At 40.7% G+C, this 116,738-nt stretch overlaps 2 protein-coding genes and 1 long non-coding RNA gene across 15 annotated transcripts; 2 read left to right on the top strand and 1 right to left on the bottom strand.

Moving 5' to 3' along the window:
• Positions 1 to 9,746: 9,746 nt before the first annotated feature.
• Positions 9,747 to 34,425, bottom strand: TLR6 (toll like receptor 6). Of its 6 annotated transcripts, XM_081525370.1 has the most exons (5): positions 34,301 to 34,425; positions 22,565 to 22,599; positions 21,682 to 21,786; positions 13,172 to 13,246; positions 9,747 to 12,709 (listed from the first exon to the last, which is right to left on the bottom strand). In XM_081525370.1, the coding sequence occupies exon 5, from the start codon at positions 12,639 to 12,641 to the stop codon at positions 10,248 to 10,250; it is 2,394 nt and encodes a 797-aa protein (XP_081381496.1). In that variant the 5' UTR covers positions 12,642 to 12,709; positions 13,172 to 13,246; positions 21,682 to 21,786; positions 22,565 to 22,599; positions 34,301 to 34,425; the 3' UTR covers positions 9,747 to 10,247. The 6 variants fall into 6 exon arrangements, with proteins under 6 accessions (XP_081381496.1, XP_081381421.1, XP_081381332.1 ...); XM_081525295.1 differs by lacking the exon at positions 13,172 to 13,246 and having other exon boundaries at positions 21,668 to 21,786; XM_081525206.1 differs by lacking the exons at positions 13,172 to 13,246; positions 21,682 to 21,786 and having other exon boundaries at positions 22,565 to 22,653.
• On the top strand, positions 34,211 to 106,730 carry FAM114A1 (family with sequence similarity 114 member A1). Of its 8 annotated transcripts, none has more exons than XM_081526073.1 (14): positions 34,211 to 34,338; positions 44,026 to 44,381; positions 58,767 to 58,854; positions 72,760 to 72,873; positions 72,998 to 73,101; positions 75,487 to 75,621; positions 80,232 to 80,384; positions 87,883 to 88,006; positions 93,626 to 93,717; positions 95,479 to 95,640; positions 96,714 to 96,853; positions 99,144 to 99,216; positions 102,940 to 102,993; positions 105,153 to 106,730. In XM_081526073.1, exons 2-14 carry the CDS (start codon positions 44,034 to 44,036, stop codon positions 105,252 to 105,254), a joined length of 1,689 nt encoding a protein of 562 aa, XP_081382199.1. In that variant the 5' UTR covers positions 34,211 to 34,338; positions 44,026 to 44,033; the 3' UTR covers positions 105,255 to 106,730. The 8 variants fall into 8 exon arrangements, with proteins under 8 accessions (XP_081382199.1, XP_081381943.1, XP_081382031.1 ...); XM_081525817.1 differs by having other exon boundaries at positions 72,995 to 73,101; XM_081525905.1 differs by having other exon boundaries at positions 34,211 to 34,388; positions 72,995 to 73,101.
• Positions 81,095 to 83,549, top strand: LOC145520293 (uncharacterized). Its single transcript, XR_014064392.1, has 2 exons — positions 81,095 to 82,248; positions 82,734 to 83,549. It is a non-coding gene; the product is annotated as an uncharacterized LOC145520293 (long non-coding RNA).
• Positions 106,731 to 116,738: the final 10,008 nt, after the last annotated feature.

Here is a 116,738-nt window from a genome sequence, read left to right as displayed (position 1 = left end):
TTTCTCCAATAAAGCTTTATGTGGTTCCTTGTTGTTGGCATGCTCAAGGAATCCAACCTGATAGCTCCCACTCTGGTCTTTTAAAACAACAACAGTAACAAAATAACAAGTGGGCAAATAAAGCTGAGAAATGCTGGCTTTCTTCCTCCGAATTTGTGCTCAGCTTGGTGCTACAAGATGTCCTCAACAAGCTGGCTGCAATTCTTGCTGGAATCAGCTTTTCTACCACAGCAAACAAGGCCAGCTTCCCCAAACTAAGAACCTTGAGGTGCTTTTTGACTTGTACTATTCTGTCTGTCTCAGTTTCCTCCTATCCTCTCACAACTTGTTCAAGAAGGGAGGTGTACCTATAAACATATTTCTGTGACTGAAGGAATGAACTTCCTTCTCCCTCCACTCTAACTCACCACTACTTCCCCCAGACCCATAACTGGAGATAAGCGTGCTCTTTGATTAACAATTCAGTTTTAGGCTCCCTAAAGACATTTGACGTTGTGAACTAGATCTAGAAAGTGATACCCAGGAGAGAGGTCAGCAGGGCAGAAAGAAAGCACTTCAGCACTCACAAAGTCCCGTGTTTCCCTTCAAGCTCATCTCCACTCTGAGCTGCTCCCCCGCCTCCTTTCACTCTCCCTATTATCCAGTGGGTTTGTACCCATGCTTGTGCTCACTCACTCAATCGTGTCTGACTCTGCAACCCATGGACCGTACCCCGCCAGGCTCCTCTGTCCATGGGATATCCCAGGCAAGAATACTGGAGTGGGCTGCCATTCCCTTCTCCAGGAGATCTTCCTTATCCAGAGATTGAACCCAAGTCTCTTTCGTCTCCTGTACTGGTGGGTGGATTCTTTAACACTGAACCAGTTACCAGTGGACCAACACACTTGTAATCATGTACACCCAGGCATTGAAATATCCACCTCTTCTAAGGAATAACTTTAATTCTCAAAGAATATACCTTTTTTAAGTTTTAAAAATGTTTTCTTTAACACAATATATCTAAAATAGCATTTAAAATGCCACAATATAAAACATTATTAATATCTTATATATATTTTTCATTCAAAGTTTTCAAAATCCAGTGTGTGGGGGACTTCCCTGGTGGTCCAGTGGGTAAGACTCAATGCTCTTAATGCAGAGGGTCTGGGTTCAATCCCTGATCAGAGAACTAGATCCCACATACCACAAATAAGACTTGACAGAGCCAAACTAATTAATTGATTAATTTTTAAAAATTCAGTGTGTGTTCTAAATTACAGCACATCTCATCTGGACTGCCTGCATTTCAGGTGTTCCATGGTCACATGTGGCTAGTGGCTACCATATTGGATGACCTGAGTCTAGGTGGGTTTATCATAGCCATGCAAATAAGTACAAGCCTAAGTCTAGTTAACAGCAGCTCAAAGAGCTAACTCAACATAGAAGTTTCATATCTGAGACTCTAGGCACCTCTTTGCTTCTCTCAACAGCAGTTTTTGCCACTCTTAAAAATTGCACTCATCTCACACGCTAGTAAAGTAATGCTGAAAATTCTCCAAGCCAGGCTTAAGCAATACGTGAACCGTGAACTTCCAGATGTTCAAGGTGGTTTTAGAAAAGGCAGAGGAACCAGAGATCAAATTGACAACATCCGCTGGTTCATCGAAAAAGCAAGAGACTTCCAGAAAAACTTGTATTTCTGCTTCATTGACTATGCCAAAGCCTTTGACTGTGTGGATCACAATAAACTGTGGAAAATTCTGAAAGAGATGGGAATACCAGACCATCTGACCTGTCTCTTGAGAAACCTGTATGCAGGTCAGGAAGCAACAGTTAGAACTGGACATGGAACAGACTGGTTCCAAATAGGAAAAGGAGTACGTCAAGGCTGTATATTGTCACCCCGCTTATTTAACTTATATGCAGAGTCCATCATGAGAAACGCTGGGCTGGAAGAAACACAAGCTGGAATCAAGATTGCCGGGAGAAATATCAATAACCTCAGATATGCAGATGACACCACCCTTATGGCAGAAAGTGAAGAAGAACTAAAGAGCTTCTTGATGAAAGTGAAAGAGGGGAGTGAAAAAGTGGCTTAAAGCTCAATGTTCAGAAAACTAAGATCATGGGATCTGGTCCCATCACTTCATGGGAAATAGGTGGGGAAACAGTGTCAGATTTTATTTTTTGGGGCTCCAAAATCACTGCTGATGGTGATTGCAGCCATGAAATTAAAAGACGCTTACTCCTTGGAAGGAAGGTTATGACCAACCTAGAGAGCATATTTAAAAGTAGAGACATTACTTTGCCAACAGAGGTCCATCTAGTCAAGGCTATGGTTTTACCAGTGGTCATGTATGGATGTGAGAGTTGGATGGTGAAGAAAGCTGAGTGCCGAAGAATTGATGCTTTTGAACTGTGGTGTTGGAGAAGACTCTTGAGAGTCCCTTGGACTGCAAGAAGATCCAACCAGTCCATCCTAAAAGAGATCAGTCCTGGGTGTTCTTTGGAAGGACTGATGTTGAAGCTGAAACTCCAATACTTTGGCCACCTCATGCGAAGAGTTGACTCATTGGAAAAGACCCTAATGCTGGGAAGGATTGGGGGCGGGAGGAGAAGGGGATGACAGAGGATGAGATGGTTGGATGGCATCACCGACTCGATGGACATGGGTTTGGGTAGACTCTAGGAGTTGGTGATGGACAGGGAGGCCTGGCGTGGTGCGATTCATGGGGTTGCAAAGAGTCGGACACGACTGAGTGACTGAACTGAACTGAATTCCACACTCAGATGTTTCTTTTTGGATCCATGGCAATGTAAACATTCTGCCAATTAGATGTGACCTGTACTGTTGTTTTTTAACAAAAACTTTGTTAAGATATAATTCATATATCATAAAAATTTCACCCATTTGAAGTGAACAATTCAATGACTTAAGGTAAAGTCACAGGATGTGCAACCATTACCACAAACTTTTTCAACACCCTGCAAAGAGCCACATCCCTTAGCTGTCACCTTCCAATGCCCCATTTGCCTCAGACCTAGACAATCACTATAGATTGTACTAATCTCTATAGATTTGCCTGAGTATTTCATATAAATGGAATCATGTAAAATGTGGTTATATGTGGTTTTTTCCACTTAGCTTAATCTTTTCAAGATTCGTCCATGTTGCAGCATGTATCAAGTTTCATTTTTTTGTTGCTAAATAACTTTTCATTGTATGGGTATACCACATTTTATTTATCGATTCATCAGCGAATGGAAATTTGTGTTGTTTACACTTATGGCTGTTATGAATATATAAAAATTCATGTACAAGTTTTGGGTAGACATTCTCTCTTGGGTATATACTTAGATACTTAAGCGTGAAATTTCTACTTCGTATGTAAATATGTTTAGCCTTTTGAGGAGTTCCAGGCTAGCTGCATCATTTATCTTTCCACTAACAGTGTATAAGAGCTCCAATTTCGCCACGTTCTTGCTAACACTTGTTGTCATCTGACTTTTACTATAGTCTTCTTATGAATGAATTTGTATCTCATTATGGTTTTAATTTGCATTTCCTTGATAACTAATGATGTTGAACATCTTTTCATGTGTAAATTCAGTTCAGTTCAGTCGCTCAGTCATGTCCGACTCTTTGCGACCCCATGAATTGCAGCACGCCAGGCCTCCCTGTCCATCACCAACTCCTAGAGTCTACCCAAACCCATGTCCATCAAGTGGGTGATGCCTTCCCACCATCTCATCCGCTGTCATCCTCTTCTCCTCCTGCCCCCAATCCTTCCCAGCATTAGGGTCTTTTCCAATGAGTCAACTCTTCGCATGAGGTGGCCAAAGTATTGGAGTTTCAGCTTCAACATCAGTCCTTCCAATGAACACCCGGGGCTGATCTCCTTTAGGATGGACTGGTTGGATTTTCTTGCAGTCCAAGGGACTCTCAAGAGTCTTCTCCAACACCACAGTTCAAAAGCATCAATTCTTCAGCGCTCAGCTTTCTTCACCATCCAACTCTCACATCCATACATGACCACTGGAAAAACCATAGCCTTGACTAGATGGACCTCTGTTGGCAAAGTAATGTCTCTGCTTTTAAATATGCTCTCTAGGTTGGTCATAACTTTCCTTCCAAGGAGTAAGTGTCTTTTAATTTAGCTGTTTGTATATCTTCTTTGAAACCTTGCTGAACTTGTTTATTAGTCCTACTAGTTTTCCAGCGGATTCCTAAGTAGTATTTCCTATAAATAAGATCATGTCATTTGCAGAATGTCATCTTCTTCCTTTCCAAAATGGGTACTTTTTATAACACTTGTCTAATGGCATTCCCTGGTGGCTCAGATTGTAAAGAATCCACCTGCAGTGTGGGAGACCTGGGTTTGATCCCTGGGTTAGGAAGATCCCCTGGAGAAGGGCATGACTACCCACTCCAGTATTCTTGCTTGGAGAATTCCATGGACAGAGAAGCCTGGCAGGCTACAGTCCATGGGGTAACAAAGAATCGGACATGACTGAGTGACTTTCACTTTCACTTTTGTCTAACTGCCCTGGCTAGCACTCCCAGTACGATGTGGAACAGAATTGATGAGAGAGGTCTGATGCCAAGGTTCTTTACCTATTGAGAGCAGTTCCCAAATATCAGGGAAGAGTTTTGAGAACCATTAAGTATGAGGTTAGCTGTGAGTTTTCCATCTATGCTTTTATTTTTTTAAACACCAAAACCATTTTGTATTGGGGTATAGCCCATAAACAGTGTCGTAATAGTTTCAGGTGAACAGTGAAGGGACTCAGACATACATATACATGTATCCATTCTCCCCCCAAACCTCCCTTGCATTCAGGCTGGCACATAACATTGAGCAGAGTTCCATGTGCTATACAATAGGTTTTTGTTGGTTATCCATTTTAAATATAGCAGTGTGTACATGACCTTCCCAAATTCCTTAACTATTCCTTCCCCCCGCCACCGCCCTCCACCACCACCCCCCTCCCCCAACCCAGCCCTGGAAACCATGAGTTAATTTTCTAAGTCTGTGAGTCTCTTTCTGTTTTGTAAATTCATTTGTATCATCCCTTTTCAGATTTCGGAATTTCCCATCCACTTCTAGTTTGTGAGTACTTTTTTCAGGAAGAGGTAGAAAGTATGGTTTCTTTTTCTGTAGTATTTAAAAAAATGTTTTTAATTTTTTTTGGCTGCTCTTGGTCTTCACTGCTGCAAGCTGGCTTTCTTGAGTTGCAGCCAGCAGAGGCTACTCTTTGCTGTGGTGTGCTTTGCAGTGCTTCCTCTTGCAGAGCATGGGATCTAGAGCACAGGCTCAGTAGTTGTGGTGTGCGAGTTTGTTGCTCCATGGCATGTGGAATCTTCCCACACCAGGGATCGAACCCATGTCTCTTGCATTGACAGGTGGATTCCCAGTAGGGAAGTCCCCAGAGTATGGTTTCTCACTCAGCAAGGAAGAGAACTAGTTTGAGGGATGCCTCTCCCAGCAGAGTTAATACAGTTGACCCTTGAACAAAACAGGTTTTAGAGTGCCTAATCTGATTATAACTTTACAGGTGGCCCTTTGTAACTGCAGTTCCTCATCCTCAGATTCAACCAACTGCAAATAGTGTCATGCTGTAGTACTTTTTTTTTTTTTGGAAAAAAATCTGTAAGTGGACCAGTGCAGTTCAAACTTATCTTGTTCAAGGGTCAGCTGTACTCACAGCTGTGTTCCATTCCTTCCATCCCTCCCTCCATATTTTCCCAACAGAAAGCACAATTCCTCTCTCCCACTTGACCCTAGAGTTCAAATTGTGCCCCATGAAGCTGGCTAGGAATGAAAAATGGCATCAGTTAGACATCTGGCATTGAATCAATTCCCCCTTAACTAGTTAAAATTTTCCAGCAATTTTTTTTTAAAGTTGCCACCTGAGTAAATCTTAGACCAAGGCCAGTCTGTCTCCAGCTACCAACCTGGGTGTTTGGCTTCATGAAAAGTTGATAAGCACCTTTGTACGCAGTTTTGGTCCAAGTTTTTTATTGTCACCTTAGGATAAATTTCTGGAAAGAGTGAATAAATGCCTTGGGTGGTTTTTTATGTTTACTGACAGTTTCTATCACTTTTGTGAATTACTTGTTCACATCATTGCATATTTCTTTATCAGGTTTATGTTTTCAATACTTAATCATACCTTCTGTTTTATGTTATTGACACTCACCCTCTGTCAAACTTTTTGTAAACATCTTCCCTCATTTTTTATCTTTTTATCTCATGATCTTTCAAACCAACAAATATGTACCTTTTTATATAAACAAGTAAGTTGACTTTCTCTTTGCTATTACTGTCAGTTAGTTGTGTGTTGGTGAATCAGGTTGACTTCCTAGGTGGCTCAGTGGTAAAGAATCCGTCGTCTGCCAAGCAGGAGACATGAATTCAATCCCTGGGTTGGGCAGATCCCCTGGAAAAGGAAATGGCAACCCACTCCAGTATTCTTGCCTGGGAAATCCCATGGACAGAGGAACCTAGTGGGCTACAGCCCATACGGTTGCAAGAGTCAGATGTGACTTGGGTACAAGATGTGACAGGCTACAAAAAATAAAAAGCCTCATTTTTTTTAGCACTTGCCAATATCTATGGTTTAAGTATTTCCACTACAGCTGATTTCTAACTACCAACTGACTGCTTGCAAAATTCCTTAATATTTAACCACTGGTTCTCACAAGTCTTTATAAATCAGCTCCATCAGACTACTGCTGCATTTTGCTTTTAGGTTAAAAGAGTTCATCATAAAAAGGACAGATAAATAAATGTGTATGTGTTCTTCTCAAGGGCTTCCCAGGTGGCTCAGTGGTAAAGAATCTGCCTGTCAATGCAGGAGACATGAGTTTGATCCCTGGATCAGGAAGATCCCCTGAAGGAGAAAATGGCAACCCACTCCAGCATTCTTGCCTGGGAAATCCCATGGAGAGAGAAGCATGGCAGGCTGCAGTCTGTGGGGTCGCAAGAGTCGAACACGACTGAGCAACCAAGCATGCACACACGTTCTTCTCAAAGGTCATTTTTAAAGTTAATTTAATTTTCTATTATCTAAGAAACATGTTTACTGAAGAAAACTCAGGAAAGACAAATAAATAAAGATAAAAATTCAAATCAATAATAATCTTACCAGATAAATACATCAGTATCATTTTTGTAGCAAACATGCAGACTTTTTAATATTTATATTAACATGCTTTAGGCTCTTGATGCCGGTCACTAAATTGCTAAGCAGTAAATTTGTGCAGCTTACACACACACACACACACACACACACACACACATTCCTGAGATGGCGTTGGACCAAGTATTCTGTTTTGTAATCTCTTAATGTGAGAGACCTGGGTTCGATCCCTGTGTTGGGAAGATCCCCTGGAGAAAGGATAGGCTACCTACTCCAGTATTCTGGCCTGGAGAATTCTAGTATTCTGGCCCAGGTTGCAGAGGCAGACACGACAGAGTGACTTTCACTTTCTTTTTTCTTAATCCAACCAGCTGGTTTGACAGATTATGGTGTAGGGTATTGACTAGAATTTTTCCTATGACTTGGGTCCAAAACCAAGCACTAGGAAGTGTAATTTACCCCCTATTTTAAGGATAGCTGCCAACAATTGGGGCAAGCACTTCCTGAAGCAGTTGAATCAGACAGTGCAAACCCCACCTCCTCGCCATGCTCACATTTTCCCCAGGCACACATGCATACAGGGGAGGCAGTGAAAGGGTCAGCAGGACTGAGATATCTGTTTGTGATGTGAAGCTGCAGCCTATGATATGGGGAAAGGAGATGAGCTTAAATGGAATTGGAGATTGAAAATGCTAAGCTATATTGCATTGTTAACACCTCAAAAGAACTGAAGAGGTCGGAAATCTGCTCACAAAAATTACTTCATACTTAGACTTGACTCTTGAGACTCCTTATAAACTAACTATAACTAGAAATCCCCAGAAAGTCCCTGTGGCTTTAGAAATCCCTTGAAGTCCCTTTCACTGCCTATAATTTATTCTCATTCTCTTCTAATCAAACAAATCTCCAGAAATCTAGAAGAAATTGACTTCCCCTTTTCCTAGTGTGTGGGTTTTTCTTTTTTCTTTTCTATGTTCTCATTCTCATTAGGGCTTCCCTGCTAGCTCAGATGGTAAACAATCCATCTGCAGTGTGGGAGACCTGGGTTAAATCCCATGGTTGGGAAGATCCCCTGGAAGAGGGCATGGCAACCCACTCCAGTATTCTTGCCTGGAGAATCCCCATGGACAGAGGAGCCTGGCAGGTTGCAGTTCATGGGGTTGCAAAGAGTTAGACATGACTGAGTGTCAAAGCATTCTCCTCCATTTATATTGCAGTCATCCTAGTCATGTCTCTTAACCATGCTCTCACACCCCTCCATCCCATTCTCTCTGCCAATCTCTCCCTTTCCTGGACTTCAGAACTGTGAGAAATACATTACTGTTGTCTAAGCCACCCAGACTGTGGTGCGTGGCATGGCAGCCCTAGCAGACCCATACACCATTCCTCTCAATGATGGTCATGAGTCAGGCAGCCCCCCTACCCTCGTCCATCCACATCCTCATCCCCATCCTCACAGCAGGTCCTGAAAAGGGGCTCAACTTTTATTATAACTTCAAGGGGAGGTCATTAGATCTTTTTAAGCAGGGGGATGGCTTAAAATAATTTATATTTTAAGAACAATTCCTCTGATTGCTGTTTGGAGAATGTATGAAGCAAGAGTAAAATCAGGGAGGCCAGTTAGGTTACTGTAGTCATACAGGTGAGAAATATTGTTGGCTTAGTCAAGACAGACATCAGGAAGTCAAGAAGAAATCCAAAGCCATCTCCCTACAAGTCTAGAACCTCTACTTGCTGCTAAGTCGCTTCAGTCATGTCTGGCTCTGTGCGACCCCATAGACAGCAGCCCACCAGGCTCCCCCGTCCCTGGGATTCTCCAGGCAAGAACACTGGAGTGGGTTGCCATTTCCTTCTCCAATGCATGAAAGTGAAAAGTGAAAAGTGAAAGGGAAGTTGCTCAGTCGTGTCTGACTCCTAGCGACCCCATGGACTGCAGCCTACCAGGCTCCTCCATCCATGGGATTTTCCAGGCAAGAGTACTGGAGGGGGTTGCCATTGCCTTCTCCAAGAACCTCTATTTAACGACTCTTTAATCACCCTTTTGAATCCAAGCCTCTGAAGATGGGTAACACGAGTTGATAGTTACTGGCCTCTTTCTGCTCTTTTTCAGTAAGTCCAACCTGGCTTTGTCTAATATCTGTTTAAAATGTGGTGATATTTACCACCTTTTTGCAGTTTTGAGGCATTTACCAAAATTCTAACACAACCAGAAATGCCTATTCAATAATCAGTTATAAATAATTTTGGCTCTGAATTTCCTTGGCAAGCAGGTAAATCATGTCTTTGGCCTCAACAGCCTGTAACATATACATATTTATATATAGTTGTTGTTTATTCACTCAGTCATGTCCGACTCTGCAACCCCATGGACTGTAGCCCACTAGGCTCTGTCCATGGGATTTTCCAGGTAAGAAGACTGGAGTGGGTTGCCATTTCCTTCTCCAGGGGATCTTCCCGATCCAGGGATCAAACTTGCATCTCTTGCTTGGCAGGTGGAATGTTAACCACTGAGCCACCTGGGAAGCCCCATATATATATGTGTGTGTAAAATGTCATAAGTTGCCACTGATTAATCCCGTATTTGTATAGCAAGGTCAAACATTTTGTAAAGTTTTACTCAGATGTGAAGAAAAAAGGCTCTTTAATTTCTGTATCTGGTCTATTTTCTCCCAAAGTCCCAAAGTAGAGCAGGATGACAGAGCCGACCTCAAGGCTGATGAAGATCCACAGGACTCTCCAAGCACCACTCCATACAGTTCTGAGGCTGACTTTTTTCCTTGTGGCCAGGAAGTCTCATAGACTCCTGCTCACACAACATCCACTCGGGAAAGGAGAGAGGGGGGAAAGGTCCTTGAATGACTGAGCATTCATTCAACAGAGACTGTTTCAATTTGAAACAGAATGGTTAAACCAGAGAGACTGAGGTACCTGTAATCAGCAAGTCTGAGCACTAGCTCAGTCCCCAGCTTGGTTTCCAGTTCAGCTGAAACATGGTTTTCAGTAAGTCTTCCCTGCATTCATGGAAATAATGGAAGCAGCATCCAGAAATAACTTGAAACCAGTGTCCATCAGAATCCAAGTAAATGATGGTTTCTTAAATTGGATTTCAGGCGTTTTATTTTTTTTTAACCTTTCACATCATCGTTTTCAGTGACTAGTTTTAATTTAATATTAAAAGCAGCTCTAATATTAGCCCAAAAGAGTCCATGTTTGCTCTTCTCCTTGGGCCATTCCAAATAAGTTCTCTGTGCCATGAGAGCTCTTAGCTTGTGATATCTATCAGGAATGGTGTTCTGTGGAATGGGTTCCAGCAAGATCAGGATTAAGTTATTAGATCCTTCATGGAAGAGACTGTGGTGGGCAAAGTAGAGTTCATAATGGCACCACTCACTCTGGACAAAGTTGGGAGACAAAACGAAGATGGATTTGTAACTTTTCTCAATACAGTTGATGATATTTTCCACGATGCTCTTGCCAGCAACAAAGTTTCTCTCATGGAGACAAATCCTTATATTTTCTTTTTCTAGACAAGGTACCAGTTCATCCTTCACCCAGGCAGAGTCATGTTCACTGTATGAAATAAAAGCATGGAACTGAAGATTTCTTTGGAGTTCTTCCAAGGGTACATTCCTGGCCCTGCGCCGGGTCTGGGTCCACTGACATACCATCCTGAGGTACCAGGGCAGATCCAAGTAGATACAGAGGACAGTCACAGTAACAGCCAACACCAGCCCAGGGACCACAATGGTGACAATCAGCAGAGCTGTGTTACAGGATAACTCAGATACGTGGAAGTCCTTGAGAGGGGTTCCCTTATAGCTTTCCGGATAGTCACACTTATAAGAATCAGGCCAACCCTCTACCACTTCACTTGATACTCGGCCTACACTTTGGATAAACTCTCTTAGCTCACAGGAACATTGGAATGGATTGTTCCCTGCTTTGAGGGACCTAATCTTCTGGCAGCTCTGGAAGAAATCAGCTGATGGATTGGAAATTGAATTATAGTCAATGATCAGTATGGAAAGGCTGCTAAAGATACCACATCCAGGAAGGTGGGCTAAAGAATTGGAAGCAAGGTTGAGTTCTTGCAAAGTTTCTAGACGAGTGACATCTTTAGGGATGCTCCTTATTCTGTTGTTGTGAAGATCAAGAACCTTGATCCGAGGAGGTAAACATCTGAAAACAGAGTCAGTGAGTGCATTTGAAGATAAATTTAACACCACTATACTCCCAACCCAAGTGCAATTTCCATTACGTCTGTCATATTCCAAAGAATTCCAGCTAACATCCAGTGTTTCCAATGAAAGCATATCCTTAGTCATGAGACTTGTTTTGAAAAGGTCTTTTAATTCATTCTTTTGTAAGATAAGAGTCTCCAATCTAGCTAAAGTGTCACAATTTTGAAAGACACTATCTGTGAAAGCATTCTGGGTAAAGTTCAAAAACTTAAACGTGCTTGGTTCCTGAGGACAAAGCATGTGTATAAAGCGTGTGTCTGATATGGTTAACATCAGAATATTCATCTCAGAAAACACTGTGTATAATGCTGCCTGTGAAAAAATAAAAACTTCATTTGTAACATGTTCTATTGTCAGTGCCTTCAATGTCGTTTTATAATAAGTAAAAACTTCTTCATCAATGCTTTCAACTATTGTTAAATTGTAAATATTGAGATATTCTACAGGTCTGGGCCAAAGGAATTGAAAAACTTTAACCAAACATTTCCAAGTTGTTTCCATATGGTTGAGGGTAAAATTTAGTAAGGTTGATCCTCCAGTGAGTCCTGATAAAAATTTAAGTAAAACTTGGCAATTGTCATCATTCAATTTAATATTAGTCAGTTGTAAGCACCCTAAACTATTCACTGATATGTTCACTTGGACCGAGAAAAAGCTATTTGGGTGAAAAACAAGGTGAAGTTTCTTTGTATTTGGAATTTGAAGACTTTCTTTCTTATTTTCTTTCATATAATAATCTTCCAAATCCAGAAGGATACAACTTAGGTGCAAGTGAGCAACTGGTAGTAAATCTAATTGTTGTAACTTTGTAGCACTTAATCCTAAGAAATTCAGTTGGGTCAGGTTGCCAAATTCCTTACAGATAGGCAGGGCATCGAAGTCATTGAATGAGAGGTCTAAATGCTTGAGACTCTTGGTGACTGGATGACAGGATATCTTCTGCAACTGATTGTGCGATAAATCCAAATATTCCAAATCACGGTTGAACTTGAAAATACTAATATCAAGGCCCTGGATTCTATTATGGGAAAATCTCAGAACTTTCAGCCCTGAGAGAAAGCTGACATCAGACAGGTGAAGCTCAGATATGTTGTTTTGAGACAAGTCTAAGACTTGGGTTTTTGGTGGCAGGTCTTTGGGAACATGAATAAGGCTTTTTTTTGACATGTCTACCACAAGTTCACTTTCATCAGAGAACTGGATTATGGTTCCAAATACTAAGGCCACAATGTAAACAAAATGACAGCTTCTGATGGTAGATTCTTTGTCTTTGGTCATGGCGTTGATGTGACTATCTCCCGGAGGGTTGCTGCTGTTTTTCAGAACATCCTGATGTGCATCCAATTCTAGAAATATAATATATGTTAAGATGTATAAACATTAGCTGATTACTCTCAATCCTCAGCTTACTAAACATGAAATCTCAATGAGTTCTTCATTTACTATCAGGATCATTTCTGACCCCATAATTTAATGTGTCATTTTTTTCCAGTTATGCAAGTTGCTGGTGCTGGGAAAGGCAATGAAGACCTTGTTATCAAAGAACTGTGGTTGTGTGTTCCACTCAGGAGCCTGTCTTTGTGTACTCCGACTCAGAACTTTCTCAGGGCTGAAGCAGCCTCCTGGACAGTGTTTGGAAACCCTTAAAGGCATGTACACTACCCACAGCCACCTGGAGCCAGATAATGGATAGGGCAGGCAGCACATATACCAAAACCAGAAAGAAAGAAGCTGGGAAAGAAGATACAGGGGAGACAAAAGGCTTTGGACAGCTCCATGTACACCAAGCAATCGAGAAGGCCACATACTTGCCCAGGTCTGGATGCACACTCAGAGAAGACCTGAAAAATCCTAAACTTCCACCTCTGGTTGACTTTCAGGCTCTGTGCAAGGGGAAAGTAAAGGCTAAATCAGAGTTGTAAACAGGCTGACAAGCCCTGAAGAAGTGTTTCAACACGGAGCCAATATGCAAAGATCAGGTGTTTTTTGTTCTGTTCTGTTTCCCCAGACATTTAAGAAAACCTCTGCTAAATCACTAGCTGACCACTAAGCCAACGGAACAGAGAATTCAATGGCCACACACAAGAAGGAAAACAGTCTTTACAAAAATAATTTAGAAACATCACTAAACATGGTGCTTCCCTGGTGGTCCAGTGGTTAAGAATCCACCCGCCAATGCAGGGGACAGGAGTCTGATCCCTGGTCTGGGAAGATCCCACATGCTGTGGGGCAACTGAGCCAGCGTGCCACAACTACTGAGCCTGAGTGCCACTACTGCAGAAGCCAGTGCACCCTAGAGCCTGTGCTCCTCAACAAGAGAAACTTCTGCAGTGAGACGCCTATCTGCCGCAACTAGAGAGAGCCCACGTGCAGCAATAAGATCCAGCAGAGCCAAAAATACATAAATAAAAATGTAAAAAAAAAAAAAAAAATCCAAAAAAGAGGGGGCATATAAATATATATAGCTGATTCACTTTGCTGTACAGCAGAAACCAATACAACAATGTAAAGCAACTACACTCCAAGAAAAAAAAGTTATTAAACAAACAAATACACCCCACAACAAGCAGCAACAACAAACCCTGGGAAAGAGAAGAATCTGACTCACCACATTCTGGTATTTCCAGAGTTACCACATTATAATATTCAATATGTCTGGTTGAAGAAAACAAGCTTGAGGCATGCACACAAGAAAGAAAGCACTGTCCATTCATAGGGGGGAAGAATTAAAAGAACAAATTTAGAAAACTGACACTACCCAGCTTCAAGTCTTGCATAAAGCTATAGCAATCAAGACAGTGTGGTACTGATAAAAGAATGGACAGACAGATCAATGGTTCAGAAGAGACAGCTCAAAAATACACCCACACAAATATAGTCAGGTGATCTTTGACAAAGAAAAATCAGTGAAGAAAGGCTAGTCTCTTCAACAAACAGTACTGGAACCACTAGACATTCTACATGCGAAAAAGAAAAAAAATGACGGTCTGGCTCAAGACAGATGATAGAGCTAAATGTAAAATACAAAACTATAAAATTTCTAGAAGATAATATAGGGGAAAATCTAGGTGACCATGAATTTGGCAATGACTTTTAGATGCAACATCAAAAGCACAATCCATGAAAGAAAAAAATGTTAAATTGGACTTCATTAAAACTAAATTTTTCTGCTTTGCAAAAGACACTGTTAAGAACGTGAAAAGATAAGCCACAGACTGGGAGAAAATATTTGCAGGACACACATCTGATAAAGAACTTGTATCCAAAATAAATGAAGAAAAACTCAACAAAATATAAACAATGCAATTTAAAAATGGGCAAAAGATATTTCACCTAAGAAGATATACAAATGGCAAATAAAGACATGAAAAGACACTCAATACAATATATCATCAAGGAACTGAAAATTAAAACAGCAGTGAGGAACTACTACATACCTATAAGAATTGCCATGCTATGCTATGCTATGCTAAGTCGCTTCAGTCGTGTCCGACTCTGTGCAACCCCATAGACGGCAGCTCACCAGGCTCCGCCGTCCCTAGGACTCTCCAGGCAAGAATACTGCAGTGGGTTGCCATTTCTTTCTCCAGTGCATGAAAGGGAAAAGTGAAAGTGAAGTCGCTCAGTCGTGTCCGACTCTTAGCGACCCCATGGACCGTAGCCTACCAGGCTCCTCCGTCCATGGGATTTTCCAGGCAAGAGTACTGGAGTGGGGTGCCATTGCCAAGCAATCCTGAAATAGCACTAAAAGTTGGTAGGATATGGAGCAACAGGAACTTTCATTCACTGTTAAAATTTAAAAAGGCACAGATACTTTGGGAGACAGTCTGACAGTTTTTTTATGTAAAGCTAAACATGGCCTCACCATATGATGCAGCAGTCACACTCCTAGGTATTAACCCAAATGAACTGAAAATCTATGTCCACACAAAAACCTGCAGGTGGATGTTGATAGCTTTATTCATAACTGCCCCCAAACTGAAAGCAACAAGATGTCCTTCAACAAGCAAAAAAGGTAAACAAGCTGTGGTACATCCATCCAATGGATTGTTATGCAACAACAAAAAGATATAACCAGTCGAGCAATGGAGGAACCAAAATTCAGACTGCTAAGTGAAGAAGTCAATCAGAAAAGGCTACCAACTGTATCATTCCAGCTCTCTGACGTTCTGGAAAAGGCAAAACTAAAGAGGCATTAAGGATCAGTGGTTGACAAGAGTCAGAGGGAGGGATGAATAGGCAGAGCACATAGGATTTTTAGGGCACTGAAACTACCTCCATGTGATATTATAATGGTGGATATATGAGCTTATGCATTTGTCAAAACCTATAGGACAATGCAACACAAAGACTGAATCCTAATGTAAAGTATAGATGTTAGTTAATAATATATAAATATCAGTTCACCCATTATAATAAACAGACCACTAACGAAAAATGTTACAATAGGGAAAATTGCGTCGAGTGAAAAAAGGGATATATGGGAATTCTCTAACCTATTTACTCAAATTTTCTATAAGCCAAAAACTGCTCTAAAAAATAAAGTCCATTAATTAAAAAAAAAAAAAGGAGAAGAAAAGAAGTCAATAGAAATTGTCCCCGAAGAAGCACATGCACTGATTTGCTTGCCAAAGACTTTAAATCAATTGTCTTAGAAGTTAACTACATGACCATGGTCTCTTTTCACTGGACTCAGGATACTTTATTTCTCTTTCAAAGGACAGTCCTCTTATCCCCTCAAAATGTTTTGCTGGTCAGTTTAATCATCTAAAATTATTCAAAAGGGTAAACAAGGAGCTACTGCCAGAAACCACAGACATTCTTGAGTCTGCATCAGTATTCAATTTGGTATTACTTCAGCCATCTGCTGCAACCAGTGATATCACCCACCATGGGTGAAGGGTTAACAAACCCATTTCTCTCCTTATTCGTGGACTAATCTGATCTCTTTTCTGAAAATCTGAAACATGGGGAATGTCAGCTGTGTTCTCAGAAAAAAAGCACTTCTGGTAAAGATGACTGTTTAGGGGACTCCCCTGGTGGTCCAGGGTATGAAACCCTATACTCCCAACGCAGGGGGCACAGGTTCAATCCCTGGTTATGGAACTAAAATCCCACATGCCGCAACTGGTGCGCCACAACAAAGACCCAGCATGGCCAATACAAATAATTTAAAAAATATGACCACTGAGCAGTAAATAGCATCCAGGCTGAAAGAACTGTGTATGAACTATAAATACCATGTAGGAACCTGAGTTCTATTTCTTCCCCTGTATCTTTCTTGGTAAAGTGGGACCAAGTGTGGCCTGCGCTTCCCAGGTGGCACTAGTGGTTAAGAACCCACTTGACAATGCAGGAGATGTAAGAGATACAGGTTTGATCCCTGGGTGCGGTAGATGCCCTGGAGAAGGAAATGGCAACCCATTCCAGTATTCTTGCCTAGAAAATCCCACGGACAGAGAAGCCTGAAGGGCTACAGTCCACAAGGTCACAAAGAGTTAGACATGACTGAATCGATGGAGCATGCACGCAAGTGTGGCCTATTGGAGTTTGTGCATCTGAATTTTGAGATGAGCCTGAGAGGTCCTCCTGGGTGAGTGTTGCAGATCCATGCCAACAGGGCACTAGATCTTCAGATCCTCAACTCAACTTGGCTAAAGCAATATGAAATGAAAAGGATAGGGAGGAAGGTGGTTGACAAGTCCCTGAGGCCTGATTGGAAGGCCCATCCACCAGCAGCTTGACCCCTAAATGTCTATGGCATATGACAGGGGGTGAATCCTTTTGAGAGGACAGATGAAAATGTGAGAAATGAGAGCTGGACCATAAAGAAGACTGAGCGCTGAAGAATTGATGCTTTCTAATTGCGGTGGTGGAGAAGACTCTTGAAAGTCCCTTGGACTTTAAGGAGATCAGACCAGTCAATCCTAAAGGAAATCAACCCTAAATAGTCATTGGAACAATTTATGCTGAAGCTGAAGCTCCAATACTATGGCCACCTCACGCGAAGAGCTGACGCATTGGAAAAGACCTTAATGCTGGGAAAGATTGAAGACAGGAAGAGAAGGGGGTGACAAAGGATGAGATGGTTAGATAGCATCACCAACTCAAGGGACGTGAATTTGAACAAATTCCAGGAGATAGTGGAGGACAGAGGAGCCTGCTGTACTGAAGTCTATGAGGTCCCCAAGAGTCAGACATGACTTAGTGACTGAACAGCAACAGATAAAGATAGGAATGAGGCCATGTTTGTGTTATAAGAAAGAGCTACATACACTCTCAAACTCCATGAACTGGACTTCACCAAAACCAGCTGTAGCTGGCCTGGCAGAGACAACGCTACTCTTTGTGGAGCCATTTGATAAGATACAGTTAATACAGGCCAAATCTGGCATTGATGACTAGCTGAGGGGTGGAGGCAGATGCACCAGCCCACAGACCCCCTAACTGTGACTGAGACAAAGAGGGAACTAAAACTATGCCAAAGGTCAAGCAAGAAGCCAGTCCCAGCAATTCAGCTACACACTCATCAGTCTATGCCACTCCAGCTCTGACCTGCACAGAAAAATACCTGTGAGCACCCACAGAGAACAAGAGTTGGCCAGGACAGACCAGGACCCACAGCTGCCTAACTCCCACAGCAGCATCTTGAGAGCAGCAGTGTTAGCGGTGATGGCTACAGAGCAGCCTCCGACACCCACACCAGAATGCCCACACCACACCTGCCTGGAACTGCCTACAGGTAGAGGTTAGCAGTGCCTTCACAGACCCACAGGGGCAGTTGATATAACACACATACTGTGCTCTTTCCATTCACAGGAAAATGTTTTTAGTTATGGGATCTTATTTTCAGACATAATTCCCATACAAACGGGTATGGGTTTTTCCAATTCACATTAGACCAGAAGCATCAAATTCAGAGAGACAGGATTTGGCACTTGATAATCTGGAATCATCAAATTCCTATAGTCGACATGCTGATAAACAGGAGATGATAGAGAAATATTAAAAAGTATATTGAAGGAATCAGCAGGCACACCAGAATAAAGTGGACGCATATAAAAGAGAACAGTCTTCCCAGAGCCCAGAAAGTGTCACCCTATTACAGTGGATGACAGACATTGCCTCTCATGACAACGATGCAGAGTGAATGAGAAAAGATGACCTGGTTGAGAAGAGGCAGGTGTATGACCCCATGGACTCAATATTTGCTACCAGGACAAAGGGCTAGAACTTCAAAGCTTCCTCAATCCCATTTAGGGTCTGATCTCCATACAAAAAGCATCTAGGAGGCTCCAGGGGACCAAAGCAGGCAACCACATTTCTTAAGTAGGATCCTGTGTAGCTAGTATAACTGAGAACAGATTTAGACTACTTGTTGTTCAGTTTTATTAACAAAAAGATCTACTGTTCATTACTTGAGGGTATACTGGACATTGCAAAATAGTTAAGAGATGAGTAGTTTCAATAAGTGATACTTTGGAAGAGTAAAAACTCTTCCTGGTTGGGGAAATTTCATTATAAATTGGCACATAGTAGTGAAAAGTCCCTCCCTGCTCCTCCAATACAGCATTTCCCAATTGCCCATCAGTACAGTCATATTTCCGTCTACAAAATTAACTTTTAAAATCACTTTTTAAAATGTTCTAAATATTCTCTGGATCAAGAAAACTACATTTTCAATTATAAACATTAAAAACGGTGAGAGTCAACAAGGTGATGGGCACTTGCTCTAGCCAGAATCTCTTGCCCTAAATCCCCAAAACGATGAAATACACACACATATAAAATCAGAAAGGGAAGTGTTTAGGGGAACTGAAACTAAGAGAAGTCTCTGAAATCCACAAGCAGATCGAACTATACAGACAATACTAGTCTTCCAGAGATGTCTACTTCCTAATCCCAGGATTTGTAAGTATGCTGTTACATGGAAAGGGGGATTTAAAGCTGCAGGTAGCATTAAGGCTGCTAATCAGCAGATCTTAAAATTTACACGAGTGGGCCCAATGCAATCACAAGTATCTTTAGAAGTAGAAGACAGAGGCAGAAGAGATCAGAGTGATGGGATATGAGAAAGACATGACCTTCCCTGAGGAAGGGGGCCATGAGCCAAAGTATGCAGGCAGCCTCTAGAAGCTCAAAAAGGCAAGTGAGTGGATTCTCCCCCAGAGCCTCCAGAAGCAATGCAGACTTGCCAACACCTTAACTTAAACCCAACAAGACCAATGTTGGATTGCTAGCCTACAGAACTGTAAAATGATAGAGTGTGCTTTTTAAGCTACTAAGTTTGTGGTAATTTGTTACAGCAGCAAAATAAAATTGATACAGACTAGTTTGGTCCACCCTTCCAACAAGCAGGCTGTGAAAACAGATCAACAAGCAGTTATACATAAGCGTCCCTGGTGGCTCAGATGGTAAAGAATCCGCCTGTGACGCAGGAGACCCAGGTTCAACCCCTGGGTCCGGAAGATCTCTTAGAGAAAGGAATGGCTACCTTTCCTTGCCTGGAGAATCCCGTGGACAGAGGAGCCTGGAAGGCTACAGTCCATGGGGTCACAAAGAATCAGACTGATGGACGATTATCCAACTATCAATCACAAACAAGAAGCATGACACTTTTACAAAGTAAACACTGTGACAGAAAGGAACCAAACGCAAAATATAAGAGACGTTAACACCCGTGGAGACAGAGATAAAAGAGAAAAACAGGCATTTATAATAGACAGATATCCTCAGAGAGAGAAAACTCTAAAAAAGAATGGAGTAGGAATCATGAACATTAAAAACTTAATAACTGAAATGGAAGACTTACTGGACGAGTTGAACTGCAGAGTGGCACTGCTAATGTAAGAATGAGTGAGACAGAAGACCAAAGAGAGGCATTTCCCCAAAATACAGTCCAAGAAGCCAAAGAGATTAAATATACGAAAGAAATGCTAAAAAAAATGTGGAAGACAGACACACTATATTACTAAAGGATAAACTCTATGCTCTGAAAAAGAAACTGACTCAAAAAAACTGGGAATCAAAAAGGAGTACTGTGAAAAGAAAGTACAAAGTGTATTGCTAAGTCCTAATATGGATTGATGGAAATTTCACTAACAATCTGAAATTTAAATTGTCAGTGTTAACAAGGGGGATAGTGGATAGTGGAGGGAGAGGGCGAGAGTGGACCAAAAGCATGTTACAATCCTTGCCTGACTTGAGAAGAAGCTATATTTACCAAGTAACTCAATATTCTGTTAGAAAAATATATAAGCTTAAGTATGTATATTATCAAATTAAGAGTAATTATTATAAAATACAAATAAAATATAAACTCTAACTATTTGGTAGCAGGGAAAAGATCAGATATGAGAAACCCTATTCAATCTCGCTCTGTGCTGAAGAAATAACACACGATGATTAATTCAGATGTTTTGGGATTGTAACCATGACTAATTATTAGCAAATCCATGACAATAACACAGCAGTGGGTTAAAGGAAAAAAACAGATGAGCATCTCCATAGACGTTAAAAATTCACTTGATAAAATTCAGCATTCATCTTTGACTAAAAACATGTTAATTAAAGTATACATGCAAAAGATACTTCTAAAACTTGATAAAGAATATATCAAGTATCTGACTTAAACCAATATCCTACTCCCAAAGCATTTCCATGAAGGTCAATATCAGGGATGCCCACTACTTTTTTAGAATGTTTATTTACTTATTTGTCTGCACCGGGTCTTAGTTGCTGTATGCAGGATCTTTAGTTGTGGCACGTGAACTCTGCAGTTGCCGTATAAAGAGGCTGAAGGCTCAGTCACTGGACCACCAAGGAAGTCCCTCAAGGATCCCCACTATTATTTAACACTGTTCTAGAAGTCCTAGTCATTGTAATGAAGGGGGTGGGGGACGAGAGACAGGAATATTGGAATGGAGGAAATAAAATTATCATTATTTTTAATTATATGATTGTCACTGTGGAAAATCCAAGAGAGGTAATTGAAAACCCGTTAGAACCAGTAAAAGAGTACAGTACAGGGGTCAGTACAAAATAAATTATTTTTTAAAAATCTGTCCAAAAGTAGCAGATTGTCAAATAAATTATGGTATCTTCATACAATTAAATAATGAAAATCTAACTCCATGGACGAAGAAAGCACTGGCGACCCACTCCAGTACTCTTGCCCAGAAAATCCCATGGACGGAGGAGCCTGGTAGGCTGCAGTCCATGGGGTTGCGAAGAGTCAGATGCGACTGAGCAACTTCTCTTTCACTTTTCACTTTCATGCATTGGAGAAGGAAATGGCAACCCACCCCAGTGTTCTTGCCTGGAGAATCCCAGGGACGGAGGAGCCTGGTGGGCTGCCGTCTATGGGGTCACACAGAGTCGGATACGACTTAGCAGCAGCAGCAACTCCATGGAAAACTGCTCACTATATATATGTGACAAAAGTAGTTTTCTTATAAAATGTACAGCAGTTAATATGTACACATACATATGGAAAAATATAAGATACATATCAAGATATTAACAGTGGTTATTTCTGCATGGTAAAATTTTAAGAAGGGTTTATTTTCCTTTTAGTTGTTTCCTGTATCTTTCAAATTTTGGACGTTTAAAATTAAGGAGAGCACATTATTTGCTCAGAAAATTTACCCCTTCAAAATCATCAGTGAATAATATGACTAATGTTCAATTTCACAAAAATTAAAATCATATTAAATAAAAAAATATATAACATCTAAATGAAACTTGTGATATTAGACTGAATCTTATTTTAGACAGACCTGCTGTAAAAGTTACCTGAGTAACAAATGGAGAGAGGATTTTAGGAGGGAACAGGCATTAGAATCTCTTAAGACATAAATGTTACCTTTTATAATGTTATATGGATACATTAGGAAACTGTACTTCTTTTAGAGATACAGAATGAAGCATTTAGAGATGAAACATTAGCATGCCTATAATTTATGATACTTAAGTATAAAAAGACAAAGTGAATCAAATGGGATTTTTTTCTTAAATATTTTTTAAAAGGCATGATTATTTTCACCTACCAAATTGGGAAAATTCAAAAATATAATACCCAATGTTGGCAGGTGGGACTAAAATGAGAACTCTCATTTAATGCTGGCAGGAATGAAAAATTAGTACAACTTTTCTGAAAAGCAACTTGGTCACATAGAGAAATTCCTTAAAAATATGCTTACCTTTATTTTAGCAGTTCTACTTCTCAAAATTTCTTCTAAAGAAATACACATAAAAATATTACTATGAGGATGCTCATCAGGATGAAAAACTGAAAAAAAATCATAAATGACTAAGTATAGAAAATTGTTTAATCAGTTATGATACACCCATATTATGGAATGGTATATGCAGCCATAAATATTGCACTTTGGGGGGAAAAGTCTACAATATAACGTTAAATGAATAAAAGAATACAAAATTGTGTGCATAGTAGGATTCTAGTTTTATTAAATATGATTAAAATCTAACATATACACAATGCCTAGGGGGAAAAAAGAATGGAAAGAAATAAACAAAATGCTAATAGTGATTGTCTCTAGATCTCTAAATCATAGATGAATTTAATTTTTTCTCATAACTTTGGTATATTTCCAAAATTTCTAATTTTGAACATCTTTTATAAGTTGAAAGACTTGTCTGAAAATATAGCTAATATTAAAGAAACACACTTGTATTATTTGTGTGGGAAGAGAGAGAGAGGGAGGAAGAGAGAACTTTTTCCTCTTGATAGATAATTGACACCTCTGAATAAGAACCCATGCAAAGGTCTCTGGATGGTGTCTGTGTTCAGGGAACTGAAACTTAGCCACTATGTGGGAAAGTTGATCAGCTTCCCTGATATTACCCTGCCTCCAAAACACAAAGATTCCTCCAGGATCATTTATACCCTCGTGTGGTTCCTAGTGTTTACATTTAAGCCAAGAGTTTCTCTAGTTTAGGGGAAAAAAAGGGAGATGAAAGAACGGAAGATTAGAGAGCTCACAGCTTTTTCTTTCAAGGAAGTGAAAGAGACAAAAGGTAAAAAAAAATTTTTTTTCTTTAATGCATCAAATGCAGACCTTCATTGCTGGGGCGTATAAATACGAACAGCACAAGCTTAATCCCTGCTTTCAAATGCTTATGCGGGGAGACAGATGTAAGAAGCTCTGTATCAAGAAAAAAAATAGTGGATAAGATCTATGAAAATCAAAACTATGAAAAATGAAAAACCAGAAAAACATGAGATTCCATTATCAAATCAACAAATATGCAAGAGAAATATTGTTTTATTTGTCAAAGTTTGGGTGAGAAAGTTGAATAAGGCAAGTTCTGGGCCAGTCCCTGCCACTTCCTTCATTTAATAACTGTTTATTCTGAGTGAGTACGTGCCAGCCCTGCCCCAGACCTTCATTGCTGGGGCGTATAAATACGAACAGCACAAGCTTAATCCCTGCTTTCAAATGCTTATGAATAAGTGACAGACACAAATAAACGATTCCAGAACCGTGTTACAGCAAGAATCAAACACTCACGTCTACTATAAAAATATATAACATGTGATAGCATAGGTGTCATGGAACCAGGAAAACGTGAGAAGACAGAATGTAGTAGACAAAAACGGAAGAAAGCAATAACATCAGTTAGCTTTTTTTCCCTTAAATATGACAAGTGCTGGTAATTTCTGTATCTTTCAAGATAGCCATATATTCGTCTTTCTTGTATAACAGAAAGAACGTTTGCAAGATTAAAAAAAAATCACCTTAAAATCATTTTGCAAAAACTTTACCTATTTCCTATACAACCGTTAGCATTTTCTTGCTTATTTGAAGTAATTATTCCATAATTTGAAAAATCCACAAAAGTCTTCTTACTTACCAAGATTTCTTTCTTAGAAGGAGAGAAAATAACTTCTAAAAGTACGGAAAAAGAAGAGCTTGACAGAATGCAAGTCCTTAGTCTAAGTAAAACAGTATCACAGAAACGGTTTTGCGCCATCTGTCGGACTTTACTGTAATTACTCCTGCACACGAATTTCCCTTCTAAGGTCCTGAGCAAAGCACGTCCATCAGTAGGTTTTTCAGAACTACAGACTAAAACAGTAATCAAAATTTTAAATTCATATGATCACCCAGCTTATGACAATGTCAGTGTGAAGAAAAATGTTTTTCTAAGAGAATCTTTATCTGTAAGAGTTTGCAACCTGAGTGTTAAATTGTCACCACAGTGGAAAGTTATTCAACTTAGCCTGTTTTATCACCATATTTAGTATTTCCAAAATAATTGCAACTACCATGATCAAGCAATTTGGGAGCATTATTTTAGCGAGCTGGGACACTAAAATAAAATAAGCTTAGGTTCCAGAACTGGTTTTTAAAAAATCAGCTTTTAAGAAAGTTTAATAGTTAGCACATCTGGGGGAAATTGCATTCTGTTTCTCCATGTTCTGACCAACATTTGGTATGGCTAGATGTCTTCATTTTTAATTCTAGAATTATAAATAATAATGATATCCTGCAAGACTGATTAAAAATTAATTTTCTAAAGGCCATTTAGAATAATTTAGAGCAATATAAAAAAAGGTTTATGATACAAAAAGAGGATGTCCGGTTAACAAGATAATTCAGGCATCCAGGATACCTTGTTTCCAAGACGCTCCCTTCAATGAGGTTCTGTAAGGAACTGAACACATGAGTTAAAGAGTCATTCTATAATTAATCCCAGTCTTTGGCATTATTTCCCATCATTAAAAAAATAAGTTAAGACTCTACTGTCTGATATCCACAACAAAGTTGGACATCAGGGTAAGAATCACTTCTGCTTTCAGGACGAAAGGAAAGGCCAACTTCTTGAGATTCATTCTTACTCATCAAACATAATGGGAAGCCTTTGCAGGCCAGGGGAGGATCAGCAAGGAGTGGCTGGATCTTTGCTAAATGAGGAGAAGAGATGGCTAGAGGGGAGTGGGTCTCTGACCCTTGGAAACCATCTTTGCGAAACAGAGGAGAAAGGAACCAGCTATGGGGAATTTCAAACAACATGGGACCAAAGGCTTTAAGAAATATGCGCACACACATCACTGCTGATGTGGTCGCATCACATGGTGACAAAATGTTTGTGAGGTTTGGTCACAAACGCTCATTAGGGTATTGCATAATAACACTGGTTTCTGGGAACAAGGAGACTGTTCTTTTGAGGCTGTTATGATTCTGAGAAATGTCTTTAAGGAGATGACAAAACCCACAAAAATCAGGTGACATGGAAGACGGCATGACAGTGGAACAAACAGACAGTGCTGGGCGGAAGTTCTCCCAAGGCTGTGCCCTAGCTGTGTGGCCCTGGGCAAGTGACTTAACCCCAAAGACTCCATTGATTCATTCATAAAATGGGAGTGCTCATGAGTTTTTCAGACTTCCCTGGTGGCTCAGACATTAAAGAATCGGCCTGCAATGCGGGAGAACTGAGTTCGATGCCTGGGTTGGGAAGATTCCCTGGAGGAGGGAATGGCAACCCACTCCTGTATTCTTGCCTAAGAATCCCATGGACAGAGAAGCCTGGCGGCTATGGTCCATGGGGTCACGAAGAGTTGGACACAACTGAGCGACTAACACTTATGAGTTTTAGGCAAGACAATAATAAAAAAGTGGCTGGAATAGTGATGGCCCAAGAAGACAAGTCATTATAGTAAAGAGTTTTGGAATTCTATGCAAGTCTTACATTTTTTTATGCTGAGGTGGAAAGACTTCAGGATATACTGTTAAATGAAGAAAAGCAAAGAAAAGAAGAGTAGGAGAATGTGACAGCATTTGTGTAAAATCTGGTCCCTCAGACACCTGCACAGGTTATCTTTTTGCCAGGAACAAGATATACACAAAGGAGACACACACACACACACACACACACGGAAAGGAACAGACCAGGTGAAAACAGAGGCGCGCACGCGCGCGCACACACACACACACACACACACACACAGGGAAAGGAACAGACCAGGTGAAAACAGAAGCAGAAATTGGAAGTCTGCAGCCACAGCCAAGGAATGCCCGGAACCACCAGAAGCTAGCAGCCCTGTCAGCACCTTGATTTTGGATTTCTGGCATCCAAAAGTGTGAAAGAATCAATTTCTCTTGTTTTAAACCACCAATTTGTGGGAATATTTTATGGCAGCCACAGGTATCTAACACAAGGGTCAACATAGTTATGCTAACATCTGCATAAAAATCTTTTTTTTCTGAGGGGATATTTAAAAAGCTGTTACCTTTGAGCAGAAGAACCATATTTTTACTCATCCTTTTATATTCTTCTGTCCTGTTTTAATGTCTTTGCTTTGTACATGCATTACTTTTATTTTAAAAAAACAAAATAGCATTATAGCAGGATATATTCTTGCCTGGAAAATCCCATGGACGGAGGAGCCTGGTAGGCTGCAGTCCATGGGGTCGCGAAGAGTCGGACACGACTGAGCGACTTCACTCTCACTTTTCCCTTTCAGGCACTGGAGAAGGAAATGGCAACCCACTCCAGTATTCTTGCCTGGAGAATCCCAGGGACGGCGGAGCCTGATGGGCTGCCGTCTATGGGGTCACACAGAGTCGGACATGACTGAAGCGACTTAGCAGCAGCAGCAGCAGCAGTAGCAGCAGCATAGCAGGATAAGTAAAATAGTCTAAAGCCAGCAAATATACTGTCCCCATACAGAAGCAAGACATTACTTTAGTGATTTTTGCTCTTTAAAAAAACTTTCTTTAAAATCAATAAATAAATATCACCTACCAACAGCTCGGAAATAAATTATATGAAAATGATCAATATCATAAAATATACAAACCACTAGAAATAAAACTGATAACTCAAATATAAATATTAAAACCAAAATCTGCTGAATATTTTTAAAGCCACATTCCAGGAGAAACTTGCAACACATGTGGCCACAAAAAGATTAATATTAGAAACATACAAAAAGTTCCCATAAATCCATATTAAAATGACTAACAAACCCAATCGGTGATGGTGGAATTGCAAAGGATATAAACAAATGGGTAACCTTCAGACAACTGAGAGACACCACTGTACACCTCTTTGAGGGAAAAAATTAAAATATCTATAATACCTGCTTCGAACTATGGTGCTAGAGAAGTCTTGAGAGTCCCTTGGACAGCAAGGAGATCAAACCAGCCAATCCTAAAGGAAATCAATCCTACCCTAGTCATTGGAAGGACTGATGCTGAAGCTGAAGCTTCAATATTTTGGCCACCTGATGCAAAGAGCTGACTAATTGGAAGAGACCCTGAGGCTGAGCAAGACTGAGGGCAGGAAGAGAAGGGGATGACACAGGACGAGATGGTTGGATGGCATCCCCAACTCAATGGACATGAGTTTGAGCAAACTCCAAGAGATAATAAAGGACAGGGAACCTCGGCGTGCTGCAGTCAATGAGGTCACAAAGAGTCGGACACAACTGAGCGACTGAACAACAACAAACATAATACCCCCACTGTTGGTCAGAGTGTGAGCAAACAGGAGCTCTCACGTATGTCCAGAGAACCTGACTTAAACAGTCCAGGATGGAGCCAGCCATCAGTATTATTTTGAAAATTCTTCAGGTGATTCTACTCCAACCTAGTGAGGATCAGAGACCCTGAGATCTAAATGCCAGACTCTGCTCTTCTTTACACCAAAAATCCTTGAAAGAGTTGTTTCACTCACTGTCTCTAATTATTCTCCTCCCATTCTCTCAAACCCACTCAATGCAAGTATCCTTCCCCACAGCTCCAGAGAAACAACCCTTCTGAAGGTCACCAATGACCACACTGCCAAATCCAAGGGTCAAGTCTCAACTTTCATCTTAACTACCAGCAGCATTTAACACAGTGAGAAGGATATGAAAAGTTTTCTTACTTGATTGCTGGAGGAATCAGGCATCCTGACTTCAGACTATACACAAAGCTACAGTAATCAAAATGGTATGATACTGGCACAAAAACAGAAATATAAATCAATGGGACAGAATCAGTTCACTTCAGTCACTCAGTCGTGTCCAACTCTTTGCCACCCCATAAACCGCAGCACGCCAGGCCTCCCTGTCCATCACCAACTCCTGGAGTTTACCCAAACCCATGTCCATTGAGTTGGTGATGCCATCCAACCATCTCATCCTCTGTCGTCCCCTTCTCCTTCTGCCCCCAATCCTTCCCAGCATTAGGGTCTTTTCCAATGAGTTAACTCTTCGCATGAGGTGGCCAAAGTATTGGAGTTTCAGCTTCAACATCAGTCCTTCCAATGAACACCCAGGATTGATCGCCTTTAGGATGGACTGGTTGGCTCTCCTTGCAGTCCAAGGGACTCTCAAGAGTCTTCTCCAACACCACAGTTCAAAAGCATCAATTCTTCGGCACTCAGCTTTCTTCATGGTCAAACTCTAACATCCATACATGACTACAGGAAAAACCATAGCCTTGACTAGGCGGACCTTTGTTGGCAAAGTAATGTCTCTGCTTTTCAATATGCTATCTAGGTTGGTCATAACCTTCCTTCCAAGGAGTAAGCGTCTTTTAATTTCATGGCTGCAATCACCATCTGCAGCAATTCTGGAGCCCCCAAAAAATAAATTCTGACACTGTTTCCACTGTTTCCCCATCTATTTCCCATGAAGTGATGGGACCAGATGCCATGATCTTAGTTTTCTGAACGTTGAGCTTTAAGCCAACTTTTTCACTCTCCTCTTTCACTTTCATCAAGAGGCTCTTTAGTTCTTCTTCACTTTCTGCCATAAGGGTGGTGTCATCTGCATATCTGAGGTTATTGATATTTCTCCCGGCAATCTTGATTCCAACTTGTGTTTCTTCCAGCCCAGCGTTTCTCATGATGTACTCTGCATATAAGTTAAATAAGCAGGGTGACAATATACAGCCTTGTACTCCTTTTCCTATTTGGAACCAGTCTATTGTCCCATGTACACTTCTAACTGTTGCTTCCTGACCTGCATACAGATATCTCAGGAGGCAGGTCAGGCGGTCTGGTACTCCCATCTCTTTCAGAATTTTCCACAGTTTATTGTGATCCACACAGTCAAAGGCTTTGGCATAGTCAATAAAGCAGAAATAGATGTTTTTCTGGAACTCTCTTGCTTTTTCGATGATCCAGCGGATATTGGCAATTTGATCTCTGGTGCCTCTGCCTTTTCGAAAACCAGCTTGAACATCTGGAAGTTCACAGTTCACGTATTGCTGAAGCCTGGCTTGGAGAATTTTGAGCATTACTTTACTAGCGTGTGAGATGAGTGTAGTTGTGCAGTAGTTTGAACATTCTTTGGCATTGCCTTTCTTTGGGATTGGAATGAAAACTGACCTTTTCCAGTCCTGTGGCCACTGCTGAGTTTTCTAGATTTGCTGGCATATCGAGTGCAGCACTTTCACAGCATCATCTTTCAGGATTTGAAATAGCTCAACTGGAATTCCATCACCTCCACTAGCTTTGTTCGTAGTGATGCTTTCTAAGGCCCACTTGACTTCACATTCCAGGATGTCTGGCTCTAGGTGAGTGATCACACCATCGTGATTATCTGGGTCGTGAAGATCTTTTTTGTACAGTTCTTCTGTGTATTCTTGCCACCTCTTCTTAATATATTCTGCTTCTGTTAGGTCCATACCATGTCTGTCCTTTATTGAGCCCATCTTTGCATGAAATGTTCCCTTGGTATTGCAACGGTCCACGCAGAGGCGTGGCAGCTGCGACGGTCTGCGTGGAAGCGTGGCCAAGAGGAGCTACCCCACAGCCGAGGCTAGGGGCAGCGGCCAAGAGAAGCTATCCCTGGCCAGAGGCCGGGGGCGGCGGCCCAGAGGAGCTACCCCGGGCCGGAGGCCGGGGGTGGGGGTGGGGCGGCAGTGGTGAGAGGAGCTACCTCGCGCTCGAGACCGGGGGGCGGCGGCCAGGAGGAGTCACCCCAGGTCCAAGGAGCGGCGGCTGCATGGGCACAGGAGGGCCGAGAGGAGTTATTCCACATTCAAGGTCAGGAGGGGCCGTCATGAGTAGATACCCCTTGTCCAAGGTAAGGAGCAATGGCTGCACTTTGCTGGAGCAGCCGTGAAGAGATACCCCACGTCCAAGGGAAGAGAAACCCAAGTAAGACGGTAGGTGTTGCAAGAGGGCATCAGAGGGCAGACACACTGAAACTATAATCACAGAAAACTAGCCAATCTGATCACACGGACCACAGCCTTGTCTATCTCAATGAAACTAAGCCATGCCGTGTGGGGCCACCCAAGACAGATGGGTCATGGTGGAGAGGTCTGACAGAATGTGATCTACTGGAGAAGGGCATGGCAAACCACTTCAGTATTCTTGCCTTGAGAACCCCATGAACAGTATGAAAAGGCAAAAAGATAGGACACTGAAAGAGGAACTCCCCAGGTCGGTAGGTGCCCAATATACTACTGGAGATCAGTGGAGAAATAACTCCAGAAAGAATGATGGGATGGAGCCAAAGCAAAAACAATACCCAGCTGTGGATGTGACTGGTGATAGAAGCAAAGTCCGATGCTGTAAAGAGCAATATTGCATAGGAACCTGGAATGTTAGGTCTATGAATCAAGGCAAATTGGAAGTGGTTAAACAGGAGATGGCAAGAGTGAACATCGACATTCTGGGAATCAGTAAACTAAGATGGACTGGAATGGGTGAATTTAACTCAGATGACCATTATATCTACTAATGTGGGCAGGAATCCCTTAGAAGAAATGGAGTAGCCATCATGGTCAACAAAAGAGTCCGAAAGGCAGTACTTGGATGCAATCTCAAAAACGACAGAATGATCTCTGTTCGTTTCCAAGGCAAACTATTCAATATCACGGTAATCCAAGTCTATGCCCCAACCAGTAACGCTGAAGAAGCTGAACTTGAACGGTTCTATGAAGACCTACAAGACCTTTTGAACTAACACCCAAAAAAGATGTCCTTTTCATCATAGGGGACTGGAATGCAAAAGTAGGAAGTCAGGAAACACCTGGAGTAACAGGCAAATTTGGCCTTGGAGTACAGAATGAAGCAGGGCAAAGGCTAATAGAGTTTTGCCAAGAGAACGCACTGGTCATGGCAAACACCCTCTTCCAACAACACAAGAGAAAACTCTACACATGGACATCACCAGATGGTCAACACCGAAATCAGATTGATTACATTCTTTGCAGCCATAGGTGGAGAAGCTCTATACAGTCAGCAAAAACAAGACCGGGAGCAGACTGTGGCTCAGATCATGAACTCCTTATTGCCAAATTCAGACTTAAATTGAAGAAAGTAGGGAAAACCACTAGACCATTCAGGTATGACCTAAATCAAATCCCTTATGATTATACAGTGGAAGTGACAAATAGATTTAATGGACTAGATCTGATAGACAGAGTGCCTGATGAACTATCGACAGAGGTTCGGAACATTGTACAGGAGACAGGGATCAAGACCATCCCCATTGGACTGAATAGAAAGCCCATAAATAAACCGACACACCTATGGTCAATTAATCTATGACAAAAGAGGCAAAACTATACAATGGAAAAAAACAATCTCTTCAATAAACAGTGCTGGGAAAACTGAACAGCTATATGTAAGAAATAGGAAATTAGAATATTCTTTAACACCATACACAAAAATAAACTCAAAATGGATTAAAAACCTACATGTAAGACCAGATACTATAAAACTCTTAGAAGAAAACATAAGCAGAACACTCTTTACATAAATAGCAGCAATATCTTTTTCAAGCTGTCTCCTAGAGTGATGGAAATAAAAACAAAAATAAACAAATGGGACCTAATTAAACTCAAAAGTGTTTACACAGCAAAGGAAACCATAAACAAAATGAAATGACAACCCACAGAATGGGAGAAAATATTTGCAACCAACAAGGGATTAGTCTCTAAAATTTACAAACAACTAATGAGGCCCAATTAAAATAAATAAATAAATAAGAAGACCTAAACAGACATTTTTCCAAAGAAGACATATAGCTGACCAAGAAGTACATGAAAAGACATTCAACATTGCTAATTATTAGAGAAATGCAAATCAAAACTATAACTAGATGTCATCTCACATCAGTCAGTATAGCCATCATCAAAAAATCTACAAAGAATAAATGCTGGAGGAGGTGTGAAGAAAAGGGAACCCTCCTACACTGTTGGTAGGAATGTAAATTGGTACAGTCACTATGGAGAACAGTAGGGAGGTTCCTTAAAAAACTAAAAATGGAACTATCATAGATCCAACAATCCCACTCCTGGACATATATCTGGAGAAAAACATGGTTTGAAAGGCTACATGCACCCCAATGTTCATTGCAACCTTGTTTACAATAGCCAAGACATGGAAGCAACCTAAATGTCTACAGATGACTGGATAAAGAAAATATGGTACATATATATAATGGAATATTACTCAGCCATTAAAAAGAATGAAATAATGCTATTTGCAGCAACATAGATGGATCTAGACATCATCATACTAAGTGAAGTCAGACAGAGAAAGACAAATATAATGGTGCTTATATGTAAAATCTTTAAAAAATTGTACAAATGAACTTTTTTTTTTTTTTACAACACAGAAACAGATTAACAGACGTTGAGAACAAACTTATTGTTGGGGGTGGGGAGAAGGGGAAGAGGGTGATAGATTAGGAGTTTGGGATTGATCTATTTAAAATAGATAACCAACAAGGAACTACTGTATAGCACAAGGAACTGTGCCCAATATTCTGCAATAACCTGAATGGGAAAGAATTTGAAAAAGAATAGATACATGAATGTGTATAACTGAATCACTTTGCTATACACCTGAAACTAACATGACATTATTAACTGACTATACTCCAATATAAAATAAAAATAAAAATTTAAATTAAAAAAAAGGATGGGGGTGTGGAATGCCTGATTGGGCTGTTGCCTTTCAGCGGGGTAGAGAGGGGCAGGTTTGGCAAAGGAACTTGCTGTGCCCTGTGCTAAGTCGCTTCAGTTGTGTCCGACTCTTTGCGACCCTGTGGACTATAGCCTGCCAAGCTCCTCTGTCCATGGAACTTTCCAGGCAAGAATACTGGAGTGGGTCCAGTTGCCATGCCCTCCTCCAGGGCATCTTCCGGACCCAAGGATCCAACCGGTATCTCTTACGTCTCCTGCATTAGCAGGTGCGTTCTTTAACCCAAGGCACACGTAAGTCACGGCACGGTGTCTGTGGTACACCACAACACACCTGGAATACAATTTGCTAACACCACTGAAGAACTCAGAAAAAAATAACTGCTTTCAAAATTTCCTTTTTATATAAAAATACATATACTATATATTCACAAGAACAGGTTTATACTGTACATGCACTGTTCTAAGTTTCCCCTGCCCTCACTTAATACTCGGCTGTGGCCCGCCTTCCCTCCATATCAACAAACCGGACATAGAGTTATAATTTGTCACAGCTACCCCATACCTGGTCGTTTGAAGTTACTAAAAATTACTTCACCAATCTTTTGTTGGGAGGGCAGTTTACTTCCGGGTTGTTTTCTCTGGCATAAACAATCACAGTCAACATCCTCGGACACACAAGTGTGCACATTTGACTGTTTTATTTAGCACAAATTCGCGGATGTGGAATTTCTGGGCCAAAGCTAACACATTTGAATTTTGATCCACGTTTCCAAACTGGCCTTCTAGAAAGTGTTTTTATTCGGTTGACCGGTTTTAAATCAGATGACACTCTCGCAAACAGGGTAAGGGAAAGCTATTTAAAGCACCATGGGGTTGAGGGGAGGGCGGAGGAGTGGGATCCAAAACTCTTACTGAACTTGAGCAACCCCTTCCTGGTTTAACTGCGCAGTTTCCTGGGCGCTTTTAAAGGAAGGAAAGGGAACCGGAGAGCCCCAAGATCCGCCCCGGGCGGGGGTGGGCGCCCCTCCAGCTCACCAGGCGGCACGAAGTTTGGAAAAACCAAGTTTCCGATGGTTGGTCGGAAGTGCGGCCGGGACCCCCCACCTCGACCCGCGCAGCCTGGGTGAGGGGGTGCCGGGACCTCCGCCGCGCTCCGGGCTGGGACTGGGCCACGGGGGCGGGGCCCTGGTGGGGCCGCGGGGCGGGGCAGCTCCACCAGTCCGCCTTGTCCCCCTCCGGCCCGCCCTCCGGCCGCGTCCCCGCCAGCCCTGCCGACGTGGCGGGGCGGGACCCGGCGCCGCTCCCGCGCGCACTCGGCCGCCTGAGCGGTAAGAGCCCCAGGCACCTCTCGCCTTCACCCCCTTCCTCGGGCGGGCGGGGGGATGCGGGGACAGCTGCCGCGGGGTGATGGGGATTCCCTGCCCTCTGTTTATCCTGTTCGGTACCCAGAGTCGGCAGGAGCTGGGCACCGGGCGCAGGACCGGAGGGAACGGCCCTGGGGGTGAAGGTCCGGGGAGGCGCGGGCGGCGCGGCCGAGGGCCCCGCGTGGGTGCGGGCGTGTGAGTGTGTGTGTGTGAGTGTGTGTCGCTCCGGGTCCACGCTCATGCACACACCCACACGCCCGCACTCCGGCTCTGCCCCCTCGGCCGGCGTGAACCTCTGCGGAGCCTGTCTTGTGCTCCCGAAGTATTCGGTCCCAGCACAAAGCAAGTCTGAAAAAGTTTCCCCCAGGTCCCAGGTCCCAGTGAGAGGCAGGCTGCGGGGTCTCCGCAGCGGCGGGCACAGGCGAAGCAAGTCCCATCCCGGGGTTCGCCAGCCCTTGGCCTGGAAAAGCCGAGCTCCGGCCTTGCCCTCCCACCCAAGCTCATCATCTCTTCCGCTACAGACCTCAGGCACCCTGAGCCAGCAGCACCTCTATTCACATCCCTCAGGTTGAGCACCACTCCCCACCCCAACCCCCCACCCGCCCGCCCAGTCGCTCGTCTTCTTCCCTGGAACCAGGTATTTCCAACCATCTCAGATCAGGCGCCTGAACTTCACTGCCTTTCCTGGAGTAGGAAGAACTCTCTACATGAGCTGTCAGGGTGATCCCTCTATCCTACTGATGCCATCAGTTCTCATCCTAAACATCTTGAGAGGGTCAGGCGGGCGGCTTTTAAAATCAATGTCTCTTGAACTCCAGAAGACCTCATCCACCCTGAGTTTCTTAGTTTCTAAGAAGTAGGCAGGCTTTCTTCTCAGAGCCTTCTCTGCCGTCTTTTCCTCCCGGTGCCCCTTCCCCACCTCACCTGTGTCCATTCCCTGCCTCTTCTTCCTTTCCTCCAGCAAAACCTGAGCTCAGGAAAAAAAATCTGATAAACTCTTTAAGGCATAAGCTTTAAGCAAAGGAAGGGAACTTTGAGGGTGGGTTTTGCGGCTCCTTGGAGCCAGTGCAGAATTAATTTGAGGGTGGGAAGGAGCCTTGCTGATTCTCAGGGATTCAGACATTATTAGACCAGGCTTAAATCACACATTTTCTCTTTCATCAATATCAAACAATATATTTCAGTTCAGTAGATATTAGAGTGTCAGAAAACAAGCTAGGTTCTTGTTGGTCACAGTTCTGGAGGAGAGACAGAAATAAATGTCTCCTTTAAAAAAAAGACACAAATAAATACTCCTTAAAAATGCCATAGAAGTCCATGCAGTGTATCTCCTAAAACATTGGAAGGAATGGGGCAAATGTGGGAAAATTTCAAAGTAGAAAGTTACATTGTTGTTCAGCCGCTGAGTCATGTCAGACTCTTTGCCATCCCATGAACTATAGCGCGCCAGGCTTCCCTGTCCTTTACTATCTCCTGGAGTTTGCTCAAACTCAGGTACATGGAGTTGGTGAAAGTGACATTAGACACTGAGAAAAAAAAACAGGACTTTGCCAGGTAGTTGGAGGCAGGGCATCCTGGTCAGAAAAAACAGCATAAGTGAAGGTGGAGATGTTTATGAGCTGTGTGGGCAGTGATGGAAAATGTGCTGTCTGGTGAGTTGAGAGTTCCAGGAGGCTGATAGAGAAAGGGGAGCTGGACTATGAGGGGCCCCAGATGCCATGCAAAGGTGTTTAAACCTCATGTTTTTTAAACAGGGGAGCAAATAGGTCCTTATTCATGTTTCATAAAATTACCTGGCAGACGTGTGGAAGCCAGACTGGGGGAAAGAGTCTGGGCTCTGGGTACACGTACTTATCAAGTACCATAGGAACTCTTGCAACCTGGTTAAGATCCTGTAATCCACAGTTTTTTTCCCAGTCTTTCACTGACTGACACTTTTTAAAATTGGGGGCAGTGATCTCACACAGGGTATTGTATTACCAACTTCTTATTTTGCCAAGTGAGACCATTTAACAAGTCCATGCACTCCAATACTATTTCATAAAATGAAAGATGTTTTAATACCAAGAAAAGCATGAAGGCTAAACTTGCAAGATGAAGGCAGTCCTTTATGTTGAATAAATTTAGACTGATGAAACACTCGCTATCTTGTCCTCATTTTTCTCTGTCATCACGGGCTGGTCCCAGTCCTGCAGTCTGGTGTTGGGTAACAAAGTATGCAGATCGTTATGTCCACCCTTACTCTCCAGAGGAGGAAATGAGGAAGCCCAACGAGAATGAGTGGGCTGTACACCCGCAGAGGGATAGAGGATCAGAGCACAGTTCTTTCCACCTCCACATCCATCCCTCCCATCCCTCGATGGTCCTCCGTGTGGCTCTTGGCCCAGCCACATAGCATCCGTTCTGCATGTCTAGATTCATTCCTAGCACTTGCACATACTCGTTTCCCATCATGCCTTAATAACTGTCAAAGCCTCTTTCAAGGTTCTCCCTTGTATGAGATCAGTCTAGTTCAGGGACTTCTTTACCTGCTGTGATGTGCTGTTTTACATCATCATTTAACCATTTCGTGTTAGATGCAGTGGTTTCCTTGTCCTTCACTGACCAGGAATCGGATGGCAACAGAAGGATGGTAACCATGTCTTCCGTTTTAAACTTATTTTTGGAGCCATGAAATTGCTGCATCAATACCTAGCATAGTTCTGGGAGCATTTTAGGTGATGACTGAATTGACTTAGAAAAACTAACATATTCCCAGCCCACAAAGGCATCTTTATATGCCACTCTTCCTCTTCTTGGAGTTTACTGAAGAAACTTCCTTGTTTCTATGGGTTGAGGCTCCCTAGCATCAAAGCCACAGGACACAGCTGTAATGGTCAACATTCCAAACCATAAATCAGGGCAAGTTTAAATCTGACTGCTTCTGGGGCACCCAGGCAGAGATGGGGGCCAAACCAGGACACACAGCGTGCATCCCGGCTGTAGTCCTTGTGGACACCAACAGTCCCTACATACAAACAGCTATGTCTTAGAATACACAGTTTGTAATGACTTCAGATGGAAGGGCACTGTTTTAAAAATGACTACCTCTCTCCTATCATAACATCCAGAGTAGACCAAGGCCTACCAGAATAAAAGAGATTTGGAGGAAGCTTTCTTTTTTTGGTTTAGATTCAGGGAAAATATGGACTTGTAACAGGTAGAAAAGTTCACATACAATTAGAATGAAATACAATTAGAAGTTAAAGTAGGGCTGACCATTTTGATTATTTGAAAAGATGTAAAAATATAGTCTTCCTGAAATAAATTGTCCATAAATGTGTCCTAACAGTATTGGTTCAACTCCATACAGCTGAATGTCACGTGTATTTCTGAAGAAATGGCTTCATGTTGATAATTGGATACAGAGTAGCCACAGGGAAGAGAGGTTTTGTTGCGGTCATTTTTCCACAGTTGAGCTGACCTGACCTAAGGCAGTTTGGCCATCAGAGACAGGTGAGAGTGGTAGGCTCCTCTGTGCAACTGATAGAACCAGAATCCACTCTCAGGAGTTCTGCCACACACTCCCATGTATGTTAGCAACCAGGCTCAGATATACAGCTTGTTCTTGTCAGTTGATGAAGTCCTAGCTCTCTGTCTTTTTAGGCCTTGGGTGAGGACCGCTCTGGAGGCAGGACTCAGCTAACCTTGTAATCAGGCTTTGATGTGCTCCTGCAATGAGTAGAAGAACTAGAAAAACTCTACGGCAAAGCTTGGTAGCTGCTGGATTCAGTATAATTTTTTGCCCTGAAAATGGAAGAGCAGAAAGTACCTGTACATAATTTCTTGCCAATCCACTTTAAGCACCATTTCCATTTTATCGGTGAAAAATGCTTTTAATAGTGTATTGTGTTAGTTGCTCAGTCATGTCCACCTGTTTGTGACACATGGACTGTAGCCTGCCATGGTCCTCTGTCCATGGATTCTCCCGGCAAGAAACCTGGAGTGGGTAGTCATTCCCTTCTCCAGGGAATCTTCCAGACCCAGGGTTCGAACCTGGGTCTCCTGCATTGCAGGCAGATTCTTTGCCATCTGAGCCACTGGGGAAGCTTTAATAGTACCCCCTGATAAATAGTGTTCAGAGAGAGGGATGGTTAAACCCTCTCACGAGGTGAACAGTCCATTACAGAATCTGAAATGGTAACTAAAGACCTTGAAAACTATATTCCTTAATAGGACATTTAAAATGTTAACCAGCCACCCCCAGGGCATAAAATACAACTAATCCATGTAGATGTTCCATGGTATGTGCTGAAATATTTTAGCACTAGGAACAGTATCACAACAATTTAAGGTGAAGCGGATACAAAATGTTTATAATGCTTTTTATTCACCCATAAATGTTTATTATAACCAGGTTTATTCTCGTGTTCCTGCTGATAGAGAAGTGAAATAGTTTGGAACTTCTTAATAATCCAGATAAATAATAAGGTTTTTCAAATTATCTTACAAAGAAATTAAAATATCAGACAGTGCCTTTGACTATATGTTGATGAACACAAAAGGGGGAATATAAGTGATGTCCAAGTATGTGCTCAATCTCCTTATGGTTGTACCCCTAGGATCCAGGTGAGGATAAGGGTAAATTAGGAAAATATATATATTTTGAAATATATATATGAAATATATTTTGAATATATATATATTCATATACATATATATATGTATGAAATATATATATGAAATATATTTTGAAATATATATATATATTTGAAAATATATATGGAATTTGAAAGATGGTAACGATAACCCTATATGCGAGACAGAATAAGAGACACAGATGCATAGAACAATTTTATGGACTCTGAGGGAGAAGGTGAGGGTGGGACGTTCTGGGAGAATAGCATTGAAACATGTATATTATCATATGTGAAACAGAACACCATTCCTTGTTCGATGCATGAGACAAGGGCTCAGGGCCGGGGCAATGGGATGACCCAGAGGGAGGGGATGGGGAGGGAGGTGGGTGGGGGGTCCAGGAAGGGGAACACATGTAAACCCATGGCTGATTCATGTCAATGTATGGCAAAAACTATTACAATATTGTAAAGTAATTAGCCCCCAACTAAAATAAATAAATTTATTAAAAAAAAAAAAGGGTAAATTAGGAGAACTCTAGGCCATGGCAGTGAAGGAATGTCCTAGACCATGGGTCAGCAAACGTTTTCTATACAGGGCCAGATAGTAACTATTTTAGGCTTTGCAATTTGGGGGGCCATGTAGTCTCTCTCGCCATTCTTCAACTCTGCTGTTGTACTAGAGAACCCATAGACAGTACATAAACAAATGAGCATGTCTGTGTTCCAATAACATGTTATTTACCAAAACAGAGGGAAGGCAAATTTAGGTACCTGGCTGTAGTTTGCCAATCTCTGTCCAGGCCAGTCCTGACTGGTTTTCACAGAAATTTTATAAGCTTCCACGTGACAATAGCTTTTCAGTTACCCTCCCTCAATCTCATCCCTCTCCCATAAACCACAGTAACAATCCCTTTTCTGTAGGGTAGCCAGAATCACTCTTTACTATTTTATCTAGGCATTGACCATACTTATTGACAGACCATCTCCAACCTTGAATACCCGAAACTTAATGTATCAACCAAAAGGGAGGATGCATTCTTTGCTTTTCCCATCTGCAGACTTGTTTATAGTTGTGTTATCAGAGAATTCATGTATTTTTGTTTAAAAAGAGACATTCTAACCCAGTTATCTTGGAGGTGAAGGAACAGAAGAAAGACAATATGGGTCATTTGAAACCACTTGCTGTAAGATAGCTCCTGAGTAGTGAATGAAGTAAAGGAATTTGCGGCTTACTTTCATTTCAAATTACACTTTAATTTTAAATCTTCACAAAAATATTAATATAACTCAATACGCATGTTTGTTGAGTTTCCTACAGTGTTCAAGAAACCATGTTAAGTGCTATATAGAATATGAAGACAAAACAAGGAAGATTCTTGTCTTCATAGTATTTACAACATATTAGGATAACACTCAAACGACTCTAATTAAAGATGATTGTAACCATCCGAACTGAGATAGATCCAAAGTGCTCTGAGAGTTCAGAGGAAGAAAAATCATATCCAGTTAGGAGGAACAAAATATAGAGAAGATGGTTACTCTAAATGGGCCTTAAATATGTTAAAACAACATACTGAACCAAGAGCCACCTGACAGTATTTTGTGAATGTCAGGGTTGTTCACATACTTATATTGTCTCATTTAAGGATTTTGAAGGGCATTGTGGGAGATAAGCATAGCGTGATCAGAGCACAGAGGTCCTTGGATGCCAGCTAAAGGATGTGGCTTCATCTCAGTAGGAAGTGGGAAGCCCCTGAGAATATCTGAGCAGGAGGTGATGTAATTAGAGCAGTGAGGTAAAGGATGAGGAAGTGAAAGGGAGAATAACTGTGGAGGGGTGAACCTAATATTGAAATCATCAGTGTAGATCACATGGAGGACCTGGCTGAATGTGATGACAGGGAAAATAGAAGTGAAATAAATGATGTGTGTGTGTGCTCAGTCATGTGCGACTCTTTGCAGCCCCATGGACTGTAGCCCTCGAGGCTTCTCTGTCCATGGAATCTTCCAGATGAGAATACTGGTGTGGGTTGCCATTTTCTCCTCCAGGGGATCTTCCCAACCCAGGGATCAAACCTGCATTTTTTGAACCTCCTGCATTGGGAGATGGATTCTTTACTAGTAGTGCCACCTGGGAAGTCCCTGGATTCTGAGTAAAGAGCCTCTAGGATTTGAGCACTGGTTGAATATAAGAGAAGAGATAGCTGGCATAGGGCTATGATGTTCGAAGTCAGACGTGGGTTCAGAGCTCAAATCTGCCACTATTCTTTAAAGTGTGACTTCTGAGCACTAGTTGCATCATCTGTAAAATGGAGCTCATCATATCTAACTCACAGGAGATAATGCATTTTAAAGAGCCTAAATTTAACAGGCATTTGATAAATGATATAATAGCTTTCAATATCATATATTCTTGAGAGAGTGAAGATTTGATCATTGATAGTTCTGAGATTTTAAGCCTATGTTGGAGAAATCTAGGTGCCATTAAAAGAAACAAAGGTCAAGGTGAAGATCTAGAATTAATGGCAAGATATGTTTTCTTTGGGACAGGATGAGATGTCCAGCTTGCCGTTAGAAGTGCTTATCTGGAGCTAGATTTTTCCTGTAAAAGTGTGTTGAGATATTATTCACACATCACAAAGTTCACATACTAAAAATTCATGCCTCTTGAATGTGAAGTTCAGTGGCTTGTAATATATTCACAGAATTATACAGCCATTACCACTATTTAGTTTTAGGACATTTTCATCATCCACAAAAGAAATCCACATCCATTAGCAATCATTACTCATCCCCCCTCCCTTCAGCCGCTAGAAGCCACTAATTTACTTTCTGTCTTTGTGGAATGGAGGTAGGTATTTGAGAATCACAGCATAGAATTGTGTAAAACTGTGAGAAAGGAACGAGATTCACCAAGGGAGAGATAAAATAGCTAGACAATTTTAAGGAACGACTGTTTGAGGGGTCAAGACTATTGGCATGTGCACATGAATTGTAAGTTGGCCACTGTCATCACATGGCCAATATGTGAAATGGCTTCCCACATACTGTGGTCTTAACAGTGACCAGAGATTTGACCAGTTGGTAAACACTGAGGTCAACAAAAATACCCACTGATTAGCCTGCAACTTGGTTTCTTATATAGTGAGGTCATTATCTCTTTTTTAGACTAATGAAATTATTGGGCTTCCCAGGTGGCTCAATGATAAAGAATCTGCCTGCAATGCAGGAGATGTGGGTTCAATTCCTGGTCAGGAAGATCCCCAGGAGGAAGGCTTGGCAATCCACTCCAATATTCTTGCCTGGAGACTCCCATGAACAGAGGAGCATGGTAGGCTATAGTCCATAGGGTTGCAAAGAGTTGACATGACTGATTCGATTGAACATACACACACATACGCAAACACACACAAGGAAATTATCATCCTGAAATATCCTTCTGAAGATATGTTATCCAATAAGGTAGCCACTAGCCACACATGTCTGTATAAATTTAAGTTAAAATTATTTCAAATTAAATTTAAAAATTAGTTCCTCTGTTGCATCAGCCACATTTCAAGTATTCAATAGCCATATGTGACTGTTAGCTACCATATTGGCCATCATAAATACAGAACATTTCATCACCACTGAAAGTTCTGTTGAACTGCACTATTGAACATGGTAGCAATAACTCACAAGCTTCATAAAGAGGTTTCTGTTTTGTATGTTATTTTGTAATGGCTCCGTTCCTCATTTGGCTTAATATGTCACTTTTTTATTCCATTTCATCCTTGGGTTTTCCCATCTAAACTGTTGACCAAAGAAAGCTCAGACCTTCATGGGCTGGTACCCAACAAGGCACACTTCTGTGTATGTATGTTTTTCTCAATTTGAATTTCTGACCACATTGCAATACTAAATGTCAAGCATCTTTAAATAAGCTCTCAGGTATTTTCCATGCTTATTCTTATTATGGCTACAAATATAATTAAGTCATATGAAGTAAATAGAAGTAAATACTTTCACAGATACAAATAATGCTCTTAGTTGCTATATGCATATTTCCTCTTGCCAGGTGAAAGATCCATGAAAGTTTAAAGATAGCACTGTAGGTCTGTATTAGTTCCTATTGCTACTGCAACAAAGTACAACCAACATGATTTATAGCGATACAAATGTATTCTCTTACAGTTCTAGAGTCTGGGGGGACAATGTTTTTCCTTGACTTTTTCAGCATCTAGTGGCCACCTGTGTTCCTTGACTTGTGGTCTGTTCCTGCATCTTCAGAGTGCATCACTCCAATCTTTGCTTCTGTCATCACATTACCTTTTCCTCTTTGCAGTCAGCTCTCCCTCTGCCTTGCTCTGATAAGGATGCTTGTGATTTCAATTAAGACACATGCAGGTAATCCAAGATTCTTAATTTAATCATATGTTCAAAGTCCTTTTGGCCATATAAAGTAACATTCACAAGGTGAGTATGGATGAAACCTGTGTCTCCTGCATCTCCTGCATTGCAGGCGGATTCTTGACCACTGAGCCACCTAGGAAGCCTGATAATTTCATTAGTCTAAAATAAAGATATAAGGACCTCACTGCATAGGAAGCCAAGTCACATTCCAAGGATTATGACATGGATATTTTGGGGGGCCATTATTCGGCCTACACAGAGTTACATAAAGTTTCTTCTTGGTAGAAAAAAGCTTACCCCCACCAGATTTAATTATTCAGGGCTTTGAATTAAAATTTAATAATTCAGATAAAGAGTAAGTTGTTTGTTTGAATCATGTTGACAGATATTAAAATGTCTGACAATGGCGATGACACATTAGCCTGTGGAGACAAAGAAGAAATTACCAACAAGCCCAACAGTGATACTTTACCCAAAGATGCGGAAGTGCACTGTGATTCAGCTGCAATTTCAAATGAGCTAACGCCAGCAAATCCTAGAGGAGATGTGCATGAAAATGAGGCTGTTCAGGGTGCAGAGACTGCTGACACTGGACTCGCTGAGCAGCCCAAAGACCTTGGTGCCATGGAGCCGCCCCTCAATGGAGAAGTGACTGAGGATGCCCTCGCCGAGTGTGTTGATGCCGTGAGCCTCGAGGCAGAACCTGGATCCGAAATACCCCTGAAAGAACAGAATGATCCGGTAGGAGTGGTTCGTTTGACTGAGTTCTTACTGATACCTACCATGGGCTTAGATTTGTGCCAAGCTGTGTGGTTAGGAATTGGAAATTCATTATACACTATGACATTACCTCTGTCATCAGAGATGTATTGTTTGGTGAGAAAAGGCGTATATGAGAATAATTGGTCATTCTAATATTTTCATTTTGTTGATTGTATTCTATTAACAATAACCCCCACCAAATTATTGGACACAACAGGCACTCTCTTAACTACTCTATGTGTTAAGTAATTCACTCCATACAACAGTTCCTTGAGGTTCTAAGCTGGATATTATTAACCCCAAGTTATAGATGAGGCAATCAGGCTCAGAGATCTTAAGCAACCCAGTAAGATACTAAGCTACTCAGTAGTAAGTGAGCAATATTGTAATATTGAATATGCTGCCAAGTCGCTTCAGTCGTGTCCGACTCTGTGTGACCCCATAGACGGCAGCCCACCAGGCTCCGCCACCCCTGGGATTCTCAAGGCAAGAATACTGGAGTGGGTTGCCATTTCCTTCTCCAGTGCATGAACAGGAAAAGTGAAAGTGAAGTCACTCAGTCATGTCTGACTCTTAGCGACCCCATGGACTACAGCCTACCAGGCTCCTCCGTCCATGGGATTTTCCAGGCAAGAGTACTGGAGTGGGGTGCCATTGCCTTCTCCAATATTGAATATAACGAGTCCAAATTATAAACGAACCTAATTCCACCCTAAACAAGTTAATGCTTCTTTAACATCACTTAAATTTTACTGCATATTTACAAATCCACTCTGAAGATCTGAAACCTTCAGATTCCTCTTTTACCATCACATACCACCTCCCGGAGACCAGCAGCAGAACACCTTTGTGCTTCACTTCAGCGCCTGCACCTGACTCTCTGGGGGATAAGTCAGGCCAGTATCTCTGTGTCAGTACCTCATTCCACATCAATATGACCAAGCTGGGTTTTCCTGACACCTTTCCCTCCATCCACGTGGGGACCAGAAGGGGTGGAGAGGCACTCTGCAGAATGTGAGGAGATGGGCCACTCTCCTCCAAACCTGCCTTCTAGAAGGATGCCACAGTGTAGGGGGATCAGCCCTGCTCTCCTGAAGTGTGCCCCACACGTCCCCTCCTTGAGGTAACTCTGCTGCATGCAGTGAGGGAGGCAGGCTAAGTGGGGAAGTGGGGGCTGGGCTTTCATCCCCCATCTATCGTCAACTCTCTTAGTTTGGGCAGGACACCTAATTTCTCTGTGCTTCAGTTTTTCCTCTGTAAAATGAAGAATTTGCCCATGAAGACCACGAGGTATCCTTCTGACTAACGTTTTGTGATTCTTTTACTCAAAAGCAGACTTCTTGGGCCTCAGTTTCCTCAAATCGACTCTCAGAATTGTTCTGAGATGAGATGAAAGGAAGAGTTTTCCCATCACTGGAGATGTTTAAACAAAAACAAATGATCATTCTGCAGAATGTCATGGAGGGGATCTGAGGACCAGCTGGGAGTTTGGATCAGTTATGTAAACATACATGCAAAATTTTGTTTATGAATTCCATGATATCACAGACACTTTAAAGCCATCCATGGACCCCCTGAGGGATTAAGAATTCGTAGGCCAAAGGGTCTCAACTCTAGCTGAACATTTCAACCACTGAGAGAGCTTTGAGAAATAATTGGGAGTGGGGAAGAAAGAAAGAATGATGACAGGGTGGATATTATCTGAATTCTCCAGAGAAACATAACCAATAGGATATGCCCTATACCTGTATTTACCTGTGTGCCTGATTTTGGAACCTGTGTTCCCTCCATGTTGTCTTTCTACTGGGGTGCATTGGTTCCAAATTGTTATTGTAGCTGCTGCTATTAATATATACTTTTGTACATTAAAAAATATATATCTTAACCATGACATTCTGACCAAAGATGATTCAAAGAATCATCAAAGAATCTATAAAAGCTTCATTGAGTCAAGATACGTGTGCTCATGAAGGCTAGATTATACATTCCAGTTTCAGACTTCTAAAAGTTGTATAACAAGTTTGCTAATAAAGATAGCAAAATAAAAAATCAGGATGCTCCTACACATCCATCTTCTTACATTTTGAGCAAATCAAATGAATTCTGCTTTTGAGAGCACTTTGTAAACCTCCTTAATACTACAAAGAGGGAGAGCCAACTGGCAGACAGATATTCCCCTCCCAGCACCTCCCCTCCTCTACTGATAGCTTTGAAAAGGGGAGCATTTCCTTATCATGAAGCTTCACAAAGTATCTGAATGGAAGTTCAGAGACTGGCCACAGAGTTAGGGCTGTGGCTCTGCGTGTGTGTGTGTGTGCGTGCGTGTGCGTGCGTGTGTGTGTGTATGTGTGTGTGTGTGTGTGTGTGTGTGTGTGGCATTGCATGAGGAGCTCAGATAGAAGCAGGATGTGGGAGGAATTCCCGTGAGCATGTTGGGTCTAAGAAGACAGAAAGCTAATACAGGTGGCTGGAAGGGCCTTAAGAGAAAAGCATATCTTTTTCACCCAGGTTACGTTTAAACCTTCTAACTAGGTACAGATATAGTCTCTTCTTAATAATTACTAGAAAAGGGGATTCTAGTCTCTCTCTTGGCAACTTGTGTCTTAAGCAATATTAGAAGAATTCAGTTGAGTGCTTCATCTTCAAGCATTGTTCATTTGCTCTATTTTATTTGTTCTTCATTACACACTTACAGGTAGTTCTTTTGCGGTGATGAAAACAACCATTTCTCTGTTGATTCAGAAGAGAATGAATTCTGCAAAAAATCTTGAATCAAAAGTTCATTTGTACGTTGGTTGGTTGGATCTTGAACACAGGTCTGCTGAGGAATGACAGGTCCTTCAGGAAACGTTCAAAAGCCTGTCTGGTCCTGGATGTATTTGAGTTTAAGAGACTCTCATCACCTCTTAAAAAAAAGTTTCTAAGGGAAAATGCCTGTTTTTTAAAAAACCTGGCAGAATAGTCATTGAGGAAGTCGTTTCTTCTAGGACACACTAGATTTTCTGATAATGGGTTTAAATGTATATGTTTTTTCTATAAGTGGTATCTAGTTACTTTGGGTCTTGGTCCCCTTAAAATTCACTTTATTAGCTTCCCCTTTGCCTGAGTCAGCATGGCAGCCATCACTTGGCAGGCAGGGTGGTGTGACCAGGAGGCACTCTGGGCCCAGTGGTTCTGCCAGCTACTCAGCTGGCACGTCTTCTTTGAAGGGTCACAACATCACAGTTGATGCACTCAGAGAAGCTATCTCTGTCTTTAGGGCCTCTTCTCTTTGTCATCCATTCTGATGTACAGACTCAGAAACCATTGAGTTAAGGGTTCTTTCAGGAATCCATGCCACAACATCCATAAGAGATGGTCCCCAGCCCCCCTTGAACTTTGGAGGTTGGACTAGAGTCTTTAAATCTTTACCAGCCCCGTGACACTATATATTATGTTCCAGAAGCTGGGTAGTGTAACTATCTTCAGGATGCCTCCCATCTAGTTGGGGAAAGAAGTGTTATATAAAAGCAATTATAGTATGTCTTAGACTTCCTTGTAGCTCAAATGGTAAAGAATTTGCCTGCAATGCAGGATACCCAGGTTCTATCCCTGGGTTGGGAAGATCCTCTGGAGAAGAGAATGGCAATCCACTCCAGTATTCTTGCCTGGAGATTCACATGGACAGAGAAGCCTGGTGGGCTACAATTCGTGGGGTCACAAAGATTTGGACACAAATGAGCGACTAACACTTCACTTCATAGTATGTCTTAGCGTACTAGATACATACTAGATAGGCCAGACACAAGGAAGCCTTAGATGGAGCACCGAAATCAATCTTAAGGAGTTGGTTAAGTCTTCATCCTCGGTTCAGAGATGTTTGTCGTGGGTGCTAGGCTGGAATGACATTTATTCCCAGAAATCTTGTGGGACCTTATTATGTACTAGTCTCTCCCTCTCTCTCAAAGTCACTCAGTCGTGTCTGACTCTTTGCAACCCCATGGACTGTAGCCTGCCAGGCTCCTCTGTCCATGGAGTTTCCTGGCAAGAATACTGGAGTAGGTAGCCATTCCCTTCTCCATGGAATCTTCCTGACACAGGAATCAAACCCAGGTCTCCCTTATTGCAGACAGATTCTTTACCATCTGAGCTAGGAGCGAAGCCCATGTGCTAGTCTATCAGCCCCTCAAAGATCTAATCTAGTTCAAATTTCCCTAAATTCTTAGCACCAATAAATATTACCCAGAGTAAAAAAATTTCATCCCTACTGTCCTATACCAATGCGTTAAAAAGCCAATCATGAAGAAGGTAAAGAATGCAATGTTACCACTCAAAGTACTCCAAGGAAAACATAGACTACCACTCACTAGTTCTCTCCCTAGAAAAGGAAAAGCAGGGTGCTTCAAACAGTAAAATTGCTATCAACAGAGACAAAAATGAGAGAACATAGGCCAAGACCTGCTGATGACAGATTTTTGCCTCTTAAATGAATGAGTAGCCTTTGCTCCAGTTCTATTGGAGTGTTTCTCTTTTTATGACTCTCCATGTGAAGACACCTGCTTTTTCACTTGAGCAACCAGATCGCAGCTGTTACCTTTTGGTTGTACTGGATGTGCATATGCGTGCTTAGTCTCAGTCATGTCCGACTCTTTGCAACCCCATGGACTGTATCAGGCTCCTCTGTCCATGGGATTTTCCAGGCAAGAATACTGGAGTGGGCTGCCATTTCCTCCTCCAGGGGATCTTCCTGACCCAGGGATCAAACCTATGGTTCCTGCATTGGCAGACAGATTCTTTACCACTGTGCCACCTCAGAAGCTCCGTTGTATTGGACAGTGCTGCATAAATCTAGTGGTGTGTTATAATCACCTGGGAAGTGTGTTAGAAGTTTAGATTCCTGGGATCTACCTTGAAAGGTTCTTCTTCTTTAAAAGATCACAGTGGAAGCTAAGACACTGTGTTTTTAGTAAGTTCCCCCAGGTAATACTCTTACAGTCAGTCTGTGGACCACTGTTTGGGAATCACTAATGTTAGTACACAGAAAAACTAGTTGAGGAATCAGGTGAGATTGAGAACATGGTGAGCTCAGTATTGGACATACCATGAGAAGTCAATGTGAAGATGGTTTGTGGATAGTTGATTATAGTGGTCTGGAGCCCAGGGGAGGTGGTGGGGAGAGATTTGGAGGCCATTAGCCATTGGGTGTTAATGGGAATGGGTCAGATTGCCCAGGTGTTATATATAAATAAATAAAATCAGAGGCCCAGCACCTGGCCCTGAAGTCTGTGTTTCTAAGTCAGTTTGGTTATGCACAGCTCTTAGAGTCTCTTTGATAGGTCATGGTTGCCAGTAAAGTTCATTCTATAAATTAAATTTCAAATCATGTTATACCACACTGACATTTTTTAATTAAACATTAATTGACAAAAATGTTTAAAATAGTTCATGAAAACTCATGTAGACTTGAGAATGTTCCATTGAGCTGACCTTTTACATGCCTTGACCACTACTCCGAGTGAAAGGTTCATTCAAGGCAAATGCCTAGAATTCTAGGGGCAGAGATTTCTTCCTTTATACTTGGCATTGAGAAACCAGAATTCTCCACAGTTCAGAGATGAATAGAAGGCCACTTAGAACAGGGTAAAATCCTTTCTTCTACCCTCTTATATAAAGGTAGGAAAAGGCTCTAAAATACATTTAACCACCAACTAGTGTTGAATACCTTTAATTTCACAATCTAGAACCCCTTTCAGATATTCAAAATGCCAGTTACCAGTCTACCATGTTTACCAGTTAAAGCCCATTTCTGTAATTCAGTATGCTAATTTGCAAAGCCTCAGATGTTAATAGAGATGTGAATAATAGAAGTGCTCATTATAGCTGCCTCTGGGGTGTGGCTTTCCTGATTAGGATGCCAGCTGACCACCTGGACTATGTGTACTTTATTGGAATGCTTGAAGCAGTTGGGTTGCAACTTAAGGAGCTCCCACAATATGCATGTGGAAACTTTCTAAAGTAAACTGAAATCATCATGACAAGGAATGGACAAAAGAAGCAAGAGTAAGAAGATAGGGCATGGAAGCCAGGTCATGAGAACAGAGTCTTTTAAGGACTGAAAAGTGGTTAAGCTTCTGGTGCTACTGAGAGGTCAAGAAATAAAGTGACTATAATGAATCCATAGCTCTGACCATGAGGGAGCCATTGTGACCTTGATAAGGATGGTTTCATGAAATACTGACCATGGAAGAGTCACTGTGGTGGGTGGAGGGGAGTAGATTCAGAAGGTAGGCACCTTTTTTAAGAGGTAAAGAAGAAAGACATGGAACAGAAACCAGTTGAGTTGGGAAAAAAAAAACATTTTGTCATCGTGATGTTCATTTGCTGGTTTTAAGAGGGAGGATGGTGCACATAATTAAATGTGGGGAGCAGCCAGTAGAGAAAGGTTGAAAAGCCAGAAGAAAAGGGAAAACCAACCTTCCTAGGCCCAGAGGAGATCAGATGGAGGTGATAATTATAACCGAGAGGAAAATACCACTTCCATTATGATAGAAGGGAAAGAACTAATTGTGAGTGGGGGGTACAGTAAAGTTAGACTTGTGTTGAAATGGGGTTTTGATGTAGGCCAGTGTGTGTTTTGTCCATAAAAAAACACTACTCAGACTTTCAACTTGGTTTGAACAATTAGTATTCAATTTATTAAGGTTACAGAATCAAAATGTCAATTCTCCATAGTATTTACATTCATCTCACAAATCTAACTCTATTTAGAAGTCTAGCATAATTGAACACTCACTTTCAAGAGGCTTTTGATTAATGCTTTGTCCTTTTTGCTAACTTAAACATGGTCAAATATTTTTTAACTACATCTATAAATTTAATATACTGTATCTACTTTTTAAGTACCTCATTTACCTACTTAAAATCTTGCTGAGTACTTAAGAATTGTTGTAAATCTTAAATTTATAGAGTGGACTGAATGACCCCTTAGGTTCCATCAATTCAGTTAGTCACTCAGTCGTGTCCAACTCTTTGCAACCCCATGGATTGCAGCATGCCAGGCTTTCCTGTCCATCACCAACTCCCAGAGCTTACACAAACTCATGTCCACCGAGTCAGTGATGCCATCCAACCATCTCTTCATCTGTCATCCCCTTCTCCTGCTGCCTTCAATCTTTCCCAGCATCAGGGTCTTTTCCAATGAGTCAGTTCTTCGCATCAGGTGGCCAAAGTATTGGAGTTTCAGCTTCAGCATCAGTCCTTCCAATGAATATTCAGGGCTGATCTCCTTTAGGATGGACTGGTTGGATCTCCTTGCAGTCCAAGGGACTCTCAAGAGTCTTCTCCAACACCACAGTTCAAAAACATCAGTTCTTCGGCTCTCAGCTTTATGATCCAATTCTCACATCCATACATGACTACTGGAAAAACCAGAGCTTTGACTAGATGGACCTTTATTGGCAAATTAATGTCTCTGCTTTTTAATATGCTGTATAGTTTGGTCATAGTTTTTCTTCCAAGGAGCAAGCATCTTTTAATTTCATGGCTGCAGTCACCATCTGCAGTGATTTTGGAGCCCCCAAAAATAAAGTCTCTCACTGTTTCCATTATTTCGCCATCTATTTGCCATGAAGTGATGGGACTGCATGCCATGATCTTAGTTTTCTGAATGCTGAGTTTTAAGACAACTTTTTCACTCTCCTCTTTCAGTTTCATCAAGAGGCTCTTTAATTCTTCACTCTCTGCCATAAGGGTGGTGTCATCTGCATATCTGAGGTTATCGATATTTCTCCTGGCAATCTTGTGCTTCATCCAGCCCCGTGCTTCTCATAATGTACTCTGCATATAAGTTAAATAAGCAGGGTGACAATATGCAGCCTTGACATACTCCTTTCCTGGTTTGGAACCAGTCTGTTGTTCCATGTCCAGTTTTAACTGTTGCTTCTTGACCTGCATACCGATTTCTCAGGAGGCAAGTAAAGTGGTCTGCTATTCCCCTCTCTAAGAATTTTCCACAGTTTATTGTGATCCACACAGCCAAAGGCTTTGGCATAGCCAATAAAGCAGAAGTAGATGTTTTTCTGGAACTCTCTTGCTTTTTTGATGATCAGAGGATGTAGGCAATTTGATCTCTGGTTCCTCTGCCTTTTCTAAAACCAGCTTGAACATCTGGAAGTTCACGGTCACGTATTGCTGAAGCCTGGCTTGGAGAATTTTAAGCATTACTTTACTAGCGTGTGAGATGAGTGTAGTTGTGCAATTGTTTGAACATTCTTTGGCATTGCCTTTCTTTGGGATTGGAATGAAAACTGACCTTTTCCAGTCCTGTGGCCATTGCTGAGTTTTCCAAATTTGCTGGCATATTGAATGCAGCACTTTCACAGCATCATCTTTTAGGATTTGAAATAGCTCAAGTGGAATTCCATCACCTCCACTAGCTTTGTTCATAGTGATGCTTTCTAAGGCCCACTTGACTTCAAACATTATGCATAAATTTAGGTATATTTCAACTTAAAAATCTGAAGTCTGATAATTCAATTATTCATTTTTATTTGATTTTCAAAACATTGTCACTCTAATAACTCAAATTCCTTTAAGCATCAGTAGTACAGAAAAGAAGAAATATGTACAAAATGATTAATTGTATGACTTTCATGCTTTAAAACCTTTCTATACTTAATTTTAAATCTCCCTGGAGTTGAATGGTGCATATTGACCAAGAAAGAAAGTTTCTTGGGAACAACTGAGGCCATTTTTTTAGCAAATATTTTAACAGAGGTGCAGGCATCCAGAGCAATTTACATCCTCCCAAATGTCACACTGAGCCCCTCTTTAGAACAACTGTGTCATGAGTTACAAAACTTAAAGAGTGTTTGGTCTCACAACTTCTACTGTCCATATCCCAAGACCAAAGCTATATACATAGTCTCTAAATCTTGATCTACTCAAGGAAATAGGACTATCAGGTTGGTCTTTATCTTTTTTTTTTTTAACAAGTGGGATTTATTTTTGGAATGCAAGAATGCTTCAACCTAAGAAAATGCATCCGTATAGCACACACATTAACAGAATCAAGGGGAAAAAACATGTTCATCTCAGTTAACAGAAAAAACAGTTGAAAAAATGCAACACCCTTTCATGCTAAAAACACTCGACAAATTACATTTGAAGGAAATTATCATGACACATAATGCCATACATGTAAAACCCATAGCTAACATCCCAGGCAGTGGTGAAACATGGAACATTTTTCCTTTGACTTCAGAAAGCATGTAAAAATGCTGGGTTTTACCACTTCTAAGCAATAGTACTTGTAGTTTTAGACACGGGTGTCAGCAAAGACATATAACAAAATAAGTGAATCAATGCATAAATCACCAACATTCAAATATGAAAAATGGAAGCAGAATTATCTGTGTTCACATGTGACATGATTTCATACGTAGAAATCCTAAGGGTGCCACAAAAATGGTATAAACAATAAATGAATTCAGCAAAGTAACAGGGTACAAAAATTAACACGGAAAATCACTCGCCTTTCTGGACAGTAATAGGATCAATTTGGAAAGGAAATTAAGAAAACAACTGCATTTACAAATACATCAGAAAGAATAAATTACCGGGTCTCCCTGGGGGTTCAGATGGTAAAGAATCTGTCTGCAATGCAGGAGACTTGAGTTCGGTCCCTGGGCTGGGAAGATCCCCTGGAGGAGGGCATGGCCACCCACTCCAGTATTCTTGCCTGGAGACTCCCCATGGACAGAGGAGCCTGGCGGGCTGCAGTCCATGGGGTCGCAAAGAGTTGGACGTGACTGAGCGACTAAGCACAGCACTGAGTGGTTAACTAAGGAGGTGAAGATCTGCACAGTATGACACAAATTCCATTTTCATGGATTAGAAGACTTACCATTGTTAAGTATCAATATCAGCCTCTGTAATTTACACTTGTAATTCAATCCCTATCAAAACCCACAGAAATTAAAAAAAAAACCCATGCAAAATAAAATACCTCTCCTAAAATTCACTTCTTAACTAATTAAAATTCACTAATTAATACCTAATTAATGCCCAAACTGCCAACCAATTTTGAGCAAGAAAAACAATGTGGGAGGACACACATTCCCTGATTTCAACATTAACACAAAGTTACAGTAATCACAACAGTCTGGTACTGTCATAAAGATAAAATTATAGATCAATAGAAAAGAATTGAGAGCCCAGCAAAACCTTCACACATATGGTCAAATGAACTTTGACAAGAGTGGCAAGATCATTCAATGGGGGAAAGACAGTATTCCTTCCCCAAAACGTGGCTGGGAGAACTTGACATCCATATGCCAAGGAATGAGGCTCAGTTCAGTTCAGTCACTCAGTCGTGTCTGTCTCTTTGCAACTCTGTGGACTGCAGCACGCCAGGCCTCCCTGTGTATCACCAAGTCCCGGAGGTTACTCAAACTCGTGTCCATTGAATCGGTGATGCCACCCAAGCATCTCATCCTCTGTTGGCCCTTTTTCCTCCCGCCTTCAATCATTCCCAGCACCAGGGTCTTTGCCAATGAGACAGTTCTTCGCATCAGGTAGCCAAAGTATTGGAGTTTCAGCTTCAGCATCAGTCCTTCCAACGAATATTCAGGACTCATTTCCTTTAGGATGGACTGGTTGGATCCCATTGCAGTCCGAGGGACCCTAAAAAGTCTTCTCCAACACCACAGTTCAAAAGCATCAATTCTCCAGTGCCCAGCTTTCTTTATAGTCCAACTCTCACATCCATACATCACTACTGGAAAAACCATAGCTTTTGGACCTTTGTTGGCAAAGTAACGTCTCCTCTTTTTAATATGCCGTTTAGATTGGTCATAACTTTTCTTCCAGGGAGCAAGCATCTTTTAATTTCATGGCTGCAGTCACCATCTACAGTGATTTTGGAGCCCCCCAAAATAAACGGTGTCACTGGTTCCCCATCTATTTGCCATGCAGTGATGGGACCAGATGTCATGATCTTAGTTTCCTCAATGTTGAGTTTTAAGCCAACTTTTTCACTCTCCTCTTTTACTTTCATCAATAGGCTCTTTAGTTCTTCACTTTCTGCCATAAGGGTGGTGTCATCTGCATATCTCAGGTGATTGATATTGCTCCTAGCAATCTTGATTCCAGCTTGTGCTTCATCCAGCCTGGCATTTCTCATGATGTGGTCGTGTCTGCGCTGCTCCCTGGTGCGGGGCGTCCCGCAGTGGGGACCGACTCAGTCTCCAACTTCTGGTCTTTATCTTTTAAAAGAGGTACATACATTTTCTATCTTAAGTGCTGGAGACCTTTGAATTTAATGGAATTCTAAGATGTATACATATTTTTCTACTTGATAACTTAAAAATAAATAAATGTATTTTCTATTTAATGATAAAGACCTTTAAATGGAATACCCGATATGTAAATGTCTTTTCTATTTAAAGAACTTTGAACTTGATAGAATCTTGCACTCTTCCATCTTCTTAGGAGCACACAACAGTTATAGATGTATCAACAATCTCTAGTTGAGTTTTGGAGATCCCTCCTGATCAAGCCAAGTCTGATTTGCTGTTACAATATGACTCTCATTCTTCTGAGAGTTTAGGGAGAGGGGGCAGGAAGTTGAGAGAGTTCTTATCAGATGGCTTCTGTTTTCTCTGTGGATTAGAATGTGAAGTTGTCTGTTAAAGGAGGTGAGAGTTACATGGGTGAGGATGAGAAAAAAGCTTTAAAATTTTCATATATGAAAATGGGATACCTGAGTAGATTCATGCTGCCTACTTTATAGTCTCATAAGCATGTGACATTAAAGCCACTTAGAGACAGTACTCAAGATGAGATATATTTACAATCCATGTCAAACAGTTTATATGGTTTTTATGTTAAATGTACACATTTAGTTATTTGAGTATTTGCCATTCTTTGTAGCTGATCAAGAAGTCACAGCTCAGTGTCAAAGAAGCTTTATTAATAAAGCAATTGAAGTAGTCACTTATACTGCAAAAAGTTCTAGACTCATTTAACATTTATTTCCATTTGCTAGTCAATTACTAGCTGTCAGAGCATATTAAGTATTGTAAATTTGAGTCAGAAGCTGTCACCCCTAAGTGTATTAACTTTCCCTAATCACATAGGTAGTGATTTATCCCATGAAAGAATTATATTAATCACCAACTTACATCTGTCTTCATCATGGTATAAAATTGCCACTGGCTTCATTGCTCAAGTGAAGTATATCAATGTAGACACCAAAAATGAAAGCAGACTGTCCTGAATCTTGAGTATTTCCATTCACGTTAACAAGCTTCTCATTGTTTCCAAACAGAAAAAAAATGTCAGCCAACTTTCAAAGCTTTTTGCTTCTTAGTGTTAAAACTGTAGTTAATTCTTCTTATTATTAACAGTTAACATTTCTAGGGTATTTACCATGTGTTAGCACTATGCTCACAGCTTTATGTGAATTATTTCTTTTAGTTTTCACAATAAACCTGTGAGGTTATTTGTTCTTATACTCATGGCTGCATTTTGTAATGTCGATGAGGACTTTAAAAGACTTGAGTAATTAACTTGTCCAAAATGGTAAAGCCTAGAGCCAAACCCAAGCAATTTAATTCCATAATGTTTACGCTTAACCAGTAGTCTACATTGGTGGATGGCATTTAATATTAACTAAGTGAATCAGTTAGGAATAGCATTTGGGATCGAATCTGCATTGCAGGCAGATTCTTTACCATCTGAGCCATCAGGAAAGCCCAACCAAAATTTAACATATAATGGCTTACAAAATAGTGATTTTTTTTTTTTTAATTTCTCATTTAACAGACAGAATGGAGATAGGCAATAACTCATATTTGTTTAGTAGCCCATCAGGACCAGGACCAGGACCAGGACCAGTGTGATTCCCTGGCCTATCCCTTAAGGCAGCAAAAATGGCTGTTTCAGTTTCAAGCACCAGGTTCACATTCAGGGCAGGATAAAAGGAGAGGGGAGAGTTGTCACCAGCTGTAACTGTATAATTTATCATGAAAGCGAACCCTTTCTCATTTATATCTCATTGGTCAAAGCTGTTTCACATGGCTGCTGTTATCTGCAAGGGTGGAAGACTGCAGGGGGAAGGTAGCTGAGGAGAATGATGGACCAGCTTTGGGTCAAAAGTTATAAAATCTACAAACTCTGTAGGAATTTTTCACTTCCTCCTTAACTTCTTCCTTTCTTTTCTTGGAATGAAATCGCTGTAATTCTCTACCACCTAATGTATTTTTGCCTCATTTTGTAAAATATATCCCTGGATATTAAGGGAGAGTGGTGGTTCTTTTTTTTTTTTTTTCTGTTTTTTGTTGAGTCAGGATGCATTGGTCACAAGTTACGGAAACTATTGCACACCTAAGAAAATCAATGAATTTCAGTCATTTATTCAACAGCTAATTTAGCTGATTTAGCTGTTGAATAAATAAATAAGCACTCATTATATGCCATGAACTCTTCTATGCTCTGTGGATACATCAGTGAACAAAAATATTGAGAGAAAGAGAGAAACACTGCGCTGGAATCACATAGAACCCAAGGGTAGGGATGCCGCAGAGCCTTGAAGAGAGACAGGAACCAGGAGTTGAGAAACTACCTGGAATCCAGAGAGCTTCCCTGAGCTCATCTCCATTCTGCTCGCTCTGCTTTCTCTCAATTCTTAGTCTGCATGGTGGATCTTCTATTCAAGCTGAACCAGAATCTGTGTCCCAATCCCAATATGTAGCAAAAAGAATTTGAATCAACTGTGCCCAATGACAGTGAGAGATACAGTTCCAGGGGTCATTGTGAGTGGAGTGGACACCTTGAAAGTTGTCTGCCTCAAATGGCTTCCTGTTGCTGCTCCCCATCTTCAAGTTTACTGATGCTTTTGTATACAGCTTGCCTGCTACCATCCATGCCAAAGCTCCTCCTACCACCCTAGAGATTTGAAAGTTAACTCTGTCTACCTTGAAGAGCACATTTTTTTCTAGTTCTGGAAAAAAATTGCATGAGTCAAGGTTGTTTTGGAGTTTTTCAAGTCACTCTGTGCCCTAAAGTATTAAATCTTCCCCTCCCCTCCACAGCCCTGGCACTGTCTTCCAGATAATGGGAGATTTGGGTCTTGGTTGACATCAAATTCCCTTCTCACTTTAAGCTAAGCCTTCAGATGCCAACACCACTACACATCAGTTTGATTCCAAAGTACATATTGCAGCGTGGATTGGTATATTCTTTTATGGTCCTTATAAACTATAATCCAGTGAGATATGGTTGTTGGTGATTTGTTTAACCTTCTCTGTGTTTCAAACGAATGGCTATTTTTCCATTCAGGGATAAACGAATTGCTGACCTTGTGGCTAATCTGGTTTTTTACAGGCTGTGGATTCCTCTCCACGTGGAGGGGGATGGGCAGGCTGGGGCTCCTGGGGCAAATCTCTGCTCTCGTCAGCATCTGCCACAGTAGGTAAGCATTATACATTGCATTTGAATGGATAAAGTTCAGGGGCCAAATAGGATATGACATTTTGATCATACCATGTACTGATAGAGTTTAACATTACCTCATGAGGTATTTGGGATTCCCAGGTGGTGCAGTGATAAAGAATCCGCCTGCCAATTCAGGAGACACAGGAGACGTGGGTTCAATCCCTGGGTTGGGAAGATGCCCTGGAGAAGGAAATGGCAACCCACTCCTGTATTCTTGCCTGGAAAATTCCATGGACAGAGGAGCCTAGCAGGCTGCAGTTCATGGGGCTGCAGAGAGATGGACACAACTGATCGACTGAGCGCGTGCACGCGCACACACACACACACACACACACACACGAGATAATAAGAGAAAATTGTTTTTAGTGTTTACTAAGTGCTTCCTGTATATTAATACATTTATTCTTCAAAATAATCCTATAAGGAGGTAATCTTATTTCCTCCATTTTAGAGATAAGGAAGCTGAATCACAGAGAGGTTAAACTTTATCCAAAATCAAGAGTAGCTGAATTGGGCTTTGAACCACACAGTATGGCTTTTAACCATTTTATTATGTTGCATCTTAGAATATAAGATTTGGGCTTTTATAATATATTCTTAAAGCTTTGTTTATCATCCACTTGAACATTTTAAAATATACAAATAGGCTACTCTCTAAAAAGGCATTCATCACAGCGTATTGAAATACAAATAGAAAAATATGCAGGTAGGAAGAAGATATATATCAAGGCTAATAGAATTACTATAATTGAACATTGACCTTAACTCTGAGATTCTTGCCTGCTAGTAGATTATCTTTCTCACTGAATGATAAAACAAGACTTACCTTATTTAGGGGCTTCCCAGGTAACTCAGCTGATAAAGAATCTGCCTACAATGCAGGAGACCCCAGTTCAACTCCTGGGTTGGGGAATTCCCCCAGTAGAAGAGACAAGCTACCCACTCCAGTATTCTTGGGCTTCCCTGGTGGCTCAGATGGTAAAGAGTCCACCTGCAATGCAGGAGACCTGGGTTCAAACCCTGTGTTGGGAAGATTCCCCTGGAGGAGGGCATGGCAACACACTCTAGTATTCTTGCCTGGAGAATCCCCATGGACAGAGGAGCCTGGCAGGCCACAGTCCACAGGGTTGCAAAGAGTTGGATATGACAAGTGACTCAGCACAGCACAGCACAGCTTATTTAGATAACTTTATTTTGGCTGCCAGTAAATTATCTTTCTCAATGAATGATAAAACAAGACAGCATATTTATATAACATTATTTTCCTTGTATTAAATTTTTGAAGAAATGTCTTGTATTGGCTCTTATACAAAGAGAAAACATAATGACTGTGTCCTCATCAGTGAAGATTTGTCACAATTATTCTTCATGTGACCATTTCTTGTGTATACTCTTCATGAAAACTGAAGATATAACATAAACATGTCTAAGATGACCTAACCTCAACATTTCATCTTGAGGGTGGAGAGTGACAGGCAGAACATAGGAAGCCACAGGTAACACCGTTTTCAGATCATCTAACTCAGGTGTTCTTATATAGTCTGTGGCATGAGGATCTTGTGATGGGCCGTGAATTGGTCCAATTCATTGTTACTCCTAAAATCAGTAGTCTCTGGCCCCACTCCAGTGAACTGTGGTCACAGACAGTTGAAGGGGCAGGTATCTAAGTTGATAGAATTTAGATGCCTGGAAGAATGGATTCATTGCATTCTCCTAATTCCATGTCTGTCGAGTATCAGGAGAGCTGTGGCAAGGAGTAGATTGTGATCAAATAAACATTGCTCTCTGCTGAAAGCCTGAAAAGCAGATTTTTTTTCTTTTGCTAATTGAAGGGCCAGGTATACAGTGGATGCTTTGGGTTGGCCAAAAACACAACCGAACTTTTGACCAACCCAATACATATGCAGATAGAAAAATTAGTCAGATTAAAGTAGAGGAGCCTGTTTTGTTTTCTGAATAGGACAGAGTCTCTTATTAGAGTGAGGACAGGCACTGCAAGCATCTTGCTTTCTAGGGAAAATGTTTGAGCTTTTAGTGACTCCCAAATGGATCTTGCCACTGACAGTACTCAGGACTGGCATGCTTTCTTAACCAAAACTAAAAATGTAGAGTCTAAAAGTTTTTGAAATTGTGATGTCATGGAACAGTATATTACATGATCACCAAGTTATACCACTCTCTTCATGCTTTATGTCATAAAACAGTGTAATGTTTTGGGTGCTTCCAGTTATAACGGTGTCCAGAATTTCCTGACCCAGGGGTTGAACTGACATCTCCTGAAGCTATTGCATTGGTAGTCCACGGGGGTCACAAAGAGTCAGACATGACTGAGTGACTGAATTGAACTGAATTATGGGAGTGAATCCCGTCATATTCACAATCCTGTTCACTCTCAAATTGAAAGACTCTTGCTCCCTAGAAGGAAAACTGTGACAAACCTAGACAGCATATTAAAAAGTAGAGATAACACTATGCCAACGAAGGTCAGTATACTCAAAGCTATGGTTTTACCAGTACTAATGCTAAGTCGCTTCAGTTGTATCCCACTCTTTGTGACCCTATGGACTGTAGCCCACCAGGCTCCTCTGTCCATGGGATTCTCCAGGCAAGAATACTGGAGTGGGTTGCAATTTCCTTTTTGAATGTGAGAGTTGGATTATAAAGAAGACTAAGCGCTGAAGAACTAATGCTTTCAAATTGTAGTGCTGGAGAAGACTCTTGAGAGTCCCTTGGACAGCAAGATCAAACCAGTCAATCATAAAGGAAATCAACCCTGAATATTAATTAATAATATTAGTTATTAATATTAATAATAACAATATTATTGTTGAAGCTGAAGCTCTAATATTTTGGCCTCCTGATGCAAAGAGCCAATTCATTGGAAAAGACCCTGATGCTGGGAGAGATTGAAGGCAAAAGGAGAAGGGGATGGTAGAGGATGAGATGGTTGGATGGTATCACTGACTCAGTTCAGTTCAGTTGCTCAGTCGTGTCCGACTCTTTGCGACCCCATGAACCGCAGCACACCAGGCCTCCCTGTCCATCACCAACTCCCTGAGTCCACCCGAACCCATGTCCGTCAAGTTGGTGATACCATCCAACCATCTCATCCTCTGTCATCCCCTTCTCCCCCGCCCCCAATCCTTCCCAGCATTAGGGTCTTTTCCAGTGAGTCAGCTCTTTGCATCAGGTGGCCAAAGTATTGGAGTTTCAGCTTCAACATCAATCCTTCCAATGAACACCCAGGGCCGATCTCCTTTAGGATGGACTAGTTGGATTTCCTTGCAGTCCAAGGGACTCTCAAGAGTCTTCTCCAACCCCACAGTTCAAAAGCATCAATTCTTTGGCGGTCAGCTTTCTTCACCGTCCTACTCTCACATCCATACATGACCACTGGAAAAACCATAGCCTTGACTAGACGGACCTTGGTTGGCAAAGTAATGTCTCTGCTTTTTAATATGCTGTCTAGGTTGGTCATAACTTTCCTTCCAAGGAGTAGGCATCTTTTAATTTCATGGCTGCAATCACCATCTGCAGTGATTTTTGAGCCCAGAAAAATAAAGTCAGCCACTGTTTCCACTGTTTCCCCATTTATCTGCCATGAAGTGATGGGACCGGATGCCATGATCTTATTTCTCTAAATGTTGAGCTTTAAGCCAACTTTTTCACTCTCCACTTTCACTTTCATCAAGAGGCTCTTTAGTTCTTCTTCACTTTCTGCCATAAGGGTGGTGTCATCTGCATATCTGAGGTTATTGATATTTCTCCCAGCAATCTTGATTCCAGCTTGTGCTTCCTCCAGCCCAGCGTTTCTCGTGATGTACTCTGCATATAAGTTAAATAAGCAGGGTGACAATATACAGCCTTGACGTACTTCTTTTCCTATTTGGAACCAGTCTGTTGTTCCATGTCCAGTTCTAACTGTTGCTTCCTGACCTGCATACAGGTTCCTCAAGAGACAGGCCAGGTGGTCTGGTATTCCCATCTCTTTCAGAATTTTCCACAGTTTATTGTGATCCACACAGTCAAAGGCTTTGGCATAGTCAATAACGCAGAAATAGATGTTTTTCTGGAACTCTCTTGCTTTTTTGATGATCCAGCAGATGTTGGCAATTTGATCTCTGGTTCCTCTGCCTTTTCTAAAACCAGCTTGAACATCTGGAAGTTCACGGTTCACATATTGCTGAAGACTGGCTTGGAGAATTTTAAGCATTACTTTACTAGCGTGTGAGATGAGAGCAATTGTGCGGTAGTTTGAGCATTCTTTGGCATTGCCTTTCTTTGGGATTGGAATGAAAACTGACCTTTTCCAGTCCTGTGGCCACTGCTGAGTTTTCCAGATTTGCTGGCATATTGAGTGCAGCACTCAGTGTCCACTGACTCAGTGGACATGAATTTGAGAAAACTCTGGGAGATAGTGGAGGACAGAGGAGCCTGGAGTTCATGGGGTTGCAAAGAGTCAGATATGACTTAGTGACTGAACAACAACAACTACCCTCAAATTGGTGGTGGTGGGGAGTCATGGGTGTATATGCCAGGGGTGAGAATCTTGGGAGTGATCTCTCAGTTCTACCTACCACACCTCCCTTTTCTGTTTGAAATCCTTAACAGTTACACCACCAATTCCAGAATCTTAGTATTTTTTAATGGCTCTAGCTACATGCTAGAATTTTGAAAAGCATTTTAATCTTGGCATTTTCCTCTTGTGTGTACCCACAACAACCAAAGGGCATATGAGGGAGAGCAAAGAAATTTTGAAATATTGATACTCATTCTAAGAGTCCCATTGGACAAACTGGAGCCATCTTTAGAGAAGTAGAGACGGTGTTCATCCTCACTGGTCATCACAACCCGAATGAAGGCAGTAGCAAGATAGTTGAATACCATCCCTAACTCATTCCCAAGTGTATTTTGGGGATTTCTGATTAAGACAGACTGTAACTTTACAAAGTAATAGTGGCTAAAATGATAGCAATGTATAGTTTAAGATGAGATTAGTATTTTTGTGGACCTGGTAGAGAACTAAAACTTGTAGCATGAGGGAAGGCTGAAGTTATAGGTTCCAAGGCTGGAAATAGATAGTGGCGGTGATTGGTGATTTGACTCCCCAAAGGTAACAGGAATCATGTGTCCCACAAGTGGAGAAGTGTCAGTCAGGCTCACAGCCTGAAACAGAGGGTTGGTTAGAATAGGGTTCGATCACCTTCTTCCAGAAGCTTGAGGAAATTATAGATGCCATCCTAGAACATGGTGTATCTTGAGCTGCTACCTTTGGTTTGAGAGAGGCAAGTAAGGCAGGCGTTCCATTATGCACATGCAAATAATATCCTCAGGGCTTTGCAGCATTAAGTTTATTATCACAGGGCAAAGAAACTTGTTGGAAAACAGAGCACTCAAAACAGCCGACAAGCTCTTGAAGGTTTATAAATTGCCTGTGGAAAATAACAGAAGAAAATAACCACACCTCTATTGCAATTGATTGCTACTCAGAAACCTCATGTTACCTTCAGGGTAATTCCAGTAGCAGATAAAACTGTACAAGACACAAAGTCCCTAATGAAACTCAGAGCTGTCAATTGAGCATTACAAATAGAAACCAGTACTGTTACAGTTGTTGAAAAACTGCAGTCATAATTGTTAGAACTATTTAAGAGTCGGCAAGAGAGTAATTAGAGAATGGAAAGATTTAGAGGTGGTTCTTTCTTGGAAAGCACATTGTATCAGGAGTCATAAAACCTGAGAGCCCTGATCCCGACTGCCACTAACTTGTGATCACAAGGAAATGTCACTAACTAGCTACACTATGCACTGAGCCTCTCTTTAGGCTCAGCTTCCTTACTTAGAAAAGTATGTGTGGAACGACTTGAGCAATTCTAAGATTCCTTCCAACTTCTGAAATATAATGATTCCATAGACTGTGGTTCTATGTAGCAAGAGAAAGATATTTGTAACCACTGTGCTAAGTAGAAAAATATAGAAAATTGACTTTTTCTACACTGTATTTTTATATTTTATCTTTTGACTCACTGCTTTGTCCCCCAAGATTACAAGGAAATGAAAAAGCAACCTTCCCAATGCTTATATAAAATGAGACATCTCTCAGCCAACAATGGTTTTTGGAGAGGCCACAACTCCTGTATTGGTTTCATTTACAGCCACACTATTAATCACATTCTAAGAAGACTTGATCAGCTGCCACCCATGCCTTTGGATGAGTTCAGAAAATGCAATAAAAACGGTTATTATTTAAGATCTAGGCAGAAAGCAGAGGCAGAAGGAAAATGTAAAAGAAAAGAATAAAAAGATTTTAATGATAATTTCAAAGTACTGTTGTGAGAAACAGATGTGATTTCCCACAAGCACTGCAGCGACTTGATTTATGTGTAGAATATATTGCTAAGTGATAGACTAGTAACCAAAATGAAAGTCGACAATGCTGAGACATATACAAATATGCCAAGGTAAAAATTCCATAGTAGAATAGAGCAACTTATTTCCAGATACTGCAAAAGGCCCACCTGTTTATTTAAAATTCTAGTTTTGACAGTTTTATAAGTCTCAACGCCTTTATGCAAGGGTACCTGAAAAGGGCAAGGGAGAGCTGACCTGTATATTTACCTTTTCAAAATTATCATTGTTCTCCTTCCCTATCCACTCATGAGTTACATGGTGTTTTCCTTCTGCACGTTTTAATGAACATCTTCTATCAGCACTGTCAGAAATAATGACAGTGTTTATCACAGAGAACGGCAAACTTGTCAGAATGACGCTACAGTAACAACTCTTTACTAGGTATTTCACTCTCAATATCACATGGATTCATTTTTAAAGGTGATATTGCTGATGATGTGAAAATTCTCAAATATCAGTACAAAAGATAATAGGATTAATGCTTGGAGTTTGTTCACAATCCTTTCAAACTATGAACAGGGCCCAGGGATTAATGAAATTCCTGTGTGGTGGTGAGGCAAACACTGTGAGTTCAGAAACTCTTTTTGTCAAATTTGAGCCAAAAGAGAAGTGAGTACCTGATTACAGACTGGACATCGACCAGTATGATGGAGAGAGAAGACTTTCCCGAAAGGAAGGTTGACCGGCTCCACTTTTTGCTGCCATGAAGTTTGCTTTGGTTGAGTGCAGCAATACCATCTGTGTGTTTTTCTAAAGAGCCACTTCTAACAACTTTTTATAATATCTTGAATTCATTGATCGTAGAGTCTGAAAGGCAGTCAATACTTTTAAATTGTTCTATTTCCAAAATTCACCTGAAGAAGAGTAGAAATTGGTGTAACCCTCAGAAGAGCAATTAGCACTACCAATGAAATCCTAAATTCATGACCCTTCTATCCAGCAGTCCCACTGTTGACTCTTTACAAGAGTTCATTAAGATAAATGTGTAAAGATGTTCAATATGGGATATACTCATCAAAGAGTTACCATGCCAGGCACTGTTCTAGACACTTGAGATAAAGTGGTGAGCAAGTAAGAGAAGACCCTGTAGTAGAGCTTACAGACTAGTGGAAGGATGTGGACAATTAACAAGACACATACTGAGTAGGGAAATTATATAGAGAGTTATAACATGGGGAGTCTTTGAAAAATATAAAGTCAGGAGTACAGGTCAAAGAGTGGTGAGGGGTAGATCTTAATGAGGTGATATTTGAGCAAAGACCTTAAAGAGGTGAGGGAGTTCATCAGGAATATAAGAAAAGCCAGAAGCTACTCATGTGTCCTTCCATAGAGAATGTGAAATATGACAGAGTCATTCTGTGGAATGTTCTACATAACCATTAAAGAGAATGACATAGGTCAGTGTCCCAGGTTGGATGCTCAGGGGAGAGACTGAGATAGGCATGAGTGTGCTGGAGTTTTACTGGGGAGGGCTCTCAGGAGCAAGCCTTGCAAAGATAGTGAAGGACTAGGAAAGCAGAACTGGGCTTTCGCTGGTGGCTCCTGCCAATGCAGGAGATGAGAGTTCGATCCCTGATCTGGGAAGATCCTCCATGCCATGGAGCAACTAAACCCATGCGCCACAACCATTGAGCTTGTGCTCTAGAGCCCACAAGTCACAGCTACTGAGCCTGTGTGCCCTAGAGCCCGTACTCTGCAATGAGAGAAGCCACCACAGTGAGAAGCCTGAGCATTGAAACTAGAGAGTAGGTCCCACTTGCCACAGCTAGAGAAAAGCCCTTGCAGCAACGAAGACCCAGCAGAGTCAAAAATAATAAATAAATAAAAATAAAAGTTTCCTCTTTTTTTAAAGAAAAAAAGAAAAAGAACAGGGCTTCAGGAGAAGATGAACAATGATTCAGTTGCAGCCCATCCCATAGGAAGCTTGGGGATTGGGGTGACTCTTCAGAGATGTCCCCTATTAATGCATGCTGCTAAGTCACCTCAGTCGTGTCCGACTCTGTGTGACCCCATAGACGGCAGCCCAGCAGGCTCTGCCGTCCCTGGGATTCTCCAGGCAAGAACACTGGAGTGGGTTGCCATTTCCTTCTCCAATGCATGAAAGTGAAAAGTGAAAGTGAAGTTGCTCAGTCGTGTCTGACTCTTAGTGACCCCATGGACTGCAGCCTACCAGGCTCCTCCGTCCATGGGGTTTTCCAGGCAAGAGTACTAGAGTGGGGTGCCATTGCCTTCTCCGTATTAATGCATAGGGCCAGGCTTTTATATCACCAGCTCCCTCACTGTGTAGTCGAGGGAGCCAGTTCCCTTTGGCGAAGGGCATTGCAAAGCAAGTTGTTGAGCCAAGGGCCATCAGCAGGGGAGAACGAACACCAGAATCTCAGCAGCACACACAGCCTCCACCACCATCTGCTGAGCTGAGACCCCACTGTCTATGGTGAAGCCGGGTCTGGGACACTTATATGTAAGAATGTGCTTTTTAAAACTTTTTGCTGAAAGGAATCAACAAAAAACAAATTGGACTTGTTATCTTTAGAAGGGAGCAGGGTCTGGGGGTAAGGTTAAGGAAGACAGGGCCACTTATTTTAAGTTTTTTAAGAGCCCCTGGCACTCCTCCTTGGAAGTCCCTCTCATATCACAATAAGTGATAATAAAACGCATCCACATCCCTCATTAAATATATAATGTATATATAACTATGGAAGAGTTAAATTTACTTGAACTGTAGTTGACCAGTTGACTAATATTCCATTTTTTAATATATTCAAGTAAATATTATTTAATTTTTAATTTATAAATTTTCTTCATTGTCTTTTAGAACCAATCCTTTTTTCAGGTCTTAAATTGTTTCATGTGTGCTAAGTTGCTTCAGTCGTGTCTGACGCTTTGCAACGCTATGGCCTATAGCCCACCAGGCTCCTCTGTCTGTGGGATTCTCCAGGCAAGAATACTGGAGTGGGTTGCCATGCCCTCCTCCAAAATTGTTTCATAGGCATTTGTAAGCTCATAGAGTCTATTACCTGTTAGGTCAGTAGATGTTGTCTAGAGAGAAAGAGGCTAGCCCGCCTTCTTTTGTCTGTGTTTTTATAATCTGATTTTGCTAACATTATAAATGTCTTTTAAAAAAATCAACCAGAAATCTTAAAGAAGTGAGATTATGGGATTTTTAAAAAGTTTTTTTATGTATTCACCTTTTAAAAGAAAAAGAAGGAAATGTTATATTAAAATTAAAGCAATCTAAAAGGCGAGAGCCTTCTGAACAAGGTAGCTGCTGCCCCCGTTGGGGATCCTTTATCATGTGGGGCCAGTGGAAGTACTGTCAGGGCTACCCAGTCATCCAGGGTGCTGGCATGAAACTGCTGTTGCTCCCCTAACTTACCACTTGGTCAGAGAGACCCTCCCACCAACAACAAATTATTCTCATCCTCCAGAAAGAGGGGAGGCTTCCCTTCAAAGGGGTTTTGATCTTGGTGGAAATCATAAGAAGAGAGACTGGTAAAAATTTTTGAGAAAAAAATTAAACTAAAGGTGGAAGACAGCACCACACAGTGTCTTGGGATCCATACCTGAACAGCACAGAGATGATCCTAAAAGCATCAAGCTGTATCACCCCAAGCATGGCTGGACAGGGCAGGGTTAGAGGAAGGTTTCACTGCAGGGTGACCTTCACCTTGCTGTTTGGTCAAAGTAAAATAAGTCAAGCTAATTTTAGTGTAAACCAATGTTTTAATGGGCTTCCCTGGTGGCTCAGATGGTAAAGAATCTGCCCACAATGCAGGAGACCTGGGTTTGACCCCTGGGTCAGAAAGGCTCCCTGGAGAAGGGAATGGCCTTTCACTCTAGTATTCTTGCCTGGAAAATCCCATGGATAGAGCAGCCTGGCAGGCTACAGTCCATAGGGTCACAAAGAGTCGGACACGACTGAGCGACTAACACACTCAATGTTTTAAGAATGAGGAAGCTCCTGATTAAGTGTCTGATTTGCAAGGAGTTATAGAAATAGGACTAAAATGACGTTTAACCAACTACAAATAGCATGTAAGACGTTCTTAATATAACATTGTGATAGAGCGTGTGAGCGTTAGAGTCAGAAAGATTGGGTTCAGATCCTGCCTCTGCCACATATTGGCTTTGGGATCTTAGGCAAGTGTTTTCACGTCTCCAGGTATCAGTTTTCTCAATCATGAAATGAGTAGAATAATATTCCTTACTTTATAATGAAAAGATATGAGACAATTTACTATACTGAAGATAGGTTCCAGTACCTGGGACATTGTGCTCAATAATGTTGACCCAGTACCAAGGGTTTCACATATTTCTCCTCAGTGTATATGTGAGGAGGTATTTGGGAGGTAGATGTTATCATCCTCTTTTCAGAAAAGATGTAGCAGCAGAGACTCAGAAAAGTCATCAAGTCCACATGGCTAATAACTGATGGAACCAAAATTCCTCCACAAGACTCCTGACTCCTACATTTAGGGCATTTTCCACTAGAGTACAGATGATAAACTAACTACCAGGCAATCATTTAGCATCTGTTTCTAATGATGCACTATCACAGCATTATTATCTTACCATGTTTGCTCTATGCACCTTCTTTTTACCGCAGTAAGTCAAAGGATAGAGGATATTCATCTTTAGAATCATGGAATTTGGACAGGTTCACTTCTTGGGGGGATACTTAGGGTTCATGATGTCATGTGAAGAATTCATGAGCTATACCCTTAGACTATTACTCATGCTGGTTGCTTTTCTCTGTTACTGATAGACCCAAATCAGTATCCTTGAGAATGAATCACTCTGTTAAAAGACAACAATGACTCCATCTTATTCCTTGTTCTGGGCACTAGATGTCACACTAAGTAAAGTTTTAGAAGTTATTCTTCAAAGTAGGGTGTGGCATAGAGCCTAAATCTTAGCTATAAAAAACCATAGATTTATATTTCTAGTAGAATGTCGTAAAGATGTACTTTCACTAACAAAAGAATTCAGAAAAAAAGAATTGTTAATTAGAAAATATAATTGGAGGAACTCTTAAGTATGTGCAAATCTGTATTTAGTTCATACCTAAATAGAGCTCTGTGTGTGTGTGTGTCTGTGCGCGTGCGTGCGTGTGTGTGTGTGGTTGAAGTAGCAGCCTATTGTCATGTCCGTTCAACAAACACATTCTACTTATTATGCACATAAAATGGTATTTCCTTACTGAAACAAAGAGGCAGGTGGTGTATATATATCCATGATTGTTTGTGTTGAGATGGTGAGAAGCAGTTCTTCCCCAGGAAAAGATTCAGACATGGTCCTAACCTGCAAGAGGTAGATAAGGTGAAAGAGGAGGTAATCACAGTGAGGTTCGTAAACTGTGAATGATCTCGGGGAAGGATGTGAAGTCATCTCTCTTCAATGATTTCTACAAAGAAGATGTAGCAGTTGCCTCCTAGCCTTCTGAAACTTATTTATTCCTTGATTTTAGCTCCCAGAAATCTAAATGAGAATCATGGATTGAGATTTGAATGTATGTTATTTCCTTTGGAATATATCTGTTTATATATATATATATATGTATGTATACATATATATATATATATATGTTTTTAAAGGATGTCAAGGAATATGGTCTCAGTATATAAATGTTAGATAATTATATCCTGTGGGCTTCCCAAGTGGCTCAGTGGTAAATAATCCACCAGCAATGCAGGAGATGTGGGTTTGATCCCTGGGTCGGAAAGATCTCCTGGAGGAGGGCATGGCAGATCACACCAGTATTCTTGCCTGGAGAATCCCATGGACAGAGGAACCTAGCAGGCTACACTCCATTAATGACTAAACAACAACAACAAAATTATATCCCATAACTTAAATGTATTACTGAAACGCCAATGTGTTTCCATTGAAATGCTTTAAACTAATTGAAATCAATTCAAGTCTTAGTTTTGGCAGTTATAGTGCATCTTTTTAAAAAGTAACAATAATGAATTCAAACTGTCTAATGATCTACACATGAATATAGTTACATATTTCTGTATGTAATTAGTGGTGTAAACATTGTAAATAGTGTTTCCTAAGTTTCAGTGGTTTCTAGATAGTGTATAATAACAGGTGATTCCCACTGGATATAATTAATCCTATATCAGTTTGGTAAATTTCAGTGCTGTGGTTAAGATTCCTCTAATAAATAAGGTTAAAATTGATAGAATATGATTCTTTGGGCTTGAGCACTTTCTTCCATATCTTTCTCTCACTCAGGAGATGACAGTCAGTCCTTTTAACAGTGTCCTCTACAACTGGACAGTTCTCTTTGGCTCTCAAATCATGTTGTGACTTGGGACTTTTCCCCCCATGTATTATTATTGCTGCTGCCTTGAGTTTCAACAGCCTGAGGTTGCCCAGGTCCCGAGTGACATTTTCCATTTTCTCCCCAGACTCTGGGGGGAGGTGAGTGCTGTGATGATGGCAGCCCAGGCTGCTTCTCCTTCAAGAACTCAAATAGCCACTTGAGACATCACTAGACTATCAGTTTTTTGTTGTTGCTGTTTGGTTTGAGAATCATGGGATCCTCTAAAGAGAAAAAAATATTGTGCCAAAATAAAATGTAGATAAAACTATTTTTCTATCAAGCCAAGCATTGTGTGTGTGTGTGTGTGTGTGTGTGTGTGTGTGTGTGTGTGTGTGCATTAGTGGGAGGGTAGATGGGAAGGTCAGCTCTGTATTCACTAAATAGTTATTGATTACCCACTGTGCTGAGCTCCAGGAAATATAGGCATTGTCCCCTCAAAGATGGAGTAAGATCAGTGCCCCTCATCCTGACTATTCTTGTGTTTGGACTGTTACTGCTGAAGGCAAACGTCAGGGCAACTGTTATGTGCCCTTCCTGGTTTTCCCGCTGGCTTGCCTTTGGATCTTGACATATCTCCAGACCGGGCTGTCACACACAGAAACTGAACTAAACAGATGACTAGCACTTTGAAAGAGCTTGTTAAGGCGCAACTGATTTCAGTTCAACAAATAGTAATTGAGCACCTGCAATGGCATAGGCATGCAAAAAATCAAAACATAAATGATGCATACCCACCCTGAGAGACCTAGAAAAGAAGAAAGAGGGTAAGACAGGAATACTGTTCACAGATAATATCTTGGGCTGGGAACCCCAGGGTTGCTCATTGGACAGTGTAAGAAATAAGAGGGGAAAATAAACCCTTTACATGTGTTTATCTAATTTGCTCCTCACAACAGCATAGTGGAGGAACTGAGTCACAGAGAGGTTGAGAACTTCTCAAAAGTCACCCAGCTAACATGAAGCTGAGCTCAGACTGGAGCCCACGCCTGAGGGCTCACCAAGTTTATACTGTTAATCACCACATTCTCCCACAACTAGGATATTCATCTCCAGCTTACAGGAGCTCTGGGACATGAGTTATGGAACCTGCAGACCATGGGCTTCTATTGTATCTATGAGTGGTATTTTTTTTCCTGACAGGTCATGGATTGACAGCAGTCAAGGAAAAGGCAGGGGCCACCCTCCGGATTCATAGTATAAACTCTGGCTCTTCTGAAGGGGCCCAACCTGATGATGAAAATGAAGTCTCTCAAAGTGAGTGGTGCGTTTAATTGGGTGTTTCTTGGACTTGGGCTATATTACACCATGTGCGCAAATATAGATTTCCAAGTTCAGATCAGCAAAACAAACTCTAAAAGGGTGTTTTTCTCTTTAGTAGCCGATGCAGCCGCAGATCAGAGCCCCGCAGAAAGCCCACCCACTTCTCCTTCCTCCGGGTCTCGGGGCATGCTGTCAGCCATTACCAATGCGGTTCAGAACACAGTGAGTCGTTAGCTGCTTCCTGTTTTCCCTAAGGTCTGCCTGTGCCTTCTTTTGATATTTCTATTTACCAGTGACCTAGATACATCAGAGAAAAGATGGCCTTGCTCAAAACTTTTGATTATGGTTTTGTTATGCTTTCTCCAACAGAGTATGCATAACCTTGGAACCAAGATGATAAGAACAAAGTGAAATATACTTTATGTTTACAAGAAAGGAGCTGCTTAGAAAGAATATTTTTCAGTCTGATGTAACAGTGTCCTTTCCAACAACTGCAAGGACAGTCTCTGTTTACCAGGGAGGGAGAGCTCTTTCTTAGAGCTGGGACGGTTGTTTTTCGGAAAAGTTCTGTGTCTCTTAACCTTCAATCTGAAAAATTATGAAGTGATTCTAAGTATGTATATACACATACCAGTAAAGAATCAGGAGCATCCCCAAGATGTTTCTAATGTGTTTCCAGATAATAAGACTAACATTCTTCCTCCATCCCTACCTCTCAGTTCCCACTCCTCTCTTTCCTTGAATAGCAGCAGGCTCCTTCCCTGGCCCCTTCCTCTTACAGAAGCTTAAAAAGCTTGTTATTGACAAGACACTGATGAATAATGAAAAAAGAAAGGACACACCCCAGGTGAGATGAAGCAGCTAGCTGGTCTTCAGGATCAGAAGAAAAGGTTTACTTTCTGCTTTGTAAAATCAAACAGCTAGTTTTTCATAAAATATGGCTCATTTCCAGTTTATTCATTCACTCACTTTTTTTAAAAAAGGTAGTTAGCTCTCATTATATACCATGAGCTATGCTAGATGCTGGGCATAAGCTGACAGACAAGAGGGCATAATAACATCCTGGAAGATGAAGGCAACTCAACAATTATCAGATGCAAAGGCATATGAGATGAGGGGGCTATGGACACGTATGTGGGGGCGTCTTACTCAGACTTCATGTCAGGGATTGCCAGAAATAAAAAGTGGCTGTTCCTCTCCTTGCTACCTGAAGAACTCGAGACTAAGCATGGAGAAGCGGGCAGCTAATGTGTTTTAGGAGTCAGCTAATATGTTTTAGGAGTACAAGTTCAGTATGTCCACGGCAGATGTGCTGAGAGGGTTGTAGAGCTGGGAATGGAATGGAACGCTTTCATTATCTCTGGTACAAGGAGTGAATTCATGGTCTCCCTGAGCTATGATCCAGGGCCCTCTGAGTCTGTCCTCAGCTTCCTCGCATTCCTTTCCATGTGCTCTCCAACCTTCCAGTTCTCCCTTTTCCCAAGCTCCAGCACCCCACCCCCCACCAAATCTGCCCTTATTCATAGTCCCTCTATCCTCCAATTTTATTCTCCACTGAAGTAAGCCTCAAGATGTCAGGAGAAAATAAATTTTAAATTATGCCAAAGTGTAATTGCTATTATCTCCTAGTCTTCCCCAAATATGTGCATTTAAAAAACTGTTTTCTAGTGTGATTATTGATTGGCTCCCAAATCTGAAAACAAAGTCTAAGTTTCCAAAACAGAGATGACTAATAAAGTATATTAATCAGTGAAATAGAATATTGCTATTGAAGTGATAATTTTGAAAAATGGATAATGCATGTAAATAATAAAATATTATAGCAATATGAAAATATAACTTATGCAAACTCATGTAAGGTGAGAAAACACAGATATATGCAGATTATAATTGTAGTTGTGTAGTTGGGGTATAGACAAGATGTTGCAAAGAAATGTACACAGTTCTATTTGTTATGTACAGTTTATCTAAGTTAATCTTGGTTGTTTTACTCTTTTTTAAAAAGGGAAACAGTGGCTGGCAAAGCAATTTGCAGAGGATAACTACATAATAGAATAATTTCTAGAGCCAGAAGCATGTAGAAATCAACTTGTCTTATTCCATGAATATACTAATTATAGGCAGTTATTGCTAGTTTCTGAAAGTATGCAAGAGCCATCGAAGCAGCCTGAGGGTCCTACACTCTAGGGCCCTAGATTAAAGAATTCCTTAAATTGGCAAGACTATTTGACATTCTTATAGACTGCTCCAAATAATTGTGTTACTTGGGTTAAAATTGTTTCAAACAAAATCAGTAATTGGGTCATCTATTAATTTTTTGTCTTAGAAGCATACCTATTCACACACACCAATAAAATTAATCCTTAAAATGTTTTGGTTTTCTTAAGCACTTTTTTTTTATAACATTGTATGTCTTACAAATTATATGATATATGCTCTTCCAAGGAGAATAAAATAGGATTAAATGGATGATAAATCTCCTGATGAGAAAAAATTGTGACTTCATATTGCTTTTAATATTTGAAGATAGTGCATTCTAGGAGGTGCTGACTGCCTTGAAACAACAAAACGTAAAAATCTAATCTCATGCAATTACCTCACTGGCAGGGTAAAAGTGTCTTAACTGGTGGTCTTGATGCTTTGGAATTCATCGGCAAGAAAACCATGAATGTCCTTGCAGAAAGTGACCCAGGTTTTAAGCGGACCAAGACACTCATGGAGAGAACTGTTTCTTTATCTCAGGTGGGATTATGTACTTTTGTGATTTGTTCTTTCAGTCAATAAAGTAAATAAAATTTTATTTATCTTCTTTAATAGATATTTTAAAGCACATGTCAAGTTCAAAGACATGAAATAGCAGGGAGTGAAAATTGAAATTTTAATATGCCACTTTCCCCAGCCACTGTTCATGAGAGACAATCATTATTGACCATTGTTAACAGCTCCTTACAGATTCTATCAGAGACATTATATAGACAGATTTAGATATAGATATGGCTGTATAGGTAAATATAGCTAAATATGTATATGTATATGCACATGTATACATACAAACTTTTTCAACCAAATGCTAGCATACTAACCAACTCTTTTGTATCTTGCTTTATTAAATATAAATTATACATACTTAATAATTTCTTAAAGATAATTCCATTGATACTATTTGTCTTAGTCCATTCAGCTGCTATAGCAGAATACCATAGGCTAAGGTGCTTATAAACAATGAACATTTATTTCTCAAAATTCTGGAGTCTGGCAAGTTGAAGGTGAGAGCAACAGCAGATTTAGTGTCTGGTTAAGGGCCTGCTTTATGATTCAGAGGCTGATGTTCTCCCAGCTTCTTCACATGGTAGAAGAAAGTGGAGAAACTCTCTGGGTTTCTTTTATAAGGACCTGAATCCTGTTCATGAAGGGTCCACCCTTGTGATCTAATCACCTCCTGAAGGCCTCACCTCCTAATACCATCACACCAGGGATTATGTTTCAACAAAAGAATTTTGGGGAAACACAAACATTCAGTCTTCAGTACCATCATATTCTAGCTCTACCAGGTTCTAGCTCCATAACCTTGAGCAGATGACTTAACCCTTCTGTGCTTCAGATTACTCTTCTGTACACTGGGACCATCAATACCTACTAATAGCTTTGTTGTGAGGATTATATAAGTTAGAAGAGAACCTGACTCATAGTTCGCACCCAAGAATGTTAGTTCTTATCATTGTCATTTTTATGTGTCAAGATGGTAGGTAAAAATGCTATCTCAATGGAATCTTAGTTTATATTTCTCTTGCTATGTCCAAGGTTGGACTTCTGTCACACTTCCAGCTGTAAAGTTTTCCTCCTTGAGAAGTATGGTATGAAGAATTTAATTTATGTTTTGCTTTACTTACAGGAGTCAATTAAATTAAAAGTAACATTTATCATATTTTCCAAATACAAAACTCTAATATTGAACTTGCTCCTTCATACAGCACATGCCCAGCTCAGACCCCATAGTGTCAGTCATGCCCCTCTACCTCTTCCCCCTTAAGAGTCTGACATACCAGGTCTCTCTATGTCTTACCAAAATCAGGAGCAGCAGATGCAAGATTTTATAAATTTCACAGGTAGGACAGACACGTCTTCCCATGACTCAGTGCTAGAAAGCCACAAAGGAGATATCACTGATAACAGGTGATATCAGCTGTGGCAGCTCCTAAAAAATTTGATTTCTAGGTGATTTTTTCTTGACTCTTCCACTGTAGGGGCTTCCCTGGTGGCTCAGGCGATAGGAAATCTGCCTGCAATGCAGGAGACCCAGGTTTAATCCCTGGATCGGGACAATCTCCTGGAGAAAGGAATGGCTACCCACTCCAGTTTTCTTGCCTGGAGAATCCCATGGACAGAGGAGCATTGTGGGCTACAGTCCATGGGGTCACAAAGAGTCAGACATGACTGAGCAACTAACACACACTTTCATAATAACCCACATGTAACCACTCTGATATTATAGTCCTGGTAGAGACTCGGCCGAGTCAGCTAGACCATTACCCTCTTGATCCTTGAAGAAGAAAATAGATTTTGTATTAATCAGGCCATTAACATTAGATGTTGTAAAAATGCAAAATAAAACAAAACCAATAATAGTAATAATAACCCAAGTATCAATGTGGCTTAGAATGAAAAGGATTTATCTTTCATTCCTACAGTGTGAGCATTCCTGGGCAGCCCAAGTTCAAGAAGATCCCCTGGAGAAGGAAATAGCTACCCACTCCAGTATTCTTGCCTGGAAAATTCCATGAACAGAGGAGCCTAGTAGACTACAGCCCATGGGGTTGCAAAGAGTCAGGCATGACTGAGTGACTTTCACTTTCCCTATATATATAAATTGATACCCTTATATATTCAATATATATATAAATAAAATGTATCTATATATTAATGTATATAATGTATATTACATATACACACTTGTACTTACATATAAACATGTTCTATATGTATACATAAATTTATACATATATATAAATTTGATTCTAGTCAAGAAGGAGACAGTGTGGGGGAAAATGTGACCAAGTTCAGAAACTAAGTCTGTGAATCTTTGGCCTAAGTTTACACTCCTGCAAAGTAAAGAACTGGACCTGGTCAAGTTCTCAGATTACCATAGTTTTTCTGCCACCATCACAATTTTATGTCACCTCTGCATTCAGTCTGCTGCTAAAAAAGTAAGTAGCAATGCTCATAGAATTGTGTCACCCAAGAATACACACTTGCCATCTGCATTTGTTTGTAATTACACATCTAAAAGTGAAAGTGAAAGTGACTCAGTCGTGTCTAACCCTTTACAACCCATGAACTGTACAGTCCATGGAATTCTCCAGGCCAGAATACTGGAGTAGGTAGCCATTCCCTTCTCTAAGGGATCTTCCCAGCCGAGGGATCAAACCCAGGTCTCCCACATTGCAGGCAGATTCTTTACCAGCTGAGCCACCAGGGAACACTCTGAGATACGTCTCAGCATTGCACCTATGATTCACATGGCCAGTTTACACTGGATGGCCACAACATTACCCCCATCAGCCTCCTTCCAAACAGTAATTATTCATTCATTCAATCATTCCACAGCACATTCCACAAATACATTTTGAGTGTCCACCATGTGCTACACACTGTTCTAAGCATTTGAGACTGTCACTGGTTAAAATTGGAGATTTTGTTCTAGTGAGGAGGGACAAACAAACAATACACATTATCTCATATTTTTGAAGATGATGAGGGCTGTTAAAAAAAAAAAGAAAAAATAGACCAGAAAGAGGGTAAAGAATAATACCAGCTCAGCCATGTCCGACTCTTTGTGACCCCGTGGACTGTAGCCCACCAGACTCCTCTGTCCATGGGATTTCCCAGGCAAGAATACTGGAGTGGGTTGACATTTTCTTCTCCAGGGGATCTTCCTGACCCAGGGATTGAACCCACGTCTCTTGCATCTCCTGCATTGGCAGGTGGATTCTTTGCCACTAGCACCACCTGGGAAGCCCAGAAAGAGGGCAGTCAGGAAGCAGTTTCAGTGTCACTTTGTTGCTTTATTTCACCACAACCAAGCCAATGAGATTAGTCAAGGTAGTTGGCTTTTATTGTGTAAGTGTTAAAAATTCCCAGAGGTGGTTTTGAAAATGTTAAAATTCAAACCTGGTACTTATTCAGTCTTGAAAACAGGAGGAGGGTGAATTCTTTCTGTAGCCTATTGGATTTTGGTTTAACAACCTCAGGAACTGAAAAAGGGAACGAGGCTGATTGTTTTATTGACACCTAATAAAAACCAAAATCTATTCTCTTATGATCTTCCCCTTGTGACCTTGTAGTGGCCAGTGCATTTATGGTGCTCTTCACAGATATTAAAGAACCCTAGAAACAATGTCACAGTAACCTTGATGAGGAATCAAATAAAAGGTGCTTAGAATCAAAGAAAACAAGTGCAGGAAATTATGAATAACTGGTCAACTTGTGTTTACTGTCTTATTATTTAATCAATAGAAACATAACTAGAGAAAAATGATCAACCTGAAGAGGAAGTCAGTTCACAGTCATTTTTCTCAAAACCAATCTAAGAATTGATAAGCTAACATTTTATTGATATTAATACTTACATTTATATTAGGTATCTGGTGAGGACTATACTATGAGCTTATATTTTATTATTTTTTAATTGAAGATGTTTAATAACCACACACACAAAATTTTTAAATAATTCAAATAAAATCAGGCCAACTTATTTTTTCTTTGAAGTCTGCCTAGGTGTACAAGTGGCAATTAATCCTGTTACAATAGATTCAACTTTCCCAGTGTACATTAAATTTGCTCATATAGAAAGTTTGGACATTAAAAAAAATAAGATTAATCACACACACAGAAAACACTTCAGTGGAAACCACTGTTCAGTTTTTGCTTTCCTTCTTTCCAATCCTATACCTGGGAGTAGAATTTTTGCTTTGTTTTGTTGTGTACATATGAACATGAAGAATCCAAAGTGCAATATTATGTGAAAAACTGTGGGTAAAATCAATCCAAAAAGTCATTTTGGGGAAATGTGACAGTACAGTGGTTAGGGCTCCATGCTTCCATTGCAGGGAGCATGAGTTTGGTCCCTGGTCAGGGAACTAAGATTCTGCAAGCTGTGTGATGCGGTCAAAAAATAAAGAAATAAATAAAAACTCCCCTACCTTTTTTAAAAAAAGTCATTTTTGCAGAAATTCCAAAGTGACTAAAACCTACTCTTCACTAGTACCAAGTCAGTGTTCATCTCCCCCTGCATCTTGCAGGAAATGGGGCTTTTGAGCATACATCTAGTGTACAAATGTTGTGTGTTTGTGCAGATGTTACGGGAGGCCAAAGAGAAGGAGAAGCAGAGGCTGGCACAGCAGCTCACAGCCGAGAGGACCGCACACTATGGGATGCTGTTCGATGAGTATCAAGGTTTGTCACACCTGGAAGCCCTGGAAATTCTGTCCAATGAAAGCGAAAGCAAGGTATGTCTGTCCTGTCGTTGGAAGTAGCATGTTCATGAATGTGTTTTCTTAAATGTGAAAGAAAATCTGTTATTAAAATACCTCATTTTTAGAGCCTCGTTTCTGTGCTGAGGTCACAATCACTTATGGCCCGATGAGCTGCTCAGGCTTCATATTATTTCCTCTCTGTTCCTTGCCAAGCTGTTCCCTGTCACCAGCCCCAACAGGGCCAGCATGATAGGCATCATCACTACCCCCACCTCTCTGCTCAAAAGACTGCAAAAACCTGGCTGTTGGTGCCTGGACTGTGCCTCTGTTTGGTGACGTGGTTCCCAGATCAGAGGTACTGGCTATGTCCTCATTTCTACCCAGTGGAAACAAAGCAGCTGATGTTTCTACCAGACTGCAGGGCTTAATACACTTAGTTTCACTGGTGATATGGTTATTTATTCACTCATTTGTTAGAATGCCTGGGCCGTGAAGGGCAGGACTGGCTTACTGGGCACTAAAGCTCTGTTTAGGGATGCTCCTGAACAGAACTCTGGGAAATTACCTCACAGCCCTGCACATTCTCACCCTCGCACTGTGATCCCAGAGAAATGAAACATGAAGAGTGGAAGTCAGCAGAGCTTGTGATTTCTTTTTATTTTTAAAAAAGGATTTATGTGTTGTGTGTGTCCATATCCAAATGTGTTTTTACTTAATACTTACATGGCATTTATATAAAGACTAATCTAAGCACTTCAAAACTATTGACTCATTTAATTGTGTATATTACTCTTGTGTGTGCACATCAGGTTGACTGTGCTCTGGGGTGTTTTTCCAGTGGAGGCCACAGGGCAGTATCCTCTGGACCTCCTGTGAGAAGCCCAGTAACATTCCCTGGGGAGAGGCAGGGCCTCAGACAGGAAACTGAACTTGGAAGGAAGTTCAAGTTCCTTCCAAGGAAAGGAAGAAGGAAAAAGTGATATTTGACTCTCTCTAGGCCTCGTCTTCTTACATATGGAATTTAGGGGGTTGAGACATTCATGAAGCTCATCTTATCAGAGAAAGATGACCTCTGCCATATAACAGGCAACCAAGAACCAAACAGGATGGACACCACCCCACCCCCCACACACACCCAAGATTATATAGTTACAAGTTACTATGTGTTTATTTCCTTTTTAGTTATCCATCAGCCATCACTGACAGTCTTGTGGTTAAACTGTTAACGGATAATTTTTTTTAAAGCAAAATCATGACTCATGAAGATACCTACCAAATGAACACAAATTAAAGAATGTATTTAACTCATTAATTAAATGAAAGAACCAGTCTGATGTTATAACTGGTTCAAAGGAAAAGCCAAATAAGTACAAATTCATATAAAATAAAGCAATTTTGAAATGAATATGCAAATGGACACAAATCTGGTTTTCTGTAGGAGGTGAGCTTATCCCTCCACTGGACAAAATTTATTCACATGTCTATAGACAAATTATTTTGCACTGCTATCAGGTATCTACAATTTACAGAGTTGTACAACTGCTCCCATGGAATCAGAATCTGATAATCTGGTAAACTGATCTAGAAAATGCCATTTTCCATTGAAACACCAACTTTTCCCTACAGAAGCAGGGTTTGGGGTCAGACATTATGTGATCAAATGCCACTTAGTAGCTCTAGTATGATTTTGGACCTATCTTACCTCAATCTCCTTATCTATGAAATGGGAATGATAATAATCTACTTCATAAAAGTATTAAACAAATTAAATGAGATAATCCATATGAAGCTAGCTGCAACTTGCCTAGTACATAATAAGCAGTCAATAAATGTTAGCTGCCATTTTATGCATATATATGTATATGCATATCGGAGAAGGCAATGGCGCCCCACTCCAGTACCCTTGCCTGGAAAATCCCATGGACGGAGGAGCCTGGTAGGCTACAGTCCATGGGGTCCCACAGAGTCGGACACGACTGAAGCAGCTTAGCAGCAGCAGCAGTATATACATATATAATGTCAATGACATTTTATTTTTTATCCATTCTTACATATATATTTAAAACATTACAGGGAAGCATATCCCCCCAAAGCTATCATGGTAGGAGAAAGACATAAGCTGCTTTCACTGTAGGTCAGGCTATAAAAGAGCCCTGGGGTCCAAACAGCCCCAAAGGACTAATGTTGCCAGGAAGAAGGTTTAGTCCCTGGAGGGGGGCATTTCCCTCTGTTTGCAGACTGCTCCCACATGCTTATCTCTCTTTCCCCAGCCTGGAGAGTTTCATAGTTTTTCATTGTGAGAAATCCAGAACTTTTCTTGGCTTAGTAATAGTACCTGTTGTTGTTGTTGTTGTTGTTTAGTTGCTGAGTCTTGCCCGCCAGGCTCCTCTGTCCATGGGATTTCCCAGGCAAGAATACTGGAGTGGGTTGCCATTTCCTTCTCCAGAGGATCTTCCCGACCCAGGGATCGAACCTGAATCTCCTCCATTGCAGGCGGATTCTTTATGGCTAAGTCACCAGGGAAGCCCATAATAGTACTTACTGGATGTTATAATTAATCGTTCTAAAAAATATGGGTCAAAAACTATAGAGATCCCTGCCCTCGTGAACCTATATTGCGAAGCAATTATCCTCTAATTAAAAATTAAAAAAAAAACAAAACTATAGGGTTTCTCCAAGGTATGAGTGTCTGATCAGCAGGCAGCTTTCTGGCATATAAGGATTCAGAAGCCAGGCTCTGTCCATCTTCTGGCTGCACTAGTCCCATCCTAATGTTCACAGACTTCTGGCAAGGATACAAATGGAGATCCTACTGGGATTGTCAGATTTAGCAAATAAAAATACAAGATGACCAATTAAATTTTAACTTTAGATAAACAGTGAATACTTTTTTTAGTACAAACATGTCCTGTGTAATATTTAAGATAGACACTCATACCAAGAAAACATTCATTGTTTATCTGGAATTCAATTAGATATCTTACACTTCATCTGGTAACCCTACACATACCACATATTTAAAAGTTAAAGAGCTTTTGGAAACAAACTGTTAAAGAAAATATTTTCTGGGACTTCCCTGGGGATTCAGTGGTTAAGACTTCATGCTTCCACTGCAGGAGGCATGGTTCGATCCCTGATTGGGGAACTAAGATCCCATGTGCCACATGGCATGGCCAGAAAAAAAAAAAAAAAAAGAAATTGTCGTCCTTCTTTGACAAATGTACTTTCATAATGGCCCAGAAAGCCAGGTTCCCGTTTAGAATCCTTAGACTCCTCAAGTTGCCACATCACCCTCCCACTTGCTCTCTTCCTTTTGTCTCCACTGTCCCTGAGCTGTCTCTAACCTCAGGGAACGTCATGGGCATGTGTGAGGATGCCCCGGTTCAAGCACCATACACACCCCCTGCAAACAGCCACCTTTGTCCATTCCTTGGGCTTAGGGGTACATAGCCCTGTGGATGGTCCCTCCGTAGGGAGCACAGCCTGGGGAAGAGGTCCATACAGACTTCAGAAGGAAACCTGGAGAGTGATCTAGATAAGAGAGTGCGGGCTCTGGGCAGCCACACCCTTTTGCCTCTGTGGCTTCCCTTATGTCCAAGTCTAATGTGTTGGATTTCATTTTCTTCTAAGAACTCATTGTCTTCTTCATCGCATCAGTGTGCAGAGAGAGAATATAGAGGAGACATCCCCAGTTTTTAAAAGCTTTAACCTGGAAATGATACACATTTCCTCTGTTAACATGCCATTGGCTAAAACTTAGGGTGTACAGAATGATAAGGAATCGTTACTATCTACAAGACTGATACTAGGATGGCAATAGGCATGGCAGTGTGGTGTACTATGAATCTTAAGGAAAAACTAATATTTTTATAGTATTTTATATACCCGATAGTTAACCAAAATGGTAAACAAGAATCCTCAAAATGACACCCCCACACCAGACTTTCTACCCTTGTGTCCCCGACAGCACTTAGGCGTGGTGCCAAGCATATAGTCAGCATTCCATGAATATTTATTGAGGAGTACATAGTTATTTATTATTTATTATTGGATTGAAGTAAAGATTTAATGCACATCATCTTGGCATAATGGAATGAACTAGGAGGAAGCAAAAGAGATACTGTAACAGAAAGATGCTGACCAAAGAGTCCTTCACTAAAAAGAACCCTTCCTGGGAGACACCCAAAGCATAAAACCCCAATGCATTCACTCTCGGGGGATGGCTACCCTCAGAATATATGGAGAAACCAAGAAGTCCCACATGTGTATATGCACTTCCACTAAGCATTGTATTTTATTTTTTATTCGATTACCCATTTCTCTTTACTCTGAGAAAAGTGCTGTTCAGAAAATATACCCAAAGCATAGGAATATGGTGTGGTCATATCAAGGGCTGTGAGCCCTAAACATGAGTGTGTGAGATGAAATGGAGACCTCTGGAGAGGCCAGGGTGGAAGGGAGTGGTGGCGACCAGCATGCACGGTGCATTGCTTTCACCTGCTGGAACCGGTGCCTGATGGCGTTTGTGCTGATGACTTCCTGCAGGGCTCCTGCTCAGAGCCTTGGCACCAGTTACTGTAACTCCTGATAATGTGCATCAACAACTTGTAGAAAACTGGCATCCTAGCCTCTTCAAGGATGCCCTCTCTAACTCTCTCGCTTATCTGGGCTGCAAATCTACCGCGATCAGTATTAAAACACAATCCAGGGCTTCACTGGTGGTCCAGTAGTTAAGAATCCACCTTGCCTGTGATGACCTAGAGTGATGGGATGGGGTGGGAGATGGGAGGAAGGTTCAAGAGGGACATAGGTATACCTATGGCTGATTCATGTTGATGTATGGCAGAAACCAATACAACAATAATTGTAAAGCAATTATTCTCCAGTTTAAAATAAATTAAAAAAAAATCCACCTTGCAATGCAAGAGACACTGGTTCCATCCCCGGTCAGGAAGATCCCACATGCCATGGGGCAGCTGAGCTCATGTGCCACAATTAATGATCCCATGCTCGAGCTGCAACTACTGAGCCCATGTGCAGCAACTACTGAAGCTCGCGTACTTCAGGGCCTGTGCTCTGCAACAAGAGAAGCCGCCACAATGAGAAGCCCGTACACCTCAACTAGAGAGTAGCCCCCACTTGCTGCAACTAGAGAAAGCCCTCACACAGCACCAGCTTCTCTGGTGGCTCAGACCGTAAAGAATCTGCCTGCAATGCTGCAATGCAGGAGACCCCAGTTTGATCCCTGCTTTGGGAAGATCCCTTGCAGGAGGGCATGGCAATCCACTTCAGTATTCTTGCCTGGAGAATCCCCACGGACAGAGGAGTCTGGCGGGCTGCAGTCCATGGGGTGTCAAAGAGTCGGACACAACTGAGCAACTAAACACAGCATGGCACTCATGCAGCACAACCAAAAATAAAGTAAACTTTTAAAATCCACAACCCAAAGGCTATGGCAGCTTCTCTGCTGGCTCTTCTTCCAGAGCAAGTGTTAACCTACAGAATGAGAAATTTAAAACCTTCCTACTTTTTAGTCAGACTCTACTTTTTGTATGGTTCTCCATTCACTGTGACCATTTTGGAATTTCACATTGGTCTTTGGATTCACAGAGGCTGCCTGGCCATATATCCAGGTGATTTCTAAGAGTTTCTGAAGGACGGTTGCAAAAGAGGAGTTCTGAAGAACAGTGAGCAGGGAATGTGCCAGTTCAAGCAAGATCCTCTGTGCAGTGTCCCTGCCCACCCTCTTGCTTCCCCAAAGGGCACTGCAGCCCCTCCTTGGAGCACCCCCACCCCCATTACTGCATTCACACTTGGTGTGGCTGTTGTTGGTTCCTGTGGGCCTCCCTCCTTCAGACTGAAAGCTCTGAGAAGAAAAATATGTCTTATTGCATTTTTTTAACTCCTGTACAATAAAACATCTAGCAAGTGTATTTGTGTGTATACCTGTGATATACATATAACTATTTGTTTATGTATTTGTTTACATACCCATTTTTATTGAATTGTAGTTGCTTGACAGTCTTCTTTTAGTTTCAGGAATACAGCAGTTATTCAGTTATTTTTTTGGATTATATTCCATTATAGGTTATAACAGGATATTGAATACAACTCCATGTGCTATACAGTAAATCTCTGTTGTGCATCTATTTTATGTGTAGTCATTTGTATCTGTTAATGCCACAGTCCTAATTTGTTCCTCCCTCTCTCCTTCTCCCCTTTGGTAACCATAAGTTTGTTTTCTATTTTACATATGTCTTTATTTTCATTATATATATAATTTATTGACCACCACAATAAGCACTCTTGAGTACATCATTTCATTTAACCTTCAAAACAATCTTATAAGGTTGATATTATTAGTTCTCACTTAGAGATAAGAGGACTGAGTCATAGAAAGGTTAAGTAAATTACCCAAAGTCACATGATTAGTAAGTATAAGAATTAGTAAGATATTAGAATCCAGGGTTGACACTGAGGTGTGTTTTTAGCCTCTTTGATGGATCTACCACCACCATTTACATGCATCTGCTATGTGCATTTGTGCAATGTTCTTCACATTCATTATTTCCTTATCCTGCAAAGGATCACAGTGAAGTGTGGATCTCACTTTAAAACAGAAAACTTCCTTTGGGTGTATACCCAGAGGTGGAATTGCTGGATCATATTATAGATCTAGTTTTAATTTTTTGAGGAAGCCAGAAACAATACCTCCAAGAGATATCTGCACTCCCGTGTTCATTGCAGCTCTGTTCACTATATCCAAGACATGGAAACATCCTAAATGCCCATAAACAAATAAATGGACTAAAAAGGGTGTGATATATATACACAATGCAATATTATTCAGCCATGAGAAAGAACACCCTCCCAATTATGACAACATGAATGGACCTTGAGCTCCTTATGCTAAGTGAGATAGGTCAGAAAGAGGAAGACAAATGTTGTGTGTTATTACTTGTGTGTGGAATCTAAAAAGGTCAAATTCATAAAAAGCAGTAAAATGGTGGTTAGCCCAGGATAGGTGGGAGGATAAAACTGATATTGTTTAAGGGCACAAACTTGCACAAGTAGTAACTTAGCCGTAGAGAATGTGCAGTATTAGGAATGCAGACAGTAATTTGGTACTATAATCACCAAGCTTGGTAAGAGACTAAAATTTTAATTGTCTCAATGACGAAAAACAAAAGATAACTGTAATGTAATAGAGGCACGAAATATAGCTACAATGGCAATCATATTACAATATACATATCTATCAAATTAACATGTTGTACATCTTAAAATTTATCTTTGACATTTGACAATGTTATCTTTCAAATACATTCAATTAACAAATGAGAAAACTGAGGCCCAAGGAGTTTATGTAATTTACCCGAAGTTGCACAATTAGTAGGCAGTAAATCCAACGTTCAACTCAGTGTTACCTCCCACACCACAAATCACCAGGGAGAAGTGGGCACAACTGTATGTAAACATCATTAATGAGAAGAAAAGATGACAGTTATGCTGACCTATTTCTTTATTTCAGGTTCAGTCATTTTTAGCATCACTTGATGGAGAGAAGCTGGAGGTCTTAAAAAATGACCTAATTTCCATTAAAGACATCTTTGCAGCCAAAGTATTCGAGACTGAAGAGAACCAAGAAGTGCAAGGTAAAGAAAAATAACCAGATAAAATAGCAAGACAAACGGTTGGTGTCATCCTTATGAAGCTGCTGTTAATAAGCACAGCCCTTTAAATGGGAGAGGCACTAATTCAGCACTCCTGCTAATTGAGCACTCCTGCTCACTTCCCAACTCTGTGCCGCTGCTCTTGTCACAGGAGCTGGTCACACTGACCTACAATCCTCCCTTCCTCTGGGTGGAAACTCCTGAGTCAGGCACCTTTACTTCTCTGATGTCCAGCATGTCACAGGCACACAGCAAATGCATCTGGTCGAATGATCAAAGAGCACAGTGCACTCAACAGGGCCCTGATGGCTAGAGTTTATGCTCCAGTGTCTAATTTTTTATCTGCACTTGGAAGTCGTAGAATGTGGTTGGCGTTGATGGTGGGCAGGTCTTTGAGTGTATTTCTTTTCATATTTTTCTTCTTCCTTTTAACTTCTGTGTGTAGGAGTTAGGGTGTATTTGTAAGTGGCCTACCCTTCCTCCCGAAAGTACAGTTCTGACAAAACCACACAGTACACCAGGGCTTGGAGTGTCAGGCTGTCAGTCACTGCAGTGAGCCAGATGCACCCTCCCATGATACACTTCCAGCCAGATGATGACACGACCCAAGGAGGCTAGACTCTATCTTGTGAGGCAAGGCTTCCTTGAGAGGGGCCAAGATGTTCTCCAGGTTGGATGTGCTTAATGATTAGGTTGTCCATTTGGGAGCAGAATCTAGTAACACATTTGCTATGTACATGGAGAGTGATTGATGTCATCACAATGCACTGCAACTGCCATTGTTTTGTGTAAGTTATGCTGAAAATTTAAGCAACCATGGACACACAAGGCTATCTTCTCCTAGGATCCTCTGAAGGGTCTTACATGCAACATTTTTACTACTTACTTGCTACTTGGCCTTGAACAAGGTATATAACCTTTCTGAAATTCAGTGTTTTACTTATACAATGGAGACAGTGATATCTATTCCCAAGGGCTATTGTAAGGATCCATTTAGATAATATCTGTAAAAATGTACATTACAGTACCTGGAACATGGAACTGCTCAAAGTGTTAGCTGTTCTAATTATCAGACGTGCTAACACTATGCCAGGAAAATAGCAAAGATGAAATAAGTTATAGCTTTTATTTATAATTGTACTTGTGACAATGTACATTCATATCATCCAGTCTCTGGAAGCATTTTGTGCCGAGACGTGATACATACCTTTAAAAAGAAAGTCACTCAGTCTTGTCCGACTCTTTGTGACCCCATGGACTATACAGTCCATCTAGTTCTCCGGGTCAGAATTCTGGAGTGGGTAGCCTTTCCCTTCTCCAGGGATCTTCCCAACCCAGGGATCGAACCCAGATCTCCCACATTGCAGGAGGATTCTTTACCAGCTGAGCCACAAGGGAAGCCCAAGAATACTGGAATGGAGCCTATCCCTTCTCCAGGGGATCTTCCCGACCCAGGAATCATACCGAGGTCTCCTGCATTACAGGCGGATTCTTTACCAACTGAGCTATGAGGGAAGCCCGATACATACCTTTAATCAAAGCTCAAACACAGGAGCTCAAATGCTTCAGCCTAGATGTTCAGGGCAGTATTATTCTAAGCATTTGCAAACTGTCATTTAAAAAATATCTCCCGCCTTATTCCCACATACTGACCTTATGTGCCTTCAGTTTAATGAGATTTATGCTCATTGCATCAAAATAGAAGAATCAATTACACTGAAGCATAGAAAAAGGTCAGTATCAAAGAGACAGTTGGAGAACAACGTTTCTGAGCATTTGCGTGTTGCTCAGTCACAAAGGATGACAGCCTTGTCTTTGCTTTAATAATGAAGAAACTAAGACACTAGCTATCAAAGGTCCTATGGTTTGTATTATGGACCCAAGATGAACTAATGTAGATGCCTCTTCTCCAGAGTAACAATCACCAAAAACTGCAGGCTGTTTTTCTTCAGCTTCATGATGCCTGAGGTAGACCTCTGTCCTATTGGGGGTGTCATTCAGAACAGATAAAAAGAGGATCCCTAACATCAAAGAAATATTGCCAGTGTAAGTTAAGGCAGCTTTGCATCCCCAACAAGTGCTATTTCTTGGATAGGAAACTTGATTCAAACTGTTAAATAGAAAATGTTACTCCACGTGTTATGTTCCAGTCTTAATACAGAGCTCCATAATAAATGGAGATTTTTTAATATGACCAAAAAGCAAATTGCAGTCTTGAATAGCTTGCTTAGGAAATGGTAGATTCGTCTCTCTTTAAGTGATGGAACCCTGTTACTTCCCATAATACAATACATTCATTTTCCTAAAGGACATCTCCAGATTATCAAAACACTACTAATTTTAATTAATTTAATAAATAGATGTCATTTAAATGCCTAAAGAAGAACAGGAGAGAAGAATAGAAGGGTTGTCATTAAATCAATCCAGTTATGATGGAGTGTTATGAATGCCAGAAAGGTGAGGGATTAACTAAAAGCTGTCGAGAACAATCTCGTCAATGAGGGCTAGCAGACAATCCAGGAGCCAAATTCTAGGAGAAACCAGAGCATTTTCATCATATTTTTTCTTGTAAGCGCTTATATTTCTACAATACCTCTAACACCTAAATAATTTATTTGATCGTCTCAGAAAATGTAATAAACTGTCATTTTTAGATAAATTTAATATTGGGCTCCTCTGTTTTTAATAACATTAGCTAATGATTTGCATGTTTGTCTTTCCAGCAACATGTAATTTTATTACACTGCCATGGGTCTCTAATTTGGTTTCCCACTGTTGAATGGAGTTTTTAAAAGCTATTTCCTCTTTTCATTGCCTTGGTGAAAATCTTCTCAGCAACATGTAGAGACCAATAATTGTAGTAATAGGTCTTCTTTGTTGCAACATTCTTTATCATCTGTGTTTTTGTCTACTTTCATTTTTCTCTGTGATGATTTTCCTAAAATGTTTGCTCTGAGTTATTGGTGTATTTCTCTGTTTTATGAAACAAATGCACATTTAAAAACTGGAGATACACAGAGTACATATATCCTAATTTAGTGTGGATTACTTTCAAATATTTTTAATTTCCCTATGTTTATATCTTTGTAGCATATAACAATATAGTTATATAAAACTTTAGTGTTTACAAAATACTTACACGTTTGTTTTATTGGGTCCTTACAATAACACTAAAAAGGAGATGGGTGAGTTTTCTTATCCTAAATTTACAGAAGAGGAAGTGGAAGCTAGGAAGCCTTGTGACTGGTCCCAGTCACAGAGTCACTAACTGCAGGAGCTAGGGAAGAACCCCAGCCTCAAGCCAGGCTCTTTCTACCATTCTGTGCTGCCCTACGCAGAGGAGAAGGACCAGGCAGTTGGGGAATGAGAACCTGCGGGAGCTGCCCTTCTAACTTTGCCCACTTAGAGAGGGTGAGACCAAGACCTCTGACCAGCAGGGAGAGAATCTCAATTTTTGATGGAATCCCATTCGCTTTCTCTCTAATTCTTTCTTTGTAGGCCTCCAGTTCTCCCTTTTTCTGCTTGTGACTAATGCCTTTCTCATCCTAGAAGGCTAGGTTCAAGCATCACCTCCTTCTGGAAGCTTTCTTAATACCCATGATCAAGCCTGCTCTATCTGAGCACTCACCTTATGGATTTTTGTGATTTGCTTGTATCACTTCACCATGAACAAAGACAGCCATCTCTCTACCCCAGGGCACATGCCTCCCTCTGCCGGCCACAGCTACCCTGGCCCCCATCCATGTGACTCACTCCCCTCCGCCTCTGGGCTCTTACTCAAGTCATTTTCTCAGCTGCTCTCCGCTTGAGATTCTTAACCCCCAGCTGTCCCTATTCCTCTTCCTTGGTTTCTTCTTCTCCGTAAAGCTTCTTACCTGACATATATGCTTTCCATCTCTAGATTGACCTGCTCCCCAATGAAAATAAGTATATAAATTCTAGGGAATGATAAACTGACTAGGCCAAATGTTTTGAACAAACACCTATGAGTTACCCTGGCTATCTTGACAAGCTGCTGCTTAACCATTTTGTCTCTAAAACAGAAATAAAGACAGGCAGACAAGTGTTAGCTACAGAATTTCTCACACAGCTTAGTCCTCTCTGAAGCTGCCATCTTCACCCACTAACATAAGCCAGATATTTCCTTCTCAGGGGATTTTGAGATCATGTAGTCAGGCCAGACCCATGATGCTTTTATACTGTACCCCCTCCTCACCCCAGACCAGTGATACAACCCACAGTGGAATCAATTCTTTTATTTATTTATTTTTTATTAAAGTAGTTGAATTACAGTGTTGTGTTAATTACTGCTATACAGCAAAGTGACTCAGTTATACATATATATATATTCTTTTTCATATTATTTTCTGTTATGGTTTATCACAGGATACTGAATGTCATTCCCTGTGCTGTACAGTAGGACCTTGTTGTTTATCCATTCTATTAATATATATACCAATTCGCATCTGCTAATCCCAAACTCCCATTCCTACCCTCTCCCACCCACCTCCGCCTTGGCAACCAGTCTATTCTCTATGTCTTTGATTTTGTTTCTGTTTCACGGAGAGGTTCATTTGTGTCATATTTTAGATTCTGCATATAAGTGATATCATATGGTGTTTGTCTTTCTCTTTCTGATGCACTTCACTTAGTATGATAATCTCTAGTTGCATGAAATCAATTCTTTAGCACTTATCAGAAACTTTAAAAATGGCCTCAACTTGTAGATTCAAATGAGAGATAGAAGATGGTAACTTTTAAAGATCTCTCCTTTTTATTGCCCATCAATAAGATTAATTTTATTTCATGTATATGACATGTTATATAATCAGTATATTAATAAATATGGTACAACTGATTAGTAAATTATTTATTCAATAAATGTTCATTTTATCACCTGTTATGTTCCAGGCACTGTGTTAGATTCTCTGGATTCACGAATGAGCAAAACAAATACCATCTGTACCCTTAGGTAGCTTCCAATCTGGAGAGAAGACATACCATTATGAAATATTGTATGACAAGGCAGGTGTCCTAGGAAACCATGAGAAGTTTCTCCAGAGATATGTTGTTGTAGGTATTAAGATAAAAGTAGATGATCCGCAGAGACTAATTCTGCTTGCTCAGCACTGTGGCTCTGTGGACACAAAAGGGCACCCTGGGGTATCATTAAGGGTTGCAACGCTAAGCATAACAATACTGTAAGCCTTAAATACAGTGTTGTCCCAGGGCTCTCAGGCCTGAGAAATGTCATTAATTTGTTCACGCAGTCATTCAACAAATAGCTGCTGACTGTCTATACCTGTTATGGTATACTTAGTCCCTCCCTGCCCTCATGTGCCCTTCAGTCCAGCCCAGGGGCTCCCCAGCTAGAGCTGCGAGCAGCAAGGCTTTACCAGCCCCTCACCCAGCAGTGGCCTGCTACCTCACCACTGTGCTTGAATACCTGGGCACAGCTCATCTTTGCCCGGCAGCTGGAGGGCGGGCTGCCGCCACCCCCACTTATACTCTGACTGCAGGCTGTAAGGTTGGGGGAGCTGCCACATTCTGCAGGATGAAAAATAAATCATGCTTCTTACTTCTGTCATTTTATATTTCCAGGTATAGAAGAAAAGGGAGAAGAGTTTGCTAGCATGCTTACAGAGCTTCTCTTTGAATTACATGTTGCAGCCACACCTGACAAACTCAATAAGGTCAGCCCCATCTGAGTCTGAGTGTTTGTTTGTTTGTTTTTTAAAAAAGGTCTTGGTTGTAAAATTCCAGAGATTCACCTGAAATAGAAAAACCCCCAAGCCCCAAATGGCACGTGGGGGGAGAGGAGTCCCAGGCCAGTAATTAAGATTTGATGAGGCAACATCATGAAATGTAACTGTTGAGAACATGCTAGGCTGTGTGATGAGACCTGCATTTTAGGTGCAGCTTCACTGGTGTGATCTTGAACAAGTCAATTCTCCACAAAATAGGATTTTATTCAAAGCAGGGTTATCTTCAACCTATGGGAGGAAAGAGGCTGAATTACCAAAGGGCTTTTGCAAATTCCATCTGCTGTCGCCTCTGCCGTTGCCTCAAAAGTGACATGCCAGAATCAGGCAGAGAAAGCACACCAGCCAGAGCCAGGTCACCCGCATGACCCTCCCCTCTGGAAACCTGGTGCCTCATCCTGTCTGAGATCTGCCATCCGGGCTTTCACGGTCTGGGTTCCTCTGATAGTAACACAGGATGTTTTGCAAGTTCGTATAAGGTCTTGCTATAGCATTTCTTAATGAGGTCACTGAGCATTAATTACTTAAAACGGGGTCATTTTCCCCCTTCTCTCTCTCTTTCTTTTTCTTCTTTTTAACGACCAGTGATTGACACAGGTCCTCACTCATCAAGGTGAGTGAGGAAAGGGCAGACTGAGGCAGTGAGGGGCAGACTGAGGCAATGAGGTGCAGAGATGAGTAATTCTTTATCTCTGATAGAGGTCACCAATTCTGGCAGGTCAGTGACTTGAACACAGTGGGGAAATTGCCTCATTCATCTCCGTGCAGCAGCTGCCACTGTTCAGACAGTGAGTGTGGGGTGCCTCCAAAGTCTCACTGGTTTACTTACATAGTCAGGTGAACCTTTGTCCCTAAAAGAGGACACACCAAGGATAGTTTTGTTGGATTTTGTCTCCCCTAATCTTCTCCCTGTTAACTTTTCATCAACACTCTGTGTTAAACTTTGACGTGCAAGGTTTCAAATGAGAAGTCAGTTTCACACAAGCTCAGATAAAACTTAAGCAAACAGCTTAAGAGCTAGTGAGTCTGCCCTTGCAAAATCCAGGGAATAATACGTAGAGAAGGTGGTTCCTGCTTGGTCAATAACTTTAAAGGCCACATGTTGCTCAAATTGCACTCATGTGAAATGAAATTAATCATAGTTCTCTCCTCCCCCACCACCACCCTGAGGTCAGAAGACCTGGCATGGCTGGAGAGGAGCAGAGCCATCCTTCATCTTCCCAGTGTGATACATTATTAGGCTCATGAAACACTGAGGGCTTCATGAAACATGACAGAAGAAGAAATTTGCTTTAGCAATGACCCTGGCTAAATTTCATATATGTATATATTCTATCATGCTTTTATAGTTGGTCAGGAAAAGTGAAAAATAGACTGTGGCTTTTCCAGAGTGACTGTCACTTTTATTCCTATCTGAATATCATTTTAGAATGCTTTCCAAACATTTCTCTGGCCCTGCAGTATTCTCTCCATACGTTCTTTCTATTATGTCCCTTTTCTTACTGTATTTTACCAGAAAGCAACAACAAGGTGTTTTTAAGGAGGTTGAGTAATTGCCCCACCACTCTTTAAACGTACAGAAAACCACCCTCAGTGGATTAGGATTTGATCCAAGTCATGGGATTGGCTTTTGTGTCTCTGTATTTGTACAATAGACATATTGTTTTGGTTGTGGGTGGGGGTCCTTTGCAGGCCATGAAAAAAGCTCATGACTGGGTGGAAGAGGATCAAACTGTGGTATCAGTAGATGTGGCTAAAGAGTCAGAAGACAAAACTGAGAAGGAAGAAAAGGAAGAGAAACCTGAAAACCCTGAAGAAGACAAGAAGAAAGAAAAGACAAATAAGACAGTCGAGGTAAACATGTTACAGATCATCCACCTAAAGAGCAGTAATACGTAAATTTTATTAGCAGCTTAATGATAAGTGAGGCAAAGCCATTTCATTTTCATTTGTACCCTATTCCACACCAATATGAGTATTAATGTAATAAACACTAAAATCCCTCTATGCCAAGACATTTCATGACTTAGCACAGATATTGTAGCCTTCCTCCATAGCTTTACAATTATAATTTAAAGGAAAAAAGATCTTTAAGAACATAGTTGATTTATCTTTAGGGTAATGTTCCATCCTATATGCAAATTTGTAACCATAAAATGTCTTTATGCCCTTTAACTAATGAGGTAATTGAAGCTTTTTTGAAAAAATTTCATTACCATAGTTTTTATTCTGTAGTTTAATAAATTTATATGTGCATAATTTAGAATCTGCCTGTGTTAAAAAAATGCATTTGCAATAACTTCATTTTACATTGAATTTTAGATAAAGAAACCTACAATTTAGATCACTCTAAAGAAAAATATCTACTGAGGTCTACTCATTCAGCCATCCTGTCTACACGCTTTCTTGAGTATCTGCCTGTTAGGTGCCCAGCTTACGCTGAGAACTGGGGCGTGTACATGTGTGTGCTCAGTTGCTAAGTTGTGTCTGACTCTTTGTGACTCCATGAGCCTAGCCTGCCAGGCTCCTCTGTCCATGGAACTTTCCAGGCAAGAGTACTAGAATGGGTTTCCATTTCCTTCTCCAGGAGATCTTCCCTACCCAAGGATCGAACCCATGTCTTTTACATCTCCTGCATTGGCAGGCGGATTCTTTACCAGCTGGGCCACCGGGGAAGCCCGAGAACTGGGGACCCAGCTATAAAGAAGGATTGTCATGTCCCTGGGACCTGGTGACACTTCTATTTTATGGTAGCATTTCCATTTAGAATAGTCTTAGGTACACCCATTAAACTTTGGGTAATTTTTTTTCAGGTCATATTTGTTTGGTTTGCTTCCCAAGAATTATTTAGTTTTTTCAATGTCACAAGATTTTTTAGAAAGTATTTGCTCAGTGAATAATTTTCTGACTGATACGTTTGCTTTCAGGAAGTATACATGCTGTCCATCGAAAGCCTGGCAGAAGTAACAGCTCGCTGTATTGAGCAGCTTCATAAAGTAGCAGAATTAATTCTTCATGGACAAGAAGAAGAAAAATCAGCTCAGGACCAAGCAAAAGTTCTGATAAAGTAAATGTTACTTTTAATTCTTATTTCTCAAATTTTATGTATTTGTGTCATTCAAACGCACACACAGACCCATGTACACCCTTGGCTACTAAAGATTCTGATTTCATGTCAACTAGTTCCATTGTTCTGTGGTCATCTTGAGAAATAAGGACTCTCTTAAGAAATGAACATGCTAGGGAGAATAGTAATAGTTAGCTAGACATTCCAAGAATTATTTTTTGAGAGATTTAAGGGAAGACACCCTAAATCATTCAGAGCTAAGTGTTTGTTTTAGTTGGTCGGGGTCTTGGAAGTACAAACCTTTGAAGATAATTACATTTTCAACATGCCACACAAATAGAGAAAAGACACCTTAATGGACTTCTCAGCTAGTTTCATAGAGATATACAAACCAACCCCACTGTTCCTAGGGACTTACACCAGCTCTGTATATTCTGAATCTGGCAATGATGGTCACTATTGTAAGCCAGGTCACTGTGGATTGCTTGTGTGTGCGTATTTGCTGTAATATGTTTGCTTTTCAAATGTGTATATATGTAATGTTATATACATGAAAATAGCTGGTATCAAGTGTTCATTAAAATAGTTGATTATGGAAGTGAAGAATAAGCCATTAACTTTTAGGCACATGACTATATGCTGTGGTATAGAGAACTAGCACAGGTCCAAATGCCCTCTCATTATTATAAATATATAGACACAGGAGCCAAAATAAGAGCCTCCTAAAATATATGGGTGCATGCGCACATGCATACACACACACACACACACACACGTTTGAACACTTTCACTCAACTAGTCTTCTTTTATTACTGCATTCAGCAATGTAGGTTGAGGAGCAAATTTTTAGTGGAAAGACGTTCCCAAAACTCATTCTTAGTGTCTTTGGTGGCATTTTTCCTCACTTGTCCAGATTTGGCATCTAGTTTAGATTTTCATATCTAAACATGTGGAAATCAAAGATATTATAAGCCCTGCACAATCCTGCCCTTAAAATGCAGACAAAGAATATACTTGTCTCAGTGTAGAGGGAAGAGGAAACAGTAAAACAGGAAAGGTTTAAGGTATTGAGGAAAAATCTGAGTACTATTTATGGTGCTGATTTGAAAGAGGAGGGCTGAAGTCAGAGGTTTCTGAGTATGGAAAGTAGAGCCGTACCCTTAGCTCCTTTCCTATTCCCAGCCCCTGACTATCCCAACCTTACCAAGCTGCACCAAGAAAAAGGTAATAAGGCCTCATATATGTCTGTATAATAAGTGCCTTGCCACCCACGTGCCCAAGAACATAGGCAGAATTACTCTTTGCCACCTCCAGCCTTACTCCTGACCCTTTTTGCAGATAAGTCTTGGATGGGTGGATGGGTGGAAGGAGGGATAGATGGATATAGGGCAACACACCTGAATACGTAGTCTGGACACAACCCCTATTTATCAGAATGAAACTTACTTCCACTGACATCACTAAATCTTTTAATGTGTAAGATTCTTAACTTGGAGTTATTGTTTTGCTAATAGCACTTTAATCACTGTTCATGTAAGTATATATACTTGTTAAAAAATTAGGCAATATGCACATTGTTAGGTAATTAGGTTTTCAGGTTTTGTCATCATCTTCTGTATTATGACAAATATTGCTTTGCTAAATATTTGTATCTACCTTGTGTTATTTTCTTGGGATAAAGTCCTACACGTAGAAAGGCTGGAATAAACCGAGTTTTGATGTAAGTCTTAAAAAACATATTCTACAGTATCTTTGATTTGAGGTATCTCATAAAAACATAATCAAAATATAAAGAGACATCTGAGTTTGAATCCCAGCTCTATCATATTCTTGTCCTAAGCAAGTTACTTAACCTTCTTAAATGTCAATTTCTTCATTTATAAAATGGGAATAATCACAGACCCTAATGAAGCCATTGTGAGGATTAAATGTGATTATGCATACAAACGTACTTAACATGGTACCTCAGTGACTGTTCATTATTATTTTCAAATGACCAAAATGCTGGAATAAGTCCCTTGGCAATAGTCTTAAACCCCTACATATGTGGAACTCAAGCCTGGTAATTTCCTGCATATGTTTTTGCTTCTGAAAAGAGGTAGGGTGAGAATTAGATTGAACTGTGATTGTGAGTCATGGAAGAATACTAAGGGAAATTTCTACAGAGCATCTTCAAACTTGTGTGCCCTTCTTTTAAAGGGAATGCTGTATTAGTATCAATAATTGTATTAACAATTCAATTATTTTCCTTTACTAAAAATCCCCAAATCTCTTTTTTTTCTTCTTTCAGATTAACTACTGCAATGTGCAAAGAAGTGGCCTCCTTATCAGAGAAGTTTATAACTTCTTTAACCACTGTTGGGGTAAGACTGTAATGCGGGCTCTTTTTTTCACCTTTTTTAAGGGAAGGTCTGTTAGGGGCTGTGAGATGAAGTAGAGGATGGAATGCCTTCTTTGATAGCTCCACAAGCAGAAGTGCAGCCAAGACATTTACTAAAATGAGGCTTGAGCATCTTCTTTGGCAACAGGTGGCTCGAGGCTCTCATCTGATTGAGTTCTAGATGTGACCATATCAGTTATACAAGATATTGGGTGGATTTTCAAACCTCTCTGGGTCTCATTTCCTTTATTTGTTAAAGAAAAAATATCAAATGAAGATTCTTTCTATTACTTAATGTCTGTGATGTATAATACCAAAATCTCTATTAAAATAATTCATTCTTAATATTCACATTCACTTGTCCTCAAAGCTTATTTTATAAGCCACACAAGATTTGTCTGAGCTTTATTGTTACACTTCAGCTTTAACCAAAAGAAAAAAATATTATCAACCAATCTGTAGAAGTGTTTCTGTTCTCAAAGTAACAAATTTGAGAGGTTTGGCATTCCTTGGAGATGTGGCTTCTGGATATTTTCTTGAGAAATCAGTCATGTTATATATAACTCAACCTAGTGGAACTGGAGGAGACAGTGGAAATTATTCCTTTTCAACCTTTCCACTTTTCCTTTAAGTCCCTGGATGCAAGGGCAGATGGTTCTTTACATGAGAAACAGTAAATTTTGCTTCCTGTCTTAGCTAGGGTGTTTGGGTAATAAATGTATTAGTGTCCTAGGGCTGCCTTGACAAGTACTGCACACTGGGTGACCAGCACAACCTCAACTAATTAAATCTGTAAAGCCCTATCTCCAAATAAGGTCATATTCTGATATACTGGAGGTAAGGGCTTCAACATATCTCTTTGGGGGCCACAATTCAATCCATGACAGGCAGTAAAGGAACTTTATTAAAGGTGGTGGAGATGTATGAGCAGCTGTGGGAACTCCTCACCAGAGCTCATGTACCTTCTCTCTGAAGTGTTACTATTAATATTAATATGACTCAATTATAGCAGTTCCCAGTTCTCTCCCTTCAAATTCCAGGATCCTAGGTGAGAAGGTTTGAAAGGCTCAATAGCATGCCTCAGATATCCATCTGGTGTCACCAGTAGTGACTGAGGACAGGATCATTGCATGTAGACCTACCTGGCTGCTGCGAGGCACCTCTCCTCACCCCAGGAGAAGGGCAGTTCTCAAAAAAAAAGCAGAAATGATTGTGGACTGAGTGTCAGGAGATGTATGCCTCCAACACTTCTATAAGTGGCTTAGTTAATAAAGGATGAGCTACATACCAGTGATTCATTCTGCTGTCAGAGAATATGGTCTGCATCTCCTATTTTGCAAAACACCAACTTTTAATATTTGTCTAATTTTAGGCCTTCAGCAGCAGAGCTTCACTGTAAGCAGGCTGAGTGAAGGGGGGGTTGCAGGTAGAAGCTTATTCATAGGATAGGCTTGATAAAGGGCATTTATGTGCTCAGCATTGCCTAGGTTAACTCATGCTTGTGGACCTTGGTGTAACCGCTAGATTTACAGAGAGATGTGAAGTCTTAATCAGAATGGAATGACCTTGGCAACTTGGCTTCCCAAGGCTCTACTGTATCCTCTTCTCACTCTTTCCGCTCTTTTCCGGTTTACTACCTGAGACACTGAGTCCCAGAGGGGTGAGCTGATTCACCCAGGCTTCTCAGTTAGTCTCTCAACTCCCAGTTGGCTGCCCATCAGACACAGGAGGCAGACAGCTAACTGGCTGTCTGTGGTTTCCTAGTGATGAGGATATATATGTCTTTGTGTATAGGTGCTATATGTTTTTTATGATTCATGTTAAACGTGAATTTATTTTTTTAATTTATTTATTTTTAATTGAAGGATAATTGCTTTACAGTATTGCATTGGTTTCTACCAAACATCAACATGAAATAGCCATGGATTTACCCATGTTAAACATTAATTTATTTACGTTGATGGGTAATATTCATGGTATTGCTTTCCGTTCTCTTTAAAGTAGTGTATTCCAACACAATGCTTCTCAAACCTTAATGTGCAAACAAATAACCTAGAGATCTTATTAAATGCAGATTTTGATTCAGTGGGTCTTGGATGAGCACTGAGATTCTGCATTTCTAACAAGCTCTCAGGTGGTAGCAGTGCTCCTGATTCATATCCTACTTTTTGAGTAGCAAAGTTCTAGCAGATAAGTATGTACTTGAATGAATATACACACAAAAATGAATGAATATACACACATACACATATACACATAAAATACACACACACGTATGTCCAAATGTTTGTATATACAAAATCAGGAACACACAAATTATCATTTTGAAGAAGGAAAAAACCAGATCTAAAGATGCTTTATGAAATGCCATCTCACCACAACAGTACCTCTCATCTTGTGCTGTAATAAATCATTCATATCAAGTCATTGTTTCTGTTCTCTAAAAGAGCCATTATTCATAACTTGAAGTTAATGAGTGTATATTGCTCTCCAGACTCTATTTAAATTGCTTGCACATCTCATTGATTCTGAAAGCCAATGTCATTTTATTGCCCTCATTTTGATTATATTTTAGAGGTTTATTGATAATCAAATAAACATGAAAGCAAACCATAATGGATTTTCTGGTTACTTACTAAAATGACTGGGTTTTTAAAGAGTTTTTTTCCCAAGACTCCATTATGCTTTCCCCAGTAAGACATTACTTAGCCCTCAGTAGAGTAATGTCAATGAAAGTGGGCTGCTCTGGGAAGATAGACTTCATTTATATCCTTTTGTTTACCGTAACATTTTTCGAGTACCGTGAGAGAAAACAGCCTATTAAGATTGCCGTCTCTCTTTCTAGTCCCTTTAATTATTTATTGTCTAAGAGTAGATTAAACATTTTAGATAGAGAAGACTGTTGATTAATGGACCAGTAGCGGACATAATAATAATGGTTACATGGACACTAACTCACTTTTTGAACACCTGCTTAACACCAGACTCTGTATTCTGCACTTTACATATATTCATGTTTTGCAAACTGGAAAATGCCAACCTGTTTGCAAGTTATATTCAAGAGTATTTTAACTTTGCTGCCAACCTAGAAAACATACCCTATAACCAAGTACCTGTGCTTGCATTTAAAAGAAAAACAGACCAACTAGGGCTGGGACTAGGGAGGCAAATAAAGGTACTTAACCTGTTTACCAAATTTAAGGGGACCATTTCTCAAAAAGAGACAAAGAGACAACTTCAGTCATATAGATAGATGCAATATGTAAAAAATCAAAATGAACACCGAAGTCATGATGATCAAAATATAAAAATTTTAAGTAATGACTGAAGCCGACTCTGTCCAATTCAATCTCACTCACCTCCCCCTAATCCCTGACCTGATACAAGATTTGAATGGTTTAAAAGGTCTGAGTTTAAGTTTCTAGCTATATGACCTTAAATAACTTGCTCAACCTTCCTGATTCATATTTTCTCATCTGTGAATCAGAGTTATCGTGGTCCCTGCCTACCCCCTAAGATTTCTGTGGAAATTAAATGAGGTCGTGTAGGGGAAACACCAAGTATGAAGCCTTATGTATAGTAAGCATCCCACTTCTCCCCCTTCTTCTCTAAGAGATCCCTCATAAAGCCAGCGTCTTATACTTTCTTTGACAAGCCTTGGAGTATGAGCACCTAATCTGTCAATTTCATACTTTTGATTCCACAGAGCAACCAGAAGGCTGAGGTCCTTAACCCCATGATCAATAGTGTACTGTTAGAGGTAAGTGGCCCCCCAGAGAGAAAATGCTTCTGAATTAAACCAAATGTTAGAGCTACATGTTTTGTCTTCCTCCCAGGCAGCAAGTATTATTGCAATTCTAAATTTTATAGTCTACAGCTTTTTTTGAGTACATTTGTATAGTTCAACCAGCTGTAAACCCTCGGGTGAAACAACAATACCTAATTTTCAAGAGTTCCTGATTATAAAGAGAAATGCTAAGCTTGCACGTTATTTCTGTCGCTGTTTCCTCCGGCAGAAGCACATTTCTGCTGCCAAGTTTGACACCAGATTTAACACTGTATTATTGGCTGCAACGAGGGATTCTTGCTTAATGGTGATTTTTTTGTAAAAGTGAGCACTTCCCTCCATTCACAATAACCTTGCGTTTAGCCAGGTCTAAGCTCCAGACTGGCAAAAAATTACAGGTAAATATTTAGCATCTGCCCATTCACTAACCAGAGGCAAGATCCTCTGTGACCACTCACTCTGTGGCCTGCCTACCCACCAGGATGTTGTAATATGGACATGCCGCTGCCCCACACAGCTGTGGCTTTGCCAGAAGCAGCAATGTAAAAGAGAAGAAAAGGGACCCAGGACACCACATTCTTGACCCATAGGCACTGTGTTCCATCTGTGGCTAGTGGGGGAAATTCTTCTATTAGGGATCAGCCATAAGGAACTGGCACTTCTGTAGCCCCAGGGAACCCAACTGAAACCACAAAGTGTTGATAAGTTAAGTTTGAATATAAGCAGCATATATACAGTGGTTTCTTGCTCTCTGAAGTACCTGTCAAATGCAAAATTTGGAAATTACAAAAGTGAGGGAAGGCTACATATAAATATATAGCAATGCACTCAGGAATTAGGTCTTACCTTTAAGGAAAACTACCAAAGTACAGGAGTAACAGTGGTGACACCAAGTGTTATTGTTTAAGACATAGCCTCCCAGAGGGATGGAGTTGACATTCAGGGACCACAGAGGAAGATTCTGGAGGATAAGCTAAAAGGAAATCCAGGCAATCAGAGGAAGAACATGGAACCTGAAAACCTTTTCCTTGGCCACCCAAAAGGCATTAGCAGATGAATTACCGTCGGTCATGAAGAGTATGAAGTCAAATCGTTTATTCATTCCTTTGGTGGAAGTTTTCTCCTGTTTTAATTACCTGAAACTTTAAGTGGTCTCTTGTGGAATACTGTCTGTTAGAGCACCCATGAACATGAATAGCAATGTCAAATATCCAAACCAAGTGGAGGGTACCAACATGAATGGGAAGATGACAGCAGTCAAGGATTTGCCATGAATAATTGCACAATATCTCCAGTAATCCATTATTGTTTATTCATCTATACGTGTTAGTCACTCAGTCGTGTCCGACTCTTTGCCACCCCATGGACTGTAGCCCCCCAGGCTACTCTCACCAGGCTAATCCCACAAGGATTTTCCTGGCAAGAATGCTAGAGTGGGTTGCCATTTCCTTCTCCAGGGGATCGTCACAACCTAGAGATCGAACCCAGGTCTCCTGCACTGCAGGCAAATCCTTTACCATCTGAGCCACCAGGGAAGCCCTTCTTCATCTATAGGTTAAGACAAACTACAGCCTCCTTCATGCTATGCTTTTGTGTTATTTCAGGGCAGTGGGATTGATCTGGAAAAAGGATAAGTAAGACCGGACATAATGGGTATTGACTATACACACATAATATACCCTGAAGTGTAAGTGTTAGTCACTCAGTCATGTCCAACACTTTGATCCCCATGGACTCTGTTCACGGGATTCTCCAGGCAAGAATACTGGAGTGGGTTTCCATTTCCTTCTCCAGGGATCTTCCTAACACCAGGGATCAAACCCGGGTCTGGTGCATTGCAGACAGATTCTTTACCGTCTGAGCCACCTGGAAAGCCCTAATATACCCTAAAAGTCTATGGAAATGGCTTGCCTCATTATAAGTGAATTCTTCTCTCTGTTAGTGTAGATAATTCAGAGCTGGTTGCACGCCATCCAACAAAATGTGTTTATATCTGCTTTAAGCAACAGCATTAAAAGAAAAATATTCTAAAATAGTGTGGAGTTTGAGGAGAAGAACATTATCAAATGGGAAGAATTGTCAAGCTGGAACTCTGATAGTAACCCTTCAATGACAATTTTCTCCATTCACAGGGCTGCAATAGCACCACATATATACAGGATGCCTTCCAGCTGCTGCTGCCTGTCCTGCAGGTTTCACACATCCAGACCAATTGTTCCAAAGTACAGCCATGACCTGGCCAGACTTCATCTTGTTAAAGGAAACAGTGGGCCCTGTTGCTCCGATGTGCATTTCATGGGATGTTTTCCATGCATCCAACCACAGACGCCCGTTTGGAGACACTACAAGCAATTTTGCACAGACAGTATTGAGAATGCAAGTTTAAAGAGAGTATCATTTCTCTTAATGTATATGGTTGTTTTTACAAATAATTATGTTTCTTTTATGTTAATTTAAACTTTCACAGCTTTGTATTGATAATTTCCTTTAATCTAGAGTTCACTCACAAATATTCATTTCCATTTTCCTGGTTAAGCATGTTATCTTTGGCAAATCATGAGAGGACCCTAGACTTTAAATTTCCACTTAAAATTTTCCCATTCTTATAGTATGACTTTAAATCAGTTCTTATAGTGGACTTAGTTTTATTATATAAATGCCATGGGCAGAGATAACACTACTTATAGATTTTTACCTATTATAGTGAAAGGGGAATATAGGTGTCTCTTTATAGTCATTCATTCTTCAAACAAGCATATATTGAGCCCCTACTGTGTGCTCACAATAGAAGAACATGATCTTACCCCGGTAGAAACAGATATTCTGAAATAGGACTTACAGTCATTCTGAAAATGCTTTAAAATACTAATAATTTTTCTAAACCTTAAAAAATTTGATGAACAAGGTAAATGGGTATTTTTTTAAATGTTCTACCCCTCAGCAGATTGGATTTTTTCATATTCCTTGAACTTTTTTATCCAAAACTTTACATGTGGGATGAAAATACATATGACAAGGGATATGAAAGAATATTTTGTTTAAAACTGACTTCTTATGACCATAAATACAAAATGGCATAATCACAGAGCTTGCAAGTATTTAGATAGAATATCAGAGGGATTACAACACAGTAGACCCCCAGGACTGCACTTTAAAATCTACTACAGTTGAGTCAAGCTATTCCATGAATACACAGATCACACTCCCTGGTGGCAAATGCCGTCATTGCTTCTAAAGACAGAAAATATTGATGTATGGATAACTAAATGGTATTACAATCCAAGAGGCTGCACCGAAGACCCTGCAGCCAGGAGAGGCATTGTCAATGGGCAGTTCTCCCCTCCAGCCCCAGTGTTCACTCTGGGTAGGGGTTTCATACAACGTTCTTACCTGGGAGCCCCAGTGACAGCCTTCCCAGGTACTATCACAAGGTGTCTTACCCAGTGGCTGTCCTCTGGTGAAACGAAGCCTGTACGTTAGCCTCATTCACATTCGCTTTTATTCCCCTGGTAGAATAGACCAACTTTTGTTCCATATAGGTAAAGTAGGGATCTTTTCGTATCATCCTACTTCTTAGCAATATATTTTCCAATATCCTGCATTTCATTTGTGTATCTCCTGAAACAGCCAAATGGAAAATATAAGAAGTTATTTATAATCTGGAAAAAAATTCTCTGTGGAATCAATTAAAGGTGGTTTTTCCTCCTTGACTTTTGATTGCCTGAAATGTTTCTGCTGTTAAGTCTAGAGAACAACTAACAGATGAAAATGTTGCATTTGCCTCTTCATAAATTTTGAACTTTTTATGTATAGAGCAGCGGAAAGGGTTGAGATTTACAATTTCCTCATACCAGAGTTTTTTAGCATCAGATGGACTTATAGATGTTAACAGGAAATGTAAAAGAAACAGATAGTTGCAAAGGGGCTAGAAATTAGATTTTAAGCCTTCACTCATTTAGTGCATAGCAAAATTTTTAATCATGAAATGAAATAGAAATCTACAAAAGACTAACAGAATTATTTTTTAAGTGATGGCATTATTTGCATTGCATTTGTATATTTTTTGATAGGATGTGAGTATTGCCAAGTGAAAACACAGGCTGAGAGATGATTCCTGGGGCCTAGTTCCATGGTCTGTGAATTACATTATTTAAGAGAGAATCATCATTTAAAATATATCCACTCTCCAGGATTGCTCTCTTTCAATACTGTTTTTCACCATCACTTTTAAATAATTTCTTCTTTGCTTTGCTTTAAAAGCTAGCAAAGCACATGATCCAGATCTGAGCAAGTGTCAATCAGTTACTGAATGAATGATTTAACAGACTTACTCTGGAAGTTTTGTATTCCTTCAATAATCCCTTACAGAAATTGGGTTCATTTCAATCTATGCAATTACCCTGAACATGCATGCCAGTTCTTTTTTTTTTCTTACATCAAGTGCAAAAGAAGTTCTAGTCTAAATAATGAATGTAGTCTTGTGCCTATGCTTGTGCCTTATTAAATAAAAAGCTTCAAAAGCATATTTCAAATTCAAAGCAAAATGCATCCAAGAAAATTGCTTTTTGGTATTGATACATGCAGCTCTAAAGGGCAAAATCCCAACTCTTAAAGGAAAGTATTTAATCCTGAACTTCAGACAGACGCCTCCCTCTCCTCCGGGTCTCACACTGGGCTGTACATCAAGCCCATGGTTAAATGAGCTGTGTGGCTGGCTGGGCAATGCCAGGGATGAGCCGCTTCAGCTGCACCCACCAAGGGGTGGACCATGGACCTCAGCTGCAGAACTCCAAGGGGAAGAAGCACCTTGGACAGGTGAAGAAAAGTGCAGATTACATGAGAGAAATCTGAACCCAGAAATTAAGTGTCTCCTGTGCTTTGTATTAATAGAAGTCAGCTGCCCCCAGGTGATCCCATATCTGGAAAGTTAAATTCTGCACAGGCTGCCAGGCTGTGCTTAAGTTAGAAACAAAAGCAGGCAAATTCCAGTCACAACCATCCCAGAGCTCTAGGACATAACGTCTTAGGAAGTAATTCAGCAAAAATGTGAAATAAGCATATTTCTCTTCTTTCCTAAAAAAATGTATACATTTGTAATATGTTTGTATGCTGAACAGATGGGGTGGATCATAACACATGACTTCAATTCATATTTAATTTTATAAAAGCAGTTATTCTTCAAGGTCAAGCTAGTTTTTTGTAATGTCAAAATTGCCCTTTGATGTTCCTCTTAAACGTGCCCTACATTCTGATATTCAGATCCAGGCTTCAACTTGGTTTCTTAAGCAGTTGGTTTGTAAAGTCACATCAGAAGAAATCATAATGAAAATTCATTTCAGAACTGCAATTTTGCCTTGATTTTGTAGTTGATTAAGATTCAAAAAGCCATCAGAGTGGATTTAGACCAGCCATTCGTCACATTGGAAAAAAATCATGTGGTTAACCATTTGTTGTATTTTTTTAGCTATATCATAACTTATTCAGGTTGATGTTCCTTTTCTGTATATTTAAAAACTTCCCTGGTGGCTCAGACAGTAAAGCATCTGCTTACAATGTGGGAGACCTGGGTTCGATCCCTGGGTCGGGAAGATCCCCTGGAGAAGGAAATGGTAACCCACTCTAGTACTCTTGCCTGGAAAATCCCATGGATGGAGGAGCCTGGTAGGCTATAGCCCACGGGGTCGCAAAGAGTCGGACACGACTGAGCGACTCCACTTCTGTATATTTGCCTATAATAGATGCTCCACTGCAATGTCTGCTGTTAAACAAATCTGAATTCTTTTGTGTGTATACTCACTTAGCTCCTGAAAATAATCTGAGTTAGTCTACCCTTTGGGTATTTTACTTTTAGCAATGATTAGCTTATAGCCCAATAGTAAGAAATTGATGGTGTTTCTGATATTTCTGGTGTCTAGAGCCATCATAGACTGGGAATAGAACCTGATTTTGTAGGATAAGAATTTTGTGTTAGAATTGAAGCTGTTACCTTTGTCTGGATCAAAGAGTGTTTTTTCTCTGCATGAGCTGTCAGCCAAAAAGCAATAGGATTATGTCTGCCTGTGGTCACTGCTGACTCACTTGAAGGCCTGTCTCTTCTATTAGTCTCAAAGAAATTCCATACTGCAGAAGAATAGTATGTACATTTCGTATATGACTCCCCTGAGAACAAAAGTTTAGGGTGATTCCGAAATGGTCTGTCTCCCTGCCCTGGGTTTCACCACTAGGTTTCTAGAGCTGCCATTTGGAGGGAAAAGTCAGCAGAGAAGCCAAGAGCAGATGGGTGAAACCTTGGCAAAAGCAAAACTAATTCTCTGCCTTTGAGTCCCTGCCATCTTTATCCTTTTTCTCTCTCAAGACTTTCTTGACAGTCATTAAGTGCCTCTCTTCCAAGATAAGCTTTTCACATCCTGACTCTTTTTCATGTCTCCTCGTCTTCCCTTTCTCCTTCTTTGCATTTATATTCTCCTTCCCCATTTACCTCACCAGAAAACAATCCAGCCAAAAATCTTCAATAATAATCACTAATGTGTATTTACTGTGTGCTGGGCACCGTGCTGAGTGTTTTGTATGTATCATCCCATTTACTCGCCATAAGTGCCCTAATGGGTAGATACTACAATTTCCGCTGCCCAAATGAGAACATTTAGATGCAAGGAATTTTAGAACTCATCTAATCTTACACAAGTGGTAAAACAGAGCCAGGATTCAAACCCATGTCATTTTGGCCTGACCAGTTAGTATTGTAAACTCTTAAGTAGAGCCTCTCAACAAAAGAGAAAACTAACGTAGAGCCTCTCAACAAAAGAGAAAACTAACATGTTATTTTTAGAGATAGCTGAAGACTTATGTGTTTAGCTCTCTTTGTACCATGAGGTGGATTTGTAGCTGAAAGATGTGGTCATCAGCTGTGGTTGTTTCCATGCAGCTGAACACACTGGGGCCAAAGAGACACAGAATGAAGCCCTGCGAGGTTATTGGGCCCCTGGTTGCTTCTCACAGCAGGCCTCTGCTCCTCCTCACAGATGTTTGCATCAATCAGCTCCCTGGTCAGCATCAGCACTGCAGCCTCTTTCACAGGTACCTTTGATTGTCCTAAAATGGCTCCATTTCCTCCTCCTCCCCTGTCACTGGTGCCAAGAAATCCCATTTGTAAATCACCACCCTTCCTGGAAATCCTTAACCCTCTACTACCTACTTGGAGCTTGTGGTATTATGCTTCTCTTGCCTTGAAGGTTACAAATTTTAGGCAGCCTCTCTGTTGAATCTTCAGTACCATGGGCTCTGAGATACTGATAAGTATTTTAAAGATGCACTCGGTAATGCCTGCTTGTCCTTGAACTTGGTGCTGTTCCCTATTAAGCCCAAGAAATGGTGGTGGTGGTGGTGGTGGTGGTGATAGAGATGATGATAGTGGTGGTATTGACAGTGATGATGATGATGGTGGTGGGTGATAGAGATGACGATGGTGGTGTTGACTGATGATGATGGTGGTGGTGGTTGTGATGGTGGTTGTAATGATGATGATGATTTTGGTGGTGGTGATAAAGATGATGGTAGTAGTTATGGTGCTAATGATACTGGTGGTGACAATGTCTTCATTCACTAACTACTTAACTATGTTACAGACACTTTACCTCCATGGTCTCAATTTAATTCCCAATATCATCCTTATGAGATAGCGACTATTATCATGCTTATTTTCCAGATGAAAAGCAAACCTCAGAGAGATTAAATAATCTGCCTTAAGTTATCTAACTGATAATCAGAAGACATAGGATTTATATCGAGGGAGTATATAAAATGCTAGTCAGAGCCCCCAAACAAGCAGATACCTAGTCATAAAAAAAGTTGCTCATTTTCACTTGGGTTGAGTTCTTCTCTTCCAGCTAATACCTGGGCTCTTTCTCTAGCCAGCGGCTTCAGGCAGAGACAGATTGCTCCACAAATCTCCCTGTCAGAAGGCTAACCACATTTTTCCTGCCGATGCCTCCCAAGAGATAGTGGGTAGCCTATATGTCCCGTTCTCCCTCATGTTATAAATCTCATACTGAGCAATCCATTTATCACTGAAAACTGTGATCACCTCTTAACACTTCTGCAAGAAAGCTCTAGTCTGCTATCTTTGGGGAAAAAAAATCTGCTGCTTAGAAATGTGATAAAGGACGAGAAACCAATGATGAACTGCAGGACAAAAAGACTGGCCATTTCTGTCAGAAAGAATTATTTGGTCTTAGAGGGCATCTTAGTCAGAGGATATAGGGCATCTTATATATAGAGGATAATTTTCTTCCAGACATCCCTCCCTCACTTCTTTGGGCTTTTTAATTAAAAGCCTCCTTTTTGGTGAGGTATCTCCAGGTCAAATTTCAATCCTCCCAATATTCCATTTCCCTGCTTTGTTTTTGTCTCCTTAGGATACATCACTGTCTACCATCATTTATATCTTACTGCTACTGAACCAAGGTCCAACTGTTCACCACTCAAAAGCTATTAAAGAAGCTGGATTGGTGGAAAGGAAAGCTTGCTTTATTTTGGATGCTAGTAACAGGGAGGGGGAGGGGGAACGTCAACTTGTCCCCAGCAATCAGGTAGTCAGAGCTTTTGTCGACAGAGAGAGAGGGCTACATGCAGAAATGGCACAGTCAGCTCTGACAGTCATCTTGAGATTGGTCATCTATGGTTTGACCAGTGTCATCGTGATTGTTTTAAGTACAGCTAATCTTCAGTTCTGGGGTCAGTATGTTGCCATTTCCTTGAGGCCAGTTCTCGGAACTGCGGCTACTTATGTCATGGCTATAATCTGGTCATCATGTGGTTAACTTCTTCACTTGGCGGGGGTTTCAGCACCTATAAGACAGCTCACAGGATATAGCTCAGAATATTATCTGCAGCCTTTGAGGAGGAACGAAAGGTCTTTGATTATGCTTAGTGACTACATTATTATTATTTGGACTCCTCTGACTGCTTTCCTTCATTTCTGCATTTTCTCACTTCTCTGGTTAAACTTATTCTTTGGCTAAAGTTTTTCCACAGACAAAAGGCAGGCTGAGAACATGGCAGGGGTGAGGGGGAAAGACCATAAGGTCTTGCTCTATTTCATTACTTATCTATTACTTGTCTGTTGTGTTAAGATTTAATTTCCATGAGACAGAAATTTTTTGTCTGTTAATATATTCCCAGCATGCAAAGCAGTGTTTGATTCATAATAGGTGCTCAGTAGTGATTTGTTCAATGAGCAAGTACATCAAAGTCATAAGTGTTCAATCTGTAAACACTGAAAGAATGGAAACAGGTGTATGATAGGGTAATTAATGATGGAGAATATCTGGCCAAGTTAATATTAACTATGGAAGTCCTTGTGTCCATGTTAATGTTATATGGTGTTGTAGCATAAATGGGCATGATTTAGGGGCTTAGAAGTACATAAACATTTTTTTCATTAAAGTAAATGGAATTTACACTTTTCTACTTAGAAGAATTCACTCTATAATGGATTTTTCAAGACTCTTCATCAGGCAGGGGTAGCCTATAGTGAGAAATTAGAACCACCTATTTAGTAACCACCCTTATTTGTTAACTGTGGTCTACCAATACTGTGAGATATTATGCAGTGGTTAAAAAACACTATAAACAATGTGTCTTAGTCTGTTTGGGCTGCTGTTATAAATATACCATAGACTAGATGACTTAAACAATAAACATTTATTTCTCTGGATAAGATCAAGGTCTGGCAGATCTGGTGCCTGGTTAGAGCCCACTTCTGGCTTTGCAGATGGCTGTCTTCTCATTGCATCTTTACATGGCAGAGAATGAAGAGACAGAAGAAGCAAGCTCTCTTATGTCTCTTCCTATAAGGGCACTAATCTCATTCATGAGGTCTCCACCCTTACTTGTAACCTAATTACTTCCTCAAAGCCATCCTCCAAATATAACCACATTGGCTTCAACATATAATTTTGGGAAGATATAAACATTCAATCCATAGCAAGATGGAACAGCTGTCTGTACTAACAGAGCTCCAGAATCACTGCATGAAAAAAGAAACCTGTGGTATGGTACTTATAGTATATTTATCTCAAATAACATGTGCATATACAAAAATATATTACACACACACACCACACACGCACACACATATTCCTGGAAGAAGGTCTGGAGAGATACACTCAAAACCATTAATGATGCTTGCCACTAAAGATGGATAGGGTTGTAGTAGGATTGGGAGAACTTCAGAATTTGACATAATAATCAAAGGGAACTCCAGTGTTATTTGTAATATTTTTATAATGAAAATGTTTTAATGGATGACTTATGTAGTGAAGTTTTTAAAGGTCAAAACAAGAAGCAAAAGAAAATAGCTTCTGTTGAAGGAGATAAGAGGATAGGGTCCTGCCAGGGACTGAAAGTGTAAAATACAAAGGTTATTTTTCAATAGAAGGGCCATAACTGTGAGTGAGAGCATCTAAATGATTTGGATTTCTTTGTCATCAATGTGCCTACAAAGCTCTAAGACAATTTAAAGGATTATACAGATCTCTCCTTGTTTTCTCAGAAAAGCCCAAATCAAGTATTCCAAGTGCATAGTTTATAAAGATTGTGATGATATAAACAGAAAAAATTGTCTTTTCAATCTCACTGGAAAAAGCAACTTCCTTAGCCAGATAGTGTAGTGTCTCTAATCTTCCTGCTAAACCTGAACAATTCTAGGTCTATGTAATGACTACAGAAGCAATTTCAGAAACTTCTGGAGGGAAACACCACAATAAATGAATGAGTCTGTGGTTCCCAGTTATTAGCTTGATGCCCAAATGCTTATCATATTTGCAAGAGGCAGTTTACAATCTGCTCATCTTGACAAATGTAGCCCAAGGGGATTTAAATCCCTGCATTTGCAATTTCTGTCTCTTCCTCTCCAAATTTATGGAGAAATGGTAGACACGAATAATGTGTCAGGAATGAATGAACTGAGGTCTCTGTTCCGCTCCTGCAGCTCTATTTCACTCAAAGCAGAGTAATAAATGGAAAACAAAGGAAAGTCTCAGCAGATAATGAATCTACGTCCTAACGACCTTCCCAAACTACAGAAATGGATTGTAACTTACTTGGCATTGCCCAAACTATTTGGTGCCTGTAGAGAAGTATGAAAATATTTTTGGCTGTTTAGGGCCACAGCTGGGCATTTTAAGTATGTCCTCTATGATTCATGAAGAGTCAAAACTACTCTTCCACAAAAAAGGTGAAAGTCATCCATCAGTGGTAATGGAAGACTCGCTTCCAACCTGCCCTGTCTATTGCCTTGATGGTGGTGTGATTGATTATTAAGGAGTCTTGGACTATTCTGCAGCCCCCAAGGACCATAGTATGGCCATTTATATAAGATATGGGTGTCACAATCCAATGCCTGATATCCCACATCTCTCTTGTAAAACCACTTGATTTCTGACCAGGTATGTAGAGTGAAAACTCACATTTACTCAAAGGAAGTCATGTGTGAAATAACAGGCTTGCTTGCTGAAAGTAACAAGTCTGTCACTTGACTGGTCATCTCCATCTGGATTGCTGCGAAGGCGGCAGTTGGTCAGTCACTGCTAGGGCATCGATACCTAATGGGAATAATATACATCAATGGTCTGAAATCGCTTGGCTGAAAAGCAAAAGGCTCATTGATTTTTAAGTGCAGGAATAAAGTCCTCCATATGTTGCATCCAAACAATCCACCCACTGTTGCCTTTTTGCCTCTTCGAGATAGTCATATTTTTTTCTTGTTTCCAGAGCTAAAACTAAAACAAATCATGAAACAAAGTAAGAGGAAAACATCTATTGATTTTAATGAACCTCTACCCTTTATTCATTCAATGATCCATTCATCCACATATTCATCCAACTAGTTCACAACATTATGGCAACTGTTGTGCAGTCTACCGAATAAAAGAGGGTTCAACTTGAAATTCACTTTGCAGTTCTCTCATCCAAAACCATATAAATCAGTTTGAAAAACAAATCCATTAATCCACTAGGTATATCTATAGTTTCTGCTTGTTGCTGTTATTGTTTAGTCACTAAGTTGTGTCTGACTCTTTGTGACTCTATGGACTGTGGCCCGCCAGACTCCTTTGTCCATGGGATTTCCCAGGCAAAAATACTGGAGTAGGTTGCCACTCCCTTTTCCAGGGGATATTCCTGACCCAGGGATCCAACACACGCCTCCTGCATTGGAAAGTGGATTCTTTACTTCTGAGCCACCAGGGAAGCATCCACCCATATGCTGATAACACGCAAATTTCTACCTGGAGCCCTGATATCACTCCTGGATTCCAACTGTAGAGTCAGCTTCCTATCAGACACCTGTATATCAGTGTTTGGGTGTTCCACTAAACTTAATCTGAACGTGTCTGAATTGAATTCATTACATTTCCCCCCTTCTCCTATTAATATATTTTCTTAATTGGATGCATAGTGTTACTTCTGCCAGAAGCCTAGCTGTCACCCTAGGCTCCTACTTTTTCTTCACCCTCAGTGCCCAATCAGTTTCCAAGTGCCATCAGTTATTTCTTTGTATATCTTCCTGGATCCCACTGCCTCAATCTTGTTTCCCTTTCTTCTCATCATTCCTGTGAACTGAAGGGTAGCAGCATATGCCGCCCCAATATATGACTGTAGGGGTTCAGGACATGCCATCCCCAAATATGCTGCTTTGGTATGTTGATTACTTTTGAGCTGTAGGCTCTTGAAAAACAGCAAATACAGGGAGAGGCTTTGAACTTCCCTTACCTACCTGAAGACAGATACTCCATAAGGGACTCAATTGTCATAGATTCCTAAACTGGGAGTTTCAACAACCAGGGAAGATTGCCTCAATACAGAAGAGGAGACTAGCAGTCAACACCACTTCCAGACAGACTTTATCACAAACCATCATATTTCCCACCTATTCTTCTAAGGGTCTACTCATCTTTCCAAAAAATCATTTACTCTACCCTAAGAAGCTGACATCTCCTGCCCTCTTCGCTATTTAGAATTCGGGATTTAAGTCCAAATTCTAAGCTACCTCTTTGAGTTACTCATTTTTCCCTGGGTATCACCCTTGTATACATGAGGTTACATGTTAGTAAATTTCTGATTGTTTTTCTCTTGTCAATCTGCCTTTTATTACAGGGGTCTCAGTTAAGAACTCAGAAGGGTAGGGGGTAATTATTTTTCTTCCCCTATGATACCAATCTGGTGTCAGTGCAGGTATTAGTTCCCCTCTAATCACCCATCAGGGTAGTGTCAGCGTAGATTCCCTAAGAGTGCAAATCTGGTTATTCCTTTAATTGAAACCTTCGTTGGCTGAACCCCAGCATCTGGGAGAATACCAAACAAAGTCCTTTATAGTCTGGTCCCTCCTACCTTTTAGGCACCTTCATCAATTCCTCATCAACTCAAGGGCAAAACCCACGGAGATCCTTGTGGATGGCCCCTTGCACCACCACGCTCCCTCTCAGCTCTGTGTAGTGGCAATTTAACTTATGCAGCTGCTACCATGCATTGATTGGAGCCCATCAGGGGCCCGTATGAACTGAGGAATTCAACGCTATTGATAATGTCACAGAACAGTGCATTCCTAAAATTAGCATAGCATCATTAGCACAAATTGTGCTTTAATGGAATTTATCTTAGCCTGAATTTTAAAAAATCTGGCTATAATATAACCCCCCAAAAGGGATGAGATTTCCTCT

Source organism: Giraffa tippelskirchi, chromosome 1 (genome assembly GCF_054371585.1).
Source record: "Giraffa tippelskirchi isolate mGirTip1 chromosome 1, T2T-mGirTip1v1.2.pri, whole genome shotgun sequence".
Taxonomy (NCBI): Eukaryota; Metazoa; Chordata; class Mammalia; order Artiodactyla; family Giraffidae; genus Giraffa; species Giraffa tippelskirchi.
The sequence above is the reverse complement of the archived record's forward strand: the minus strand, read 5'-3'. Positions and strand labels throughout refer to the sequence as shown.

Excerpts from the sequence above, each read along its gene's own strand:
- FAM114A1 (XM_081525817.1), top strand. The coding sequence starts at position 44,034 with ATGTCTGACAATGGCGATGACACATTAGCCTGTGGAGACAAAGAAGAA. Across the intron at positions 80,385-87,882 it reads CCAATGAAAGCGAAAGCAAG|GTTCAGTCATTTTTAGCATC; the intron begins GTATGTCTGTCC and ends TCTTTATTTCAG. Across the intron at positions 99,217-102,939 it reads CTTCTTTAACCACTGTTGGG|AGCAACCAGAAGGCTGAGGT; the intron begins GTAAGACTGTAA and ends TTGATTCCACAG.
- TLR6 (XM_081525206.1), bottom strand. The coding sequence starts at position 12,641 with ATGACCAAAGACAAAGAATCTACCATCAGAAGCTGTCATTTTGTTTAC.